Source organism: Pyrus communis, chromosome 15 (assembly GCF_041283825.1).
Source record: "Pyrus communis isolate YQ-2024b chromosome 15, ASM4128382v1, whole genome shotgun sequence".
Classification (NCBI taxonomy): Eukaryota; Viridiplantae; Streptophyta; class Magnoliopsida; order Rosales; family Rosaceae; genus Pyrus; species Pyrus communis.
In genome coordinates this window covers 25,746,316-25,890,192 of record NC_142579.1, presented here as the reverse complement: position 1 = coordinate 25,890,192, position 143,877 = coordinate 25,746,316, and the positions used below count along the sequence as shown (strand labels likewise).

The 143,877-nt window shown below is 36.8% G+C and overlaps 9 protein-coding genes and 5 pseudogenes across 19 annotated transcripts; 6 read left to right on the top strand and 8 right to left on the bottom strand.

Annotated features, from left to right (window-relative positions):
- Positions 1–2,484: 2,484 nt before the first annotated feature.
- On the bottom strand, positions 2,485–4,231 carry LOC137728499 (protein RADIALIS-like 4 pseudogene; annotated as a pseudogene). Of its 2 annotated transcripts, none has more exons than XR_015956972.1 (2): positions 3,791–4,231; positions 2,485–2,691 (listed from the first exon to the last, which is right to left on the bottom strand). The product of XR_015956972.1 is annotated as a protein RADIALIS-like 4 pseudogene, transcript variant X2 (transcript). The 2 variants fall into 2 exon arrangements; XR_015956971.1 differs by having other exon boundaries at positions 2,485–2,695; positions 3,791–4,228.
- Positions 4,232–30,395: 26,164 nt separating this feature from the next.
- On the top strand, positions 30,396–35,570 carry LOC137740242 (U-box domain-containing protein 5). 3 transcript variants are annotated; one of them, XM_088686425.1, is made up of 7 exons: positions 30,490–30,939; positions 31,092–31,236; positions 31,585–31,662; positions 32,267–32,452; positions 32,622–32,729; positions 33,161–34,320; positions 34,480–35,570. In XM_088686425.1, the coding sequence occupies exons 3-7, from the start codon at positions 31,606–31,608 to the stop codon at positions 35,246–35,248; spliced, it is 2,280 nt and encodes a 759-aa protein (XP_088542551.1). In that variant the 5' UTR covers positions 30,490–30,939; positions 31,092–31,236; positions 31,585–31,605; the 3' UTR covers positions 35,249–35,570. The 3 variants fall into 3 exon arrangements, with proteins under 3 accessions (XP_068336193.2, XP_088542551.1, XP_068336197.2); XM_068480096.2 differs by having other exon boundaries at positions 30,718–30,939; positions 31,058–31,236; XM_068480092.2 differs by lacking the exon at positions 31,092–31,236 and having other exon boundaries at positions 30,396–30,939.
- Positions 35,571–39,964: 4,394 nt separating this feature from the next.
- Positions 39,965–42,647, bottom strand: LOC137734957 (tubby-like F-box protein 5). Its single transcript, XM_068474302.2, has 5 exons — positions 42,254–42,647; positions 41,397–41,753; positions 41,217–41,304; positions 40,867–40,996; positions 39,965–40,778 (listed from the first exon to the last, which is right to left on the bottom strand). The coding sequence occupies exons 2-5, from the start codon at positions 41,751–41,753 to the stop codon at positions 40,109–40,111; spliced, it is 1,245 nt and encodes a 414-aa protein (XP_068330403.2). The 5' UTR covers positions 42,254–42,647; the 3' UTR covers positions 39,965–40,108.
- A 20,147-nt stretch (positions 42,648–62,794) lies between these two features.
- LOC137736277 (laccase-11) lies at positions 62,795–65,410 on the top strand. Its single transcript, XM_088685894.1, has 5 exons — positions 62,795–62,998; positions 63,082–63,233; positions 63,374–63,747; positions 63,997–64,920; positions 65,033–65,410. Exons 1-5 carry the CDS (start codon positions 62,882–62,884, stop codon positions 65,161–65,163), a joined length of 1,698 nt encoding a protein of 565 aa, XP_088542020.1. The 5' UTR covers positions 62,795–62,881; the 3' UTR covers positions 65,164–65,410.
- A 155-nt stretch (positions 65,411–65,565) lies between these two features.
- RUG2 (Regulator of chromosome condensation (RCC1) family protein) lies at positions 65,566–67,968 on the bottom strand. Its single transcript, XM_068475585.2, has 4 exons — positions 67,577–67,968; positions 66,814–67,030; positions 66,375–66,687; positions 65,566–66,275 (listed from the first exon to the last, which is right to left on the bottom strand). The coding sequence occupies exons 1-4, from the start codon at positions 67,897–67,899 to the stop codon at positions 65,791–65,793; spliced, it is 1,338 nt and encodes a 445-aa protein (XP_068331686.2). The 5' UTR covers positions 67,900–67,968; the 3' UTR covers positions 65,566–65,790.
- A 432-nt stretch (positions 67,969–68,400) lies between these two features.
- Positions 68,401–71,889, top strand: LOC137715715 (putative glucose-6-phosphate 1-epimerase). 2 transcript variants are annotated; one of them, XR_015956774.1, is made up of 10 exons: positions 68,401–68,715; positions 68,807–68,953; positions 69,061–69,174; positions 69,523–69,574; positions 69,954–70,091; positions 70,288–70,386; positions 70,622–70,809; positions 70,940–71,047; positions 71,135–71,216; positions 71,651–71,889. XR_015956774.1 is itself a non-coding variant. In XM_068455059.2 (10 exons), exons 1-10 carry the CDS (start codon positions 68,444–68,446, stop codon positions 71,714–71,716), a joined length of 1,176 nt encoding a protein of 391 aa, XP_068311160.2. In that variant the 5' UTR covers positions 68,401–68,443; the 3' UTR covers positions 71,717–71,889. The 2 variants fall into 2 exon arrangements, 1 of the variants encoding a protein (XP_068311160.2); XM_068455059.2 differs by having other exon boundaries at positions 70,622–70,719.
- Positions 71,890–74,691: 2,802 nt separating this feature from the next.
- On the bottom strand, positions 74,692–76,694 carry LOC148690778 (uncharacterized; annotated as a pseudogene). Its single transcript, XR_015956492.1, has 2 exons — positions 75,366–76,694; positions 74,692–75,039 (listed from the first exon to the last, which is right to left on the bottom strand). The product of XR_015956492.1 is annotated as an uncharacterized LOC148690778 (transcript).
- A 196-nt stretch (positions 76,695–76,890) lies between these two features.
- LOC137730761 (syntaxin-112 pseudogene) lies at positions 76,891–78,566 on the bottom strand (annotated as a pseudogene). 2 transcript variants are annotated; one of them, XR_015957147.1, is made up of 3 exons: positions 78,281–78,566; positions 78,085–78,162; positions 76,891–77,973 (listed from the first exon to the last, which is right to left on the bottom strand). The product of XR_015957147.1 is annotated as a syntaxin-112 pseudogene, transcript variant X1 (transcript). The 2 variants fall into 2 exon arrangements; XR_015957148.1 differs by having other exon boundaries at positions 78,381–78,566.
- A 5,250-nt stretch (positions 78,567–83,816) lies between these two features.
- Positions 83,817–89,964, top strand: LOC137744788 (uncharacterized). Its single transcript, XM_068484589.2, has 8 exons — positions 83,817–84,294; positions 85,070–85,165; positions 85,617–85,727; positions 86,517–86,826; positions 87,369–87,459; positions 88,167–88,494; positions 88,909–89,057; positions 89,278–89,964. The coding sequence occupies exons 1-8, from the start codon at positions 84,001–84,003 to the stop codon at positions 89,783–89,785; spliced, it is 1,887 nt and encodes a 628-aa protein (XP_068340690.2). The 5' UTR covers positions 83,817–84,000; the 3' UTR covers positions 89,786–89,964.
- A 5,535-nt stretch (positions 89,965–95,499) lies between these two features.
- On the top strand, positions 95,500–97,371 carry LOC137713760 (uncharacterized). The gene has a single exon (XM_088686902.1). It carries the CDS (start codon positions 95,546–95,548, stop codon positions 97,256–97,258), a length of 1,713 nt encoding a protein of 570 aa, XP_088543028.1. The 5' UTR covers positions 95,500–95,545; the 3' UTR covers positions 97,259–97,371.
- A 16,892-nt stretch (positions 97,372–114,263) lies between these two features.
- LOC137713859 (uncharacterized) lies at positions 114,264–118,689 on the top strand. 2 transcript variants are annotated; one of them, XM_068453245.2, is made up of 3 exons: positions 114,264–114,643; positions 117,017–117,132; positions 117,300–118,689. In XM_068453245.2, the coding sequence occupies exons 1-3, from the start codon at positions 114,435–114,437 to the stop codon at positions 118,454–118,456; spliced, it is 1,482 nt and encodes a 493-aa protein (XP_068309346.2). In that variant the 5' UTR covers positions 114,264–114,434; the 3' UTR covers positions 118,457–118,689. The 2 variants fall into 2 exon arrangements, with proteins under 2 accessions (XP_068309346.2, XP_088542693.1); XM_088686567.1 differs by having other exon boundaries at positions 117,291–118,689.
- Positions 118,690–120,126: 1,437 nt separating this feature from the next.
- On the bottom strand, positions 120,127–122,415 carry LOC137709273 (zinc-finger homeodomain protein 6 pseudogene; annotated as a pseudogene). Its single transcript, XR_015957081.1, has one exon. The product of XR_015957081.1 is annotated as a zinc-finger homeodomain protein 6 pseudogene (transcript).
- A 6,415-nt stretch (positions 122,416–128,830) lies between these two features.
- Positions 128,831–131,035, bottom strand: LOC137713959 (DNA-3-methyladenine glycosylase 1-like; annotated as a pseudogene).
- Positions 131,036–131,898: 863 nt separating this feature from the next.
- Positions 131,899–138,410, bottom strand: LOC137711436 (uncharacterized). The gene is made up of 4 exons (XM_068450682.2): positions 137,499–138,410; positions 132,612–132,701; positions 132,446–132,513; positions 131,899–132,275 (listed from the first exon to the last, which is right to left on the bottom strand). Exons 1-4 carry the CDS (start codon positions 138,147–138,149, stop codon positions 132,125–132,127), a joined length of 960 nt encoding a protein of 319 aa, XP_068306783.2. The 5' UTR covers positions 138,150–138,410; the 3' UTR covers positions 131,899–132,124.
- Between the last annotated feature and the right edge of the window lie 5,467 nt (positions 138,411–143,877).

Below are 143,877 nucleotides of genomic sequence, written 5' to 3'. Positions count from 1 at the left end.
CAGACTTAAATGAAAACCAGATGGGTCTATAGGTAGATTAAAGCTTAGCTTGTTGCGAATGGATATCATCAACAATCTGGACTTGATTATGGAGAAACATTTAGTCCCGTGGTTACTCATTCCACCATTCCAATGATCATTGCACTTGCCGTTCAGTTTTCTTAACCCATACGGCAACTGGATGTTCAAAATGCCTTTCTCTATGGCTCCTTGTGTGATGAAATGTATATGAAACAACTAATAGGCTTTGTTAATCCTCAATTTCCAACCTCCTTGTGTGATGAAATGTATATGAAACAACCAACAGGCTTCGTTGATCCTTAATTTCCAACATATGTTTGTAAATTGAAACGTTCTCTCTACAGTCTCAAACAAGCTCCAAGGGCATGGTTTCAATGTTTTTCCAACCACCTTGAACATCTCGGTTTTGTGGCTTCTCAGGAAAATTCATCACTCTTTGTTTACTGCCATGGTTAGTTCGAATTTATTTACTAATCTATGTTGACGAAATCCTTATCACAGACAATAATATCTAGTGCATTAACACTTTGATCAAAGACATGGGCACATCTTTCTCCATGAAGGATCTTGGTCCTTTGAATTATTTTCTGGGCATAGAGGTTCACCGTTCTAGCAATGGGGTTCATTTATCACAGTTCAAGTACATCATGGACTTACTGAAATGGACAAATATGATTGATTGCAAGCCCGTTTCCACACTTGCAATTAGTGGCAAATGGCTGAGTCTTTACGATGGCAAACCATTGTCTGACATCAATGAATTTTGAAGCATGGTATGTGCTCTTCAATATCTCACATTCACAAGTCCAGATATTGCATTCTCTGTTAACCAAGTTTTCCAATTCATGCACAAACCTACCACTACAAACTGGATTATCGTCAAGAAAATTCTACGTTATTTAAAATCCACACCTAATCATGGTCTTGTGTATAAACCTGGCCCTCTCACTCTTACTGCCTTTGCTGATTCTGATTATGTTGGAGACCTTGATGATCTCATGAGGATATTGCATTATTCTTGGTTCTAATCTTGTGCCCTGGAGTTCCAAGAAACAAAAAGGTGTTTCTTGTTCTAGCACCGAGTCCAAGTATCGTCAACTTGCCATTACTGCTGCCACAATTTCATGGTTTTGAAAGTTATTCCATGACCTTTATCTCTAGCTTACTCCTCCAAAGATGTGGTGTGACAATATTTCTGGATCTCCATGGCTTCCAACCCAATTTTCCATGCTTGGACACGCCATGTTGAAGTGGACTACCATCGTATTCGAGAGAAGGTAACTCGACGTGAAACCCAAGTGGGCTACGTAGCTACCCAAGATCAAGTTGCAGATTTTTTAACAAAAGGTCTATCCACTTATTGGTTCAACTATCTTTTGTCCAAGCTTCCTGTTCGCCGGCGATTGCTCAACTTGCGGGGGTGTGATAAACCAAGTTTGAAATCCAAGCTTCCCACACAAAACTCCCTGAAGATCACAATGGAATCAGTCAATAGGAAGGCTTAGCTACAACTTCTCAAAAGTCCAATCCTTTGGCTGTTAAATGATTTTGAATTCAAATAGATTATTTGTTAATTGTGTTATCTGTAAATTATCTTTGGTTTGTTTTGAAGAGTTTGTTCTTCACTCAAACTCTCTATCTGTAATCACTATAAAAACATTAATACAATACACTCAAACTATCGAGCACAATTCTTATACTGAATACTCTCTTCTACAAGTATGTGGTTGATTTTCAACCATAGATCATGAGTAGTAGAGATTAAATTAGAAAAAAAGATGATCGTTAAGGTCAGTCACATGTGGATGTGTAGTAAATTCTCAACTGTAGATGTATATGAGTTTGCACATCGAAGTCCATACACATCAATGGCCATGGATTCAATTGCGCGCCCACTAACCCTAGCATTCTCCTCCTAAGAATTTTTAGATTCTCCTCGTGGCCGTCTTTCTTGATTGAATATTTTAGTCCAGAATCAATTAGGTCAGCCATCATATTCTTCGGAACTTTTAACTTTTTTGATTCCATCAATATTTTAAAAGAGATCACTATCTTTTAATTAACATTATATGTTGATGCTGATGATGTAATTATGCCAATAGTCATATCTTATGTTCCTTTTCAAACTCGCATCGGTTTGCATGGTTTGATTGCCGTATTGCTCAAGTTTTTTGTACCATGCAGTGTAAACATACTGTTTGGAGCACGGATCTCATTTTCATCCTAACGGACAAAAGTATCTGTCTTGTAACTGGTTGTGTAATATTTGCATTTAAAGTATTTATTGCAAACTATAACAGCAAAGGGACATACAACCGTGTAGATTCTCGCCTAAGGATGGGGAATTCAAGCTGGACAACAATGGGGAAGGGATGAGATTGGGAAAGGGATAAGACTATCCCATCTGTCTCCCCATTTATAGATAACCAGATTATAAAACGAATATGCTTTTTGCAAACGTCATATATAATTGTACGTAGTAGTATTGAATTTCATAGACCCAATAGATGATACTTCGTACACTGATCGAAATCCACATCAATGGTTAATTTAGCTGCATAAAACCCAACTGCTTTCTTTGCATACATACATACACATTTGCATCTGCTAATGTTTACAACTTTGCTTCTTGAACTTCATGGAAACGCTAGATAGCATAAACTTCAAGAGCTTGCTTGGTGGAAGAATAGAGAAACAGAAAGTTTTAGTATGCAGAGAAAACTTAAACGGTCTGCAAAAACTGTGAAGAATGCAGTATTGTTTAAATGCAAGACTTTCATATCTAATGTGGAATACTTTCAGCATGCCTTTTCGCGTATATGATCTCTTCATGTTAACACATGAGACTATTAGGCCTAACACGTGAATAATGCTTTGTATCATGTTAGAATGCTAGCGTACACCCCGTATCCAAAAGAAATCATAAAATATTGAGTTGGGTTTGCTAGAGAATCCTCATGAGGCCAATGTATCTCACATTGCATTTGTTTCAGGTGGTGAGTATTAGGTCCATATAGGACGAAATGGCATGAGGGGTGGGATTAGATCACATGTGGGCATTTCTTTGTCCTAGAGAGAGGATAAGAGGTTGAATACAGTGTGGTCACGTATTTCCATTTTGCATTAAATACTACATTATATAATGATAAGTAGTTAATTGAGTATATAATATAAGGGTAATGCTAGGAAGACTAAATTTGTTGACAAAATTTTAGAAGTTAAAGGATATGGAAGTTGATGATTGATTTATTACTTAAGCGTTGATAAACATGCTAATTCCTATTGTTAACACATCATTTAGTTTGCAAATTTTATCTCCCTAACATTATCCTTAAAATAAATATACAAGTTGCAGACACTGATGTCCACACACTGAAGTAGCCCTTCACAAGTACTTCTCAGTTTCACTTTCCCCGACTTTTCTATTGTCCCCACAAAAGAAGTTTTTGGGGGATTATGAAATGATATGGAGGCAGTATTAGATACACACAACTAACCTATCTCAAAAATGGTGATGCCCACCTTGTTCATGCTAACTGGAAACTTCCAGCATTCTCTGATTAGATTCAAAAGTCATGGTACAACATCTCAAAAGTCATGGTATTTGCTCTTCCTTTCTCTCCTAATGTGATTCGCTCTTCATATAGTATAACATCATCTAAATTGAATTCAGTATTGGTACCAAATCACCAATGAAGATGATTTGGTAAAGCAAAATGCTTTAAAGAAAAATATGAACAAAAGTAGAAGGGGAACTATGAATTAGTACCTTTGTCATTCAAACTCCAAAGAGAAGACTTAATATTATTCCCCTCTATAATCAGGAAACGGAACTCTGCCAGACTCAATGTGTTTGACATCTTCAATGAGGATCTCATAGTGCCTCTTCACCTCCTCAGCAGACTTCCCACCGACCTTTCTCGCAACCTTCTGCCAGCGGTCAGGGGTGTCCTTGTCGTACAAAGCCAGGGCCTTTTCAAACTCTTTGTTTTGCTCAGGAGTCCAGGAGGAGCTAGAGCTTCTCGAGGAAGTAAGTGAGTTGGATGCCATCATAAGCACTTCTAAAAAAACAAAACCTAAAAACACTTCTTAAGAAAGGAAAGGAAGGGTTGTGTTTATCTCAGTCAAGGAAGACTAAGGTCGAGGAATGGCTTGAGAAATAGATAAGCAAATAAGCTCCTTATAAGCAGGAGGAGAAGCACCAAAAAAGAGTGGTGGGGTTAAGCCAGTTGGCCGAATATATCATCAAAAAGGGCGTAATTTGAAGTGACTTGTTCCCTCAAGAACCACAAAATGAAGATGCAAATGGTAGAAGAGAATCCAGTACGAAAGGGCTGGCCCTTTATTTATTTGGTTTTTTTCCTTCTACCACAACTATATTCCTTGATCGATTGACCACCAAGTTGGACCTCCTTTTGTTGCAATTACTCTTCTTAATTATGCAGTGCTGGTAACTTTGCAGCAACTGAAAACACATAATGTACCAATACTTGCTTGGCTGGCATAAACAACTAAACAGGAGAACTTCCATGTAATCTGTTGTATCCTCTCTGTCTCTCTCTCATCAAATCTTCGTCATGTGATGAGAGGAAGATATGGGTATACAACATAGAATATGTAAATTTTTCTTCCATGCAAATAGATGTTTCTTTTTCAATTTCTTTTGGGAAATTGAAAGAATGCCATATATATATATATTATGTTTTACTTTGTAGTTTAGGCTTAATTTTCGCTTTTAAGTAACTGTTTTCTCTATATATGTGATAAGGTCTCAGCAACCTAGGGCGAATTGCCTTTCTGTGTTTTTACCTTTATGTTCTCCATCATCATCCCATGTCTGAAAATGGGCAAGGCAGGATATTTGAGATTGTGTTAGTATAAAGGGTCCATATCTTCCCCTTTAGGGTTTTGGATTCCAATGTTGTTCGATAAGCTCATGTACAAAATGGTAGTGAACAGCTGCTATACATGGTACGTTAAAATTAAGCTCAAATGCATGCCGATAGCAACTCAATATTTTAGGTCAATGTGCATTCATTTGGACCACATTCGAATCTTAGACGATCTGTCCTTTCTGATATTTCCTTTCGGAAATGATCACACATTTTTTCTCTTCATCCATTCCCTTGTTTATAGCATTTGAATCAAATAAAATAAAGAAAAAGGGTAGTTTTGATATAGGCTCTTCTTTTTTTAATTTCTTGGATTAAACATCTACTCCTTTTAAGAATTTGATTAAACATTCTTCCTACAATTAAGGTGCCACTTATTTTATAAGTAACATCTGTTTAATGCCATATTACATGATTTTCCATTATGATGTACCTTTAATTAATTAATAATTATCATGTTAATATCCCAAATCTCCTAAAATGTAACGTATTAGTTTTAAAAATCTTAACACATCAAACCTAATCTAATTATGCTTCTAATGTGCATTTTATTCCTAACTCCACACCATACAAGTAATTAACGTGCTATCTTCTTCTAAAACCATTAGCAATTTTTTCATGTCATTGCTTTCCTCGATCGGCTGATCAAACCCTCTTTCGTTCTCCCTTGTTGGTTATATTCATTTCCTTCATATTTCATTTTATGCGCACCTCTTGATTTGAGTATCCATATCAAAGGGTATGCTTTTTGTTTTAGCGCACTTTTTACCCATCTTTCCATCTTTTTCACGTACCATGGTACATTTGGGAAATAGAATTTAGTGGTACATTTTCTTTTAAAGGATAATTTGGTACGTTTCAAACCGATATATTGGTATGTTTTAGGTTAGAATGGGTACGTTTCAATTTAGCATCGGTACGTTTCAAGTTGTTATTGAACATTTCAAGGTGAAATGGGTACATTTCAATTTAGCATCAGTACGTTTCAAGTTGTTATTGGTACGTTTCAAATTGATTTCAATTTAAAATTCACATTTATATATGGGTACGTTTCAATTTAGCATTGGTATTTTTCAAGTTGTTACTGAACGTTTCAAGGTGAAATGGGTATGTTTCAATTTAGCATCGGTACGTTTCAAGTTGTTATTGGTATGTTTCAAATTGACTTGAATGCGTTTCAAATTGATTTCAATTTAAAATTCACATTATATATTTCATGCTGAATAGCACTAATCTCAGTCCAAAGACTCCAAACTCATCCTTTTTATCAACAACTTTTATATTTCAATAATAATTTTATGATGTGAATGAGCTAACAAAAGGGGTATAAACCCTGACGCCAAAAAAAATTTCAAAATTCAAAGTTTATAGATAATATTGGTGATTTAGTTAATAGCCATTAATAATAAGGAAAACTAATGAAAATAGCTTGAAAATTTTGAGTTTTAACAATAAGGACAAAATAAAGGGTAAAGTGAATAGTACCAAGTTTGACTTTTTAGTGTAAAAATGTGATTTTTCGTTAAAGTGAACAGTACCATGGGCTTTTCGTTAAAACTCCCTTAATAATATCCCTAAAAGAAAGGTATAAATCCTGACAAGACAAAAAAATTCCCCTTATCAACTAAAAGGATAAAGTGGGAAATCAACTTATTGCAGTTTTATTTTAAAAAATAAACTAATAACATGTAAATAAAATAAATTTAAAAATGATTAGGTGGACACTAGTTGAAGCGTCTTAATCAAAATTTTAAAAGAAACAAATGTTTAATAAAAATTATGTAAAAAAAAGTGGGGGATTCTAATTTTCTCAAAGAAAAACTAACGAACGGAAAAGCATGGGTGTGCAAAAGGGAAAAAAAAAAAAAGTGTGCAAAAATGATTTTTCTTTGTTTTTCATCATGTATTGTTGTGCTTATTATCTTAATTTTCTCTTCTCTAGTAAAACATATATTTGGTGATGATCTTGATTCTTCCATTCCACTTGCTATATATTATTCCAAACAAGAGATATGGACTCATTTTCTTGGACCAAATAAATCTATGGCTGCTTGGAACGTTTGGGATATTCTTGAGATAGAAACGCAATTGGCAGATTACCAAGAATTCACTTCCCTAGCTAGTTATATACCAAGCAAGTTGGTTCAATCGACCGCCCCCTGTTTGTATGCAAGTGGCATATATTTTAGGTCCGTTGCTAAAATGCTTAGAATCTGTGATTGTTTAAGTTTTGGCTTACAAAACTGAGGCTAGGAATAAGAATCTCAAATTTCAACTCTCTCAACGAATCATTGATATATAGCTATATATCCTAAAGTAATTACTTTTACAAGGAATTATTTTTGTGGTTTGTGGGTTGATGATGCATGCATAATGCACATTTTTGGAATTTGACCATGTAAACAACAATTATGAAATATTCATCGAACACAAGCTTGTTATACTTAAATAGTTTGCACTAGTAAAAAAAATTACTTGGGCGACATAATTTTAGGGGACGAAGAAAATTTCATCCACCAAAAAACATTTGCGCGACCAAAAGTACCTTTCATTGAGCAAAATGTCTATGACAAAAAAAAAAAAAAAACAAAACAAAACCTTTGCGTGACGAAGAGTTTCATCGTGCAAACTATAGTTGCTCAATGACTGTTTGTGTTCGTTGCACAAGACCTAGAAAAATTCACAGTAAATGAGAATTTGGCACCAATTTTGTGCAGTAAACAAATTTATTGCACAACGAAACATTTCATCGTCTAGAAAAAATGGGATGACAAATATCTTTTAGGCTTTGTCGTGGAACACCCAAGAATCTTAGATGGGACAACAATGGCAGAAATTTATTGGGGCACGAAGAAGGCACTTAGGGAGACGAAGAGCTTCGTCACGCAAGGATTCATGAGATTCTAGGTTAAAATTCCAAATCCGCACCCTTCTCCTCATTTTCCTATCTTCCTCTTCTTCTTCACTAAATTCCCAAATTTCTTTCTCCCCCAAATCTCAAAACCTATTTCCTTTAATAATAAGAGCGACACTAGGCTATTACCAACAAAACTTTATTGAGCATAGTAATGTCCACACTTTGATAATAAGATCGATTAATCACAACAATGTGGCCATATAGATTAACGTTTCTTTTCAATTTTGTAAATGTGAGGGAACTATTATATGATGTTAAAATTAAGGTATCACTATTATATTATCAATGAGGTTTTATTATACATATTAAAGCTCATACTTTGACCATGAGATTGCTTAATCATATGGCCATTGAAGATGTACCTTTGACATTTGCAAATGTTACGACACTATTAAATGATTTTGAAACTGCATAAGTGATATAATGTGATTGACATTTTAGAAAAGTCAATTTTAAAATCCGAACCGTTCAATATTTAGAGCTCTCCTTCAAGATTATCCTTGAAAAAATTACTTTATTTAGAAATGAATAAGTTTTGGAAGCTCAAAAGAAGAACATCTTAGAATTAATTAAAAACTTTATACAACAAAATCAGGATATTTATTGCTTTAGGTATGTTTAGGCGACAAAATGTTTTTAGTTCGTCGCCTAAATAATCTTAAAGCGACGATTGGGAATTAGTCAGCTCCTAATCACCTAAACTACGAGCGGGTTTTTAATTTTTTTAATGCTTGTTGTGCTACGAAACTTTTAGTTTGTTGCCTCAGGTCTTCTTAAGCAACGAATAATTTTGTCGTCGCCTGAAAAGTATTTAGGCGATGAACTTTATTTAGGCTTTCATCACGCAAACTGTGAAAATTTTGGCAGTGCACGAAAAATAGGTTGAGTTTTTAATTTTTAATGATTGTTGCGCGGCGAAGCTTTTGTCCTAAATTAAAACCAGGGCCCCATTTTCTTCTTTCTTTTCCTCTCCTCTACTCTCCGCCCCTGTCTCCATCTGACCTTAGCTCACTCTCTTTCCGGTCCTATCTCCCAGTCTCTCATTGTCTCTTCAACCTTCTCTCCCTAAGGTAATTTCTCCTAAACCCTTGATTTTTTTTTTGTTTATTAATTTTCAATTTTGGGTTTATTGGGTTCGAGATTAGGTGAGTTGTTGGGGTTCGGGATTGGGGGGTGGGTTGTGGTAGGTTGGAGATCGTGGGTTGTAGGTGGTGGAGAAGGGTGCTCATGGGTTGAAGGTGGCGAAGGAGGGTGGGTGTTGGTTGAAGGTGCCGGGGAAGGGTGGGTGGGGTTGTAGCTGGCGGGTTGTAGCTGGCAGATTAAGGTTTAGGATGTTTTGCAAATTTTAGGTTTTTTATTTTTTATTTTTATTTATTTATTTATTTATTTTGCATATTAGGATTAGGATTTTATATTTATTTCTTAATTTTTCCTGATTTGGGTTTTATTTTATTTTATTTTTAATTTTAGGTTTAGATTATAGTTTTATATCTTAACTTTTTGCATATTAGGTTTTTAGATTTAGGAACATTTTTTTTAAATTTAGGATTAGAATTTTACTTTTACGATTAACTTTTTTTTTTTTTTTTTTTTTTCAAATTATGGTTTTAGTTTAATTGTTTTTAATTTTAGGATCAAAATTTTAGTTTTATGAATAATTTTTTAATTGTAGAAATTCAATTGATATTTTTGTTGTCGACAAATTTTACAAATGTCATGTTTGATTTCTTCTCATCGTCGTTCAGGTGCTAGTGCATCTCCCACACCTCCTGTTCTGGCCAGTAGTACTCAACTTATTGTGAGGCCTACACCAGTTATACCAGTTATTTTTGAGGTGCTCGCATCGTTCAATGCCTCGGTGACGCATCCATAGTTAAGCATACGTCGAACTCACCGACGACGTCGTGCAGTTGACCATCCATCTCAGATTCCCTCGACATCCATAACTAAGAAAGAAGGATCGTAATGTGTTACAAGATTGGGGTGAATTTCTACGAGGATATGTAAAGAAAACGAAGCGTTTTAAAATTGACAAAACGAAGGGACGTAACATGAAGTAACAAATTTCGCGTCTGCTCTCTGATTTGGGCCTGTATACCTTTCTAAAAAGAAAACGACGTCGTGGTCCAAGCTCAGTCAATTAATGATGATTATTTTTTATTTTTTATTTTTTTAAATATCAAAGTCTTTTGAGCTATTCCAAACGGTTGTAATCTTTTATTTAAATCATTAGATGTAACAATTGTAATCATTCAATTATTAATCAATTTTAACCCTTTGGAATTTCTCTTAAACTTCTGGTGGACTCCAGACCTTATTCTTCAAGGGACTATGTTGGTAACCCTTTTGATTAATTCGTGTTACGTCAATTGGTACTCAAGTAGACCTAGATGCTCGGAATGCATTTTGCAAACTGAATCACTCAATTCGAAGAGCTTCATGAGGTGTTACTCCAAGCATTCGAGCCAAATAATAGAAGGGACGCCAAAAGCAATAAACAAGGAGGTTAGAGGCCTTGTGTTCAAGAAAGTGAATTAGAGGAAGCTGCAAACCCGCCCCTGGATAATAATCCAAATCATCAAAATCACAAAAACTTTGATGATTTTCAAATTAAGGCAAACTTGCTGGAGGCTGATGGGAAAAATGAAGAAGAAGTTAATGATGACGACCATGTAGGAAAAGAAAGTGATGTACCTATTGAAATTCCAAATTTGAAAGATGAAACTGGCAATTAATGGAGCACATATAATCAAAGTGGAGGTGTCTCAAATAAAAGAGAACTTGTGGTCGAGAATCAACAATCAACCAAGAGAAATTAAAGGACAAACTTGACCATTAGAGGGAGTTTGTAATGCAAGAAACATTATGTTGAAATATCTCACATCGACCGTATCTCTGAGAAATAATAGTTTAAATATCCTAACCCCACTCCAACTAATATCGAGGCCTATTGTGATAAAACCTCACACCTGACTATGTAGGTGGTAATTAACAAGTTAAGGGCAATATCGATATTGTTGGATGCAATTCTTCGGCCTGTCTCTCTAATAATTCAACATGGTATCAGACCTAAAAAGCGGGCATGTATTGCCACGTGACGGGTGAGTCCCTTTGGCCCATCGTGATGATGTTCGGTCCTTTGGCCCCTCGTGTAGGGTGAGTCGCCTTGGCTCCACATGGTTGTCGATATGTGGATCTCCCATGTATGACCTACTAATTGGGTCCCACATGAGGGGTCATGCTAAAATATCACACATCAACTGTATCTCTGAGAAAATAAGAGTTTAAATATCCTAACCTCACTCCAACTAATATCGAGGCTTTTGTGATAAAACCCCACATCTGTCGACCTGTGCATATGGTAATTAACAAATTGGGGGCAATATTGGTGTTGTTGGAAGTGGGCCTTTAGCCCGTCTATTTGATAATTTGACAAATTATGCCGACTTGAAGTGTGAATACTAAGTAGCTAGCTGTGAAGTCAAGACTCTTGGGTTTGGTTTTCCTCGTCAAATATTGTAACTGAACCTCACACATGCTCAATTTAGCCTTAGGATATACTCTGATTATGGGTTTTTGCTGCAAGAGTAAATGTTCAAGATATGGCACATTTTACCTCAAAAGGTTTGTTCATGCATGTACATTTCATATTTATATATGTGTTGCATTGTATCTAGTTTGATTGTTTAGTCAGCTTTGCACGCTAACTTCCAGCTGTATAGGCACACAAATTAAGATAGCCTACATGGGCTGACTAACACCTTTTTGCTGGTGGTCAGTTTCTGGCCATTGATATGCCTATATCTCTTTTGCAGCCGACAAGTGTCCTTGACACAAGTTGGCTAATGGAAATCAAATTTCCTTAGGTATATTTGTTCCCTAGGGTTTCAATTTGTTGCTCATGGGTTTAGAATTTATTTTAGAGTGAGAGAGTTGCCTTAAAAGCTTTGAGCTTGCCTTTTCTCCATTTATGAAACCCTAATTGCCAAACCTTCTTCATGCATTAAACACCAATCATTAGGAAGTAGGTTTGCATTTTTTTCATGGTCTTGCATTAAGTTTCAAATCGTTATATCGACTTGTTTTAGGATTCTTATCAGTTTCTTCCTTCAAATGTTTGACTAAAGAAACTGAATGGTCATTGAATCCAGATTTCACATAACCTTCATTGTCATATCATTAGCATTGGTTGTGTTAATTATCAATGCCACAAGGTGATGAGCTTAGAAAGAGCTGTCACTTCGTGAAGGCCGTAAGAGTTCATCTTGTGTAAGCAATGTTGCACAAAGGTAAAACTGCTTCATAGATAGGGTTCTAAGAATTGAGCTTTGTGTGGATTTTTGTATGAACCTTTGTTTACACTAGGGGATTAGACTCAGTGGTGAGTCCTTGGTTTTTTAAGCCAGATGTGGGTTTTTCATGCAAAAAACTCCTTGTGTTGATTATTGTTATTCTTGCTCACATATCTTGTTAATTTGCATGTAGCACATTGACCCTAGGGTTTACAAACAGATATGTGCTTTCAGCTAGGTTTAACAAAGTTTAAATTTCAGCTAGGTTTAACAAAGTTTAAATGTACACTGAACTGGACCTTTGTTAACTAGAGTTAAGTTTGTAAACTAGGTATAATTGTTTATTATCGGTTTTGGTAAACTAACAAATTTGATCTTAGTTAACTTGTGACGTTGACTAGTCAGTCAAGCATATATCGAATTTTAAATTACAAGATATTCTGTCTAGTACCAATTTCACTAGCTAAAATCATCTGTGACATAGGGTTCAGAATCGTTCTGTCAAGGTATGATGAAACCAAGGCCCATATTGACCAAGAGATGCAAGAGTCATCACTTAAGAAAGAATTCAAATATTAAGTTGCATGTTCTAATCTTGTGTATGGTATTAGCTCCATTGTGAGTCCAACCATATATCAAGAACATTGGGCTATTTGGGTTGAAGAATTTATTTACACATCAAGATCCTTACCATTACTGGTTCTATTGAAGATGAACTCGAGGTTGAGTTCTTTCCAAGTGAAGTTGACTGATGTAGAAGAAGATTGTTGTGAATTTGTATGAGGAAAGGTAAAGAGCAAGAAGCGCTTTAAGATTGACAAAGCGAATGGATGCAATATGAATTCACAAATTTGGCATCCGAGCTCTGTTTGGGCTTGTGATACCTTTCTGAAAAGAAAACGACGTCGTGGTTCAAATATAATGCTTTGCAAGGATATCTGACAAACTTTTAGCTATTCGAGGCCGTTTAGGCTTCCAAAATGCAGTTTAAAGTTTCGTAAGAAAATCAGGCCTTTTGGTTTCCATTGGATTAATGACGATTAATGTTGTTTTTAATTCTCAAAGTCTTTTGAGTTGTTCCAAGTCGTTGTAATCTTTTATTAAGTCATTGGATGTAACAATTGTAATTATTCAATCATTAACCAATTTTATACCTTTGAGACGTCTCTCAAACTTCTAGTAGACTCCATACCTTATTCTTCAAATCTAATATGCACTCCTTACAACTATATTTTTATAGAAAGGATGAAGTGCAAAATGAGATTTTTGGAGTACCAACAACAATTCCCTAAAAATATTTGATGATGATTATGTTTTGTTGCATGCTGCAAATATTGGTTGGATATGGATAATAGATGAATATAATTGTTGAAAATGTTGGTTGGATGTGAATATATGTTGTATTATGTTTGCAGGTTATGGAAAATATTTTACTTTTAAGGGAAGCTCTTTGATTTTTCAGTAGAATTCTAGGTTGATATTTTACCATAAATGTCTTCTTCTTATTTTTTTTGTAGAAAAAAAAAAAAACCAAAAGGTCATATGTCTACAAAGTCTGTGAAGGTCACATGTGTGTCGAATGCGCATCACCATTACTTATGATCTCCGACACTGTGATGCTTTTACGTTTGACCAGCACAACATGCTAGTCCATGACATATGATCAATAGTGGAAACTCATTGCCATATGCAATGGTAAACCTGGGCAAAAGTGTTGAAGGACACGAAGAAGGTGATGTGGCATGAGCTATAAGCAAGTGTATTCAAATTTTAATAGTACTTTCTAAATTAAGACTATTATTATTAATGTTTTAATACTATTTGATTTTTGCAGCTGAACTTTAATGCTGAAAACCTTGATCCTGACCATACTACCTACATAGAAGAGCTCTTCACGAAGTGGTACACCGAGTGGAAGAGCAACCTCCACCACCATTTTGAGGCTTTTCCAGACATAGAGTCTGCTTTCGCCAAAGGCTGCCTACGGAATTGGTGAAGTGGCCAACGGATTGAGCGTGGTTGTGCAAACATTTTCAGAACCCTAAGTCTTTGGTAAGTATAATAATATTTTAATAATTATATTCAAGTATTTGCATTAATAAATTTTGTGTTTAGTAGAAGAGATCTCAAGCCAACAAAATCAATATGTTGTAAAAGAAAATTTTCCACCACTCTGGTTCGAAGCCCTTCTCCTATAGGTTGAGAAGCTACAAAAGGTAAAAGTATATTATTTTCAAAATTTAATATATAGTGATTTTTATTAAGATTATTTGATTATTTCTTTAACATTTTTTTCTAAGATGGTTGTACATTTCTAGAGGTCGACATGTAGTTTATATTAAACCAAGGCCCAAGACAGCTAAGTAGCTCCATAGAAGTTCTTTAACTTTGCTTTTCTTTCATTTATAAATATTAAAAATATTAATATATATTTTCTTATATTAGGTTGTTGTGGTGGAGAAAATGTGGCATCTTAGCTTCCCTTAAACACCCATTGTGGATGCAAATTTCCGCCATCCTTTGACAAAAATGCACCTGCAAAATAGTAACACTTAAGATTAAGGCCAAAAGCCTCATGTTCCCATGATGAATAAGGGTTTTGGCCGAAGAATCTCCGATGCCAAAGTTAGAATTTTGAAAAGAATGTATTTATCGAGTTTATGGGTAGTCAATGGCTAACTTTTTAGTGGGATAATAGGGCTATTTATAGGGGAGTGGCTGACCCTATTTGGAGAATAGTGACCAGCCATATATGGTGTAATTGGAGAATAATTGCATGATATTACGTGAAATAATATCTTGCAATTAACATGGTAATTAATTCCAAATTAAATAGGAAGTTTTGGGAGTTAACTTTTGAATAAGGATTTGATGAGGAGTGATAAGAGGGATTTGAATAAATACCATTTTGATCACTTTTGACTCTTCCTTGATTGAGTTGTTATTATCTGTTGCACGAGCGTGGGAATCCTGGTGTGCGTCGAGGGTAATTTTGTCCTTTTAACCCAAAAGTCCTCGTGTCACCTCCATAATTTTCTTGATTATTTTTTGCTCCACAAATGCATCCACACCTACTGGGCTACTCGCAGGAAAGGGCAGCAGGTGTAGTGATCTCCAACTTTGATACAGATTCTTACTTGGACTTGGAATTAGATTCTTTTAGGAAAAGGAAATAAATCACCTCTAAAGCTTATTTAAGCTTACCTTAAGTAGGGGATTAAATCAACTTCGGAGGGCAACTATTTATCCCTACAAGAAAGAGAGAAAGCTAGAGGATATTTGTTCCCCCTCCCCTAGCATTCTTCTTCTCTTGCCCGTGCAAAGAACCGTTTTTCGTTAATTTCTTTGTCTTTTTCGCGCTGCACCAATGTAAGAAAAACTTCATTTTTTTGTCTTCTTCTTAAGTTGTGCTGTCGCGGGGTAACTGTGGGGTGGTGCAGCATGTCAGCTGACAGAGGCCAAGAGTTGTCTCGGTATAGGCCGAGGAGGTGGTGTGGCAACGGCCACCGCTTGGGCTGCTCGGCATAGGCCGAGGAAGTGGCGTGGCAGAGGCCATGGTTTGGGCTACCACGGTTGTGCTGCTTGTTAAGAAGGAAGAAACTGCATGAGTTTGATTTACGAGTTATTGTAGATGGAGTAATCGAAAATGGTGCTGCCAAGTTTGGAGCTGCTGAAATGAAGTGTCGGGTGAGGAAATTATTAAGTGCGAAGTGGCTAATGAAGGCAGGATGACTGCTAGAGAACCCAAGGTTATCCAAGCTGCTAAATGAGTAGTCTGCTATGTTTAGCTTGTGTCAGATTTCGATGACCTTCATATAAGTTTATCAATTTGCTAAAATTTAATAAACTGCTTTACTCCATCTTTGTTTTTCTTCAAACTTTGCTTGCTTGAAGCGTCTGTCAAAACTTTTAGCCATAAAACCGTAGGTTGAGCACGCTGCTTCGAAAAAGGCTAACGATCCCATGTAGTCACTATGGCCGTGAGTTTTGTCTTCTTAGGACGTCAAGCTGTTAAGTTCGTCGTCGACCGCTGCCCCCTGACCATTTGCTGCTTAACTGGTATTCGAGTATTTGATCCTTTGAGCTGTGTGGCCTGGATGGGTGTGGGTAATTGGTTTTCCCTTACACTAGAGAGCTTACCCAGATTAGTGTCAGCGAATTGGTTTATCATCTCGCATTGGAGAGCTTACCCAGATAGGTATCGGGGAATTAGTTTACCCTCTCGCATTGGAGAGCAATTAGTTTTACCCTCTCGTACTAGATAGCTTACCCATATGGGTGTTAGAGAATTGGTTTACCCTCTTGCACTAGAGAGTAATTAGTTTACCCTCTCGCACTGAAGAGCTTACCCAGATAGGTGTCGGGAAATTAATTTACCCTCTCACACTAGAAAACAATTAGTTTACCCTATCGTACTTGAGAGCAGACCTATATGGGTGTCGGGGAATTGGTTTACTCTCTCACATTGGAAAGCTGACCTATATGGGTGTCAGGGAATAGGTTTATGCTCTCGCTCTGCAAAGCTAACCCATATGGGTGTTGAAGAATTGGTTTACCCTCTCACACTAAAGAGCAGACCTAGATGAATGTCGGAAAATTAGTTTACCCTCTCTCACTAGAGAGCAGACCCAGATGGGTATCGAGGAATTAGTTTACCTTCTCGTACTGAAGAGCAATTAATTTATCCTCTCACACTGGAGAGCGGACCCAAATGGGTGTTGGGGAATTAGTTTACCCTTTTGCACTGGAAAGCTTAACCAGATAGATGTCGAGGGATTGATTTACCCTTTCGCACTAGAAAATATGTAAGTTGTTGTTGTGAGTGTAGCTGAGGAAAATTGAACTACTAGACAATTGAAATAATCCTCAGCTTGTGAGGTCTTGTTCGGCGATCTACTTGAGACTTCGAGCTACTTGTGGAACCCGCATAAGGGTGTAAGTGGGAAGCGCAATAAGATGCTCCTGAACCTTCTCCAAGTACTGTTCATCCTTAGATGTTTCATCATATGTTCCTTTGAGGTTTAGTTAGTGGTCAGCTAAGAATCTGAACGAATTGCAAGCTTATTCACCACTAAGTTTTTCGCTAGCAGGGGCTGTTAGTAAAGCCTCATATTCTACTCCATCATTGGATGCTTCGAAGTTTGAAGTACCGTGGGCTTGGTCGGCGCGGTTAAGAGCTACATGGCAAAATTGGCAAGGTTGGGAACAGTGGTGCAAAATCGGCACAGTTGGGAGTCATGGTGATAGATTGAGGGAGGCTGGGAGTCGTGAAACAGGTAAGCATAGCTGTGAGCGTGGAGCCGGAGGTCAGCTTAGGCCAGGTTGTGCGTAGTAGGCGAAATTGGACCATCAGGTTTGTGATGCTTAGCTACCGGAGATGTGCTACTCCAGTATTGAATCGTCTGGAATGATGAAAACAAAACTTGCCCCTGGTTCTTGGTGGTTGTGCTGGTGTGTCCTTCTAGTAACCGTTTGCCCCCAACGTGCCATTAGGCTGAATTGTTTCATTTCGAAACAAAAGTAATATTTGTATCCTCCAGTGCATGTGGGATGCTTCTGTTTGCTCAATCTTGTCAATGAAATGTGACCTACTCATGTTGGTCATGTCTCGTCGGAGCACCTCATCAGTAACTTCATTGTGCTGGAAATTGCGCAATTGTTTGGTCGAGAGTTTCTCAACTTCTTCTTGAATTTGTCTCTGCTGGGGCAGCGGAGTTTCCGACTACCCTCGGTTGTGACATGTTGGTCTAATATGTTCTTCCCTGTGTTATTCCTAGCAGGCGAGCGGGTTACTTGTAGGCTGCCTGTTGAACTTGAGCCAAATTGAGTGACTACTTCTCTCAGTTCGCTGTGCTGCCTACTCCAATGTAAGGTGGAAGATGTTCTTTGCGGGCTTAGCCGCAAATGAACACTTCACCTGGAAGATTGTCCATGTTGATAATCGGAGTGTGCCTCAACCATGAATGTATGCTTGTCTGTGGGCTTAATCGGGAGTGCACACTGATTCGCCCACTAAAATGAATGTACACGCTATCTCGAGGGCTCGGGCGGAACGCTCGGTTCATAACTGGTTGAAGGGTTGCTTGTCGGGATGCTGCTGGAGAGGTTCATCGTCTACCCTTGTCCTACTTCGAGACACCTCGTCTGGGGCACACTTCACCTCGGTACACTGCAAAAGCTGATTCACCAAAGTTGTCTACTGGGCGAAGGCGCTTGTCAACTCTATGACTTGTCGGGACAATTGCTGTTCACCATGTGGGATGTAAGAGCTTGGATGGTAAGTTTCTCTATAGGTGGTAGAAGAGTAGTGGACTCTGTGTGCAAAAATTTTGAGCCATGATAGTTAAACCCATAGAAACTCAAGGTGAAATACCCCCGGTTCAATCGTCAATCCAAAAATCTAAAGCCAAGACAGTTGAACCGGTCGGGATCGCCAAATGGACCACGGGAGCGTGTCAGGTTGCGAAAATAGGTCGAGCCATGTGTGAGGTGTATGAGCACGATGCGGTGCTGAGAGCGTGTTGGATCTGCACTGCTGGGGCTACAGCTTGGGCTAAGAAGATTGTTGGCGTGACTCGGGCATGCGCTACTGAGCAGCGCCTTGGGCTGACTCATGACGAGCCTGGCTCAGCTGCCTTGTGGTATGGGCTACTTGGGCTACCTCCTGAGTTGCTAAAGTAGCTGCTCCTTACTCTCAGTAGGCTTGCTGCCATAAAGTTGGCCCAGTCCCTATTGCCACGGTGGTCCCCATGGCTGCCATGGTGGTTGTTCTCCATGGTGGCAAAGTTGCTCATCTTGCCATCGCGTTGAGCCTCGTGGATCGTCATGGTGGGGCTACATCTCGTCCTTCATCATTCGATCTAGATCTTTAAATGTAGGAAGTTCGGCTTGTCGTGGTTCCCGAATTTCCCTTCATTGTATTTTTCCCTTACCTCTATTCAATGAATTAAAAAATTCTAGGAATAAGAAAGTATGAAAAAATTTACATATGAATGAGAAATGAGAAACTTTGAATGCGAGAGTCTTTTTCGAGCATGTGAATCACACTCTTAATGAAAGCACCAATTTCTGGATGCAATATATGGTGTAATAGGGCTATTTATAAGGAAGTGGCTGACCCTATTTGGAGATTAGTGGCTGGCCATATATGGTGTAATTGGAGATAATTGCAAGATATTATGTGAAATAATTTCTTGCAAGCAACATGGTAATTAATCCCAAATTAAATAGGAAGTTTTGGGAGTTACCTTTTGAATAAGGATTTGATGAGGAGTGATAAGAGGGATTTGAATAAATACCATTTTGATCACCTTTAACTCTTCCTTGATTGAGCCGTTATTATTCGTTGCATGCGCGTGGGAATCTCAGTGTGCCTTGAAGGTAATTTTCCTTTTAACCCAAAAGTCTATGTGTCACCTCCATAATTTTCTTGATTATTTTTGGCTCCACACCCATCAAGGAGGTGACTTCGACATATGATACGGGACTTCAAACCTTGACTGAGACGCTAAACTGGTCGCAGGCCTATTAGGGTTTATTGGGGATGGGAAATGTGCAATTATGTGACACTGGTGCTTTCATCTTCCAGATAAGCTAGATCTTACACGCCCTTCAGTTGTCAAACATTAGATTTCCAATGTCATCATCTGATTCCCAGCCACCTCAGCCACCGGGTTCCCAGCTGCCCCACCTAGCAGATTCCCAATCGCCACCTCTATAGTCATTTTGTATTAGCATAGTACAATATTTTTTTATTATTATTTATATGTATATTTCTATATATAATATTAATAGCTTTTGTACATCGTTTATTATTTTTATTGTGTTTAAATATAAAATAATTAAATAAATTAAAATATCCAATTTAATTAAAAATAAATAGAATTATTTTTTTTAAAGAAAAAGTTTGCATGACAAAAGTATTTCATCACCTAAAACTTAAAGCTAGTACATGTTTCGTCGCTCAAAAGTACGCGCGATGAAATATTAATAAAAAAACTCAAAAAGCAAATATGTGAGGAAAGATTTCGTGCGGATTAGTTTACACGACGACATATTTAGTTATGGAATGTTTTCTGAGACGAAGACCTTTTGTTGCCTAAACTTAGTACAATGAAGATGTGTCATCGCGTTAAACCTTCACAATGGAGAAGCTTCGTTGCCTAAATTTTAGCGCAACGAAATATTTTTTCGCGATAAGTTTGCGTGACAAAATTTTTGTCATGTTTCTGACCTAAATTTCGGCGGATAAACACTATTGCACGACCGAAGCTTGATATTTCGTCGCGAAAATGTTTACGCTTGAATTTTGCCTAAGTACACGGGGGTGACGAAATTTCTGCCGCCTAAAGTTTTACATGAAGGATTTTCACTTTGTGCAACAAATGGTCTTTCGTCGGGAAAACACTTTTTTTATGATAATGGTGCTAGAGAAATGTTTATGCTACTGCGAATGTAGCATAAGTAATTTAATCAATAATTTAAATTCACACATAAGTAATTTGTATATATATGTTGCATCTGAAAAGAACATTTCTTCTCAGGCATAGCTTACATTGAATCTTTATATATAAAGCCAACAACCCCTTTTGGGGTCATAAGCTTCACCAAAATGTTTTGGACAAAAATGCCTCCAAAACAAAAAATGTCAAAAGCAATCCAAAATAATGCATAGGTATTTTCATCATTTTAAAAGTATTTTTTAATAATTAATTCTTTTTGTACATTTTTTTAATTAGTATCTCACAATAGGCTAGCAATAATGTGATTCAATCAATTGTTTATTAAATATTATTTTCTCTATTTTTAAACACATTCAAAATATCTTAATAGGCGTGTAATGCCGGTTATAAAAAATTTCTTTCACACGCGTATAATAATATGATTAAATTAGTTGTCAAATGATTATTATTATTTGTTTTTTAACAATTGATATTATCTACACTAAGAGGGAGGGGGTGGGCTTAGCCTCACAATGGGCTAGCAATAATGTGATTCAATCAATTGTTTATTAAATATTATTTTCTCTATTTTAATGTAAATTCAATATAATGTAAATGAAAATTGAAAGACCGATTTTATTATATGAATTCAGATGCTTTGATTGATTTGTGAGGGGTTTTTTCTAGCATTGTCACATCCCGACCCGGGGCGGATCACTTCCCGGGCCCACTCCACCACCGTAGCACGATATTGTCCGCTTTGGGCTTACCATTCCCTCACGGTTTTGTTTTTGGGAACTCACGAGCAACTTCCCAGTGGGTCACCCATCATGGGATTGCTCTAGCCTCCTTCTCGCTTAACTTCGGAGTTCCTACGGAACCCGAAGCCAGTGAGCTCCCAAAAGGGCTCGTGCTAGGTAGAGATGAGAATATACATATAAGAATCACTCCCCTGGGCGATGTGGGATGTCATAATCCACCCCCTTAGGGGCCTGACGTCCTCGTCGGCACATACGCGACCAGGGTTAGGCTCTGATACCAAATTGTCACATCCCGGCCCGGGGCGGATCACTTCCCGGGCCCGCTCCACCACCGTAGCACGATATTGTCCGCTTTGGGCTTACCATTCCCTCACGGTTTTGTTTTTGGGAACTCACGAGCAACTTCCCAGTGGGTCACCCATCATGGGATTGCTCTAGCCCCCTTCTCGCTTAACTTCGGAGTTCCTACGGAACCCGAAGCCAGTGAGCTCCCAAAAGGCCTCGTGCTAGGTAGAGATGGGAATATACATATAAGAATCACTCCCCTGTGCGATGTGGGATGTCACAAGCATGATATAAGATTATTCATTTACTTTAAATATTTAATTTTTTTATTATTAATTTACGCATATAAATATATTTAAAATGTGTAAGTCGCGCGTAGAATATATAATTAGCTGATCAAGTCCCTCAGATGATAACCTCATAAATGCCACAAAAATCTAGATATTATGTTCGACTTGATTTTGTTGAGATCAGTTGATAAATATATGTATTATATTATATATATGATTGGTTGAGAGAGACTTTTGGAAAAGTGGCGATGGAATCTGTACTCATGTAGAGTACCAGCACTGGTCCTTGCATTCAAAATTCAAATACTGAATTAAATCATAATTTGCAGATATATATATATTTGGAATCTTTATCACCTTATCTCAAGTCTACGTCCATCAAAGCAATATGCAATTATGCACGCCTGGGGATTCCTTTTTCTTTGACCCTTGGATTGTTGCATCTCCATCAGCTTTTTTAGAGCATATTCAAAAAAGATATAAAAATGTCTAAATCAGTAATAACAGTAATAAAAAAATATCATTAATATTTTTCAACCGAGAAGTTCAATCTGATGTAGTATGACATGGAATGACATATCTCTCATTTGCTGCCAAATTTGACAGCACCTTCAGATTTTTTTAATTAATTATTAAATGTTTTTTATTAGTTTTTTTATTGGTTTCAAGCATTATCCTTTTATTTCTTTTCATTCCCAATGCAAAGAAAATACAAATGAATTTTTATTTTATGTTTAAAATTTGGTATATCAGTTGGAGAGTAAAACTTATTTAAAAGATGTCAAAGTACCACGTAAACCTTCAAATTTAAATTTTAGGTTTAAAATTTAACATCTCCTTTATAGATGGTCTTAGTGCTCCATGAATTTTGATGGTGGTTAAATGTTTAATCAGTATATAGAATATAAATGAATATATCTCCATAAACCCTAGATTAGTCAATTTGATTTATTTTTTTGCTTTAAGCTGTGCAAGTTGCTCATTAAGGCATCTTATGCTAAGCAAAGCGTAAACATGAAAATTAACAACTTTTTAAGGGGATAAAATTACATAAAAATAATCCACTAGGAATTTTTCTGTGAATTTAGTTTAGCAATTGGTTTCCTAATCATATCAGCAGATTCGTTGAAAAGTATGTGTGTTAGCATATATTAGTCCCATCATTTCGTCTTTATGACGTGAGGGGCACACTATTTTTCCGTACGCTAATTAATTTTTCGGCTATGAGTTTAACATGTATGGTACCAAAACAAATGTATCATAGGGGTCTCTACAGTACATTTGTCGATACATTTGTTTGAGACATGTACAATGATCATGCCATGGTTCGGCATCCGCAAGTATCGCTTGCTGATCACATGTTCTATATACATACCCTCGGAGACCACTGTGTATATGTGCATGATATTGTACTACATAATGTGTATTATTATGCTGCTGCATACACGATATGTAATATGTATTTCTAGATATATAAGTATGTGTGTGTGTGTATTTATATATAGTGAAAGTTTGACGCGACAAAAGTTTTGTGGTTTGAATAAGTTGGCCAAGATACTACATAATTATTGTGAGGATATATGTTGAGAGGCCTGACTTGATTCATCATGTTGCAGCTCATGCTGAGAACTAAGCCAAAAGCTCTTCTAAGTGACTCCATATATAAATTATCAAAATTTGCTTCTGCAATGGTACTGTTTGTCGAACCATGCATATATTGGCCTTTTGGAGTTGCTAATTTTGGTTCTGAGGTGAACCGAGGTTTGGTTTCCTCCTGTAGCCAGCCTGCGTGCATGTGTTGATTTGTGGAGCCATGAAATTTTTGCTACGACATTGCCGATCGAGTCGGTCGACTAGACAACCATATAGATTCTTTTAATTAGGTATAGAAGCTCTGTTCTGCTAAACATTAAAAAGATAATAAAGAATGTATTTAGTTATCAACAAATAAAAAACGAATTTAGTTAAATCTTAACAGTTCATTTATAAAAATTGATGTGCGGGAAAATCATGCTTAGGTATAGTCCGTTTAGGGTTTCAATTTGCATGCAATGCATGGCGGCCCTTTAGGCCTAAGATGGGGTCCTACATTTTTCTTCAATTTTTATTTTTCTTTGATATTTTCCTCAGAAAACTTTATAAACATGAACTGAAAATCAAAACGTCATTTTCTTGGGCCGCAAAAAGGCCCAAACCCATTTATTTATCACGCACAATCGATGCCTCATTGCTTCAGAGTTCAGAGCATATTTCTGTTTTTGTGGTGTAATATCCACACATTTTGTTTTATTTTTTACGTACTTTTATTCATTTTTGTTATTTAATTTTTTTTAATTCAATCGATTTGATAGTCATAAATTAAGATAGTATGTATGAAATAAAAATAAAAAAGTCTAGATAACACACCCTAACTGTTTTATACCCAAATCATGAAATTGAAAGGTGAGGTTGACCTCTGTCTTAAAGATAATGCTAGAAAGTGTTGCATTTTAATCTTCTGATTTAAGCTGTTAAGACTTGGCTTCTTTTTTTTTTTTTTTTTTAGTACAAGACTTGGTTTGGTCTTTCGAGAAAAACTAAAATATGCAATGGCTTTTGTTACAAGTAAACATTTTGGAAATTTGCCGATTCTTTAAAACTAATTTACGTGGCACGTAACATTTATGTAAATTGTAAATAAATTAAGAATATTGTTAGGCACACCAAATTTTTACACCAAATAATATGTCATCACTTAAATATTTATTTTAATTCAAGTTGAAATTTAAATTTATATTATGTAGAACGTATCACATTATTTAGTACATAAATTTGATACATGAATTTGATGTATGTCACATCACCCATAAATTAATGATGTTGCCTCCAGACATAAACAGATGAAACCAAAAAGCTTGGCTACACTCGACATACCAAATTCATGCATCCAATCTATATACCAAATGGTGTGCCACATTCTACATCATATAAATTTTTATTATAATTATTAATCAAATCCAATTGTAATTAAAGTACAATTTAATTGATGTCACATCATTTAGTGCAAAAATTTAATGTGACAAGCATTATTCTTTATCACGTTAACTGAGATTCAAAATATTATAGTAATAAAAAAATTACAACTCAAATAGTAAAGAGCATTTACTGTTGCATTTGAGATGCTATATTGAATTATATATGCCCTTCCCAACGACCATTGTATGTACATGAAGAAGAAAGCATTCTTTACATGAATTTGTTTCAACTTCAAAAGCATACGTCTGAAAAGAAAGTAAAAATGTAAGTAATGTGAAACCTCGTTAGGATTAGATGAAGAAGATTTATAAGCTTTTCAAGACTTGACTGGTGTAGAACAACGATGGCATGAGGGTTGTCTCTCACGTAGGGCTCTAGCCAGTTAATTAGTCATTTAACGAGTGAGTGATGTAAATGCAAAACATTTAATCCTAATCATACGGTAAATTTTCTCCATCTTTATTTTGCGTTTACTTCACTCACTTGTCAAGTAGTAACGAGAAACACATAAAAAGATTCACGATGTTATATAAAAGTTCTTCTATATTGTTTCTCGTATATTCCATATTGTTTCTTGTATAAAACAAACACTAATGTCAGTCCGTATTTAGTGTTGATCCACCAGATTAAGAACATTGGGAAGATTTACCTAAGATTAAGAAGATTGGGAAGATTTACCTAAGATTTACCTAATATTAGAAAAATATTATTACCTAAGAACATTATTAGAAGACTTTTTTTAACTCGTCAGGCTCAAATGAGACCGAGTGATTCGAAAAATATAGGTTGGCTTCACATGCTTTTTCCAAGAAGCGGCATGTGCATCATCAAATGTCGTATCGCCCGCAAATCTTGACCATAAATAACTTAATGCATACCAAACTTTCCTACATCAAATGATTGAAAATAATTTACCAACGACTAATCGTAGCACTCTTTTATTTACTAATTTATGATGCTTCTTTGTGTTGTGATTGTTATAATTCCTCTATCTCATATCAGCCAGAAGGCTTGAGAATAAACCTTTTAAATAAAATTACCCACTCTAACTAGCATCAAGTCCTTTTATATTAAAACCTCACACCTGATGACTTGAACAGGTAGCCAAGTGGGGATAGTATCGGTGTTATTGGAGTGGGCCCATGGCCTATCTACCTGAAATTTAAGATGGTATCAGAGCTAAGGGACAAGCCCGTACTGCCACGTGAACGGGTGGGTCCCCTTTGACTCCGTGCGAATGGGTGAACCCGACTTGGCTCTACTTAGGCCAAGAGATGTCACGTGAATGGGTGGGTGCCCATTGACCCAGCGCGAACCCGGCTTGGTTCCATGTGGTTGTCGATGTGTGGAACTTCACGTGTGACCCATAAAATGGGATCTCACATGCGGGGGAATGTTAGAATTCCTCTGTCCCACATCGGCCAGAAGACTTGAGAACAAGCCATTTAAATAGAATTACCCCACTCTAACTAACAACGAGGCTTTTTGTATTAAAACCCCACACCTGACGGATTGAGCATGTGGTCAAGTGAGGACAGTATCAGTGTTGTTGGAATGAGTCCATGACCCACCTACCCACCTAAAATTTAAAAGTGATGAGCCATAAATGTTTCTTAATAAAATTTGGAGTTGAAGACTGATCGTAACAATATTCTATATCTTCTATAAACTCTTCTACGCATGCTTCTTTGTGTCGTGATGGGCATAGATGTTCTTAATAAGGACTAGGGTTCAAATTTTCTTCTCCTTAATTAAGCTTTCAAGTAGACCCTACACGTCCATATTAAAAAATAAAAAGACCCTACATGTCATTACAACTTATTCACTTTTAGAGCTTCCTTTTGCTTTTAGTATAGCTACCCAAAAGCCCAAATCCAAAGGCCAAAAGCCAAGGAAATCAAAACTAAAATTTGGAGCCAAATCACTAAGGCATTAAATATATTACATCCTCTCCGGATCTTCTCACTGGAGTTTTGAAGAATCAATTAATACTAACCGTTCATCAAAGATCGTGCAGCTACAATTGAATGTTTTTTATATTTTTAAAAGTAAAGCAGATTTGTTTTGCATTAAAAATATAAAAAATAAAAACAAAAAAAATTATGATCACATGATCTTTGATGAACGGTTGTTATTAATTGATTCTGGAGATCCCCAATAAGAAGATCCGAAGATGATCTAATTCCTAAATATATATATCTTTACTCTGTACGACAACATGGCCATTGGCCGGTCCGGAGATTTGGAGGCAGGAGTGAGAATTCAAGATGGGGCCCTTCATATATATATATATATAAAGCATTTTTTTTTATCATACACTAAGGGCTGGTTTGGTATTGCTATGCTTTGAAAAAAAAATGTTTATGTTGTGTTGTGAGAATAAACAGCTGTGAAATAAAGCAGCAGAGTGTTTGGTAAATTTTTTGTAAAAGTGTTTTTGGAAAAAAAAAAAAAGAAAAAAAAAGAAGAAGCAGTATTATAGACCTCGTTTGGATGTGTTTTTAAAATGACTGAAAGCGTTTCCGATGACAATGTTTTTGGAACCAATCCTTAGTAAAAATGCAAATAAATCCTGGAAAATCACTTAAAGTGTTTCCCAGAAGAAGTACATAACTGGTGCTTGGAACCCAAAAACATTTTCTCTAAAAGTGCTTTCATCCATTTTATAAGCACATCCAAACGAGCCCATAGTGTTTGGTAAACTTTTATGTAAATAAGCTGTGACAGTGTGAAATGACCTCCAGAATCCATTAACAAGTCGTCTTCTTCAAAAGCTATGAAAGCTAACCTCCACCAAACCAGCGTTTGCAGCTCCACCCAAAGACTCAACCTTTAATCCTCGCTTCTCACTCCAACCCCCCACTTTCTCTTTCTAAACGCTTCACCATCAATACACATATCCTAAATTCTTCAGTTCTCTGACACATCGAAGTAAAAGCCATAATTAATCACCTAGTTTCTTCAGATGGGTTCAGATTTGCCGCCCATGAAATCCACTCCGATCCCTGCCCATGACGAAGACTCGCCAGACCAATCAGCGGCGCTGCTCTTTTTCAACACTGACTCATCTGCCTCTTCGATCTCATCGTCTTCCCCTTCTCATAAACCCAATACCACCGTCATCTTCATCTCTCTCATCCTCACCACCTGCATTGCTCTCTTCGCCGTTGCCGCATTCGCCTTCCTCTTCTTCTCCAACTCACCAAAATCTGCTCCCGTTTACGACTCCTCATCAACGAAATCCAAGGCTTGACCTTTGAGAAAACTCAATCATCCGGTTGTTCTGTTGGTTTCCTCAGATGGGTTTCGATTCGGGTACCAATTCAAGGCTCTGATGCCAAATATTCGCCGCCTCATCACTAATGGGACGGAGGCCGAAGAGGGTCTGATTCCAGTGTTTCCAACTCTAATGGCACATCTAGTATTATACCCTTTTTGATTGGGTGAAAAGGGAAGTCGGGGTTCGAAAATAGGTTGGAATAAAATAGTATAGGAGTTTTATGTGGCAGGAGGTGGAGGCTTGAGCTAGGATTGAAGTTTCAAGTCTGGTTCTGCAAGGGTTTTGTGAGAGGGCGTGCAAGAGTGGAAGTGTGAGGAATGTAGGAGAAAGGAGGGCAATGTTGGCAAATTGAAAAATTCATTAATAAATTTACTGTTCACCCGTGTTTTTCAAATAAGCTGGTTTTTGCAACTTCAGGTTTTCAGCCTTTTTTCATCCTAAACTTTGAAATAAAGCTAGTTTGGGGTGTTTACCAAACACCAAAAACTCTCCCAACTTTTTTTGATACCCACTTCTTTTTTATTTTTTTAAATTACTTCAGTACCAAACCAAGGCTAACTCTAAGAAGTAAAATTTCAATAAAAAATCATCACGAATAAAAATTAATAGTTTCTAGTAGCAAAACTATCAGTTTACAACATTGTAATCAACTTAAAACCGAAGGAAGCCACTAAAGAAGCTTTGTTGAACAATATTCCTAAATTAGTCAATTAAAGGGGTGTGGATTTCGCATCTTTACTCAAATTAAATTTGATTTAGGTCTAAGCTATAAAATTTCAAGAGGAATTGAAAAAAAAATTATGAGAAAAATAATCATATTTTAGATCAATTTATATTGATTGACTGTCTCCATTATGTTGTTACTAGAGTAACGATTGTGACTTGATATGGAGCTAGCGCTTCTAATTATAATGAATGCGCTAATTATGGATATACATCTTTCTTGGTATATCCAGATATTAGGTAGGAGCATAAACTAAAACATTATAAAGTTACAAAGATAGTTATTAAACACTATCGGATTTCAAAGTAGCACGATATAATTAAAAAATCTCACCTAATTGAGCACATTTATCATGTTTTTTTTTTTCACAATAACGAGATCGCTATAACTGACTGTGTTGAGTTCGCAGCCGTAGAACTCGATAATTACACCTACTTGTTCGGATCAGCCGACCCGATCTACGAATATATTCTACCTATCAACAAATTCCTAGAATTTTAGGCGAAATGGAGAGGCTGGACCTGAAAAAAGAGTGAACGCGAAACCCGAAAAGTAAAAAATGTTTATCGTGGAAGAGTCCCAGTGTGACAAAAAAAATAAAAAAAGTAAAGATCGCGGGCTCCAAGCGTGTTCTCTCTCTCTCTTTTTTTTTTTTTTTTTTTTGGAGGGCCCGGTACTGTACGAGAAAGGATAAAAACATGGGACCGTCACAAACGTGAACAATTTATTTGAAATAAATTTATTATCATAATGACATTTCGTACCATATTGAATATATGTAAAAAATAAGAGGGTGTTAAAAAGCTACCACAAAGCGACGACCAAATCTTTTTTGCTCAATTGACCGCAATAGAAAAACCAAGGAAAATGGCGGGGGAGTGAACCTCACCAAAGTTGGTGGGAGCGGTAACGTTATTTGTTATACAATTATTATTATTATTATTTTGTCAAAAAACATATTTTCTTAAATTAAATGTTAAATTAGTTATTGATAGAATATGAATCTACATCGTAATGCAAAGATTCAACTCTTTTTCACTGCTGTAATAAAGTCACTTACTTTGTCATACAATTAATAAGGTTTGAGACCTTTTCTTATTTGGACTTTTTCATTTTACTTAAAAAAAAACATTAGACTCTTCCGTTCTTGTATTGATGACGACCCTTTGAAGCCTTCTTAATATGATCTGCGCATTTGAAATTGTCAGCTTCCTTTACTGCTCACAGCCTTACTGGCCACTATACTTCACAAAGTATGAGAGATATTCTCTCGTACGACCAGTATTCTTATGTGTCTTTCTAGTCACGTAACGAGAGAGACTCTTCATTTACTCGCCCATTCAGAGACAAAGACTCTTTCTCTCTCGCTCTGTCTCTGTTAGTGGACGACCGAGAACGCCTGATGCTCGTTGACCGGTATTTTGCTGCCCTCCCGAGTCTCCTCCCCAGGCTCTACATTATACAAAAACTCCACATTATTCCAATTCCAAAACTAGCAGACAAAAGTTGGGGTTTTTTTAATTAAAGTATTTTCGTTTTCTAGGGCAAAGACTTGGTTGCCCTTCTTGTGGGGGCATGCAGCAATGCTTTACTTTCTGCAAATTGTAATATTTTATTATTTCTTTTTATTATTATTATTATTTCTTTTTCTTTTTTTTTTCTGGGTCATTTTTGGATATAAAAGCTACTTAATTTGATTGGTGTTAGTTTGGTTGGTGTGGTTTACCCAAATGGAATCTAATTCTGGGTTTTGTTTATCTGAATAGTTTGTGCAGACCAAGCGTATGTTATTTTGCTTTCAATTTCTGGGAAGGCTTCTTAACACTGAAAGAAGCTGAATTCTGCTGGAAATTGGACAACTTTGTGGGGATTTCAAGGTGTTCCTCAGAGGTGAATGGTTTGAAGGTAATATTTGGTGTGGTATGTGAATTGGGTTGTAGGATTTTCAAAATTTAGCCTTTCTGTCTGGCCGAAGACTGAGGAGGAAGCTTGTCAGCATACTTCTATTTCTGCTTCACTGGGTGAGTCCCTTTTTCTATTTCTTCTTTTTGAAGTTAATATTTTGTGTCATATATATATATATATATTTATGTATGTATGTATGTATGTATACAAGTTAAATGATTTGTGAGAATTTAGCAATTTAGGCGAGAAAAGGAAATTTTTGGTACAGCAGGTGACTGAGAATGATTGGCCCAATCAAGATTGTTAGTATGTGAATCTCTGTCGCAGAAATGAATCCAAACATGAACATTCCAGTTGAATTAATCAAATTTGGTCTTCTGTGATGATTGTTTTGCACCCGAATTCCGTTACTGGTACGCAATTCTTTTATGGTGGACATAATTGAAATGGTTTTGTGTGAAGAGCTCCCCTAGACTTTTCATATGGTTCTTGATATGGAAATGTTATAACCTTTATAACCTAATTTTATGTTGAGTGTTACTTTTTGATGAATTCAACTTTTCTTGTTTAGCATTTACGACGAATACTGTAAAGTGTTGAATTTGGGGTTTGCTCAGAACTTGTGCCCGAAGTCACATAGTTTTGCAGATGGATTGATGTTTGCTGAATATTGAAATGTGACTCTAGCATAATATTAGATTGTTTTCATAATATGTTAGAAACACATGAAAATAACTGTCTTTTTCTTATTGAATGCCCAGATATGAGATAATTTCTCTCGAATGGGTACCGATGCTGCTGAAGTGGCGGAGGCAACGAGGAAACCTCATTCCTTTAAGGTATAATATGCTAAATCAATCTCTTATTTTAGGTCATATGGGATGTTTAACTTTGAAGATGCATTCGTTTTGTAGTTATGAATCAATGTCTGATCAACTTTTGTCACTTACAACAAGAGACAACTCTTCTCATCCAAACTAATGATATTGTGAATTGTTCTAGTTTGTATTTGATGTGTGAAATATGAAGTCCAAAATTATACACAGCGTGTCGTTTTTTCGGTATCTGGTCCCGTTGGTAAAGGCATGACTCTATTTTTACAACCAATAGCTGATTTTTGGAAGGAAGATAATATGGTGCTGTTAGCAGATGTAAAAAGTGGGGCAAGAAAAACCACGAGATTACTGATCTTTCTGCAAGATCACTGAATCCCTTATGCTATCTCTGCAATTGTGTGGAAAAACAAAAAGAGATGTTAGGATGTATTTAACTGAGACATACATTTTGGAAAGTGACAGTGATCATGTTTCCTTGTAATTCTAATGGATACTCTGGGGAACCTCAGACTTGAGATTATGTGTCCTTAAATTTTTCTAGTGTATTTATTTAATTGTTTAGTCATAGTAGTTAGATTTTTCACATAATTGTTATTCATGATAACAGGTTCACCGTTTAATGTGCACGGAACTCCTGAGGTTGGTTGATAGAATATCCAGGATACTTCCAGAAATAGAAGCAGCTCGACCTCGGTGCTCAACAGGAATACAGGCTCTATGCTTGTTAAATCGTGGAATGGAGAAAGCCAAGCTACTTCTTCAGCATTGCAGCGAGTCTAGTAAACTCTACCTGGTTTGTACCTTTGAGAAACTCTCTCTATGAAGCTTTGTCCAACTCCCAACGCCTATGGGTTAGCTGTGTTGAAATGCATAATCAAAAAGTTCTTTTGATGTCAAATACTCGGTGCGGTTTGTCCAATATGAACTGTGTACCTACCTGCCATTCTATGGTTGACTTGCAGGCAGTTACTGGGGATGTGATGGTCTCAAGATGTCAAAGATCAAGGAACTTGTTAGAGCAAAGTTTACGAGAAATTCAGAACTGGGTTCCAGTGATGTTGGTGATGCAGGTTTGTTAACTTACATGCCCTTTTTCCTACTAAAAGTTTTCATCATCTTTTTGTATTTCCTTTTTCCACAACCCCACTTCCCTTCGATGGGGTGCTGGGCATAGACCTGCATGGATCAGTACAACAATCATTTTTTGATTGATCTTTGCTCACATCAAACCTTTATAGATATTATCCATCAATCAAAACAATGTTGAAGGTTGATGTCCTAGGCTTATTCTTCTTTCTTTTCTTTTCTTTTGTTTTTTTTTTTTTTTATTTTTTTCTCTGGCAGCATATTTTGTTAATGATCTGGGTTTTATTGTTTAAAAGTAAAGTTAGCTTGGCTCAAAGTCACTAATTTTTTCATTTAATTTCTAATCTTCTATGTTGGTTCATACTAATTAAGTCACAGTTATTTGGTTGAGATGATGATGAAATGTCATTTGCAGCTGTCTCAAATAGCTGAGGATCTTAAAGGTTCAACATTTATACTGGACCCGTATGAAGAAGAAGCTGGGAGGGTTGTCCGAGAATTGCTCCATGATGTCTCTTCTCAGTCAGACCCAAGGGAGGATTCTGAAATCAAGGCTCTTCAAATTGCGTCCTTGAGGCTCCGTATCACATCATCAAAGGCAATCTTAATTGAGAAAAGATCGATTAGGAAGTTGCTAGAAAAAGTTGGTGACAGTGACCCTCAGAAAAAGCAAATTTTGACTTATTTCATGCACCTATTGAAGAAGTATGGAAGCTTGATAACGGGAAAGCAAACAGATAGTGCCTTAGAGCTGCAACAAGGAACGTTTGCTTCTGAGAATTCTGGAAATGGTTTTGAATCTAATCAACATGCTGAAGTTGAACCTCACATTGGTTATGGCGAGTCCAAGGCACAAAGTAACTTGTTTCGTGGAGCTGTACCTCCTGAGGAATTTATGTGCGGAATATCTTCCAGAATAATGTACAATCCTGTTGTCATTGATTCTGGTCAAACATATGAAAAAATGTGGATACAGAAGTGGTTTGATGAGGGTCACGATACATGCCCAAAAACTAATATGAAACTAACCAACCTGTCATTGACTCCGAACATTAACATGAAGGAGTTAATATCAAGGTGGTGTACACAGTATGGAGTTGTCCTTCCCGACCCAAGTATGCAACCAGAAGTCCTCTCATGGGAAACCTCTTCCACTTCCGTTCGTAGTTTAGGCAGTTCTATGAATGATCTACACCTACAAATGGATTTCAGCAGTATATCGTTTGGGTCCTTAGATACCAGTTACAATTCGGATTCATCACGCAATAAGATTGAAAATGGCTTGAGTTTGGTGCAGAACGACAACGATTCTCTGAAACACCAGTATGCTAAAAAATGCGAGACAGGTGCTCAATTTCTATCTGAACTTGGTGAAGTCCAATGGGAATCCCAATGCAAGGTTGTCGAAGATGTCAAAAACCATTTGAAATGCAATCCTCAAGCTTCCTTTGCTATGTCATCTAAGAATTTTGTTGAACCTCTCATCAAATTTTTGAGGGATGCACATGACCTGGATGATGCAAAAGCGCAGAGGGATGGATTTAAATTATTACTGACCTTTGTGAGAAAAAACAGGTAAATTTTTATTTTGTAGCTGGGAATTTGTTACTCTTGCATGACTAAGTTGTGGCCTAGTGAACTGTTTTATGCATCAAACTGTTATGCAATAACGTCCACATCCATACTGCAGTTGTTTTTAGATTCTTTTAATTTCGTTTTTGCTGCCTACTGTAGAAACGGAATACCTTATCTATGTGAAGAGGCATATAGTCTGCTGGCATGTTATCTTGATTCAAAGGTAACAGAAGAAGTTCTTGCCATAATGGAAGTTGTGTCTGGCCACCAGTATTGCAGGCCTAAGGTCTCAGAATCTGGTGCACTTATATCCATTCTAAAACTTCTCGACTCCCAGAGCAAAGATTTACAAGGACAAGCCATTAAGATTTTACGTAATTTGTCCTTAGATAAGGACATTTGCTCAAAAATTGTATCTTCGGAGTACATACCAAAATTGGTTTCTTTCTTTAAAGATGACGTTCTTTCAGGAGTCTGCATTTCTATATTGAAAAATTTGTGTGATACTGAAGAGGCCAGGATTTCAATTGCTGCAAGTAATGGATGCATTGCTTCTATTGCTGAACTCCTGGAGAGAGGCAGCAGTGAGGACAAAGAACATGCTGTTGATATCCTCCTTTCTTTATGCTCTCAACGTGATGAGTACTGTCAGTTGGTCATGCACGAGGGTGTTATCCCATCACTTGTCTATTTATCTAACAATGGGACAGAGAGAGCAATGACAAGCGCATTGGAAGTGCTACGGCTCTTAAGAGATATCAAATATGTCGATGAGCACGAGTGCTCTGGATCTGCTGACCTTAATGCATCCGGAGACCATGTAAATCGTTCTACTGAAAGGAAATCACCAAAGACTTCAGGATTCTTTGGAAAGAAAATGTCCATGTTCTCAAAACCCAGTTCCCTTATACCGAAAAAGAAGAAATGAAGCCTCTGGTGGTTTGCTTCTTATGCCACAGCGTCTCCAAATCTCTTCGCCCGGTAAGACTCATTGCTTCTAGGCCGGAGCGCTTTGTGGGTTTTAAAAAGTGTGGAAAAGTATCCTCATGTTATAGGTAAACATGGTAGGGAGTGACTGGTTTTCGTAATCATGTACTAATTTTGATATAGTTTTTTTTATCAGATTTCTAGATTTCAGCAAAGTCGTGAGCTTTTTTCATCATTCATAATATATCTTCTTCCATTTTGCAGCTGTATACATACTCAATGAAAATATATAATATGAATGTAATTTGATGTGCTTCAGAAAATTGAATCCCTTTTCTCATTGTACTTTGCCTGGTTCTGTAAAGTTTCATTAAACCAATGAGCAATGTGCATCCGAAAGAATTATTAGGAGCCGGGAAATCAATCCTGCTACGCTCTTGTAGCCGTATCAGGACGGCTTCAGAAACCAGAGCTTCTATGTGCGGGCACGGGTGCTGGATCAGAATTTTATCCTCTTTGTTTGTTATAAGCAGTTGATGGTAAGTTGAAACTTGGAGATGCATAAGTCAGGTGGTTGCCTGGTTTAAGTGCTATTAAATGGCAGTGTTGGTGAAGTTCAATGGGAACAGATAGGTTTTGAGAAGGAAGATGTTGAAAATCCAATGTATTGCCCGTTGCCCAGCTCCCTGATATGAACTATTCCATGCCCAGCATCCCCAGGGTGGGTATTCCAAGCTTTATATGGGTTTATATATTTATTTATGTAGTGATCTAAACTTCTTTTTTTTAATGTTTCAACCTAAAGATAAGAAAAAACATTTCCACCTAAATGTTTCAGATTTTTTAATAAGCTTTATTATTATTATTATTATTATTATTATTTAAAGCACCACAATCTCGAATCAACCCAAAAACTAGCTCAAAAAAGTTTTTTTTTTTTTTTTTTTTTGGTCAAAAGCTCAAAAAGTTATTACAGATAATTCAAGTCCTAGGGACAACCATTATCTCATCAAATAATTGAGTTTCAATTTAATCAGGAGGATTATCAAAATAATGGTACCCAAGATTCATATTATAACTCTAATTGGCAATGTCATCTGCCACCGTGTTTTTCTCCTAATAGACATGCACCAACCTAAAGAAATTTCATATTCTAACAAGGTTATATTTCATCACTTATCAACTGTTTGAAACACAAACAAAAAATTTGACAAGGTAAGATTTCATTTCACAAGTATGTATTGGATTATATTCTCTTGTCTTAATCTTGTGCGTTGGTTTATTTATCTAATTAACACATTTTGCCAAATCAAACAAGATTATTTCATTTTTTAATAACCTTTGGATTAGATTTTCTCATCGCAATCTAACTCAGATCATTATCTCTAATCTCATTCACTTTCTAAATGGCAAGTCCTCAACCATTATAGTTGTTATTGATTTCAGCCTGCTCCGGCACACTTATAGTAAGGAACGAGTTTATGAAAGCTTTCTTTGTAGTGTCAGCGACCTGCAGTGATAAGTAGCTTATTGATTTTGGTTGAAGAAAAATTGTTTCATTATTGTTAGAAAATAAAATAGTCATCTACTTATGCTGAAATATGAAATTATTTATTATTCGAAAATGAACCGTAATAAATTAAAGTGTAACTTACACTTTACCACCTTAGGTTTAGGGTCGATTTCAATTCCTTACAGTATCTTTAAAACATTTCACTTTCATACCTCAAGTACTATTTTATTTCAATATAATACATCCGTTACATTTTCCATCCATTTGTCCGTTAAAAGTTGACGTGGCTGCCACGTGGCAATTTTTTTTTTTTTTTTAAGTATTAAAAAAATAATAATTAACCCTATTAATAAATAATAAAAAATAAAAAAAACCTAAACATCTTCCCCGTCCCTGTCCCCTTCCCCACATCCGTTACATTTTCCATCCATTTGTCCATTAAGAGCTGACGTGGCTGACACGTGGCAAAAAAAGAAAATTTTATGCATTAAAAAATAATAATTTACCCTATTAAAACAAAAAAAATAAAAAAACCCTAAACATCTTCCCTGTCCCCTTCCTCACAACCCAACCCTCCCATCCCACTCCACACCCACCCTCCCCCGCAACCCCTCCCCACCCCACCCCACCAACCCGATAAAGCAAACCAGCCGACAGAGATTTTAATTTGTTAAGTTAAAGAGACAAAGAGGAGGAGCTAGACGAGGAGTTTAGGGGTGGCTCGAGATTGGGAGCTGGGTCCAGGAATTGGGGTCCCTGTGGAGCTCCGCATCTAATCCCAAATCACTTTCTCTTAATCTTTTTTGCCCTTTCATTTTTCTCTCTAAGTCCCTCTTTCCCTCAAAGCTCAACGCTTTTCGCTGCACTGTGTTGATTGAAGAAAAAATCAGAGGTTTTGCAGCATAGGGATTTCAAAAGGTGTTAGATTGTGGGGGATATTTGGTTCCTTTGGAAACCCAATTGGGGCGGTTCAAATCTCTCTGGAATTTTCAATCAGTGGTGGAGAAAGATTGGAACTTTTTGGGGGAGAATTGGGGATTGAATGGGAATGGGGAGACCCAGTTGGGGGATTTGTGGGGTTAGGAGGTTTGGAATTGAAGAAAATGGGAGTGAAAGGGAGGAAGAAGATGAGGATGGTGTTGGTGTTGCAGAAGAGAGGTAAAGATGAGAGCTTGCGAAGAGGTGGGTGATGAGGAAGACGAATGGATCTGGATTTTTTTTTTTTATAACTTTTCTTTAAATAATTATTTTTAATTTTTTATTAAGTGTTTAGCCACGTGGCACAAATGTGTGACAGCCATATCAGCTCTTAATGGACAAATGGATGGAAAATGTAACGGATGTATTATATTGAAATAAAATAGTACTTGATGTATGAAAGTGAAATATTTTAAAGATGTTGTAAGAAATTAAAATCGATCCAAACCTGAAGTGGTTAATTTTAATTTAACCTAAATTAAAAGAACAAAATTTGGAGTAGCTCAGTTGAGCGTGTAGCCCTTAACCACAAGGTCGAAGGTTCAAGCGCTTCCTCTAATGCCATATTTTATTTCATTTTTCTCCCATTTAAAACCGCCAATTCAACCAGCGCCATTAAACCTTCTTTTATTTTTTTCATTCATACCCCTGAAACGCCTCGGAAGCCACAATTCAAATTCCTCAGAGGCAAACACCTTACTTTTGCAGGTTTTAAATTTAGGGTTTTGCTTTGATTGCTTTCTGCTCTCCAGCTAGGGTTTTGTGGGTTTTTGGGAACTCGATCAAATTAGGGTCTTTTTTATTCTTGTACTTGTTCATAAAACCAATCATAGGAGAAGAGGCAACGGCGACGGAGATGGAGATGGAGATGGAGTCGATGAGATTATGGTTTTTTTTTCTTCTTGTTTCTTATTGTCCTTTCACAAATCATTTTTCACTAAAACTCTATCACCATTGTATCTCACCCTCTTTGAGTTGAACTAGGATTCTGAATCTAGTAATTTTATATAATTAATTCATTCTTTATCTAGACATGAATGTTCCTTAAGCAATTTAATTCAAATCTTATCAAAACCTATCATGACCCTCCAACATGTCCTACTTTGTTTGGGACTTGACCGAGCCACAATCCAATCCTAATCTTTTAAGCAATTCCAGCTCACTATCATTCAGTACTACGGAATAATGTTCTTCTTCACTTGTAAGTGTGAAAGGTATTAGATTCGAATTTCATAGATGGTGAATTAAGTTGTTCATTATGTAACTTAGTCAAAACTTGCAACCTAATTTCTAAACTTTCTACCAACTCGTTAATTCATTCAACGGCCTCAATTGCACATTGATCGAGCATGTAATATTGGGTTCAAACAATAGTTCAAAGACATGACGATGAGATAAGGTTGCATCCGATTTGATTGATTTGTTTGATGAATGATGATGATATGCTTAAAGAAACGTTTGGAAGAGTAGATCAATTGTTAAAACCTTTTTGTTAGTTTTTCAATTGATAGATATGGTGGTGATGTACAATTTATTAAACAATTTTTGAGTTTTGAAATTTTATGTGCATTAATGTTTGTTAGGGAAACTTTTGTCAACACTTTGACTTGATCAATAAGTAATTAGCTTTTACATAATACTACTTATGAGATGCCAAAACCTTGTAATAAAGCAAGAATCCATGTCGTTTACAAAATGAAGCATGTGTCACCTAAAGTGCCGCGCATGGCTCGTATTACCCAATCTCTTTTCTCATCCTTTTCAACTGCGAATTTACTTTAGATCTCCTACTTTTTAAGCATATCGTTTTGCTAGATTTCCCTCATCATTAGTTGAAAATCTGTCACTCAATTATTACGTTTAAAATCCATCATATAAGCATGAAAAATCAAAGATACTTATATCATTTTGTATCTACAGGTCTCATCATGTGATGTAATGGGTACACATGTCGTTACTGTTTCACAAGGACCAGAATGTAGAAATTTCAAAAATGGTTCATCAGCATCTTACACAAAATGGCTAGATATACCAAATTCTTTTACCCCGTTTTGATACAACATGATGTGTCAAGTGATGGGCTCCTCCTTATGGAGTATGGATGCTTGGCCCATGGATCGTATTGCAACCCCTATATACGGGTAACATTCATTCAACTTCATGTTAATTTAGATTCAGTTGCACCACAAAAAACAGCTTACAAGACAAATTCTGGACTGGCAGCCATGCGAAAAGTGAATTCATTGAAATAGCTGTGATTTTCAGAATTACATGATCGAGCATGAAGATCTTGTACGTAGAACATGCATATGGTTTGAAATTAAAGAACAAAATTCAGCAAATATTGATCATGTTCTACAACCAAGTGTTTCATTCACAAGCTAGCTTGGTGTCGAAGCTGCTTAAGCAGATCGCAAATGCTTGGAAACAGGACACCGGGTAGCGATAATCCAAGGTGAAGATGTCTTTTCCAATCTTTCCAAACTGTAGGATTACCCTCTCTTGCTCTTCAGCCGAAACGTTGTGGGATGGATCAACAGATGCCACAAGCTGGAAATTTTTAACGGAAGCCACTGTAACACGCCCTCTAAAGTTAAGGCACCAGCATTGTAGCTGCTCATGCCACCGAGGAGACTTGTTTTTCAAAACCAGTGGCTCTGCACCTGGGGCTGAGACATTTGGCTCCGAGAGGGTTGTAGAGCTGAACTCTCTGATCAGATCCTTTTCTTTTGAACTTGGTGAGAGAGCAAATTGCTCGTCATAGGCTTGTGGGAAAGATGTTGGTGTTGGGGCGGTGCCCCCGTCCTGAATGGAAGAGACAGGAATGGAGTGCATAGCACAATGCATTCTCCTTGGACCTCTTGTGCGAAGAATATTGAGCTCGTAAGAGATGGTGCCAACGCTGTAGTTACACGCTGGTACTCTTGGAGACACCTGCTTAGAATGGAACCTTTGAGATGATCGATTATTTGGTGGGGGTACTGCATCACATGGAAGCTGGCTGTCATATACGGTGAACTTGGTACCCAAAAAGTTGGACCTGGCAAAACAATTGTTGAATGAGTTGCGGGAACATAAACAAGAATAACTTGATTGAAATATTTGCAAGCATAGTAGAGCACACTTACCTCAATTTTCCAACATATGTACTGCTGGCTCGAGAAAAATCATCTGAAACCAAAGATATAACGAACTCCGTTCTTGTTGCCCTTCTGATCCTTTTGGCTGCTAACAATAATTTATCTTTCTCACCCTCAGCTGTCAATTCAATAATATAAGTGAACACCAGGTAGCATCTGATACATTTTCTTTTCATCAAATAATCTAAAATGAGAATGTTAAAGAAGCAAAATAAGATATCTCTAGAAATGCTATATTCATCTCCTAAGATTGACGGAAACTTACAATATAACTAACCCAATGTGCAGTGCAATAAAAAAAACAGAGTTACATTTTCCATAATAAGAACATGACTTACATGGCACCAGACCGTAGTAAAGATAATATGTGGAAGTTTCTCTATCCCTTCGAATGAAGCACTGTATTGGAGATTGGCGAGGTCCCGGCTACACAAAGCACACCACAAATAACACTATTTCAGAGGAGGCACTCAGTACAAGTAAACACAAACTTAAGAGGAATTAGGATAAAGCAACACCTGCTTCAATGAGATTGGAAATGTGAGCCTTCCACATTGCTCGGGAGTTTTGACTATATCCCTCGTAATGCCCCTCCATGACTTACAAACTGAACCACAAAAAACAACGACAGCTCGAGCAGGCCAAGATGTTTCACTTTCTTCTACCCTCTGAATTATGTCCAGAAGCAATTCCGGAGGCAAGTTAGCCCACTGACCCTGCTGAATCACATTAGTTGGCGGGGTTGGAGCCATATCAGGAGCAATATGCGACAAAGTCCGATTACGCCAATGCTTCCGTTCACCAACTCGCCTTGACATGCTCCCAATCCCATCTTTCATCTCCCGCAGCTCACGAACAATGCCTTTGAACGACATCTACACGTAGCATATCAATCATAACACCAAACCAACGAGTCAAAGACCTTTAAAAGGATTTTCAGACCACAATCTTAACAAGCACGCAAATTCGATACCGGAAAGTAACCACCGAGTACATGAATATAAACCCATTATCCTTAATTCGATTCAAATTCAAAATGTGAGCAAATCGGCCACAGTTTTGGCACTAAAAGTCGCTACATTCAAGAGAAATCTTATGATAAACAACATAATTCCTCTTCACACCCAAATTTTTAAATCTTTTCGATTCCAAACACATTTCTCTCCTCTATTTCCTAACTTCTTCAAACCCCATAAAAAATGTCTACACATAAAAATCTGCAATTTTTGGAAGAAAGTAAAACCCATCAATTTTGTCAAACAAATAATTGAAAAAATAATCTAATTTTTATATTTTGCCACCGAAAGTGTCAAACTTTCGGCGATCTGTAAATTAAATAATAAAAAAATTGGGGAAAAGCAAAGAGCCAGCCAACCTGTTGAACCAGCTCGAAAGCTCACAGCAGCTATTTCACGAGGCGAAGGCAGGCAGCAGGCGGAAGAGAAGCTTCTAGAACGTCCCGGTATCGCAAATCGGAGAACAACGGCCAAGCTCTCAGCAGCAGCCGACCATGCCGTTCTCCGACTTGGGGTCTCTACTTCGAGGCCCTCCAAGATCGGCTTCTCATCGCCGCCACCGCCTTCTCCTTTCCCACGTCAGCACCTCCAACGCGGAGCTCCGATCGGCGCCGGCCCAGCAGAGCAGAGCAAAAGATTTTCGGTTTTTTGCTCGCTCGAAACGGATCCGATGCGCTTTTTTGGCGCTTTACACGTTTCGGGGGTGGTTTTTAATAGTCCGTAAAAACAAAGAACATTGAAATTGTGAGCTGTAAATTTTAATGGAGGGAATCAAGTGTGTCGTAACTCGTTACTGCTGGAGCAACAGATTTCGTACACGTGGCGATTATGTTCGACCTTTTTTAATTGATTTAATTTTATATAATTTGTTCGGACAAAGATTGTCTAGCCTTCCACTTCAGGTGTCTTTCTGTTTTGTGTAGTTACGGTTAAGTCATGTCAAGATTTTATATTATTTTTTTATAGAGATAATAAGACAAAAATGAATAGTAATATAAAATGTTAACGTGGTTTAACCATGATCACACAAACAGAAAGGCACCAGAAGTGGGATGGTAGACAATCCTTGTCCAATTTGTTCTGTATTGTTAGGATTTAGTGGGGAATTAGGAATGTTTACAGCCAAGAAAGAAAATGTCCAACCAAAAAATAAAAATTTCCATAACCCTTTTATGCTGTGCGTATATCCACTAATCCAACAAGCATTTGTCATAATCTAATTGGAAAAAACCCTAATGCGAAACTTAATTATTCTTAAACTATCCAATGCTTCAACTTTATCATATAAAAAGGGTACAATCTTGTCAAGTTCAAGTTAATCAATGTTTGGTATTATCTAATGAGATGCTGGCAACCTTTTGAAGTTCCCCTTCTACTTTTTCCGCTCTCTTTTTTATCATGTAATGTCGGATGATCCGGACAGTTTATGTTTTAGGTCACTCTTTAAAAATCATTTAGCAACCCACCACCAATAGTGGATAGCAATTCTCCTTGACAAAGATCATTTCTTCAAACAATTAACTAAATCCAAAATGATTTAGTCATCTAATATTGAAAATTTTACAACATTAATCGAGTCGTTAAACATTTTTCTAATTTGATTGGTTTTTTATCTAGTTGATATTAAAAGGATGATTTAAAAATGGGAAAACTAATGGAAACACTCTAGAAAACTTTCATTTAACCTTAAGGACAAATAATTTCAAAAATGGCAATGTTGCCCTTGAAAACCTTCTGACAGAAAAAACCAAAAGTATCCCAATCTCCTACATCTATCAGAAATCATATGCTCTTCATCAAAGCAAATATAAGAGTTCCAAGAGAAAAACCTGTGCAGCAGGTTCACATGCAAAACAAAAGGAGACAAGCAAGTTCACATGCAAAGCAAAAGGAGACAAGTAAATTTACATGCATTTATCAAACAAAGCAAAAGTCAGACACGTTTTTAGAAACAGTCTTGATATTTTCATTAACAGTAGAAGCAAAGTGACAAATACCAAGGAGATGTCCACACCATCCATTTGTAAAATTTTATACCGTTATATTCTCATTCGGTATATATAAGTGGAGTTCTATTCATTGTAAATACATCTCAACATAAAAAGAGCTCAACATCAAAATACCTCATCATCTCAACACCTGAACACCCTACTCTCACCATATACTTACACCATCTTCATACTCTTAAGCATCCGTAGTCTTCATAGAATCATTGTAAACACTTTCTTGTAAACAACTGTCTTTGTAAACATTTTATATATCAATAAAAGTTCAAGTGTACATATTCAAGCAATCTCCAAGTCTTAAGTAAGTTTTCTTTTCTTTCTTTAGTGTGTTTGTTTAATTAGACTTCTAGTCCAAAACAAGGAAATACTATTGTAGTTATATTATTAACATGCTAAACTGACAATCATACTTTGTTCGAGCACTCTGTTATAGTTGAATGATTGCCATACAAATAACTGGACATTAACCAGGGTACCTCTGAGTTCTTCGTACCACTGAGTTCAGCCGTTAAGGCCTTATACTTGTACTATGAGTGGTCGTCATGCTGAAACATGTCGAGTTCCATGTGCAAGGTTTTAAGTCTAGTTGTTATAATGGTCATCCGACTATTTAACTGCGCTTGCTATGCGAATCTGGTATCAAAACCAAGTTTAGCATTTTAATAGTATAATTAGAATAGTAAAGTACCTTGAGGATGGAAGTCATTGATACAACTGATATCATATTTGTTTATTTTGTATGAACAACAGATATTATTGTCCTTGTAGACCTTTTCAACCACAACCACCAGATATTTATTGTCTCAGACACCCAACTATAATTAGCATAAATAGAAGATTAGCATATATATCCAATAGAATTAACAGGACTTTGAAAAAGCAAAAGTTTTATCTTAATTATCTTGAACATCCTTCATTTATTTGTAAATATAATAACACATAAGTGTAGCATAATATCATTAGAAATAGTTGAGCAGTTAAAATTAGAAGTCCAAAAAAAATTCAATTAGTGCAAAAAGAGTTAAGTGAACAAGTAGATAAGTTGCATAATAAAATAGATAAATTATTAGTTTTATTATTAATTTAATGACCGATTCTAGAACCAGCAGAAAATATATCCAAGCTTTGAAAGAAATTAGTAAGTTAGACAAAGAACCAGTAGGTTTAATAGATTTTTCAACATAAGTAGCCAGTAGTAATATTCCCATTAGGCAAAATAATCTAATTAGTCAATTAGTTTTTAAGTTTGGTTGAAAAATTAGATCAAGTTGAAAAACAAATAGTAGAAATAAACCAAGTTTTACATAACGCATTTTCATTACTTTCACCATCTTTGCTAGATAAATTAGAAAATTTAACTTTAAGTGCAAATAATAATATTAGAAGACCTAAGCTAAATCATTTTGATAATAGAAAATGGAACTCTTTAGGAAAAAAAGAAAAGAAATAGTTAGAGTTGAAGATATTTATTCAAATGAAGAAGAAGCACAAGAATTTATTCGAATAGGTTTTGAGAGAACACAGAAAAATAAATATATATTTGTATCAATTAGGTTCATTTGAAAATAGAAGTAGAATTGTAAGTAGCATCAGTTAACATGAAGTTAGTTGTATCGATAAAGAAGTTACACTTAATTTAATTAGTAAGGAAGCAGTTATGCATTTAAGAAAATCACATTTCAGTCAGATTCATAAAGGAACAATATTAATTGGAATAGTATGATTAACCAAGTAAAAGTAGGCACAAAAGCATTAGTATACATACATGACGATAGATGGGATAATCATCAACAAACAGTAATAGCAACAGCTGAAGTAGATTTCAGTTCAAACTTAGCAGTCATAGATTGTATTCCAAATTATGTTATGACAATTAATGAATTTGGTAAATATATTAAAGTAAGTATAAGAACAAAAAATTATAATATGAAAGGAGAATATAAAAATTTATGTATTAGCTTAATATATATTGGTAAAGTGTCTGATAAATACAATCATAAGTTTAATTTAGAATTTCAAAATTTAGTTCAAACATTTGGTAGTAAACATGTAAATATGATAGAAGCAAAATCCGTAGATAATAGCTTTTTAGAAGGAACTCAGTGGACATTATCTAATTTACAAGTAGCAAGAAATAGACAACTAGATAAAGTACAAATATATGAAACTAGTACAGGTCAAGCACTAATTAGGTTTAGTAATTACAAGCAACTAGAAAAAATAGAAAATGATGAAAGTGAAATCGAAAATGAGAGTATACATATGGCTTTTGATAATTTAGATATTAATTTAGTTGAGAAAAAATTTGATCATATTGTAGATAAGCTTATAGAAAATATTGATCATTTAGATGAAGAAGAGTACTTAGAAAAATATAGGACATATGATTTAGAACTACATAGAATTTCAGATGAAGAGATGAAAAAATTAATTTTAGAAATGGGAATAGAGCATATTTTAGGATCAAAAGAATATAATAATTTATTAGAATTGAAAGAAGAATGTAATCTAGCAGAATAAAATAGTACATCAGGAGTAGAAAACCGAGGACACACAAGTAGAATTGATCAACAATTTTTTAGACCAACAAATGAACAATATAATGAAAAAGCAAAAATAGATTACATAGAAGAAAGTATGATAAAACAACCTAGAAAGAATAGGATTCCGTATTTGAGAGGGTTAGAACAAATTAATAGAGTTAGAAATATAGTAAATTTAGATAATGTAGATCCACAAGATTGGGAAAGAACGATTGAGAGATGAGAAAAGAGTTGCGTACATGCATCATCAAGCAGCTAAAACACATTTTAATATAGATGGTTTTGTTACTTTGATTAAACAAGAATTTTTAGATCATAACAGGTTAGATGGCACAAGTGAACAAGAACAAATAAGGGCAATTAGAAATTTAGAACAATTACAAATTTGTGATTTACAGTATATAGCTGAGTATACAATAGATTTCTTTAAATATTTAGGAAGAACATGTAGAATTAGTGATATTAATTTATTAGATACTTATATGACAAAAATAAAAGACCAATAGGAGAAAAGATTTAGAATAAATGACAAAAGCATCCACAGAAAAATGATATTGCAATATGACCTAGAATTCAGCATGTATATGACATACTTAGACAGGAGTGTACCAAATAAAAATTAAGAGGCAGATTAGGAAACAATTTTACATGAGCTGTAAAAATATAGATTTACCACAGCAGTATGGTTGCCATAAGAAGAATAAGCATAAGAAAACATACAACAAGAAATATAAATCATATAAATCATACAAACAACATAAAAATTTCAGTATAAGACCTTCAAGAACATATAAGAAGAGAAAATATATTCCAAAACATTTTAGGAAAAGAAGTGGCAGACCTTGGATTATAAAATATAAAGCATCAAAAGATAAGAGTAGTTATAAATGTTATTCATGTGGAGAGATTGGACATATTAGGCCTAAATGTCCAAAATTAGGTAAACAGTCGAGAGAAAAAATACATTTAATGGAGTTGTTTAAGTTAGAAGATGATGGGGATATATAGTCAATATACAGTTTAGATGATTTAAGTGATAATGAGAGTATTTATAGAGAGTATTAACATGATAGATTCAGATTTCGAAGATTCAAGTAGCACAAATAGTGATTTAGAAGAGTATATGTAACATCCCATATCGCCCAAGGGAGTGGATCCTATAAGCCTTATATGTATATTCTCATCTTTACCTAACACAAGACCTTTTGAGAACTCATTGGTTTCAGGTTCCATCGAAACTTCGAAGTTAAGTGAGTTCGGGCGAGAGCATTCCTAGGATGGATGACCCACTAAGAAGTTCTCGCGTGAATTCCCAAAAACAAAACCGTGAGGGCGTGGCTGGGTCCCAAAGCGGATAATATCATGCTACAGTGGAGTCGAGCCCGGGATGTGGTGGGGGCATGGACCGGGATGTGACAATTTGGTATCAGAGCCAATTCCTAAATGGATGTGTGCCAACAAGGACGTTGGGCCCCTAGAGAGGTGGATTGTAACATCCCACATCGCCTAGAGGAATAGATCTTATAAGCCTTATATGTATATTCTCATCTCTACCTAGCACAATGCCTTTTGGGAACTCATTGGCTTCATGTTCCATCGGAACTCTGAAGTTAAGCGAGTTCGGGCGAGAGCATTCCTAGGATGGCTGACCCATTAGGAAGTTCTCACGTGAGTTCCTAAAAACAAAACCGTAACAATATCATGCTACAGTGGAGTCGAGCCTGGAATATGGTGGGGGCCCGGACTAGGATGTGACATTATATATGTACATTTATAGAGGAACAACATGAAAAAGAATATAAATACATTAATTTAGGTTAGCCAGAAAAGTGTCATAAGTATACTAAATTAGTTGCAAATAAATATTATAATACATATTCAATATTGTGCGAAAAGTATTATAAAAATAAGTTATTAGAAATTAATTCAGCATAATCACAAGAAAATACTGAAATATTAGGAAATATTGTTTATGGTATAGAAAAGCCAAAAAATAGTTCTTTAATTACCATAAATTGTGAAATAGAATTAGCAAAAGAACATAAGATACAAACAACAGCTACGATAGATACAGGGAGTACAAAGAGTGTCATAAGAGAATAATTAATACCAGAAAAATATAGACAAAAATTAGCAAAACCAGTAAGAATAACACAATTTGATGAGAAACCAATTTACTTAACACATTGCATTAACAATGAGTCTATTAAAGTAGAAAAACAATAATTTAATTTACCATTAACATTTGTTTCACCAGTAGGATCATACCCATTCATTTTAGGTTTAAATTTTTTGAAAAGTTTACAAGGTTTTTTTATTTATGAATCCTAACATAACATTTTTCAAAAGAGATATTACAATAACTGATCAAAATAATACTGTAGAAGCATACAAAAGTATAAGTATAGAAGAATCTAGTAATCAAGATAATTATTATTTGGAAAACTCAAAAGAAAATGATGAGCATAATTCAATAGAAGGGTTCGATGAATAAATATTTGAACATGAATATCCGATTTTAGAAGAAGGAACCCGTATAGAAATATTACAGTTAGATAGACCAAAGAGTTTAGAAGAATTGTTACAATTAGCATAACAAACTAGGATTATAAGAGAAGACCCACAATTACATTGGAATAAAAATAAAATATTTACAAAATTAAATATAATTAACCCAGATTTAACCATAAAAACAACTGATATGTCTTTTAGTTTATTAGATAAACAAGAGTTTAAGCACCAGATAAAAGGGTTGTTAAATTTAAAAGTAATTACACCCTCTAAGTCTAGACATAGATCAACAACATTTATAGTGAGAAAACATTCAGAGCTTAAGAAAGGTAAGGCTATAATAGTTTATAATTACAAGAGATTAAATGATAATACATATGAAGATAGCTATAACTTACCAAATAAGGATAAACTTATAAATAAAATTCAAGAGAGTAAATATTTTAGCAAATTTAATTGTAAATTAAGATTTTGGCAAATACAATTAGCAAAAGAATCAATTGAGTGAACAACTTTTACTTGTCCAAAAAGACATTTTGAGTGGCTTGTTATGCCATTTGGACTTAAAAATGCTCCATCAATCTTTCAAAGAAAGATGGACCAAATTTTCAAGAAATATGATAAATTTTGTAGTGTTTATATAGATGATATTTTAGTACATAGTAAAAATAGAAATGAACATACAAAGCATTTAGAGATAGTTTTACAATAATTTATCGAAAATGGAGTTAAAATTAGCAAAAATAAAATAGCATTAGAAAAGTAAGATATAGAATTTCTAGGAATGTATATCAAGTCAGGTACAATACAATTACAAGATCATATAGCTAAAAAGGTCTTAGAATTTCCAGATAAGTTAGAAGACAAAAAACAGTTACAAACATTTTTAGGATTGTTAAATTATGCAATAAATTTTATCTCTGATTTAGGAAGAAAACTAGCAGTATTACACAGTAAAACTAGCAAAACTGGACAAAAATATTTTAATAGTGAAGATATTAAATTAGTTAAAAATATAAATGAAGAAATTACTAAATTTAAGCCATTAACATTACCATTATATGATAGTTACAAAATAGTTGAAACATATGTTTTATCATTAGGATGGGTATGTATATTTTATCAGAAAAAGCATAAGAAGTCTTCAAAGTTTGACGAACAAGTTTGTACATATTCATTAGGAAAATTTAGTAATGTATAGTCAAGATTACCGTTAACGGATTTAGGAATATTAGGAATAATTAATTCACTTGAAGCATTTTCTTTATTTTTACATAATGAAATATTTACGATTAGAACTGATTGTCAAAATATAGTTTCTCATTATAACAAAAACACATGCGAATAAACAAGCAGCCTGAAGATGAGTTAATTTTGTTGATTCAATCACAGTAAATGGTTTTAAACCAATGGTTTAGTAGCCCTCTAGATTAGTACGTACATATGCATAAGGAGAAAACTAGGCATATAGTCATGATTAATGAAGAGTCCTTTAAATTATCCCCTATCTCTTCACATAGGACTCCTTCATACAAAAGTATTCTAAAATTTCGAGGGATCCAATTGTTTGCCTTAGATGAGTTTGAAGATTTCAGGTATGATATGATATTAGTAGCAGAAGAAGAAGAAATGCATATTTATAGCAAGTTAAAAGCCCATCATCAGCCATACTAGAAACCTCAAAATTTCAAAGGAGAAATAGAAAATATATATTACAAGGTGAAAGAAGATAGAGAAAGAGATGCAGAGCTAGTAGAAGGTGATAAACAGTACTGAAATAATTTGACAGAAGAAGAGCTGCATAACATCGACAACATGATGAAAGCATATACAGCTAGCACCAAATTAGCATAAGTTAAATAGCATCATGTAAAATAATGTATTTCCAGACAGAAATGTTAACATCATTGTGGACCCCACTGTAATAATAAAATAATGGCATACGAGTAAATAAAAAAAAGAGTTTTATCCATTATGGACTTTTCATCCACAAAATGTTATTTTGATTAAGAATGAATAGTGTCAAGCCCTTTTCGTTAAAACTCCCTTTAAAAATTGGATGGCTCCTACCACCAAGTAATATTATAGGATTTTGAAAAAAAAATGACTGAGAAGGTAAAGCAAGAAGGTCAACGTGAGAAGGTTGTTAACATCACCCTTATCTAATTCTCAGAATCATAGTCAAAATGTTAAAATTATTAAAGTAAAAAAATAAACAACGTATAATGTTGGATTTTTCTTTTTGTCAAACAAAAAAGTTTTTTATAATTAAATAATAGCATATGGGCACACACAAAGTGTGTGAGAATTTTTTTTTATTTTTTTTTCAATTAGATATATGTTAGGATTACATGTAGGTGAGACTTTGGAAAAAAAAAAGTAAAATTTGGTTGTGTGAAATTACATTTTTGCCCCATTTTCTTATTCATTTTCTGTTTTAATTAGAGAGTTAAACTGGTAATTTCATAGGGTTTTGGTTGACAATGAGTGTTTTATTAATTAGTAGAGAAGAGAAAAACACAAACATTTACATAAGTTGCTAGAGTATTCAAAAGATGAATACAATCACTATTTAGTACTACGATTTAGTGGTATTCATTTTCACTTGTAAGTGAGAGGTCTTAAGTTCGATTATTGTCAAAGGTGAATTTGAACCATATTATTGCTAGCCCATTGTAAGGCTAAACTCACCCACTCCCGTTAGTGTAAATAATATCGTTTTAAAAAAAATGAATACAATAAAACTTCTTTAAAGTAAAATTCTATAAAAGAATAAACTCCATATTATAAAAAGGTATAATTTTTCTTGGTCTCATCTTAAAGAAACACACCACCACATATTAATAATTGCCAATAGTACGAAAAAATACCTCACAAAAAAAAAAAAAAATCAAATGAACTAAAATATTTCTCTAAAGTTGTTTGGGATAATACTTTAGTTTTTACAGTTGATGGTACGTCTTTGAACTTGCGGGTACGTAATTCTTCGTCAATATTGACACCTTCTTGTTGAAACCAAAATGTTTATAACTTCTCAAGCATATTTACAACTTATTGGCATGGAACTTTTGGTACTTTCATAATGTCATCCTCAAGAATCTTATATACGAAATACAACATTCATTAAGGATTAAATAACATCAATAAAAATTTTGTTTAACTATGCCTCTATTAAGTAATAATCTCTTTAAAGTCACAAAATAATTTGGTTCCAACTTTATTACTTTAAAGAGATTTTACTATATGTTTCAGTTGGATTTGAAAATCCCATTAGCGAAAAGCTCATGGTCAATGATACGATTAACCTGCATTAAGACTTAATTAACTTGGAAGTAATTTCTAAGAATTAGTTGCACTTGAATTTGGACTTTTTTTGGGACAAAAAGATTCAATCGCTTGAACTTGAAACACAATTTCATGAGACTTTTTCCAACCTTCACATTGGATGGGACAATAGTGGTAGGTAAGGTCTAACTCAATGGGTCTGGATCCTCTTTGCGATGATCACAAAGATCTATGAATTATATCCTTTCATTGTACATCGTGCGGTTAGAAATTATTTTAAATATTTGTATTTAAATACAAACAGTACCTAACAAAAACTAATCGCACTATGTATGATGAATGGACATGTTTTACGGATCCCTAGTGTCACATCCCGGCCCAGGGTGGATCACTTCCCGGGCCCACTCCACCACCGTAGCACGATATTGTTCGCTTTGGGCTTACCATTACCTCACGGTTTTGTTTTTGGGAACTCACTAGCAACTTCCCAGCGGGTCACCCATCATGGGATTGCTCTAACCCCCTTCTCGCTTAACTTTGGAGTTCCGATGGAATCCGAAGCCAGTGAGTTCCCAAAAGGCCTCGTGCTAGGTAGATATGAGAATATACATATAAAGATCACTCCCCTGGGCGATGTGGGATATCACAATCCACCCCCCTTAGGGGTCTGACGTCCTCGTCGGCACACATGCGACCAGGGTTAGGCTCTGATACCAATTGTCGCATCCCGGCCCGGGGCGGATCACTTCCCAGGCCCGCTCTACTACCGTAGCACAATATTGTCCGCTTTGGGCTTACCATTCCCTCACAGTTTTGTTTTTGGGAACTCACGAGCAACTTCCCAGTGGGTCACCCATCATGGGATTGCTCTAGCCCCCTTCTCGCTTAACTTCGGAGTTCCGATGGAATCCGAAGCCAGTGAGTTCCCAAAATGCCCCGTGCTAGGTAGATATGGGAATATACATATAAGGATCACTCCCCTGGGCGATGTGGGATGTCACACCTAGGATCCTCACTAAAAGGATCTGGAGAGGATCCTGTTGGTAACTCAATATGCTTAGAAATATCTTACAAGTTGAATGAATCGATAATTATTATTTTAATTATTACTCATTTATATTCACCACAATTTGACCAACATGTACTTGAATTAATTATTTGATGAAAAAATTAGGAGGTTTTCATCCTATTTTTCCTACTTTATTGATTAAAACCTTATTATTTTTCAAATTTTTATCAAGATCTTTAGGTTTTAATAAACACCATTAATTATTTCAATAATAAAATATATTTATTTATAAATATATTCATTTAGTGTTAGAAAAGTTACATTTGGTATATTTATATTTATGGTTAAATTTTTTATTATATATTTTTATTTTAGTTTGTACCCATTTTTAATTTGCAACCCTTTTTTTAATTGTACCAATTTTCTTTTCAGTTTTAATTTGTACCCATATATTAATTCCTTTTTGTGCTCATATTTTTTAAAACTTTTATTTGCATTTGTACCCATATTTTTAAAATTTATCTGTACCCTTTTTTAATTTTTGTGACGACCCATCCCTAATTTTTCATGTAATTTCTTCCCGAGGGTGTAAATTGACATTTATGCCCTTGTTGGCAGAGTGACGTCGAAATGGTTATTCGACTTTAAATTATTTTTCTCCTTATCTTAATTAAATAGTACTCGTTGTTACGAACGCATGAGTGCGAGTTGGACCCGAATTGGATCTGTAATGAAAAAGTTACGCACATTTAAAGTATGTTAACATCGGGTAGATTTGTACATGCGTGTGTGCTAATTTATTTAGTGTTGGAAACACTATTTTTGATGAGGGGATAGATTTTCTGAGTACTTTTTACAATGCCAAATCTAAAAACCTTATCACTTTTCCCTTTAAAAATGGGATTCGTGTCCCTTTTCTTCACACATTCACCAATCACAATCCCTAAAACCCTCACATTCACTTGTTTTTTTTCCCTAAATCCCTCCTCACTAATCGAACTCAACCTCACTCTCACTCAACTAATCAGAAACACTGTCTCTTACTTATCTCCCCCAATCAGAACACACTCGTTCTCTCTCTCACCGAACCTCTCTTTTCTCTGCAACAACAAAACTCACCTTAAAAATCCTAGATCGGACCTAAAACTACCACCATCGGGTTCCTCTCGAGTTCACAAACCCAACCGTACTAGCCGATGGTGAAATGACCGAGTTTTGATCCGTCAACTCGATGGGTTTTACTCCGATGAGTTTCAGACTGAGTTACAAAGTTTTAGGACGTGGGGAAGCTTCTACACAACTCCCTAGGGTCCCTAGACTAAGTTTGGAGTCGAGTTGACGTCGAAACAAGCAAGTTCGAGGAGTCAAAGTTTAGGCCAAACCTTTAGAGGATTTTTCAAGCCATTTCCCGTCCATTTTTGGACTTTTGGAAGGTAAAATCTTGTTCTCCTCGTCATGATCTTCAATTCCATATAAATTTCGTTAGAAATGGTTGAGAAATGAGCAAGTTATGCGATTTTGAAAATTTTCCCAAAAAGCAGTGAAAATTTCCATAAACCGGTGAACCAGACGGTGGCGGCGAACGATGAGGCTCACCAGAGAAGATGAAGAATATTCCGTCAAAGTTGACGGAATATTCTAATGGCGTTAGGTAACACCGTTACTATTTAACGAAATATTCCTAACGTCCGTCAGTTTTTGCCAAGCGCGTGCCTACGTGTGGTCGCGCATGTGGCCGTGGGCTAAGCGGCGTGTAAGGGCTCGTTCGGCCACTTGCCGACGAGTGGTTGACACGTACAGGTCCGTGACATCGAGTAAAGTGTTTCCGTATATTTAAACCTTCTGTTTGAGTAAACTGTGGGGGATTTTTCCTAGCTTTTTCTATATGTCTTTATTAGCTAATTATTAATAGTTGTTTCGCATAGAGGGTAAACTTACCCTCAGGACGTACGAGGACAAGAGAGGCTAGAGGGCTACGATCCATCGACGTATTAGTGATGGGCATTTGTTTTTGTATATATTATAAACTTTATAGTTTCCACAAATGCTTTTGAATTGACTTATGCATATCATGCCATGATTACATAATGTTATAAGAAAAGTTGCACTATTGTGAAATGCCAAAATAATCTTACGGGATGTGTAGGTAAGTTTATTATGTTAACTGGAATTATTGAATTGTTATGGCATGCTTATATTTATATAGTCTGCTTATCATTGTTGCACCCCGGTATTAGTGCTCGCCTCGGGCCAAGGCCAGTCTTTCACGTGTATGTTCACCTCCACACTGCATGCTCGCCTTGGGTCCAAGTAGGTGCTAGTCATGTCGTACAAGTTGCATTAGGCAACTCCGACTCGTAGGTGACCGCGATTAACACCAGTCTTCACGTGATTGTAGCACTAGAGCGTATATTGTGATTACACCCAATCCTATCGTACAGGTCGCATTAGGCGACTCCAACTCGTGTGCTAACATAGATTGATAAGCATCAGGGCCAGTCGTACAAGTCGCACTAGGCGACTCTGACTTGTGTGCTAGTATAAATTAATTGAACACTTGATTTTATTTATATTACTGTTGAGATGTTGTGATGTGGTATACTACTTGATTTATAGTTGATTTGCATTGATTTCATGCCTATACGTAGTATGATTTTCTGGAAACTATACAGTTTTTACGGCGAAGGGTTAGTATATTCTGAAAATAAAGGGATTTTATAAACTTCTGTTTTTGCCCACTCACCCTTCTGTTTTTCGCCCCTCCAAGTCTTAGATAGCTGAATTACTCTATGGCGTACGAGGATTAGCCGGTGATTCTGACATATCCCTGTTTAAATGTAGGAACTATTCCCGTTGTGTATTAAGTACTTAACTAGTTTCGACTGCACTATTTATCATCTATGCTCTGAATATTTGTATGCTATGGGTTCTATCCACTATTGTTCACTCACTTTATTAGTTTAAATAAGTTCTGTTTCGGTTTTAATTCATTCACATTTTTACATCACTCACACTTTTGGTCATGTCACCTTCGGGTGACGGCCAACATGCCTCGACTCCGGTCGGGGTGTGTCAATTTTGCTAAATGTATTATTGTTTAAAATATGTTAATAATTATGTGGGTGCATTATTTTTTTTGCTATATTTTTTTGTGAAGAACAATATTACTCTAAAATTGATTTTTAAGTATTTATTATATTTTATTATTTGAATTTTTTTAAATTTCATAATTTTTGGAACATTAAATACATAAATGCATGAGTTAAATCTCTTAAATGATACTAAGGACCTTGATCAAAATATTTAAACAAACAAGTTTTCAGTGTAACAACTAGGTTGATTAGGGACCGGAACCAAAATGACCCTTATTTAATTTATCTTAATATGTTACAGACATTTTTACTGAAGGATCATAGAGGAGGAGGGAGGCCGACGACAAGAGAGAGAGAATTGGTGAATTATGTGGTGTGTTATTTCTCACCCTCATTGTTCCTTTATTTATAGTAATAAGGGAAGAAGAATACTTGCCTTTCAAGTAATACATTATAACTAAGAAACTATCTAAAAGATACTATAGTTTTAAGGATTTACACAATTACATTCTTAATTAATTTAGGATTGCAACACACCCCTTTATTGTGTAAATACTCAAACAAAGTGTCACATTATGTCTTCAGTGATTTATCAAGAATAGCTTATGAAGTCGTCAAGGCACAATGAGTAAATGCGAGTCTCAAAAACAACGGAAGAATGCATAAGTAGTAGAACTCACAAAACCTTGCTATGGTAAAACTCATGGTAGGATAAAAACTCAATCTAAGGAGAAAAATGAGAACTTACATTAAGTCAAAACTAAACATATTTAGGAGTAGAACGCACACAAAGGTATGACTAGAGTAGAATGAGCGCCTTTGCCTCAATAAAACCTCGTCAAGTAGCAAAAACCCAAAAGGATAAATGCTCCTAATTGTAGGGAAAAAGAGACTAATATCAAGTGAGTATACTTATGAATACTCTCCTAAGTTTGACAAAACTCCCACATGAGAACGACAAACAATTCAAATCAGATAATTTACGCATATTGATTCCTTGAACAAGCTTCTGGAAAGTAGACTTTGGCAGTGATTTCGTAAAGAGGTCGGCTAGGTTGTCTCGGGAATGAATTTGCTTGACTTTAATATTCTGATGTTTTTGTTGCTGAATGCAAAAAAAAAGAATTTCGGCGCAATATGCTTGGTGTTGTCTTCATTAATGTATCATTTCATAATATGGTCGATATAGGCGAAGTTGTCTTCATCAATTGTTGTAGAGACGTCAATGACAGGACGAAAGAAAGTCTGTAAGTGCTAAGAGACTAAAAGGTAAGCACCATTACATATGAGAGTAATCTGCGCAGGTTATGTGTCGATCGACTTGGACCATTTGCAATGAATTGGGCACGGGGACTTGTTGCTCATGGCCTTCTAAGGCCTTTGTAGAGAATGTTGCCTGTTAGTCCATTAGGGTTTGACTAACAGTCTGTGTATTCTGTCAAGGGCAAAGTAGTCATATTTGATAAGATGTACATGTGGCGTGTTCCCATTGGTCGATATATCTTATGTTCCCACATGGTGACCATGACAAAGTGGTCTTATGATGTGGTAGCGGTAGTGATAATTGTGGAAGTTTCACGTGGTGATTGTGGTGGCAAGATGGTGTTGGAGTGGTAGAGGAGAAGGGATGGGGGTGGTGGTGATGGGGTGGTGATGATGGCGGTAGAGGTGGTGGTCATGGTTATGGTGGTGCAGGTGGTGGTCATTGTCGGGCTGGTGATGCTCTTGGTAATGACGATGGTGGTGACGATGGTGACAATGGTGGGGGTGGGGGTGGAGGAGATGGTCATGGTAAGGTGGTGGTGGCAACATGGTAGTAATGATTGTCATTACATTATGATAGGTGGTAAAGTGTATCTTTAGAGAATTGAGAAAAATGAAATTCATCAAAATCTTAAAGGGAGAGAGGTTGAACTTGTTATGACAAAAAAATTTCCTTATAAGCACTCTCAAAGTCCATACACTTGAATTTTTGTAAACTCACAAAAAGTCATAAATGAATGCCACAAGATTTTGATTGACTTTTTAGAAATCATAAAAAGTCTTTATCCATACATGATGACTTTTGTTGACTTCTTAAAAGTCTATATTTACACTTGAATTTGAGTTTCGAGCAAAGCTTTCATATGCAATGCACGCCCCTTAATTTTGTTGTAGTGTAAATTTGATTGCAACTCTACAAAGTTTCAATATTTTATTTTTCCGTTATGAAAGCGAACACCCTGTTAAATCTAATCCAATGCCTATTAGATCACATTACAGATTCTAATCTTTGATCGACTTGAATTGAATTGAAAATTCTAGAAACCAATCTAAATTGAATAGGATACAAACTATATTATCGGTTTCGGAGTGATGAACGCCTAAAAATTCATAGTTACATTACACAAACACTTAGTGGATACCCTTGGTAAAAAAAAAAGGGTGTAGTAAATACCGACTGTTAGAGCAGTTCCACCGTGTCTAAGGCCCCATAGGGCTATCCACTTAATGAATAGTAACTGCTCTTAATGAACAGTAACTGTCTTTTGCATCTCCCTTCCTACACTAAATAACCCTGGCAATAAACAATAAAATATTAGTTTTTTGTAAATAATACAAAATAATTTTATTTATAATTTCGGATAGGATTTTTAATCAGTCTCGTTGTACCACTTTCTATTAAAAAATTAATTAATTAAATATTAAAAAAATAAAAAAATAAAAAACCAAAATAAACACCCACACCCAGATTTTTAACCCGTGTCCCCCCCCCTAACGCACCCAAACCCTTCTTGCCTCTCTTCCTCCATCTTCACCATCCCACCCACCTCAACCCCCATCAACGGTCTCGATCTTCCCCGCTCCCTAACGAAACTCCCTCTCTCTCTCTCTCTCTTCCAAAAACAAATCCCAAATCGTGCAATCTGGGCGCACCAGTGGAAGGAGAGGGATCGCAAGTGCGTGGGGACAAAGGCGGTGTAGGGTGCAGCAACAACTGTGGAGGAGGAGGAACTGGATCTTTGCCATTTGTCTATGGGTATTCATCAGCCTCGACGACGAACTCCGACGAGAGCCGTTGAGTTCAAAGCCTGCTAGGTTTTACAATTTTTATTTATTTATTAATATTTTTTATTTTTATTAATTTTATATTGTGGCTGACGTCAGCCTATGTCACGTTGCCTTCGGGCTCTCAGGCTGACAACTCGTGCCGGGCCTCTCCCTTGGGCCCGCTTGGACTCCATCGCTAGCACACGTTGGACCAAGTCCCTCGGACTATCTGATCCTGTTCCAATGCCAATCCACCGGGCAATAGCCCACGGTGAAACTGCTCTTAGAACAAACTGACGAATTAGTGCATTGAACTTTGAATTGGTAATGGTGGGTTGATGGAAGTGGAGCCCCAGAGTGGGACGTCCACTAAAGAAACCCATGTTCTCGACAGGTTGTTTCTCTGAATTATTTGGAGTCTGGTTTTCCAGTTGGATACATGCGTAATATGTATGTATGTATGTATGTATGTATGTGGAGATGACAGGGACTGCATGAGCAGAAGTATCTCGATCGTGTTAGGCATGCATTGCATGCAACGAGTCAGAATTTGATTGACGCGTACACAGTCCATTCGATAAGGCTTTGTGACTTGAGACGTATTCCTGCTTATCTGCCGTTTGCCCACTGATGATCACGATCATAAACTACATTATTAACCAAATAAAAACAGGATTGTTCTATACTTATTAGTTGTGCACGGACGTGCACGGACTGATCTTGACCATTGATACTTTATGTGCCATGAAATATCAATGATAGTCAAAATTAAATGCGTGACTCTTTGTAGATATGAGTTTGTTCAAACTAGTTAAAGCAGTGTGTTTTTCTTTTTATATTTAATTTTAGATTTAAATAAAAAAGGACCGGCGATATATTTCTTCAATTTGTCATAGATTGTTCTTGATGCTTTCAAGTTATAGTAATTTTCACTCATGTTTTCTCGTTAGGCAGGCACTCATTCGCAAGTAAAGGAGAGTTAGATTGGTAGAATATTTCCATTTGATAATCTAGCACTCCATTATTCATTCGCGAGTGGATTTTTGTTCATTCAAATTTCGCCTCTAGGCACCCTTGTTTCTTTGGATAGCCAATTTATTCTAACACATTTTCTTGAACGCCCAAAATAATTTACTAGACTTGTACCCTTCTTTTACTTTTTATAAATTTATTTTTCTCTGGAGACTCATACGATCCTGTTGAATACGCCGTCATCCCTGTTGCCCTCACGAACGTCATCGGCCTTTTCGTCTTCCTATACTCCATCCACAACAGTGTGTCCGTGTCATCCAGAAGTCCTGCTTTGGAAACCTGACCACCACGAAGACCTTATTGAGGTGGTCCAAGTTCAGCTCCGCGATCGTGCGTTGGAGGTTGAAGCCTCGAGAGTCAAGGTCTTGGTCGGAGATTGAGTATTGGTTGGTAGTTAGAGAGCTGTGGTACGGGAGGGTTGGGAACGGGGAGATAGTGGAGGATGATACGGTGATCGAATCGCTGAAGTCGGATTTGGAGTCCGTGCGGGAGATTGCCAACTTGTTGAGGACGACGATGGCGACGAAGTTGGTGGAAATGCTGAGCTCGAGGCAGGCGGTGAGGTTTTCGACCACGGTGACACGGTTTCAGCTGAAGATTAGGTTGGAGAGGGACACCGACAAGCAGAGGGAATTGAGCGTAGGCGGTGGTGGTGGGAGTCCAATTGGTCGGTAGAATTTTCGAGAATTTTGTGGCTTACTGTCAATTAGAGTTTCTTATTTTGGAGGTCTTGGAAATTTTAAATATAGGTAAAAGAGTCTTTTTCTTTTAAATAAAATTGATGGACGTCCAGAAATAAAATTTGAGTGTACAAAAAACCTCTCTTTTTCACTCGGGCTCAAAATACATTGCATCAACAATCATCAATCGATCACCAGTGACTAATCATATCATTTTCGCATAATTTCAAATTGGCTACATGCTCCTCCTTGTTTGCGAAGCTTCATATGATAGCATATTCTATAATGCATGGAACCTAAATGTCTGCAGATGAATATACTCTGTCATTCTTACTATTGTGGGGTCTATGTAGACATGATTCTAGTTAACAAAAATATGTTTAAACTTACAACATCCTCTTACAGGAGAGAAACTTCGGTAGGATTGTCTGACTAAAACAACTCTTATATTGAATGAGACCATTATTAATTTAAACGGAACCAAACTACATGAGATTTGATACTATTATGAGAGATGCCTATAGATAATGTGATCGCCTATACCTAAATTTTTCTCCTGCCTAAGGGTTTTTTTTTTTTTTTGGAAGTAAATCTTCGAACACACACAGAATTGAAGATGCAATATAGTTAAAAAAGAGAAGAGGATGTTCTTTTATGTGTGTGTATGTGTGTATTCCATTTGTTTTTCCCTTATGGAGTAGGCAAAATCAAAAGCAAGAGGAAGCTTCTATCCGAAGTACCTTAACGAAAAGAGCCCCAAAGTACGCACAACCATATCTCTGATACCAAAGAAATGCTAAGGGACGCTTAAAAGTAAGCTCTCAAATATTTATATATATTCCCCCATTCATATTTATATAAATGAATTAGATTCTGATTCACCATGGGCCCTTAGGATTAGTAGGCAGCACCCTACATAGCTGTAAGCAACTCCAGGGTGAATGACATCTGACCCAACAGAAGAATTGCATAGCAGCAGTGAAGCATTTGCATTGCCCAAATGGCACCTTGCAAAGAGCTTTTACATGGATGACGAGGACGAGATGTATCGAGAGATTGTTTAGTACGACATTGCATTGTTACATGGTATTATTAATTTATATATTAAAATATGAGTAGAAAAATAGATCATAATTAATATGTCATGAACTTAAAATATAATGTCATCTCATTAAAATACGTATGGATTGATAATAGTATATGACCATCCAATAGTCGAATTCATAGAGAACTTATAACTTCTCCTCCACTCCGTATGTCATATTGCAAGTAATTAACCCAAGTTAATCATGATTTGCCACGTAAGTGATAAAATAAAACATAATAGTGCATCGAAAACCGTGACTTTCCGAGTACACACGAGTTTTCCCCACCACGAGACTCTTTAGTGATACCATATTCTTCAAGCAATAGGCTATACCTTTCGCTTGACGGAAAAGCTTGGCACTGCATTTAGGGTTTTGGCTGGTGCACATAAAAATACAGATGTCCCTTTAAAATACATCCTTTATCCATTTTACAAAGCTGAGGTTTCTGAAAGCTGAAATTAGCAATCCCAGCCTTAAAGTCAGTCAAAGCCAATCCGAGTCCCTTTCAGAATTTTGCTTACAAGGTTTAATGTCCAGCACAATTCCTACCTAATCATTTGATCAAGCCAGAAGCTCCTTGACAAGCTTGAAAAGAAAAATGCAAATCTTTTGCCTCAACACATTCATATAAATATTTGGCATTTTGTCTTCATGCCTCATTGCCTCTTCACATAAACCATGAAGGAGTTGTGATCAAAAGAGAGAATCGAAATGGCTAGCAGCTGCCTCCGGAATAGATTTTTGTGTGCGTTCGTGTTTGTTTTCTGCGGGTTTCTTGGCTTAATCACTTCTCCAGCTGAAGCTGCTATAAAGAAATACCAGTTTGATGTGAGTTGTTTCCATGCAATAAAAAGTAGTACTTTATGCATGGTTTTCGATTCGATAACATCCTCCTCTGTGTGCTTTTACAGGTTCAAGTAAAGAATGTGAGCAGATTGTGCCATGCAAAATCGATTGTTACTGTAAATGGAAGGTTTCCGGGGCCTACGATCTATGTCCGGGAAGGTGACAGACTTCAAATCAATGTTACAAACCATGCTCAATACAACATATCAATTCACTGGTAAGAATTTAACTAAACCAACCAGCCTTTCTTATGACAACCTTTTTTCGTTGTGAAAGTGCTAATTACCGGTTCCCCAAGAAAAACATGTTAGTTTAGCAGAAACATTTAGAGGGTTGAATTTGATCCTTTCTTTACAGGCATGGATTGAAGCAGTACCGAAATGGTTGGGCAGATGGACCAGCTTATGTGACGCAATGTCCAATCCAGACCGGAAGTAGCTACACTTACGACTTCAATGTGACGGGGCAAAGAGGAACTTTGTGGTGGCATGCACATATTCTTTGGCTAAGGGCTACTGTCTATGGAGCAATTGTGATCGTGCCTAAACAAGGAACTCCATTCCCATTCCCACAGCCGTACTGGGAAACTAAGATTATACTTGGAGAATGGTGGAATGTGGATGTGGAAACCTTTGTCAACAAAGCAAACGGCCTGGGATTGCCACCAAACTCCTCGGATGCTCACACCATCAATGGGAAGCCAGGGCCATTGTTTCCTTGCTCCGAGAAACGTAAGCAAGCCTACTTTCAAATACGTTAGATGGAATCAGAGGTGAAAAGTATAAGTGAAGTTTCCTCAGCGCGTCCTATCTTTAAGAAAGATAGAACGTCGGACTGCTAAAGGAAACCCTAAAGCCAAAATGTTTTAACTCCAAACCCCAAAACGAATTTCTTAAAACACAAGCAACAAATTGAGCTTGAACATAAGCACAACTCCAAAAGTTCTAATTTCAATTTTGTTCTATTTTATTTGGTTTTAGATACTTTTACAATGGTGGTTGAGCAAGGGAAGACCTATCTCCTTCGAATCATCAATGCCGCTCTCAACGACGAACTTTTCTTCGGCATTGCTGGACACAACCTGACAGTGGTGGAGGTTGACGCAGTTTACACCAAACCCTTCACTACTCAAGCCATACTAATTGCACCAGGCCAGACCACAAACGTTTTGGTCAAAGCCAATCAAGCTTCAGGCAGATACTTCATGGCTGCTAGGCCTTTCATGGATGCTCCAGTTCCCGTAGACAACAAGATAGCCACTGGAATTCTCCAATACAGAGGAGTTCCGAACACTGTCCTGCCAAGCCTTCCTCAATTGCCTAACCCTAACGACACGTCCTTCGCTTTAAGCTACAACAATAAGCTCAGGAGCCTAAACGCTCCAAACTTTCCGGCCAATGTGCCTCTCAAAGTCGACCGGAAACTCTTCTACACCATTGGTTTCGGGAAAGAATCATGCCCTAGTTGCCTCAACGGAACAAGATTTGTTGCTTCCTTGAACAACATCTCTTTCGAGATGCCGCAGGTGGGGCTTCTGCAAGCACATTACTTTAATCTCAAAGGCGTGTTCAAAACCGACTTCCCCGATAGGCCATCAACTCCTTTCAACTACACTGGTGCACCACTCACAGCCAGTCTTCGCACATCAACTGGAACTAGGCTGAGCAAGATTGCTTTCAATTCGACAGTTGAGCTGGTTTTACAAGACACGAATCTCCTAACCGTGGAATCGCATCCGTTCCATCTCCACGGATACAACTTCTTTGTTGTGGGAACTGGGATTGGGAATTTTGATCCTGCCAAGGACCCTGCTAAGTATAACTTGGTTGATCCTGTTGAGAGAAATACAGTTGGAGTCCCCACAGGTGGTTGGACTGCCATTCGGTTTAGAGCTGATAATCCAGGTACGATGATCACTTTAATTTACATGTACCACATTTACTGACCACGTATACAATGAGAGACTTATTGGTTATTTACTTACTATAACCCTTTGCTTCTTGTTTGAACGTCTAGGCGTTTGGTTCATGCACTGTCATTTGGAGCTTCATACTGGCTGGGGACTGAAAACAGCATTCGTCGTAGAAGATGGACCAGGATCGGATCATTCTGTTCTGCCTCCGCCTAAGGATCTTCCGCCTTGCTGATGACGCGCGGACCCGGTTCATATCAATCTGGTGACATTGGAGTACCACCTACTTGCGCTTCTTGCAAAAAGTTGCAGAAGGTTTCTCGAGGGTTCACAAACAATAACCAATCTACAAAAATCACTTTGTGTGAGACTGTAAATGTAACAAATTATACCATACTATGTATTAATTGTGTTCTTTCACTGTAATTCTTCTAAATCATACAGGAATCATTTTATACAACCACATCTTTACATTGTCACAACACAGATATTTGCAGAAAACAAAACAAAAATCTCATGGTCCGTCGAATCAAGAAATCTGGAGATGCAGGCGTAAGTAGCAACATTCTAAAGAACCGAAGGATCGAAGTTGAAAGATACGCATTCACCAACCCTTGTGACAAAGGAAAACAAGATAAAATGTTAAGTTCTATGTTATTCGTGATGTGGAAACCCACGATCTCTCTACTATAGAACGTAGTATTCGACAATCTACATTTTTGTTTCTCTTTGATCTGAAACTCAATATCCTAAGAAGCTTCGATAAACTAACAGATACATTGGAGCATAGAATCCATAAAACGGACAATTACTAAGCAAAACCACAGAACAAAACGCAATTACAATCGTTATGTCATGCACATCACTCCGCAATCAGGACAAGATTATGATCAAATCCAGACACAGCTTGTAAAACTTGACAACCCTCTACAGAGTCGAGCAAAATCGGTTCTGCTTCATCACAGGAGCTTCCTAACCCTAATCTTCCATTCTTACCACAACCCCAAACCCACACTTCTCCCTTGGATGTGAGAGCAATGGAATGCACACGCCCTCCTGACACTGAGACAGGAATTTCCCCTTCCAATCCTTCAACCACCAATGGAATATTCTCCGAACCACCTCTTCCAAGCTGAGAACTTTGATTCCACCCCCATGTAACAATGTCTTCGGCTCCTTTTATAACATTCGACGATGGAACCTGGCAAATTGCCAAAGAATGGCCAAGCCCTGATGCTATAGATGTGGGACGGAAGCTTATGTCAACAGGGAACAATCCCAAATCCTGTTTTTCTCTGCCCAACTGACCATATACGTTGCTCCCACAACTTAGTAGTGTTCCATCACCTGAAACAAGCATCCGCACATGAATATTTATATGTATGTTGTTCTGGAATATAATATATATTTCTGTGCAAGCATATCAATGCACACAACACCACCTACCGCAAAGAATTAATGAATGATCAAAACCACATGAAATGTCTACAACTTCAACAGAATGTAGTTCTCTCACTAAACTAGGTTCCCAAACTATCGGCATGTCATTCTCCTTAGCCATCCCTTCTAAAACCAGCTTCTCCGCAGCTTCCACAGTTGAACTTGATAGTTCCTTATCACTCAAACCGGCCCGTGATTCCAGTAGAGACGTCTCCAAGGATTCTGTAATGCTTCCTAACCTACCATCGGCTGAATAACCCCAACCAAACAATTTTCCATCCTCACTCAGTGCAAGAGCATGCCCCCAACCGAATGATACCTGCCAAAGAACATGTGTGCCCCAGAAACTTCCTTCTTATTAAGTAAACAAGCATCCTAGACAAAGCATTTATTTTCTATTTTCTACCGCGTATAACAAATTCATACCTTAAGCTTTAAACCGCACCTTAATTATTTTCTCTCCCGATAGTGCTTCAACTCTGGAAGGTACCACAGCCTCAGTGACTTGATTTCCAAGTCCAAGCTGGCCGCGCTTCGACTTTCCCCAAACCCACAAAGAACCATCATCTCCAATGGCTGCAGAAACAACACCAGACGCAAATGCAGCACAAACGTTTACTTGATCCAACCCAGTTACTCTCTTTGGTTCATTCCATGAATCTCTGCCACCAACAACAAAACCTTATTATGCAGTAACTTACAATTCCATAATTCACAGTAAAATGTGGTAGCAACCAGTCGAATGAAAATTCTCAGAAATCCAATGAAAATTCTCAGAAAATTCTCAGAAATCCAATGAAGATCCAACAACTCAATTCAAAAGAGGGGCCTCAAGAAGAACAACAACAAAAAAGCACTTTCATTTCATGGTTAATCACTTTATCTTGACCAACAACAAAAAAAAGCACTGTCATGGTTAGTCACTTAATCTTGACCATCAACAGAAAAAAAAAAAAGCACTTCCATGATGAATCATAAAATCTTGACCAACAACAAAATAAAAGCACTTTCATGGTTAATCACATAAAATCTTGACCAACAACCAAGAAAAGCACTTTCATAGTTAATCTTCACCAATTGATGCACAACCACAAGAAATAAACTCATCTCCTTTCTTTTATCACTTAGGGCCTTCGAAAAATGGTTAAAAGGGTAAGCTTATGTTGAATCTTAGAGCTCAGTTAAGCTGAAAAGCTGAAGGCTTTTACCTGGGAGAAGGCAGTCCGCGGCCGAGTTGGGCTTCAAGGTCTCTGCCCCAAGCCCAGAGCTGCCCTTGGGAAGTGACGGCGAGGGAGTGGTAGTGCCCGGCGGCGACGCTGGTGACATCAGGAGGCAGAGAAGGGACCCGGATGGGCTCGTAAGCGTCAACGCCGAGTCCCATGAGGGAAGTCGGCAGGCCCAGAGCACCGTGGTTTCCGTCGCCAAAGCTCATGACTGCGGCGGTTCCGCTGCTCATACATCTCTGCAGCTTTTGAATGATCGCGTTAACCGCACAAGGCCCCTTCACCAGGGATCCCAGTCCTCCTTTCATCGGAGAATTCAAAGTTCATTCCTCGAACTCGACTAGCCGCTGATTTTGATCTGCGCTTCTGTTGGGGCCAAAGTTGGGCTGTTGCTGCCGTGATACTTGTTCTCCATGGCCCATGGGCCTTGCAACATTGAACAGCGGGCTCCGGACATTATTTGGGGTTGGTTCGACCTGTCAAAACCGGGTTGCAACAACTCCAATTAGACCGTTTCTCCGATACAACGATATTGAGGATTAGAACTTAAAATCTCGTTCAATAGTAAAAATTACAGCATCATTAAATTAATAGTTAACTTCTGTTGTTTAATTGCAATATAATCTTTTTGTTGATATATACATGAAGATAATTGCTAAAGGAAAATGATTTTAACACTCCAGTTTAAGCACAATTATGTTTATATACGGTTTTTAGATCAAATAAAGCAAGAGAGCATCCATGTAAAAAATAAACACATGTGTAAGAAGAGAAGAAAAAAGTATGCAGAAATTATTTCCTTTGCATCCTGTGTTTGTTTACTATTTTTGTTTAAATTGATGACGTGTGAGAATGAATGAGTCTGTACATAAAACGGAACGTGTAAATAAGAGGATCGAACCGGTCCAACCCACTAAAAGAATATCCGAATTTCTATTGTTTGATCACTGGGCTTGGCGGGTGGTAGCACACCCAACAGTCACAGAAGAAGATTTGAGCATATGGAGTGGAACCACACACTGCCACAAAACAACCCACTCGACGAAGAAGATGGCGATGGTGACGGTTTCTATGCTCGTTTCGCTCCCCACCCTCACTTCTCCGAACCCCCGCCGAGTCAACCGGTGAGTTCATTTCTTTCTCTCTGTCTCTTTCTTTCAACTCGGTCATTCATCAGCTCGCCTCCCTGTAAAATTCACGTCACACAAACACCAGGTTTTGGCAAACAACGCCAAAAACGTCGTCGTCCGTGATGGCTGTTGCAAGCGGCCCCGCCAGCAAAGAGCTCGCCACTGCGGGGGTGAAATTTGCAGAGGGAGAAGAGAAATTGCCAAAGGTTGTTTTGACCAGCGCCGGCGGCAGGTACATTGTGTTGACTTTGTGGATTGTGGTTGAATTTGCATTTGGAAACGGAAATTTGAAAAAAAAATTTGTTAATTTAATGGGTTGATGAGTTTTGATGCTTGCAGTGAGGCAGATGTATATTTATATGGTGGTGTTATTACTTCATGGAAAGTCCCAAATGGGAGAGACCTCCTTTTTATTAGACCTGATGCGGTGTTCAACAAGAAGAAACCAATCAGGTTGTTTTCGAATTCGTGGGTTCATTTCAAACATAAATTGTTATTCGTGTCTGTTTAAATTTGAGTCATTGAAGGCAATAAGCTTAAGTTCTTGATGTATCTTTTGGGTTTGAGCCACCTATTGACTTTGTTATGTTTGCTAAAATGAGAAAAATGGAAATGATCATTCACAAGTTACTTGGTTTACTTTAGAAATATCAAATGTGGTTTCATCTCGTTGTGTTTTGTATGTTCCAAAGGGGTCTGAAATTCCTTTGATTTGTTTGTTAAGCATGTGCCTTTGAATAATCATTTTGCCTGAAAGCTTGGAATTTTCGTTGAGATACTGACTATTCTCTCTTGGGATAGTGGAGGCGTTCCACATTGTTTTCCACAGTTTGGACCAGGCCCTATGCAGCAGGTACACTCCTTTAATTCTGTTTCTATACTATTGTCTTCTTTCGGTCTTTAATGTTACAAGTTAAATTGATATTAGGGAGCTAGCAGATACTTCGTTCTGATAAGTGCCAGAGTTAGAAACCTAAACACTTAAAACCCAGGAAATGGCAGTTGATGGATGTTTTTGTATATAGGCTACTAGGATTTGAAGTTTAATGGTGGTTGATTGATTTCTTGATAAATTTTACAAACCATATTGCCTGATGTGATATTTTAGTTTAAGTCTAGTGACATTGTTGCTTCCATCAAAGATTCTCGTATGGAGATCCAGATCTTTGTTCTGGCTATACGTGACTGCATTATTTGGTTTTTGCTATTGTTCTGAGGCTTTCAATTAACAGCACGGATTTGCAAGAAATCTGGACTGGTCCGTCATTGATTCTGAAAATGTGCAAGGAGATCCTACCATAATTTTAGAACTAAAGGATGGTGAATACAGTCGCTCCATGTGGAATTTCAGCTTTCAAGCCTTGTACAAGGTCAGTTGCACGTATCCCTCTATGAAAATGATAATTGTCTAGCTCCCTTGGCATGCACATTTACTACACAACAATACTATGTTACACCACATGCATAAAATGGTACTTGTGGTCATAATTTTATTGACTCCATATGATATTGCATTTTCCATAACCTGGATTGGACAAAACTTCTAATGTGTTTCAATGGTTGCAGGTCACTTTGCAAACAAAGAGCCTTTCCACTGAGCTTGCAATTAAAAATACAGACAGCAAGCCATTTTCATTCAGCACCGCATTGCATACATACTTCCGCGTAAGTACAATTATTTTATCCTCAGGGGTTCAGTTATCATTCTGGCATAACTAAATTAGCAGTGTGGTGTAGAGGAATAATTTGAGGTGGAAATGATTCATCTATTCATATATTTCTTCTAATGACTTCAAAAGTCTGAAAATACTAGGATCCTCAGCAAAGATTATGAAATTGATAACGTAAAATGGGATTGTATAAATGATTGTATCAGTAACATTTAACCTTTATCATGCAGGCCGCTGTACAAGGGGTATCAGTTAACGGTTTGAAAGGATGCAAAACGCTAAATAAAGATCCTGATCCCAAGAATCCACTGGAGGGCAAGGAAGAAAGGCGTGTATCATTTTCGTTACATGCTTTTATCACATGAAAAAAGTGAAATGAGTTCAATGCTTTCCTCAGTTTGTTGGCTGGGTGAATAAGGTTTGATTAAGGCAGTAGGTTTTAATAAATAAAATGCTTTTGTCATAGCTTAGTCACTTTTCAGCACTATTTTTTGAAATCTTGCGGCACAGACTGCTAGGCATTTCTGATTGGTATCTTAATGACACAGGGATGTGATCACTTTTCCTGGATTCGTGGATTGCGTATACCTGGATGCCCCTAATGAGTTACATCTTGATAATGGCTTAGGTGATGTAATATCTATCAAGAACACAAAGTAAGCCTAAATCTTAATTTGATTTGTTTGGTAAAAAATTTTCTCTGTTCCACTTGTTTGACGCCCCTATACTTTTTCTCTATGTAGTTGGACAGATGCTGTATTGTGGAACCCATATCTGACAATGGAAGCATGCTACAAAGATTTTGTTTGTGTCGAAAATGCAAAGGTAATAACTTCCCTGTTTCTTCGATACTGACTCTGTGAACTTGATCAAAATTGGAATTGTCTATGTGATACTGCCTGCTAAAAATGCTGATGTATCCAAACAGGGAACTCGACTAACTACTGAGTGGTTCTATTTCTCTTTAAGATTAAGATGTCCATAAATTATATACGTTGCCATCATCAGTCAGCAATGAGATGCTATTTGTATTGAACAATCTTTAGATATTCTTCCTCATGTACTATGAACTGTATACCAATTATATATATATAGATATATATATATATATATATATATATAGATATATATATATATATATATATATATATATAGATATATATATATATATATATATATATATATATATATTTTATCTAATGAATGTACCGATTCTAACTCAAACATAATCTCTGTCTCCCTCTTCATGTCCATATCAGATTGGAAACGTACAACTAGAGCCTGGTAATACGTGGACTGCTACGCAACATCTTAGCATTAATTGAAGAGTGCCTGGTCCCCGTTATTCAATTTTGTAAAAATAATATATCATCTTTGTTTTCAAGTCTTTTATTGTTGTTACACAAAGCTTTTAAGCTACAAAACAAGCAAAGCTCATCAATAATGGATGATCGATCCTGGATATTCCTTCAATTCTGAATATAAGGTTTCCTTTTCAGTTGGTGATCCTGTTGTATCCCCCCCCCCCCCCCCCCCCCCCCCCCCCTCTCTCTCTCTCTCTAGAAAAATCTGGCATTGCACTACAAAAAAGTGTGAGATTAAGCCTGATTTTCTTAAACAATGGTTCGGGTATATATGAGGAAGGAGACTAAGAAAAAACAAAAAAACATTCCCCTTAAAACAAGGAATAAAACAAGGAGTAAAACAAGGAGTAAAACATGGAATAAAACAAGGAATAAAACATTCCTTAAATCAAGGAATAAAACATTCCTTAAATCAAGGAACTCATTATTTTCAACACTCCCCCTCAAGCTGGATCGAGGAGGTTCACTGAGCCAAGCTTGCCCAATAACCGATGAAACTGAGATGATGCTAGTGCCTTTGTAAAAAGATCTGCTAGTTGATCATGGCTTCGTGTGAACATGGTCCGGATGATTTGCGTTTGAACTTGAGCTCTGATGAAATGACAATCCACTTCAATATGTTTGGTTCTTTCATGGAACACAGGATTGGCAGCAATGTGCATGGCTGCCTGATTATCACACATAAGCGTCATAGGGGTAGAACTAGGAAACCCTAAGTCTGAAAGAAGCCCTTTAAGCCAAATGAGTTCACAAGCAGTGGCTGCCATGGCTCGATACTCAGCCTCTGCGCTGGAACGAGCAATTACCTGTTGCTTCTTACTCTTCCATGTGACAAGGTTTCCACCAACAAATGTACAATAGCCTGTGATTGATTTCCTATCAATTGCATTACCTGCCCAGTCTGCATCTGTGTAGCCACTAATGACAGCGGACTGATTGTTATGCATTGTAATTCCTTGCCCAATTGAACCCTTAAGATAACGAAGGATTCTCTTAACAAGGTTAAGGTGATCAACAGTGGGAGAGTGCATGAACTGACTAGCCAAGCTCACTGCATATGTGATATCTGGACGAGTGATAGTAAGGTATATGAGCTTGCCTACTAATCGTTGATAGTAGCTTACATCATGCATGGCTTCTCCATCTATGCTGAGCTTCAGTTTACAATCAACGGGAGTGATAGCAGGCTTGCAGTCAAGCATTTTTGCTTCTTGAAGGAGGTCCAATACATATTTCCGTTGATGTAGAAACAGTCCTTTTGAAGATGTTGCCATTTCGATCCCCAAAAAATACTTTAACCTTCCCAAATCTTTGATAGCGAAAACTTGATGTAGTGAGAGTTTTAGTGCCTCAATCTCCACGGTATTATCTCCAGTGATGATAAGATCATCAACATAGATGAGGACCACCAACTTCCCCCTGGTGCCAATTCTTACAAATAGCGAAGAATCAGCATTACTTCGCATGAATCCAGCCTTTTCCAGAACAGAACTGAGCTTGGCATACCAAGCTCTTGGTGATTGTTTCAATCCGTATATTGCCTTGTGCAATTTACAAACCATGTTGCCTTTAATACCATCATAGCCTGGAGGAGGTTGCATATACACTTCTTCCTACAGCTCGCCGTGAAGGAAAGCATTCTTCACGTCCATTTGGTAGAGTGACCACCCACAATTGATTGCAACTGACAGTAAAACCCTGACTGAGTTCATCTTGGCCACCGGTGCAAATGTTTCCTTATAATCTACACCAAAGGTTTGGGTGAAACCTCGAGCAACAAGTCTAGCCTTGTGTCTCTCGATATATCCATCAGCTTTGAATTTAGTCTTGTAAATCCAACGACTTCCAACAGCCTTCTTTCCTGGTGGTAGGTGAACTAGGCTCCAGGTGCAATTCTCTTCCAGTGCACGAAGCTCTTCTTTCATGGCTTGGTTCCATTGTGGGAGAAGAAATGCTTCTTGAAAGCTTCTTGGTTCATAGTGCTTATCAATTTCACTGAGAAATGTAGCATGAGATGTTGAGAACTTACTAAAGCTGATACATTCATTGATTGGATGTCGTGAGGCATATGTAACATAGTCCTGCAACCTGACTGGAGGTTTTCTGATTCGAGGAGGATTTCTTTTAATCACCTGAGACTCTGTAGAGGGCGGAGAATGATCAGAGTAGAACTCGTCTTCACTCTCACTGGCAGTAATTTGGTCAGTTTGAACTTCTTCACAATCTGGACTTACAATGACTGATCTATTTTCCAACATCGGATAATTAAAGTTTTGAGGGAGTGGGAACATGTCAACTAAATCCTCCCCCTGACTTGTAAAATAGGGATAGTCTTCTTCGAACTTCACATCTCTTGAAACTGTGCACTTCTTAGTGACTGGATTGAAGCACTTGTATCCCTTTTGAGTGGTCGAGTATCCCATAAACACACACTTGGTTGCCCTGGCATCTAGTTTGTCACGGTTCAAGGTTTGGATGTGAACAAAACATACACAACCAAACACCTTGAGATGTGTCAAATCTATTTTCCTCCCCTTGAGAACTTCATATGGAGATTTAAACCCTAGCACACGACTTGGAAGTCGATTGATGAGATAAGTGGCAGTAAGGATGGCAAACGACCAAAATTTCTTTGGAACGTGCATGTGAATCATGAGAGCACGAGTTTTTTCCAAGAGATCTCTATTTTTCCTCTCGGCTACTCCATTTTGTTGGGGAGTCCCCACACAGCTGGTTTGATGTATGATACCCTGAGAACTTATGTATTGAAGCATGTTGTTGGATAGAAATTCAGTGCCATTATCTGACCTTAAAACCTTAATGTTTGATTGAAATTGCGTTTTAACATGCATGTGAAAGTCTTTGAAAATGGTAGGGACTTCACTTTTTGATTTCATAAGATATAGAAAACTTGTTCGAGAGAAATCATCAACAAATAGAACAAAATATTTAAAACCTTCCATTGATTCAGTTGCAGGTCCCCATACATCGGTGTGTACCATTTCAAAAGGTTTACTTGTCCTAGACATTGAATTACCAAAAGGTAGCCTAGTAAACTTAGAAAATTGACAAGTATCACAAGTAGGATAAGGGTTACAAAAAATTGGAAACAGTTTCGACAAGACAAGTTCAGAGGGGTGAGCTAATCTCCTATGCCAAAGTTGATTTTCATCTATGGACTTTGATTGAGCTTGAAGAGCCTGAGTGAAACATGCATTCTTGCACAGGTAGTAAAGTCCATTTATGAAGACCCCTTCACCAATCATCTTCATGGTGAGAACATCCTGAAACATCACTTTATTTGGTGAGAAAATAGCACGGCAGTTTAGGGTGTTGGTGATCTTTCCAATTGACAAAAGTTGGAAGGGAAAGGTTGGTACATAGAGGGCAGTGGAAGGTGTTTTTTGAGAGAGTAAGTTTATTTCTCCTTTTCCCAAAACTAAGACATTTTTTCCATTTGCAACAGACACATGTGAGGGGCTTGAAATTTTTTTAAAATGATGTAAATTTGTAACTTTGTTTGTCATATGATCTGTGGCGCCTGAATCAATTATCCAACAATCAGTTTCAGTACTAGTTAATAGGGCAGTAGTAAAGGCTTTGAGTATACCTGATGCTTCTCCCTTTGGAACTTTCTCATTTCCAGCAAGAAATCCGGCAAATTGTCCCAACATAGCTGTGTGACTACCCTCTTCATTGCCTTGACCATGTGTGCCTCCTCCGTGTCCCTTACTTTGTAGGTAAGCTGCAAATTCATTGATCAATGACAATGGATTGGCAGTGAACTCCATGGATCCTTGTGAGATAGTAGGAGCGTGAGCATTAGCAAGTTTTGCCTTGAAATGAGGTTGAAATTGTTGTGAGGACCTTGGTATCATCCTTCCATCTTTGCTGAACTTAGGCTTGAGTTCAGGATGAAGTTCCCAACACTTGTCTTCCTCATGACCAACACCATTGCAATATTTGCATTTTAGATGTGTGTTTCTTCCCTTGTATACCTTGGCTTCTGAGTTCTTGTAATTTGATGCATATGCCCGAGTCTCCGTTAATCTAGGATTGGGATCAACATTCATAACCTTCTTCCTTGCTTCTTCTCGTTGGATAGTTGCACAAACATTGTTGAAGGTGGGCAGGTCTTGACTCATCAAGATGTGACTCCTTAGGTCCTCGTACTCAGAACTCATACTCCCTAACAGCTGATAAATTTTGTCTTCCTCAGCTCGTTTTAGGAGAATGGTAGGATCTGTGGTATGAGGGAGATATACATCCAACTCATTCCACATGGCTTTGAGACTCCCAAGGTGTTGAACAAATGCTTTCCCTTCTTGTTGAGCACTGGCAATGTCCTTCTTTAATTGGAAGACCCGTGCATAGTTGTTTTGATTTCAATACATATCCTGCAAAGCTTTCCAAAGATCATGGGCGGAATTGGAGTAGCTAAAAATTTCAGCAACATGTTTCTCCATGGTGTTGAGCAGCAAGGACATGACAAGTTGATCTTTGCAGAGCCATGCATTGTATGTAGAGGAAGAACGATCTGGAGCTTCCACGCTTCCATTTACAAACCCTAGCTTCCCTTTGCCTCCGAGAGCTAGGGAAACAGCTCGAGACCAAGGAAGATAATTGAACTCGTTCAAGAGAACTGAACATAAACGTTGATTGGTGTTAACCTCAACGTCCGAGGAGTTTGGAGAGAGATTGTGCCGGGTTTCCTTATCATGGTTGACAGAACTTTCTTCAGTCATGACTTAGACCTTGAAAGAAAGAAAAAATTCGCAGCAGCAAGAATGGCAGAGACAGGTTACAAATGAACCTGCTCTGATACCATATAGAAATTATAGCTTTAATTTGTGATGTATATTTCATATGTGCAATGTACAATGGTTCGGGTATATATGAGGAAGGAGACTAAGAAAAAACAAAAAAACATTCCCCTTAAAACAAGGAATAAAACAAGGAGTAAAACAAGGAGTAAAACATGGAATAAAACAAGGAATAAAACATTCCTTAAATCAAGGAATAAAACATTCCTTAAATCAAGGAACTCATTATTTTCAACACAAATTCTCTAGAATAAAGCAAAAACTGAAGTAACCAAAGTGAAAAAAAAAATTTCACCAGAACAGAGTTTCAAATGCTAAAATCAATAAATCAAATCTAGTTCTCATTAAAATTTCTGTCGATTAACAGAACCACGAATCGCGTCAAGAAAAGTACTCTATGAGCTCAGAAAGCTCACTAAAGACATGCTTTCACAGGACTAAACCCTACATTGTACCGACTCCGTTCTAATCATGAGGCGAACATCGAAATAATGCAAACCATAAGTATAATCAGTCCCACAGCCCACACCCAGTAAACCCACTTCTTGTTCTTCTTCATCTGGCTGGCATAATGAAGACTATTTGTGCCTCCACTGATGAAATAACCAGCATTCGCCACATTCTCTTCGATATTTTCAATGTCTTTCCCTTGTGCCTCAACCAAAACAGCCATGTCGAGAAACACCTGATGAAGCTTAGTCAGACTTCTTTGGATATCCATCACCGCCTCGTGTCGGACCTTGTTCCCCATATCCAGTTCTGTCTTCCCTTCGAATAACTCAACTTTCAAGCTTCCAGAAATAATCTTTTCAGTCATCTCATCGGATGGCAAATCACCCGTTGCGCTGTAGTATCTCCTCTTGAGATCTTCCTTATGATCCGAAACTATCTTCTCTCTCAGATATTGAAAATTGTCCATCAGGTCCCTTAACTTGACTCTCAAGCCACCGGTGATGGACATTCTAGTTCGATCCGCAGTGCTTCCTTCCTTGTACGCATTGGACTTTTTTCTGTTGATCGCATTAGACTGATCAAGCGCTTCGAGCCTCGCCTTGATAATCTTCGCTTTCCGAAGCACTGTAACCATGTCAGACTCCATCCGGTCTCTAAGCCCGCGCAGAATCTTGGCGCTGTGTGTGGACTTTGCCTCTTCGTTCAGGCACTGGAGATCGTGCAAGAGATTGGTGATCTCTTCCATGTCGGCCTTGATTGCTCCGACTTCTTGGAAGAACTGAGAGAGGTTTTCTTGGCCGGACGGGTTGAGTTTGCCTGCGCCTGTTTCGACATCAAGATCCGCTTCGAGGTCCTTCTGCGCCTGTTTCTTCAGTTCCACATAACTTAAGAACGATTTGGTCATCAAATCATTCATCTTTGCAAAGAATCTGCAAAAGCCACCTGAAAATGTCCAGAAAATTTAACATTCGCTTAGAAATCAAAGAAATGAAAACGAAAAATGAAAACCCAGTTGAAGGAATTGAAGAAAAGTTAACTGAAGTTTAATTTTACCCTCTCAAATTCAAGAATCGAAATCTTCTTCTCAAGATTACAGTGCTTCTTCTTCTGTGTTACTCTGCTCCAAGAGATCTGAATTTCACAGAAAATTAACAAACTTCATCAGTGAGAACCGAACCCCATGAAGAAATCAGGAAAACAAACAAAACCCATTTGATTAAACTTTCAAATTTCCAAGATTAAGGCCTACCCAGAAAAAAGAATTGAGAAAGAGGAACGAAAAATTTACAGAAAGTGGGATTTCGGGAAAAAACATAGAAGAAATAGGAGTGCTCTGTTTCGGTTTCTACCGCCGCAGAGTCGCCGACTATCTTTCTTGTCACTGTCACTGCGATTTTGACAGTGGGGTTTTCTGTTTTCCTTTTGTTTAGGGTTAGGGGCAGGGGATGAGTGAGAGGAGAACAGACAACTGAGACGAGAAGGAAGTCTTCCGATGCACGAGAGAGAGAGAGAGAGAGGAGGGATCGCTCTTTTGGGTTGGGTTTCATTGTGTAACCGCTTAAATTTCAAATTGCCGTGGATGATGTAGCCGTTAATTTCTCTTTTACCAGTCGATGGTAACGCCGTTATTGATGTGTTAGTTAAACGGTAGAAACCATATTATTTGATTTTTTTTTTTTTAACAAACCATATTATTTTGCTAAAGAGGTGGGAGTGGCTAAGGGTTATTATCATTGATAGCCAAAAATTAATCCTTAATTTCAAAAATGTTAATTTTTATGAAAGCTTTCAAATATATCAAAAAATTTACTTAAATAGATACAAACACCCTTATAATTTAATCTAATTACACCCAAAACCAAAACCCAGGGAGGACGAGAAAACAGTGGAGCCGCACACCAATTGCCAAGCAAACTTCCAAATTCAAAGGTTGTCTTCTCAAAATTACCATGGATACAATTTTATCAAGCGATATTTTGCCCACATTTATTGAATTGTCTTCAACTTCTTTGTCTCAAAATTCCTATTTATTTGTGTTATCGCCCGAGAGGGTAATACGTGAGCGCGTTCGAGGCACTAATCAAACAATTTATATGTATTTCCCAATGAGGGGCAAAATGGTAATATTGCATTCTCAGGAATTTGTTGCTTGCTTATCGAGACAATATTGAGTTATCGATATCGCAGGCTGTAGACTGTAATATCAATAACTTATTCGTTGGGTTCGTTAAGTAAGTGGACAAGTAAATCCTTTTATGTTAGCATTTTTAGATACTACGCGCTTATTCTCGGAGTACGTGATGTTACGAATGTGTAGGTGAAATTTTTTCTATTTTTAGTTTTAATTTCAATACAATTATTCTAACTTTACGTTATATATATATATATATATGTATATATATATCTATGTATTTTGACGTAATGTTATTAAACATATATAAATATTTTCGACTTTATGTTTTCATCAAAAGTAGTATATTTTAGTATTGTATTGAAGGAGAACGAAAGTTTGAGTTTGGAGGTATGGAAGAGGAATCATTGCAATCCGATCGTGACAGAATGACATTCTCTTTTATGCAACCGCTCTAGCTTGAATTCTTCTTTATATATATTTCTTTCTATCTTAGAGTATTTTATGTATAGCAACATATTTCAAATTTCGGGGATGAAATTTTTTTAAGGTAGGTAGATCGTGACAACCCGTCCCTACTTCTACGATTTTATTAATTTTAGAAGAGTAAATTGATGAAAATACCCTAGAGGCGAGATTATTGACTTTCATTGACCGTTAGTTCATGACGCGTTTGAGCTATTACTTTACTGTATTCTCGAATTACTTGACAATACAAATGCATAGGCGCAAGCGGAATCAAAATTGGAGCTACGATGAAGATTTTGAGGAACTACGAGTCCGAGAAATACTTTTGTGAAAAATTACCATTTTATATTTTATATATTTTTTGAAATTATTATATTATTCTATTATCATTTTAATATTTTCTTATTGGATATTTTGAATATTTATTCATTTATATTTGGCTCGTGAGACCCACACATCCCAAAAACTCCCCACTCTCTCCTTACTACGTTTGCTCTCTTCCACCACAAATCGGGGCTCTCTCTCTCCTTTCTATTCTCTCCCGTCTCTCTCACTCTAGCACTCTCATCTCTTTATACAATCACCGACGCCAAGACCGAAGCACTGTAACCCCCAGACTCCCTCAGTCGCGATCTCTTACTGGTAGAAACCTCTTACTCCTTCTTTCTTGCTCTGCCCAGTGACACCAACACTATTTATATTTTCTCCGGTGAGATCTTGAGTTCTGATGATGGTAAGTTCCAAAAACCATCCAAAACGTCTTGGATCATGTTTTAGTATATGTTCCTAGCTTTCTTAAAGGTCTTAATGTGGGTTTTGGTACATAATCGCTACGGGGAAGACATCCCAGATTTTCCCAGGGGCTTCGAGCCATTTGCCGATCAAATCCGGCCACGGTCGAGGAAATTAATGGTACATTTCAAATCCTTCAACCCAGTTCAACCTAGTTCAAGATCAAAGCTGTTGAAAGTCAACAAGCGCAACAAAATACGTGTCGATTCATCTACTACCAAAACCAAAGATCATCTACCACATGAAATTCCTTGTGGTCCAATTTCATTCAAGATCAAGCCTTGACGGCCCTTGAAGAAATTTCAAACAAAAGTCAAGATCAAGCCTCGACGGCCCTTAAAGACATTTCCAGCCCAATTCAAGATCAAGCCTTGACGGCCCCTGGATCAACATCTACATCAAGAAACTTCAAAACGCATCTCCTACAAGTGACAAACGCATGTATAAGACACGCCTTGAAGTGGGGGCATTTGTAGACATCGAAATTTCGGTAAAATAAATGTTAACCAATACATTAAAATTATAACCTCCACTCATTTCACCTATATCATTCACTTACTTCACCTATATCATTCACTTACTTCACCTACAACATCCACTTATTTCACCTACATCATCCACTTACTTCACCTACAACCTTCACTCACTTCACCAAGAAAATTTGTGGTGCTGATTCATTCTCAAAGCCTATAAATAGGCTTCTCCATCAAGGTATCAAGGTATCAAGGATCCTACCAATTCACAAATACATTTCTCTACTCCCAAAATGGAAGAGAATACTCCCCACACATCCAAATCCTTGAAGCTTTGAAACTCTAAACCTTTAAAGCTGGGGGGTTTCTTCTGCTAGAGTTACACCAAATGTCTGAATTTACTCCTTTTATCTGGAGTTGAACTTGATTCAAGGGTGGTGGAGACACTTTGGGTCTATTGTAGGTGCCTGTAGAAACTAAATGCTTCAAAATAAATGATGATGAATGACCAAGTTTGGAATGCCAAACGCAATCATCGACTCTAACTCCCATGCACGCAAAAAATCCATGGCTTTTATTTGAATTGAAACTCGCATATGGATATAGCCCAATGTTGCTCCGGCCTGATAAAATGATCCTCCCCCGAGCGGATATCCTAAACACGAAAGAAATTTGGGTAAAGTGCAAAGAAGTAGTCATTATCGTAAGAAAATTGATTGATAGAGAGGATATTTTGAGAAGCACTTCGACAGTATAAGGTATTAAAAAGGGTATAAGATTTAGTGGGAGAGTGTATGTAGGATGTTCCTATGTGAGATATTTGCAAACCTTGGCAACCATTGACGCCATTGACATTATTTGTGCTTATGTACTCTTGTGCATTGGTGAGTTGACCAGGATCGTTGGTGATGTGAGCATTGACTTTGGAATCCATAAACTAACTTGTTGGAGCAGTGGGTGCTTAACCTGCATGATGGGACTGAGCAGTAAGAGTCGTGAGGTGAGCACTGGGAACATGACTTTTGTAGGAAGTGTTGATGCGATTGTAGCAATTGATCGCAGAATACCCATTTCGGCAGCATATTTGACACTTGAGTGGTGGACGGTCAACAAAGGAGGGACTTGCACCGAGAACACCTACAACATTTCCATTAGGGCGAGGAGGACCTACATTGTTACCATTAGGGCGAAGAGCAAAACCACCACGATGAGGGACACTAGCACATCCTCTACTGCATGCAAAACCAGCAGGTACATGAACCCTGTGGCCTCGGTTGGCAGCCATGGAAGTCATGGCAGGAATAGGAGTATCTCCAGGCAAAATGAAAGTGAGATGTTGAGTTTCAGCACTAAGGAGCAGTGCTTCCAAAGCTGCATAAGAAATAGGGGTTTTTTAGGCTTGTATGGATGCCATGGTATTTTCATACAACGGTCCGACATTGTTCATGATCGTAGCAATTAAATTAGCATCAGACATAAGAGAACTAGATAACGCTAATTGATTAGCCAAAGTATTAATTTTATAAAAAAAAATCAGCAATGCTAAGATCACCACAACGAAGATTGAGAAGTTCGCCAAAAAGTTGAATAACTCAATTGTGAGAAGAAGGTGCGTATTGTTCTAGCAAAGCTATCCAAGCCTTAGCAGCACTAACACACTTGACAACAACATGCATGATGGGAAGAGAAAGGGAACTGGTGAGCCACGAGAGCACCATCTGGTCTTGTTGAATCTAGGGCTTAAGAAAAGGATTGATGTCATCAGTAAGATGACCTTCATCATCCAACAGAAAAGTAGGTGGATACTTGTACATTCCATTAACAAAAGGCATCAAACTTCGACTTCGAAGCAACGGAACAAACTGTGCTCGCCACAAGGGGTAGTTGTGACGATCCAGTTTCAAAGGAAGGAAGGTAGAAACATTGGTGAGATGAGAGGTAGCGGAAGAGGCCATTGTGTTTGAGGAAGAAATGGTGTCGTTAGACTAGGAAGAGGGTTGATACCATATAAGAATTGTGCTCGATAGTTTGAGCGTATTGTATTAATGTTTACATAGTGATTACAAATAGAGAGTTTGAATGAAGAACAAACTCTTCAAAACAAACCAAAGATAATTTACAGATAATACAATTAACAAATAATCTATTTGAATTCAAAATCATTTAACAGCTAAAGGATTGGATTGTTGCGAAGTTTTAGCTAAGCCTTCCTATTAACTGATTCTGTTAAGATCTTCAAGGAGTTTTGTGGTGGGAAGCTTGGATTTCAAACTTGGTTTATCATTCAGTACAATTGTTGATAGCAAAGACATAGGTTGGGAGCTTCAGGGCAGTGGAGTGAGACATGATGCAAAAGGTGGAAGTGTGTTTTGTGTGTGCCACTAAACCAAATGCGTGGTTTGGATGCCTACACAAAAGTTTTTTCGTGTCCAAAATCATAACATCTATCTTTTTTGGAACATAACCACCAACACGACTAAATTTTTCATAACAAGGTAAGAGAGGGATATGATCACGAACATGAGATAAATGATAGATGTTCTCAACCAACTCAATCACATGTCACAACTTATGGATTTTTTTCTTTACATTCATGTCATGTTAATGAATCGTATTTGGCATACCTCAATTTAACTAAATTAACTAAAGCAATGTGCACTATCAATTTTATTAAAGTTCACAATTCCCTTTCTATAATTTAGATGAATTTATTGTAATTTTTATTTTTTATTATTATTTAAATTTACCCTCATATGCCTTAATTGAGAAAAATTGGGCCTAGAAGTCTCAACTTTGTTTTCCACATCATATTTCCCCAAATTGGGCCCTCTTTGGAAATCATTTTGGACCAAATCTAGCCCACAATGTATAATGGAGCAAACCAGGGACCCACATATACGCTCCAGTTGGTTAATTGGTTTACTCTCTACGCCAAACGTCCAGGAAGCGAGGAGCGAGCCTCCCTCCCAATGTTCCCGTTTAAAGTTAAACCCTAGAATTTTCAGGGTTTAAGCTCCCACAGAAAATCTGAGAATTTTCAGTTTTTACACGCCCATGATTTCTCTACCTTGAAAGAAAATCCGACCAAATCTCCAAACTTTTACCATGGTTGCTGCCTCGAAGCTGTCTTCGTGCATAGCAATGGCGGTCGCGGCGGTCTCCATGCCCGCGCTCTCCAACCGCGCCTACGCCGATTCTCCCTTCCGATTCAATCCGTTCTCGTATTCTTCTCCTTCTCCTCCTCCTCCTCCGCCTTCCGCCGTGCCGGCGGACCAGATCCCCAATGCGAAATCGGAACCGCAAGCTGAAGAGCCCAGAGGGTCGGGGTTCGATCCCGAGGCTCTCGAACGAGGTGCCAAAGCTCTCCGCGAAATCAATTCCTCTAAGTTATCCAAGCAGGTCGCTTTTCTGCTCCTGAATTTGATATATTTTTTTTTGTTGGTGGTTTTTTTTCCGTAGAAAAAGGTTGGAAAATTGTAGAAAAAAATCAATTCTGTTTTCTTTTTAGTCTTAAGGATCTTTTGCATCTTTAAGGTTGGAAATGAGGACTAAATCGGAATGCTGTAGTCTCAATATTTCCTTTCCTTTTGTTCCGATACTTTCGTTTTGAATGTTTTTATTATTCGTTTGAATATAAATTGAATAGGACACTGAGTTTTATTTCTACGTGCTTCAATGATTACTATGCCCGTGATTTTATTCCCTGCCCCTGTTTAAGCTTAAGTACCGACCTTTGTTATTGTGGGAACCGAATTGGCTTGAAGTTATGTACCGCTTGCTACGTGGGACGGAACGGAACAGAGTGGGACAAGGCGTTCTGTCCCATGTTTGGTGCGCTTAAAACGGGTGGAACGAGCTGTTCCACAGGACGAGTTTTGGGTGAATTTTTGTTCCACCTCACCCCCTGGAACGACTTGTTCCACATCCGTGGAACACAAAATTATAACCTTTCCGTCTCCTTCTTCTTCCTCCTTGTTTCCATCCGAGGGCATCTCCCGCTCCGTTCCGTTCCGTCCTGTCCCATCCCGTCCCATTCCGTTTCGTCCCGTCTCGTCTGCATACCAAACGATACCTTAAAGCAACTAATTGAAATGTGTTTTGTCTTTTATTATGCTGAGGTTTCAATCCAACTGAATTAAAGGTGTTAATTTGGTCAACTGGTCTTGTTTTCCAGGTTTTTAGTCTGATGAGGAGCCAAGAAAAAAGTCGTCTCACTGAGTTGGATGCGGAGAAGGCTCATTTTGAAGCAATACAAGGTCAAAATGATCTTGTAAGTTACAGACATACAATCCATATTAAAACTGCAGTTGGTTGTAAAATGTGGTTTTCGGCAGTCTATTCGTCAAACATTTCAAACAGCTCATCTCAATCGTTTGGCTACAATTTATCTTTTCGATGTACCGCATATTTTTTTTTTTATAACTGCCTTGTCGCAATATTTTCTTCTAATAAGGTTTAGGTGGTATTCTCACTGTATAGATTTTCACTGAAAAGGCTTTGCGTATATGAGGAATTTTATTTGAATGTGCAATAACTTCGTTTGATTTTGGTTCATGGTCCTTTTCTTTTTTGTGACATGGGTTAGGTCTTTTTTGTCAATAGTGAAACAGATAATGTTCTAGGTTTGTGCCATTTAGGTTTAGCAAATTGCAAATTTGTTTTGTTCTCTTTTATCTGCCTCAGTGCATTTGAAGTTATACTGTGAAATCTTTTGATGGCAGGAAAGGAGTAAGAACATGGCTGAGGAACAACTAAATATACTGCAACAAGAAGCACAGGCAAAGGCTCAAATGCTTCGTATGGAAGATGAACATGCTAGGAATAGAATGAAGGTGCAAGCAGTCGAATAAATTATGTCTTCTTTTTTTTCTAAAAATTATGCGCGTATTTGATATTCTTCTTGGATCCAATTTCTTGTTTTTAAAAGCAAAAATTTGGATCCGAGAAGGAGACCAAACAACCTCTACACTATATAGGAAAAAGAGCTTGTATGTGCCTCAAATTTTACTTGCACTCTAAATACTGGATTAGTGAAACCATGGTCAAGTCTAGTGTTTTAAAAAATGCGCCTTGAGGTGCGCTCAGGCAGCTTTGGATGCGGGGTGGTGATAACACCTCTGCCCCGCGGGACTAGGCGTAAACTCACATTGACGACATGTTCAAGGCATGCCTAGGCGGCTAAGGCACGCCTGAGGTGTTTGAATGGGCGTTCCCAGGATCCATCAGTGATCTGAAATCCTTGCTTGAAATTTTCTGGGGACCCCTCGAAGTTGGAAGGCTGGGCCTCTGAGGCTCTGCCCACTGGTTTAAAATTGTCACAGTGGAGGCGACGTCTTCGCAAAGAAGAATTTTTTTTAGACTTGTCCCAGAACGATGTCGTTTTGGCCAAGTCTTTAATTTTTTTTAAATGAATTGGCCAGAAAACGACGTTGTTTTGGCCAAAGCTATTTTTTTTAATAACCCACAGCATACCCCAATTATTTTGGTCCTGTAAGGCATCGCCTCACGCCTCAAGGCTTTCGCCTAGGTGGGTCTATCCATGAATTGCCTCGCCTTCGCCTTCGCCTTCTCCTTTTAAAACATTGGTCAAGTCTAACATTTTATTGTCTTCTTGAGTGCAGATGGATCATGAAAAGCAGAGGCAGAATAATGCTGAAATGCTTAGGATGCAAGAGGAGTCAAATATCCGAAAAGAGAAAGCAAGACTAGCTACTGAGGCACAGAACCAAGAGCAGCAGCGCCAAACTGAAAGAGAGAAACATGAATTAGAACTAAAAAACATAGAAGCGGAGGCCATTGCAAAGGCTAAAGGTCGGGCCCATGAAGAAAAACTGAATGCGGAACTTAACAGGAATATGCTTATAGATCAGATGAATGGTGAAAAAGAAAAATGGCTTGCTGCAATCAATACAACTTTTGGTCACATTGAAGGTATGCAAAACTGAGTAGATGCGTTTAAGTTATAAGAAGAATTATTGATAATCATAGTACATACATGAATAAGCAACTTTTGCATAAGACAGATTCTCCTGGTTTCTTTTCTGTCCAATCAGATTCCTGTTATTAATTTTTGTTTTTTTGTTTTTTGCGTACTGTTCCAGAATGGTGCAATTGTCACTTGCCAAAGTGGTTCCCAATATCCCAATTATTATCCTCTAATAAAAGTGCTGTAAGGAGAAGTTTTGAATTAAAAAAATAAGTAAACCAAGTAGAGTCGACATCCAGTTAATGACCACCTTTGCTGGGTTACTACCCCTGTTCATGTAGGGTTAGGGTTACTGGATTAAGGGTATTTTAAAATGTGGGTGGTTAAGGGGTGAGTAAAATGTTGTCGCTTTTAATTTCTCTGGTGCATGGCAATAGTGCCAATTTTAGCTTGAGGTCAATGGAGCAGAATATTAGTTTGATCTCTTTATTCTGATTTTTGTGAAATGCTGATGATGATATAATTGTTTCTCATCTGCAAACTGCAGGGGGCATTAGAACTTTGCTGACTGATAGGAATAAGTTGGTTATGACCGTTGGAGGTGCTACAGCAGTGGCTGCAGGTGTTTATACAACTAGGTTTGTATGCTCTTCGTTTCGTTTCATTTCACCTATTTCAAGTTTTTTAAACAAGGATTCAGGTTGCAATTCCCTATGCATGCGATATTAATTTATTGCCCTATATATTCTTCTTGGCATATTTCAACTTTATTAGGATGAAAATGAGTTTAATATTGTAGGAACAGAGTGTATAAGTCAATACGCTACATTTATAACCTCCCCACTTAAACTGAAAAGGGAAAAAAGTGGATAGCCTGGAAAGTGCTACCCTTTTACTTGGTGTACTGAAGACCTAGTCTACACAGAGAAGGAGCCCTTTTCCATGCAATGAAAGTCATTTAACCTTGTTAAAGACTAGATTTGATCCCACACCTCTTGTGGTACGCTTCTAACTGAACAGGTGATACCTTCCGGACTTGTTACTGTATTTCTACTTCTGTAGTCTGCGGCTGAAGCTTTGCATGGGGAAATCGACAATATCGTTTTTCCTTTAGTCCCTTTTGAATGATTTGACTATAAGCAGAGTATTCATTACATAGGTTGATAGATAATAAGTTTTAATCTCTCTTAATTATGATGTCAATTTTGTCATAATGCCTTTTGCTTTATTGATCTGATGGGCTTTTAATGGAATTATGGTATTGAGTTCCTCATCCATTTTTAGTGATGATTGTATTGTTTAGTAGTGATGTGCCAACCAATTGCCTTTAACTTTCTTTTTACAGAGAAGGTTCTAGAGTTATATGGGGATATGTCAACCGGCTGCTAGGGCAGCCATCTCTGATTCGAGAATCATCCATTGCAAGATTTCCAGGTTCAGAGATGATTTCACTAGCAAAGAATAAAGTTTTAAATTACAGTACTGGATCTTCGCAAGGCAAGAATGGTCTTTCAAATATCATTCTCCATCCTTCGTTGCGGAGCAGAATAGAGCACCTTGCTCGAGCTACAGAAAACACTAAGGCTCACCAAGCCCCCTTTCGCAACATGATGTTTTATGGCCCCCCTGGCACCGGTAAAACCATGGTTGCAAGAGAAATAGCTCGAAAATCGGTATTACACTGATTCATGCCCGTAATAATTTATTTACCATCGGTGCTCATTTATCTGTCTTACTCAACCTTTTATATGGTCTACCACCTAGCTGGTATTGCACGTGGGTCTTCGTGACTAGTTGTCATGACCTTTGGATTTTTGATGGGGAGATCTTTATAGGTCAAATGAATGGAACTTGTTTGAACAATTTGGAGATTCAGTTTGTTATCTGTTAAAATGGGATGTTTATTCACATCAATTTTTGTTTTTGTTTTAGAAGTTGAATTACCTTGATACTAGGATCCAAGGTCTGATTACAAATTACCATATGTTTGTACCCATAAATGTGTTTGTGTGTGTGTGTGTGTATGAGTTATTCTGGGAAAAAAAAACTGTAAATTCTCAATGAGTTTTTTATCCTTTTGAATACAGGGTTTGGATTATGCTATGATGACTGGAGGAGATGTTGCACCCTTGGGTGCACAGGCTGTTACTAAGATTCATCAGATATTTGATTGGGCTAAAAAATCAAACAAAGGTCTACTGCTTTTTATTGACGAGGCAGATGCTTTCCTATGCGAGTAAGTTCAGTTTTTTCTTCAGTGGTTTATGGTTATATTTGTGTTGTACTTATTATTGTTATCAGAGTATCTGTTCATCTAGAACTTTTCTTTGACAAAATTTGGGAGTTAACGTCCATTAGTTTATAATTTTGGAGTCTGCAACCGAGATGTTCATCGTCTCCACTCATATATATGTATATAAGCTCAGCCTCTTGTGAATTGTTTGATCCCTTGGCAGGCGAAACAGTACACACATGAGTGAAGCTCAACGTAGTGCTCTAAATGCATTGCTCTTCCGAACTGGAGATCAGTCAAGAGACGTAGTTCTAGTACTTGCCACAAACAGGCCAGGAGATCTTGACAGCGCTATCACTGACCGGATGGATGAAGTGATTGAGTTCCCAATTCCTGGGGAGGAGGAACGATTCAAACTTTTGAAGCTTTATTTGAACAAATATCTTGGTGATGAAGGCGAAAGCTCCAGATCAGGCATTTTCCTGAAGAAGAAACCGCAAAAGATTGTGATAGAGGATGTGTCTGATGATCTGATTCGAGAGGCTGCACATAAGACAGAAGGGTTCTCTGGCCGTGAGATAGCAAAACTCATGGCCAGCGTCCAAGCAGCCGTGTATGGACGTGAAGACTGTGTACTGGATTCGCAATTGTTGGAGGAAATTGTAGATTACAAAGTGACAGAACACCACCAAAGAATGAAACTAGCCGCTGAAGGTGGTCATCCGGCTTAAGCTATGGCTATGGAATTTACCCCGGCTCAGTTGATAGAGAAGTAGGAATCCTGCATCTATCAAAATCCCATGCGGTAGAGATTTTTGACGTGTGTAACTTATTTTTTGCATTCGCTGTATTGAAATGTGTCATTTTAGTCACTAGTCTTTTAATTAGTAGAAGCATGTTTCCCAACAGAGTTAAACAGTACTCACTCTCTCATTTTCCTTCAACTCGATATAATTCATCCCCCAATAAGAAAAAGATAAATAACATTATGTTTGTACGAGGAAATTTAAAAATTTTAAGAAATTTTTAAATGATGGAATTTAAAATTATGAAAACTATTATAAGCCTAATTTACCGAATAATATACAAGAGAGAGAGGGGGCCAGAGGCATAGAGAGTGAGGTGCTACAACAAAAAATTATTTGTTTAAATTTTCTATTTTTTGTTTGTTTGGCTAATCCTAAAAGAATAACAAAATTTAAATTCGAAATTTAATGTGTATCTAGAGTTATAAATATATATGTGAGAGGTGACAATTAGGAAATGTACTAGTGGAGGTGGTGGCAGCGGTGACAGCGATGGTGATAATATGTGGTGGTGGCAACGATGATGTTGGTGGAGGTGGTGACAACGACATCGATGATGGTGGTTGGAGGTGGCTGCAGCAGCGGTGCTGATGATGATGATAGGTGGTAATGGCGACGATGATGATGATGGTGGTAGTGACAGTGTCGGCGACATCGATGATGATAATATTTGGTGGTGGTGGCGGTGGCGGCGACGACATCGATGATGATAATATTTGGTGGTGGTGGCGGTGGTGGCGTTAGTACAGCAGCAACGTTTATGATGGTAAGTGGTGGTGGTGGTGGCAACGGTGATGTTGGTGGAGGTAACGGCAATTACGGTGATGATGGTGGTTGGAGGTGGCAGTGGTAGCAGTGTTGATGTTGATGATAGGTGGTAATGGCGGCGATGGTGGGTCGTGGTTGCATTGATAGTGTCGGGGCCTGTAATGATGGTATGTGGTGGTGACGGCAGCGGCAATGATCATGGTGGGTGGAGGTGGCGGTGGCGAGGTGGTGGCTGGTAGCAGCTACATTATAGTGATGGCTGGGGGCCGCATTGGTGGCGAAGGTGATGATTGTATGTGGTGACGGTTGCGGCGATGATGATTGTGAGTGGCGGTGACGGCGTCAATGATGATTGTCGGTGGTGGAGATGGCGGTAGTGATGATAGGAAGTAACAGTTATGGCTGGTGGTGGTGGGAGTGACAATGATGGCTACTCATGGTTGAGTTTTTTGTTTTTTAAACTTACTCATAGAAATTCAGAAATTATAACTATTTACATGGAAGTTAAACTTAGAAATTGGAGTTCTCGAATTCTAAGTTTTTTGTCCACGTGGAAATTATAAAATTTTATGAATTTAAACAAGGGCATTGATGCATGTTAATTTATAAATTCTAACTTTTGTCCAAATTTCAAGTTTATTCTTCTCGTCCAAAGATAAAAGAATGGGTTTACTATCATACTAAAAGGTTGGAGGCCTGCGTTTGATATGGAATTTTCCATGTCTTTACGTGGGGGAAGTGAAATGCAAAATTTATTTTCCATGTTTGGTAACATTAGGAAAGTAAGTAGGAAACATAACCTTTTTGTAGGATAAATGGGCATTTTCAATTTTCATTGGGAACATGTTTTTCATAAAAGATACCAATTAATGTTTTCATTGTAACTTAACATTCATACTTTATTGCCACTCAGTACTATGGTCTGATGATATTCTTTTTCACTTGAAAATAAGAGGTCTTGGGTTCAAATCTCGTAGATGGCGAATTCGATACCAAATTAGGCTTCCCATTATGTGGCTTAACCGAACTCCCTCTTATCTTAGTGTAAAAATATCAATGTACTAAAAAAAAAACATTCATACTTTATTTATCTAGTTTTTTTTTTTTTGTCAAATATCATTCATACTTTATTGGCAATGCTATTTGTATAAGAAAAAGTGACGGAAAAATTAGTGTTCGGTCTCTAGTTACTAATGTTCATTGACTGTGACTTTAATTTTTTATTTTTTTTTTAACAAATGTTATCTACACAAAAAGGGAGGGGGTAGACTTAGTCTCACAATGGACTAGCAATAATGTGGTTCAAATTCGCCTGTAGTGAGAATCGAACCTTAAGTCCTCTCACTTAATTACAAGTGACTACTGAGAATTTATTAGTTTTTAGATTTTGATTGAAATCCTTAGCATTAATATTGTCAGTTACATAATTTTTTAAAATAAAAATTACTAATTGATTTATGGTTTTAATACTCACACATTTATTAAACTCCTAACTAATTTTCAATTCAAAACATTTTCAAAATAAAATATTAAAATTAAAATAAGCTTGTACTCATTAATTTTTTTTTATAAAAAGATTTCAAAATTTTAATCTTAAATGTACCAATTCATATAATTTTTCATTTTTTTATTCTTAAATGTATCATTCTTAAATATACCACTTTAATATATGTAAAATGCACCCTTTTTTTAAAAAAAATACAAAATGCACGTATTTTTTTATATTTTATATATATATATATATATATATATATATATATATATATATATATATATATAAAATCCATTCAATTTTTTTCTAATCCGTATCTAGTCTTATATGGGTACATTCTTTTTCATTGATTCGAGAATGTATCCATATCAAATTTAATGGAAGAAATTTGCTAATATTATTAAGCTTAATATCTATTATATTTTCTTGTGTGTGGTTTTGAAGAATGTACCCATGTTATATATATATATATATATATATATATATATATATATATATATATATATATGACAATATATTGAAGAGTATAATTTATCTTTTAATATTAGTCAATCAATCATGAGTTTTATTTCAAATATCATTAATATAAACAGCTACAATATCAATTTTTAATTTAAAAAAATATATAATAACCTACATAGAAATATATTATTTAAATTACCTATTAATAGAACCATATTTGTCAACCAGAATAGGGCGAAAATATTATTTAGTCTTCTATAACAAAAAGAAAATAATGGGCAATAATGTAATTTCACAAAACCAAATTTTGTTGTTTTTTTATTGAAGCCTCATATGTATGTGATTTTAGCATATATCTAATATCAAAAAGAAAATAAATAAATAAATAACGTTTTCACACACAAAGTGTGTAGGCATATGCTAATTACATTAATGTTAGTACTTCGATAAAAAATTGAAAATCAACAAGGTTATGATCAAAGAACATTGATAGTTAGGAATCGTACCAAAGTCTCCCAAAAGTGAAACAGTAGTTGACACTCTAATATATAAGTGGGTCACATATATCATGGTAGGGTCTATTTGTGCCATTTAAATAGTATGTGTTCACTACCGCTATGACATCATGGATTCGTGTTCACTGCCGCTATGACATCATGTGTTCAATGCTACAACATCATGGATATTTTATCATTAACCACGGAACATCATGGTAACTTACCTTGTATTCATACCATGCAAATTACTCTCCTCAAAAACGCCTATATGTTCTGACAATGTGATAGTTTCTTATCGAGTGATTACACAAACTTTACCACATGGCGCCCCTAAGAACAGTGGCTAAGCCAGGAATTTACAGCAACAGGGTCAAAAAATAGCTTTCAAAAATTGATCATACTTTCATTTAAAAATAGATTTCAAACTCAAATCCCAAATCCCACATAAACCTATAGTCTCACTCAAACAAAGAACAAGTAGATACGAAAATACATAACAAATTTCTCTAGCACTAATATGAGTGATTGCTCAAAGGAGAGCAAAAAATGAAGCAATCCACTGCTGCCTTCTCTAAATAGTGCCCCATGTTTTTTTCTCACTCTCTGTGTCTGTTTCTCTCTCAAAATGGTAGACCCGACCGCACTCTTTTTCAAATGAAAGAGTCGAATGCTCTCCCTGGTGTGCCTCTCATCTCTCTCTTCTGCTCACAAATTGGAGTTGTCGACAGACAACTTTTCTCTCTTTTGCTGCTGCTCAAAACCAAAAGGCATTACATTACAAATGCCTTAATATATATTGGATGCTGCCAAAACAAAAGGCTCTGCCTTCTCTCCCATTATAAAACCAAAGTCATCAACCTTTTTTTTTTTTTTTTATTCTTCAAAAAACCAACGCAATGCCTCTTCCCATTTTTTCTCTTCTTTGCACCAAAAGAAAAATAGTGGCCCAACAAACTTATTGGGGTCAATGAATCCCATTGCACCCACCTTGGCTCCGCTAGCACTCAAGAAGAAATTTTTTCAAGTATATACAAGTCGATACTTCGCGTGTATACAAATCAATACAAGTGGAGACGGGATATACCTTTCCACGTCCACCATTTGTGTTCCATTTTCCAAACCAATTGAAGTAAGACTCGCGGACAACGAAGTCGTCAATTCTCTTATCTATAAAAAAAAGGGTCATTCACAAATGTGACACTCTCATATTTTCTTGTCACAAATACTGAAAATCCTGTCACTTTTGACCCTTTAAGCCCTTGGTCTTTTGTATTCACAGCTGCTTTTGCGGCCATCCTCTTCTCAGACTGCAAATTAAGACAATGCGAGAAGGATGCGGCGACGCGCGGCGTATGGTAAAACCAACAGGTGAGGGAAGGCAGCAAATTCCATACGTTGGCGCCCTTTTCTATCGGTATGAATATCTGCCAGTATGACCCGATTATACTATATTCAGACAGACATTTCATCTAACATTTCTTGGCGCCAAAAATAAAACTGTGTTTTCGAGACAGAAAGAGGGCAACAGAAACTGAAAGATGAGGAAGAGAGCGGCGTTGCTGCTGGTGCTATGGCTGGCTTTGTCGATGGGGTCTTGGGGCCAAAATAAACTGAAAGGGTAAATTTCGTATATTTTTTAGAAAACTTCTTCCTTTTTTGAATCACCTGCTCCTTTAATTTCTTGAAACATTAATCCATCATGCATTTGCGTTTATGGAAATATTGTTCGGTAACGAAGAATACCAATCTACAGAGTTTGGTACATTGTCAAATTTTTGGTCTATGCTGTGTTGATGTGGTATGAATCGGTTGCTTTTGTACTATAATTTTTACCTATTGGAAGTGAAGCTTAGATTTTTAGATATATTGAATCAAAAGTAGCCCGCATTTTTTATGTGAAATGTACTAAGTATTGTAGATTGGTACGTAAGGAACCACTTTTGTTTGTTCATAGGAAATCTTATATGAAAACAACGAATACCAATATATAGAATCCGGTGCAATGTTGATGTTAATTATGTCAATTCTGTGTTTGTGTGGTAGCATCAACCAAATATGGACAATGTACTAGTATTGTTATTGTAGTTTGGTACACGTTGCATATTTATTTGTGTATTTTTGCGCCCTCTATGCGTTTGATTTCTTTCGTTGTTTATACTTACTTCGTAGTGTTACACATCCTACGACACTAATAGTCTAATAGTTGAAGATCTGCTATTTTTAACCACTTATCTTTGCCTTCCAATTCACTATATCTTAAAATTTATAGCTTATGAAAATATTGGTTGTTTTATTTTGTTCTTTTATATGTTGTGTTCGAGTATATATGTGTGTTTGCAAATGTGAATAATTGTATGATTATTTCCGTCGTGCGAGGTTCTCTTTAGGGGACTTGGACTCAAAGGCGGGGGTGCAGCCTCTAAGCCTACGGAAAGAGCAAAAAAAGTAGCCTTAGTTCAAAAGTTTATGGACGGGGCTTTATACTCTCTCGCAAAACATCAAACAGCCAAAGCTGAAGAGTTGATGAAAGGAGCTATGGAGTACCTTTATAATGATAACACAATTAAAGATAAAGCACCCAAACTTGAAGAGTTCATGAAAGAAGCTATCAAGTTCCTTGAACAAGATATGATTGAAAAATCTGAAGAGATGATCAAAGGAGCTACGGTGTATCTTGAAAGCGATGACGAAGCCAAAGATGAAAAGAGCGGGAAAAGAGTGAAGTATCTTGAAAATGATAAAGTAGCAGCAGGAGTAAATAAAGTACGCCTGGTTGATGACTTTCTAAAAGAAGCTTTGCTATATCTTGATGCAGAACAAGAAGTCAAAGCTAAAGAGATCATTCAAGGAATTCGACTGTATGTTTCTCAATGTGACGAAATAGAAGATAAAGCAGCCTCAGTTGAGGAGATGATCCAAGCAGCTTTGACATTTATTGAACAAGACAATTTAGACGAAGCTGAAGATGTGATCTATGGAGCAATGACGTATCTTGACAACGACGATGATGTGAAACAATTATCGAAAGCGGGTCATGCCCAAGGAGTGAAGTATCTTGAACAAGTTAAAGCAGAAAGAGGAATAGAAAAAGCAATTTTTGTTGATGAGGTTTTGAAGGGAGCTCTGAGTTATATTGACAAGAAACAAGTATTGCAAGCCAAAGAGATTGTTCAAGCAACCGTAATGTACGTTGCTCAAGATGACACAATGAAAGACAAAGCGGCCACATCTATGGAGATGATGGATGGAGCTTTGACATTTCTTCAACAAGACCAAATGAACAAAGCTAAAGAGATGATTCAAGGTGCTATGGCATATCTTGAAGGCGATGAAGATGTCAAAGAAGCAGATAAGCTACTCAGAGGCATGGATGTCAAAGAGCAAGATAAGTTAGTCAAGGACGTGAAAGATAAGGCTAAAGCGAAAACGAAAAGAGTGAAGTATCTTGAAAATAATAAAGTAGCAGCAGGAGTAAATAAAGGGCGCTTGGTTGATGACTTTCTGGAAGAAGCTTTGACGTATCTTGATTCAGATCAAGCAGCCAAAGCTAAAGAGATTATTCAAGGAATTCGACTGTATGTTTCTCAGTGTGACGAAATAAAAGATAAGGCAGCCGCAGTTGAGGAGATGATCCAAGGAGCTTTGACATTTATTGAACAAGACAGTTTAGACGAAGCTGAAGAGGTGATCCATGGAGCAATGACATATCTTGACAACGATGATGATGTGAAACAATTATCGAAAGCGGATCAAGCCAAAGGAGTAAAGTATCTTGAACAAGATAAAGCAGAAAGAGGTATAGAAAAAGCACTTTTTGTTGATGAGGTTTTGAAAGGAGCTCTGAGTTATATTGACAAGAAACAAGTAGAGCAAGCTAAAGAGATTGTTCAAGCAATCGTAATGTACGTTGCTCAAGATGACACAATGAAAGACAAAGCGGCCACATCTATGGACATGATGGATGGAGCTTTGACGTTTCTTCAACAAGACCAAATGGATAAAGCTAAAGAGATGATCCAAGGTGCTATGACATATCTTAAAGGCGATGAAGATGTCAAAGAAGCAGATAAGCTACTCAGAGGCATGGATGTCAAAGAACAAGATAAGCTAGTCAAGGACGTGAAAGAAAAGGCAGAAGCGAAAGCGAAAAGAGTCAAATTTCTTGAAACTGAGCTATAACAGCAGTAGTTAGATTTACTTACTTTAGCATTTTCCCTGTTTTTGTCTTTCTTGGATATTAAGTTTTGTGCGATGTGAATGAAGTGTTCTAGTTAATTTGTTTTGGGCTAATAGCATTTTATTCCATCCATAATTAGTATACATTTCAAAATAGGTCATGTTTAAGAGTTTTTGAAGTCATTTTATTTAGGGAAATACCTAAAAATAGGACAATTTTTCAATCTTGGGACAGAAATAGGACATTTCGAATATGCACACGCCATGCACAACAATCCGACAGAAATGTGATTCATGGTGCTCGACTTGTACGACGATGCTTGCAATGATTCACGTTTGCAGCTTTTTGTCTCGTGGCCTCCTCCTTTACGCGATGCATAAGATTCAAAAGGGTGTTGGCTTGTAGTTGTAATTAGATATTATTTTCTAGGGCAATTGGGTCTATTTAAGTGTCTTTTTGGTCGCCACTCAGTACTATGGTCTGGTAAGATTCTTCTTCACCTAAAAGTAATAGGTTTTAGGTTCGAATCTCGTGAATGGCGAATTCGATACCAAATTAGGCTGTCTATTGTGTAGCTTAACTGAACTCTCAAATATCAATATACTAAAAAAAAAGTGTCTTTTTAGCCACATTTGAATTTTTTTTATAAAAGTTGACATTTATAAATACATGCGTTACATTTTGCCTATAAATGGTAGAGCACATCACTTGCTAACCTGAAATCGTAATATCAGTGTCATCTCTAACTACTCAAAACTTTTGAGACCTATCCAACTCAAACTAATGATTTTTAGGTCTCAGTTTGAGACCCCACAAATTTATATTGTTTAGAAGTTAGTTGGTAGACTGGATTGAAGAGTTGTGTAATTTTATTGTTTAGAAGGTACCAAACTAGGAAGGGCTCTTTGCATTTTTATCTGAGTCCTTAATTAATTTTACTGTTTAGAAGGTAGGAAATTAGGAAGGGCTCTTTGCATTTTTATCTCAATCCTTAATTTGTATTTGGATGACTCTGAATAAAGATAAAGGCGGCTAGTACTATGCCAAGACCCGCAAAGACTAATGATCAATGAAAATGATAATACGGACAAAACGAAATGTCATGAGCATGAGTAGAGTCTACAAAATTTGGAATCGTAGACCACCAGTAATAAGCATAACTATTTGTCCAAATGAAGCTAAAACATCTGCAACCTGAATTGCTTCTCTATAAATATGTGTACACAATCGCATTTGATGAAGTAGCCAAAGACAATTCTTCCAATCCACCATAAAAAACCACAAGACCGCATTAAGAGTCTTAAAAGGATAGTGAATAAAAAAATGGAGTCTGCTTCAACTGATAAATGTTTCAAATCTCTGACCCAAGCTATAAGCACAACCTCAATGGAAGCAAGAATTTATGAAACAACTGAGCTTGCAAATTTTGCATTTGATTCAAAAGTACCAAGTGCCCCACCTACGATAAGCGAAAAATTACCCCAAAACATAGCACGTTCGTTTGGCACAATACACAATCAATGTTAACCTTGAGCCACCAACCATTAACAACTTCCAAATGACTGGAATAAAGGATGGAGCTACAATAGAAAACGGCGAGCTATCCAATAAAAAGAGTTGAGACTGAGCCATTGGCATAAAGGATGACCTCCAATAGAAAGGGTTGAAACCCAGCCACATCGATGAGTTTTTATAAGGGGAAAAACGAACCAATCCTTTATGCGAGAAGCGAGCACACATGAAGATAGCCACTAGAGTGGAAGAAACGACTAATTTTTCATAAATGATAACCTCCAATAGAAAGAGTGACTACTTATATAGTTATACTTAGTGTATATATATACACACACACATACATACACGCACACACTTGTATTGGGAACCATAAATGCAAAATAGAAGGATTTATACATTAGAAAGTAGTACAATTGATTAAATACATTAAATAAAATATGTATTCAGAGCTATTTTACAAGAAAATTATCTTTGAATTCTTAATATTAAAATAAAATAAAAAATTAAAAAGGAACTGTATAGCCACCTAACGACTTCACTGATTTTCTAAACATGTAAACCTTAATTGTGGCAACTGGCCTGCGCCTAGCGCCTAGGCCCTGCTTAGGCAGCCGCCTAGACCACTTTTTCGAATAGTGCTCCAACCTGACTTAGGGTTGAACATCATACATCGTGTTTTAGGCCTTCAACCGATCGATAAGCCGGGTCTCAACCTAACCATAACCACCAATACAAGCCATCCTCAGATTCCATCTCTATTGAAATTGTAGCAATCAATTAGGTGCTACACTTTAGTGACATTTCTATTTACTTGTAAATGAGAGAATTCAAATTTATAATTATGCTGAGTTTGATACTTAGTAACTATGTGACATCCCACATCGCCCAGGGGAGTGATCCTTATATGTATATTCTCATCTCTACCTAGCACGAGGCCTTTTAGGAGTTCACTGGTTTCGGGTTCCATTAGAACTCTGAAGTTAAGCGAGTAGCGTGCGAGAGCATTCCTAGGATGGGTGACCCACTGGGAAGTTCTCGTGTGAGTTCCCAGAAACAAAACCGTGAGGGTGTGCTGGGGGGCCAAAGTAGACAATATCGTGTTACAGTGGAGTCGGGCTGGGAAGTGGTCCCACCCGGGCCTGGATGTGGCAATCTGGTATCAGAGCCTAACCTTGGCCACGTGTGTGCCGATGAGGACGCCGAGCACCTAAGGGGGGTGGATTGTGAGTGGTCAGAGCCTAAACAGAAAGTGTGAGTGGGCAAAAACAAAGGTTTTCAAAATCATTTCATTATCAAAGTTCTAACCCCTCGCCGTAAAACCCGTATAGTTTCCCAGAAAAATAGAATATATACACATATAGGAAACATGCTCAAAAATATGCCATGCCGAATATATTCCCATCTTTACCTATCACGAGGCCTTTTGGGAGCTCACTGGCTTCGGGTTTCATCGGAACTCCGAAGTTAAGCGAGTAACGCATGAGAGCATTCCTAGGATGGGTGACCCACTGGGAAGTTCTCGTGTGAGTTCCCATAAACAAAACCGTGAGGGTGTGCTGGGGACCCAAAGCGGACAATATCGTGCTACGGTGGAGTCGGGCCGAGAAATGGTCCCGCCCGGGCAGGGATGTGACAAACTAGCTGGTTGTTTTGCTTAACCAAATTCCTGTCTCTATAATAAAATAGGGGTTTTTGAATTTTAATCCTTGAAAAAAATTAAAATTCAATAAAAACCTTGTGTTAGATTGGATATTGATTTTAGTCCTCTAATGTGTACTTAATTCAAATTCAAATTCATATTATATTTTTGTTTACTATTTAATAGATATTACCTTAAAATTAAAATTTATTATTATACACATTTTAATTCATTAATTTTATTTTACTTCCTCTAATTATTGTACCTAAACGTCGGTATTATAATATATTTTAATAAATTAGTGTACCGAAATGTCCATACCTAAATATATTGTAGGGAATTAGTGGCACATAAGAAAATATGCAAAAAACGTAAGTGTACCAAAAAATTTTGTATCTAAATATATGATACTAAACTAGTGTACCGAAATGTTGGTACCTAAATATATTATAATAAATAGTGTACTAAAATGATCATACCTAAACATATTATACTAACCTAGTGTACCGAAATGTTCGTACTTAAATATATTGTAATGAATTCGTGGCACATAAGAAAATATGCAAAAATATAAGTGTACCAAAAAATCTATACGAAAATATTTTCTTACAAAAGATATTTACCATAATGAGAATTAAAATTTATAATATTTTCATACAATTTGTTATAGCCTATTTTATCTGGCAAGGGGATGGGGGCCGGCGGCAAGGAGAAGAGAGATTTGAGAGAGATGTACTTGTAGAATTGTAGGGGAATGTGTGTGTTATCCCTCATACATAGTGCCTTTATTTATAGTAGAAAAGGAGAGAAGAAATTCCTTCATCCCCAAGGAATACAAGTTGTAATAAGAAAGGATAACTAGAATCAAATCTAATCTAGGATTTACACAATCACACTTAAACTAGGAAAGTTTACAACACTCCCCTTTGAGTGTGTAAATACTCAAGGTAGATTTAGCATCATGCAGAAGTTGAGGAAGTCGACTTGTTGGCACTGATTCTTAAGGAACAATACTTATTCTCAATAAGGTAGGAACTTGCATAAGTAAGTGAGTCCCACTAAAAAAACCCTACGGTTATAGCAAAAACCCAAGGAGGGACAAAATCCATTGTCTAAGGAAAAATGTGTAGAAATGCAAAGCCAAAAGAAACGTCTACGAGACGTCATTAAGGATATGAACAGCCCAAGGTGGGTGCCTCATTAAAGCCTAGTTAGGTAGCAAAAACCCAGTGGGAAAAATAATCTTAATCGTAGGGAAAAAGAGTATATTAAGATCAAGCAAGTATCTTCAAGATACTCCCCTTGAGTCTGACACAATTCCAAAGAGAAATAACATTGTTACAACTTAGAAAGTTTACGTATACCAATTCCATGAACAAGCTTCTGAAACGTTATCTTTGGCAGTGATTTGGTGAAAAGGTCGGCCAGATTGTCTTGTGAACGGATTTGCGTGACTTCAATCTTCTGATGCTCTTGTTGTTGATGTGAAAAGAAGAACTTTGACGCAATATGCTTGGTGTTGTCTCATTTGATCTAACCCTTCTTGAGTTGTTCGATGCATGTTGCGTTGTCTTCAAAGATCGTCGTCAGGACATCAACGGTGAGGTAAAGATCGCAAGAGCTTCGAATATGGCCCACAACTGCTCTCAACCAAAAGCATTCCCGAGTTGTTTCATGTAAGGCGAGAATTTCAGCAAAGTTAGATGAAGTGGCAACTAAGGTCAGTTTAGTTAACCTCCAGGAGATTGAGGTGCCTTCAACGGTAAAGACATAACCTGTTCGAGGACGTGCCTTGTGCGGATCAGATAAGTATCCTACATCGGCATAACCAACAAGGCAAGAATTGACTCGAGAAGAAGGGGGTGCAGCATCACTTGAGGATCCATAGGGATAGAACAAACCCAAATCCATAGTACCCTTAAGGTAACGAAAGATGTCTTTCATGCCAGTCTAATGTCTGCCTGTAGGTGCATTATTGTATCTTGTCAAAAGATTAACAGCAAAGGAGATGTCAGGTCTAGTGCATTGAGCTAAGTACAATAAAGTGCCAATCGCACTTAGATAAAGAACTTCATGCTCCAAAATATTTTCATCATCCTCCTTAAGACGGAAGGGATCTCGTTTTGTATCTAGTGATCGAGCGACCATAATAGTACTTGAAGGTTTCGCTTTATCCTCATTAAAGATGCGCAACACCTTCTAGGTGTAGTTCGATTGATGTGCTAGGATTTCATCCGAACAGTGCTCTATCTCGAGACCAAGACAGTATCGAGTCTTACCTAGATCTTTCATCTCAAATTTCGACTTCAGGTGCATGGCAGTTCTCGTGAGCTCTTTAGGAGTTTTGATGAGATTCATGTCATCTACATATATTGCAACAATCACAAATCTGAAATGTGACTTCTTAATGAACACATAAGGCCATAGTTCATTGTTAACATATCTTTGACTAGTCAAATACTCACTCAGACAGTTATACCACATTTTTCCGGATTGTTTCAAACCGTAAAGTAAACGCCTCAACCGAATTGAGAGCGTGTTCCGGGATTTGGAAATATTTGAATTAGTCAATGTAAGTCCTTCGGGAACTTTCATATAAATTTCCGTATTAAGATCTCCATATAGATATGTAGTTACTACGTCCATCAGCTACATACTCAATTTTTTGGAGACTACCAAACTGATAGGTAGCGAAAAGTAATCACATCAATAACGAGTGAATAAGTTTTGTCATGGTCAATCCCGAGGTGTTGTGAGAAGCCTTGTGCAACAAGACAAGCTTTGTAATGCACAATTTCGTTCTTCTCATTATGCTTTTGAACGAAAACCCACTTGTAGCCAACGAGCTTCACATGTGGAGGAGTAGGAATTACAAGTCCAAACACCTTATGTTTCGCAAGCGAATCGAGTTCGACTTGCATTTCTTGTTTCCAGTTTGACCATTCAGTTCTACGTCGACATTCATCAATGGAACGTGATTCAATGTCATCGCTCAACATGATCTCAATAACTATTGCATATGCTAATGCATAGTTAACAATCATTTCATTTATACGCCACACATCATCTAAGCTATCATAATATACCGAAATCTCACGATTTTCGGGAGGAGGATTTGTCTTTTCAAGGACGCTTCCATAATCTAGAATTTCCTCATGAGTTAGATAAAATGAGTAAACAATAGTCGGATTCACGGTAGGCTCTTTGGGACCTTGTGTTCTGGGTTTCCTCTTCCATGGGTATGAATCCTTTGAACCAAGAGGTCTGCTACACTTTTGTGTAGGGGCAGATGATTGGCTAGCCGTTAATGTACGTGGATCACCAAGATTGGTGCCCCGGGCCTCTAGGAGGGAAGTCTGTCGTACATTTGGTACATCCATCTTTGTAGGCGTATTCGCAGCTGGAATATATGATCTTGTCACTCGCGTTAGATTGGTGAAAGTATCTGGCATGCTCTAAACTATACTCTAGAGATCTAATATGCGCTGCACTTTAGTTTCAAACTGAACAATGCAGGGATCTAAATGAGACAAGGTGAGGGTCGTCCACGATAATTCACGTCGTTCTTCAGGAACGTTAACGTTCTTATCAACCCTTAACGACGGGAAGACTGTCTCCTAGAAGTGACAATCCACGAAATGAGCGGTAAACAATCACCTTTCAAAGGTTCTAAGTAACAAATAATAGAAGGAGAATCATATCTAACATAGATTCCTATCCTTTGCTAAGGCCCCATTTTTGTATGTAAGGGCGGTAAAATTAGCACATAAACCACACAACCAAAAACGCACAGAAGCAATATGTCGGGTTCATATCCGGTAACCAACTGAAGGGCACTAAATGGTTGTGTCGCAACAAGCCTCAGGTGGACCAACTTTGATGTGTGCAATATTGCATGGCCCCAAGTAGCAATCGGGAGCTTGGTACGTATGACCAACGATCGAGCAATCATTTGTAAGCGTTTAATGAAAGCCTCTGCCAGGCCGTTATGGGTGTGAACATGGGGTACGAGATGTTCAACTTCAACCTCAACCAACATGCAATAGTCATAAAAAATTTTAGATGTGAATTATCCAGCATTATCCAATCGAATAGATTCGATTGAATAATCAGGGTGGTGAGCCCTGAGATTGATAATCTGAGCCAACAATTTGGAGAATGCAGTGTTCCTTATAGGGGTGCAACTCGGGCAGATTGGGCGGGTTAGAAAGTCAACCTAACCCTAACCTAACTTTTACAATTCGGGTTCAGGTTTAGGTTGGGTTTTAATCGGATTCATTCGGGTTCGGGTTGCCTAACTTTTTCAAGGTTTAATCGAGTTCATGCAAAGTATGAATAAAATACGAGAAATACCAAAGCTAGTACCAAAAAAAAAAAAAGGAACACTTCATTGTCCAAAGCTAGTACCCAACTCAAGTCTTGTCTTTCAAAGCTCCTGTAGAAAAATCAAAGTGTGGTTGCCAGAAAAACAATTGCTTTCTGCAACTCTATGCACTTTTCTATCATAATCCATCAAAAGTCACTAGTGAATCCTCCACGAAGGTGTAAAGGTCATTGAGAAACATGCTGCACAGCTCAACCCAATCGGGTTTGGTTAATCCGGTTGGGTCGGGTTGGACAAATAATCAACCCAACCCAACCCAACCCAAATAATAAATGGGTTGAAATTGGGGTTGGGCTCGGGCAGGTTATAACTTAAAAAAAAACCTGCCTGTTCGAGTTTAAAGTAGGTTAAACTTGGACGGGTTTGGGTTGGCCCAAACCAAGTTGCACCCCTAGTTCTTTGTGGACAACAAGCAAACGTGTGACCAAAGTGTGGAAGCGTCAGCCAAAATCATAAAGTATCTAAATGGTTCGCAAGGAGGGTGAATTGGTCCACAAATGTCTCATGAATTTGTTGCAAAAAAATGGGAGGATTCGAACGAATCTTTTCATAAGAAGGCTTAGTGATAAGCTTTCCCATAGAACATGTTTGACATGTGATTCCTTGGATCGAACCTAAACTTCGGGTTAGTGGATGCCCATGTGATGATCTGAAGATACGGTGCATCGTTATCGTCCAGGATGTCCTAAATGATCATGCCAAAGTGTAATTTCGTGCACGGTCCCAGTAGTAGGGCCGGCCACATAGTGGCATTTTATGGAGCATATGGCCATAGTATACAGACCACTTGGGATACATTCCATCTTCTCTAGAATACGATTCTGGCCATATTCGTAGGAAAGTATGCACAAAAATTCAACTTCATTTTCTACATGGGTTTCAGCATGGTAATTGTTATCTCTAATGTCCTTGAAACTTAACAACGTTCTGCCGGAACATGGAGAATAGAGTGCCTCAACAATGGTCAAGATTATACCATTGGCCAACATTATACGTGCATTACCATATCCTTCTATCAGGTTGGATGTGGCTGAAAGGGTTGTCAGATGTGCATTCGTAGGTATGAAGTTAGTGAAATAGATGCGTTCACGCAAAACGATGTGCGTGGTTGCACTATCTGCCAGACAACTAACTTCCCCACTAGTTATACCTAGAATGAAAAATTAATTTGAATCGGTCACATGCATAAAAGTTCTAAAAACAAATATCAATTCAAAATAATTTCATTTATTCAAGGATGGTAATTAATTAAAACTTAATATCCAAAAACAAATCACCAATAAATAATCCAAACATAAAGGAAAATTATTCAAAAATCAATAAAAAACAAAGGGGGTTCGGCCACTAGGTGGAGTTCGGCCCCATTGTGCAATTTTAACTAGCTAAAATTGTTTATGTCTAAGATTCTAATCTTCCATAGAGGTGGTATGCTCTTGAAAGTCAGAAAACTCCATCTTTGTAGTCTCTGGTTCGCCCACTTGCACGAAGTTTGATTCAAACTTCTTACGACGAGAATGATATTCAGCTACAACTTTCTGGGGAGCTCGGCAAACATGGAACCAATGGTCCTTTGAACCATAGCGATAACACATATCCACATCCATGGTTTCAGGTGCTTTTCCCTTATTCTTAAAGTTTGGGGCCTTGGAAACGAGGTTTGGGCGCTTATGGGCTTTGTTTCCTCTATTAGATAGGCCTTTACTCTGTTGACCTTTGTGGGGTGGCTTATGGCCACCCCTACCATGCCTCTTTTGGCATTTTGGGCATTGCTTTGGTCTATAATGTGCTTCAGGCGCAGTAATCACCCTAGTAGGTCGAGCTTGATGATTCTTCATCAACATCTGGTTCTGCTTTTAGCGAGAAGTAAAATAAAGATTAAATCCGAGAACTTAGTGAAATTCTGAGCTCTATATTGTTTTTGCAGGACAATATTAGAAGCATAGAATGTCAAATAGGTTTTCTCTAGAAGATCCTTTTCGGTTAAAGTTTCGTTACAAAACTTGAGAAGTGATCGGATTCGACAAACTTCAGAATTATATTCATTCACAAACTTAAAGTCTTGGAAGTGTAAATGTTGCCAGTCATGTCTTGCTTTAGGCAAGAATATGTCATTTTGGTGATTGAAACGATTAGCCAAAGCAACCCATAGTGTGTACGGATCCTCATTAGAAAGATATTCAGTTTGCAAGGCGTCATGGATATGTCTTCGAATGAAGATCATAGCAATGGCTTTCTCAACTTCCCCAACAAGGTTGTCCGTCTCTTCTTCAATGGCAGGACGCAAGTTCTTTGCAGTGAGGTAGAGCTTCACATCTTAGACCCACTTGAGGTAATTCCTTCTAGAGACCTCCAAAACGGTGAAATCGAGTTTGTTCAAATTCGACATGTTCCTATCACAAAATAGATGGACAAGATGTGGTTAGTGTAATGGAGAAAAATCAATCCATTCACATAGGAGTAGAACATACAGGTTCTAATAAACATGTATTGGTTTAATTTTGCATGAAAAAACTTCGAGTTTTCATGGGTGATGTTTTAAATGAAAACTTTAGGTTTTCAAACAAGGCATGGTTCTAAGAAACTTTAGGTTTCAAAATAATTATGAACTTCAGGTTCATATGTTCCTGCAGGCAAACACAAATATATACATAGAAATATGCAACAATAAAATATGCAAATAGAATTTCAGGTCTATGTGCAGGTTGCAGGCCCACGGAGAGAGGGAAAAAAATAGCGGGCCACAGAAGGCAAGCCTAAAACATTCATATGGGCCACTTCAAGCAAGCCCAAAAACTTTTTTTTTTTTTTTCACAGGCCGAAGGAAACGGCTTTGCGACCAATACAGGGAGCCCAAAAAGGAAATAGGAAACAGGCCGAAAGAGTGAGCCCAATAGGGCTTGGGTTGGGTCTAAAGACACCCCAGTAATATTTGTGTGCGTTCACCGGTGCCATCGCTTCAGAAGGTTGTGCTTTGGGACAATAGTGCTCGGTGTGAGTCCATTGGTCGACGAAGACCTCGAAGATGAATGGGGATTGAAAAAAATTCAATCATTCTAACAAAACCTTAGCAATTCGAATCGGGTTTTTAGAAAATTTTCGATGAATCTCAATCGAGTTCCGGTGTGGGACAACTTTTAACCGTCGGCGACGTGAACGAGACGTTCAAGGTGATGGCTGCAGGCTATGCTTGTGGTCGCATGGACAAGGACACCGTCAATGGTGTTGAGTTTTCTGGGTTTCCACCTAGAGCTCTCGACTCCGGCACGGCTCAGCCATAAGCTGCAGGCTTGGGTAAACACTCGAGGTCATGGGTTCGAAGAACCCAGGCCGTGGTTTCCGATTTCTTTTATTTCCCTTTTTTTCGATTCAATTCATATATAATTCAATTTGAAGCATATGTAATTCAATAATTTTAATGCATGTATATATATTTCATGGCAAATATCAAATTCACATAATTCAACAATTATGAATATAATGTATACACAATTTATGTAGAATCTAAAATTCGAAAAACGTAAAGTTGGGTCATGCATTATGGTGAATGTTTATGCTATCAGGGCTACAAAAATATCGAAATCCGTTGTTTTGAAAAAACCTGATTGCGTGATGATATGGATGAACTGGTTTGATATAGAAAATCTCCTTGTCAAATTCTTAAGCGCCTTGGTAGGAGCGTGTTAATAACATGATGTAGCCTATTTTATCTGACAAGGGGAAGGGGGTTGGCGGCAAGGAGAAGAGAGATTTGAGATAGATATATTTGTAGAATTGTAAGGGAATGTATGTTATCCCTTCTACATAATGCCTTTATTTATAGTAGTAAAGGAGAGAAGAAATTCCTTCACCCCCAAGTAGGCCTGGCAATTCCTAACACGACCCGATAACCCGACACGACACGACACGAAATTAACAGGTGTTCGGATCGACACGATAATGAATCGGATCGTTATCGGGTAACCCGATAAACACCTGTTAAGATAACAGGTTGATTCGGGTATACACGTGGGTAACACGAAACACAATAAGCAGAATATTATTTTTATAATTTTATAACCCTAAAAAAATACTGTAATAATTATATATATATATATATTAATTTAACAATTTTATACCCCTAAAAACTATAATATATATATATATATATATATATATATATATTACATTTACTATAATAATTATACCCCCAAAATATTAACTATCTATAATAATTATATATATATATATTAAATTTTGAATTAAATTTTATAAAAATTATAATAATTATTAATTAATATGCATTCATTGATTTGATTCCATAATTGAAAAGGAGGGAAAATGAAAATGATAAGAAAAGTTGAAAAGGAAACAAAAAAGAGAGGGAATTAGGGAAAGATGGGTAGGCACCGTAGGCTGTCACAGGGAAAAGTGAAAATTATAAGAAAAGTTGAAAAGGAAACAAAAAAGAGAGGGAAAAATGAAAATTAATAGAAGTGGTGAGATTTTTTTTTTTTTTTTTTTTTTTAAGTTATTAACTTTTTATCACATATATGACATATCTCACTATTTTTATAATAACTCACATGATGTACTACTCTGTATACCAATCAATTATATGTACAAAATAAATAGATTTAAATCTACTTAATAAATAAATAAATATATATATATATATATATATATAGACACACACCATTGAACTTGATGGGATACGAATTCTCCGAAACTAATTTCAACGATCCCAACCGTCAAACTTGTTTGTATATGCTTCGAGAGCACATCAGCAAAAAATTGCAAAAAACAAACATTCAGATATCAAGTAACGAGACAAAACTTTTCGATAGTTATAAACGAAAAATCACGATTTAACGGTTATTTTAACTTCGATTTTGATGATTTTTTACAGCTACACTCATTGACTCTATATGAATACAATGAATGAATTTGATCTTCAATTTAAAATATTTACACAAGTGGATACCACAAAATCTTATGTTATACTTGATGAAAGTATAAATAAACTTTAAGTGTTGGTCAATCTATTGTTTTTATGGGATACGAATTCTCCGAAACTAATTTCAACAATCCGTCAAACTTGTTTGCATATGCTTTGAGATCACATCAGCAAAAAATCACAAAAAACAAACATTCAGAGATCAAGTAACGGGACAAAGTTTTTTCGAGAGTTATAAACGAAAAATCACGATTTAACGGTTATTTTAACTCCGATTTTGATGATTTTTTACGGCTACACTCCTTGACCCTATATGAATACAATGAATAAATTCGATCTTCAATTTAAAATATTTACACAAGTGAATACCACAAAATCTTATATTATACTTAATGAAAGTATAAATAAACTCTTAGTGTTAGTCAATCTATCGTTTTAATGGGATACGAATTATCCGAAACTAATTTCAATGATCCCAACCGTCAAACTTGTTTGTATATGCTTCGAGATCACAGCAGCAAAAAATCACAAAAAACAAACATTCAGAGATCAAGTAACAGGACAAAGCTTTTCGACGGTTATAAACGAAAAATCACGATTCAACAGTTATTTTAACTCCGATTTTGATGATTTTTTACAACTACACTCCTTGACCCTATATGAATACAACGAATGAATTTGATCTTCAATTTAAAATATTTACACTAGTGGATACCACAAAATCTTATATTATACTCAATGAAAGTATAAATAAACTCTAAGTGTTAGTCAATCTATCGTTTTGATGGGATACAAATTCTCCGAAACTAATTTCAACGATCATAACCGTTAAACTTGTTTGTATATGCTTCGAGATCACATCAGCAAAAAATCACAAAAAATAAACATTCAGAGATCAAGTAACGGGACAAAAATTTTCCACGGTTATAAACGAAAAATCACGATTTAACGGTTATTTTAACTCTGATTTTGATGATTTTTTTACAGCTACACTTCCTTGACCCTATATGAATATAATGAATGAACTCGATCTTCAATTTAAAATATTTACACTAGTGGATACCACAAAATCTTATGTTATACTTAATGAAAGTATAAATAAAATCTAAGTGTTAGTGAATCTATTGTTTTGATAGGATATGCATTCTATGAAACTAGTTTCAACAATCCAACCATCAAACATGTTTGTATATGCTTCGAGATCGCATACATCAAAAATTTCAAAAAACAAACATTCAGAGATCAAGTAACGGGCCAAAACTTTTCGACGGTTATCAACGAAAAATCACGATTTAACGGTTATTTTAACTCCGATTTTGATGATTTTTTACAACTACACTCCTTGACCCTATATGAATACAATGTATGAATTCGATCTTCAATTTGAAATATTTACACAAGTGGATACCACAAAATCTTATTTTATGTTTAATAAAGTATAAATAAACTCTAAGTGTTAGTGAATCTATTGTTTTGATAGGATACGCATTCTACGAAACTAGTTTCAACGATCCAACCGTCAAACATGTTTGTATATGCTTCGAGATCGCATACGCCAAAAATTTCAAAAAACAAACATTCAGAGATCAAGTAACGGGACAAAACTTTTCGACGATTATCAACGAAAAATCACGATTTAACGGTTATTTTAACTCCGATTTTAATGAGTTTTTACAGCTACACTCCTTGGCCATATATGAATATCATGAATGAACTCGATCTTCAATTTAAAATATTTAAACTAGTGGATACCACAAAATCTTATGTTATACTTAATGAAAGTATGAATAAACTTTTAAGTGTTAGTGAATTTATCATTTTAATGGGATACACATTCTACGAAACTAATTTCAACGATCCAACCGTCAAACATGTTTGTATATACTTCGAGATCACATAAACCAAAAATTGAAAAAAAAAAAATATTCAAATATCAAGTAACGGAACAAAAGTTTTCGACGGTTATCATTGAAAAATCATGATTTAACGGATATTTTAACTCCGATTTTGATGATTTTTTACAGCCACACTCCTTGACCCTATGTGAATACAATGAATGAATTCGATCTTCAATTTAAAATATTTACACTAGTGGATACTATAAAATCTTATGTTATACTTAATGAAAGTATAAATAAACTCTTAAGTGTTAGTGAATCTATCATTTTGATGGGATACGCATTCTACAAAATTAATTTCAACGATCCAACCATCAAAGTTGTTTGTATATGCTTCAAGATCGTATACGCTAAAAATCGCAAAAAAGAAACATTCATAGATCAAGTAAAGGGACAAAACCTTTCGACGGTTATCAATGAAAAATCACGATTTAACGGTTATTTTAACTCCGATTTTGATGATTTTTTTACAGCTACACTCCTTGACCCTATACAAATACAATGACTAAACTCAATCTTCAATTTAAAATATTTACACAAGTGGATATCACAAAATCTTATGTTATGCTTAATAAAAGTATGAATAAATTCTGAAGTGTTAGTGAATCTATTGTTTTGATGGGATACGCATTCTATGAAACTAGTTTCAACGATCCAACCGTCAAACATGTTTGTATATACTTTGAGATCGCATATGCCAAAAATTTCAAAAAACAAACATTCAAAGATCAAGTAATGGGACAAAACTTTTCGACGGTGATCAACGAAAAATCACGGTTTAACGGTTATTTTAACTCCGATTTTGATGATTTTTTACAGCTACAGTCCTTGACCCTATATGAATACAATGAATGAATTCGATCTTCAATTTAAAATATTTACCCTAGTAGATACCACAAAATCTTATGTTATACTTAATTAAAGTATAAATAAACTCCAAGTGTTAGTGAATCTATCGTTTTGATGGGATACGCATTCTACGAAAATAATTTCAATGATCCAATTGTCAAACTTGTTTGCATATGCTTCAAGATCGCATACGCCAAAAATCGCAAAAACCAAACATTTAGAGATGAATTCGATCTTCAATTTAAAATATTTACACTATTGATACCACAAAATCTTATGTCATGATGATCGATGAAAATTGAGGATTTTGTAAAAGGAATAACATGCAAGCTCTGAGTTCCATTGGCAAGGTTTAAACTTTTGAGAAAGGCTTCACATGTAGTATCCCACATCGCCCGTGAGGGCGTGGTCTTTGGGCCTTATATATCCATGCCCAGAGCTTTAACTTCAGAGAGGCCTTTTGTGGACTACGGTCCACAAGAACAAAACCGTGCGGTAGCTGGGTGGCTGCGACATAGTCCAGGCCCAGAATGCCAAAGCGGACAATATTCGAGAGGTTGGAGTCTGGGATGTGACAATTTGGTATCAGAGCCAGACTCACGGCTGTGGTGTGCCGACGAGGACGTCGGGCTCCCTAAGGGGGGTGGATTGTAGTATCCCACATCGCCCGTGAGGGCGTGGTCTTTGGGCCTTATATATCCATGCCCAGAGCTTTAACTTCAGAGAGGCCTTTTGTGGACTACGGTCCACAAGAACAAAACCGTACGGTAGCTGGGTGGCTGCGACATAGTCCAGGCCCAGAATGCCAAAGCGGACAATATCCGAGAGGTTGGAGTCTGGGATGTGACATCACAAGCTTGAAAACAAAAACTTTTTCATTTTGCATATCCTTGCACATTTAATATTTTGTAATAGATTAGTAGTGTATGGATGTTTGTTTATTAGACTCTTATTTTCAAGTGTAGATGTTGTACTTAAACGAAAAATGTGTTTTAATGTTTTGAAGTAATATTTATGTGGCAATGTGTGGTATGTGCAAATTTAAGAAAAAAAAAAATATTTTTCTTAACGGGTCATAGCGGGTCATAACGTGTCGGATCACTTTACCTGTTGGGTAAAGTGACCCGACCTATTAAGAACCTGTTAAGATAACGGGTGTGACACGACACGATCCGTTAAGATAACAGGTGTTACACGAAAACGATACGAACACGACAGACACGACCCGTTTGCCAGGCTTACCCCCAAGGAATACAAGTTGTAATAGGAAATGATAACTAGAATCAAATCTAATATAGAATTTACACAATCAAACTTAAACTAAGAAAGTTTACAAAACAATTTAATTTATGAACATCATAAAATTGTTATAAAAAAGAAAAAAAAGAGACATTTAATACGTATGCTAGCATTAAATAGAGTCTAAGAACTAAAATCAATTTTTAATTTTGTATAAGACATTTTTTTTAAACTTCATCTTATTTAAAAATTAAAATCAAATTTCCTAAATAAAATATCTCCTTCCCTTTAAAAGTAGAATTTTTGCGGCTAAACTATTAAAATGTGGTAACCGGTCATAGTATTTTCCTAAATGGAAAGTTGAACGCGAAATGCGGCCACACAGACTAGACAAAGAAACACGTGGAGGGAAGGAAGCGGCGTTACCTCCTTCCGTAACGGTCATAACTGCCACGTTGATCCGAAACGCGCCACGTTGAGAAACTGTCTGATCGATGGACGCCCAAACTTCTCTCTCCGACTTAATTTCCCCATCAGAAGAAGCAGCAGCAGCGGCGATCATCGTCAGACGCATATTTACATACACCTCGTCTGAATGCAATAACCTCTTCAATAATCTCACGCTTCCAGTAACATTTCAAAATATTCTTACTTACCCACAAATATTCAGTGCTCAAGAGTGAAAATTCGACCAAAAAAGAAAGAAAAAAGATTGGTGATCATGGGGAAGAAGACAGTGTTGTTAATGGCGGCGGTGCTGTGGATGAGTATGGCGGCTGGAAGTTGGAGTGCGGATTCTGCTGTGGACAAAGCCGGGGACAATTTGAACTTGGCAGGTGGGAATGCCAAACACCGAGCTCACGAGACCGCCCGAGATGCCAAGGAAACCACCGAATCGTGGGTTGGTCGGGCCTTTGGCAAAATCGCAGAGTAATCTTTTTCTTATTTTGTTTTCAACTTTTAATTTCCTTCCTAATGCATTTTATTTAGCCAGATATACACAAATGAAAATCGTCACAAAATTTTAAAAAGAGCTCGCGAAAATTTCGAAAGAAAATACAAAGTCATTAACTAAAACGGAAATAGAGGGATTCGAACCCTCAGTACGAAAAACTCGTGCAACAGATTAGCAATCGGACGCTTTTCCACTCAGCCATCTCTCCTCCCAATTGGAGAGGGAAATGAACACTGTGAGAAGACACTGTTTCACTCTTTATATAGAAGTCATTGCTTCTTTCGTGACGATTGAGTATCATTTTATTCATTTCTTTTATAATCATCTAAATATTATCTCTAGAAAAAATCATTTTATTTAGAGACCGTTTAATCATTCTCATTCTTATGAATGCAACAAGTTGATAGTTTATCATGAAGATATTAATTAGTACCGTAATGTTGATTTGACTCACACTTACTACAAATGAATAAACAATCGAATCCATTTTTTCATGAGATGATTCTTAGATGATGATAAATGAACAGTTCCCCTAATAACGTTTATACAATAATAATGTCGTTATTATTGAAGGATGAATGGCTCACTCACAAGTATTATCCATGAAGGAAATACTAATTAAAGTCATGTATGTTTAGTAGTGTTCTAGCTCTGCTCAGTTTTCTATGCTAATATAGTCTTGCCAACTGTTACTCACTTATTTTTTGGTTGGTATAGATGCTCATATTATTACTTTTGGCAAAACATGTAAACAATGTTTGATATATTTTATACTACTTGAGCTACTTTTGCGCGCCACTGCATACATTGTTGTGTGGTTATTTTCCCAAATTTATAGAAGTTTAGTGCAACCAGTGTTTAAAATATCGGTATTGGTGGAAATATAGATAGAAAATTTTGTGGAAATATCGATGGATATATCGTATATCCATTGCCTTCGATGGAAATGAAAGAAATTTGTTCAAAAACATGGAAATTTAAAATTATTTTTTAGGGAATGTCATATGAAGCCACAACACATGTATGAATCAAGAATTAATGATTGGATACTGTGTAAGCAATAAGTATGTGATATGTGAGAAGAAAAACTTCCTTCTAATGACAAGTAATAAGATAAAGCATTTCACTAGAAAGAATAAAATATACATAACTTAACTGAAATTTTCGTCATGAAAGCAATACAAGTTTTATTGAAGTAAACTAATACCATAAAGAAAGAATTTAAAAAATAAAGAATACATAGGTGTTAACTACATTGTAAAAGATGAAGAATTGGTACAGAGGAAGAGGAAGGTGATAGAGAGAAACAAAAGAAATTCTAGAGAGAGAGTTTAAAGAGAGAAATATGATTTGTATTAACTCATTAAATAAAGATCACACACACTGTTTTTATAAGAGAAATCCTAACAACCTTACTAACTGTATTACACTTGTACCCTTAATAATAGGCTCATGGATATTTCGTGCAAACTTTTTGCAAATTGTCTGCAAACACTGAATATTTTCTGAAAATATCAAAAATATCTAGGAAATTGACTGATTTCCGAAAATATTGCAGATGTGAGGTGAAGTTTAGACTTCACCCCCCCCCCCCCTCTTTCCATATCGTTCCCTGAATTTTTGGATATTTCCTTGGAAATATCGAGCATATGCAGGATATTTCAAACATTGGGTGCAACAATATTTCATTTGTTCATATAGTTTTTATATATGCTGACTCATTTGGGACCTCGTCTATTTACAACAAGAAAATTCAAATTCAATGTTATGCATCAAATTATTTGGTCACCAAAAGTCAGGATAATAAGTATCTTATGGTTTATTTTTCACAGTAGATTAGGAAAACACTCGCGGAATTTTAAGTTTTATACAAAACTACCGTAAGAGCTCAATTGATATGTGAAATTCTTTTGGTGCCGTTCCTCTATAAAAATTCAGTTTTTATCTTTCTTTTTTTTTTTTTTTTCCATAGGACTGATCAGTTTGAAGGGTTCTTAAAGTGTAATGTTATCAAAAGCCCTTGTTTTGATAGCGCTGTTCACGTATGGTGACTTAAGTAGATCCGAGAATTTACTTAACCTCAATTGCATGAGGTTGGTCAATCAGTCCGTTTTAATGGTTATTAGGTAGTGTTTTTTTGGGTTAACTATTAGGCTGAGTTTTAAGTATTTATATAAGGTGAGATTTAGGCCAAGTGTATAATATACCAGGTATATTGATCTATTGGGCCTCTTTGCTAACAGCTCAAGCTCTGAGCGTTTAGATTCAATGCTCTATATATAGCATGCTGCGTACATGTGTGAATAGTTGTTGATTATTGATAAGCTGTGTGATATGGTGCTGTTCAGGGGGCTTGGATTTAGCCAAGGTAATGCAAAAGATGCAGCTAACAATGTGATGGAGAAAGCTGGGGATGCAGCATCTACGGCCACAGATAGATTAAGAACAAGCACATTTGGAACACGTAATTATCAATTTATCATGTTGTTTTCTGAGATGAAGTACTTAATTAGTCAATAAATAGTTCTTCAAACAAGTATAATTGATTTCATGCTTCTGGGTTTTACTTTCTGTTCTCCCTAAATGGATCATCATTCTGATCCCTGATTTTGCAAATGGCAGCGGATGCAGGAAAGTTTGTTCATAACAGCTTTGACTCATCTATAAGAATGCCTACCGATAAGGTTGACAATGCCAAAGAGACGGTGAGAGGAGCAATGGATTCAGGAATGGAGGGAGTAGCAAATGCCTATGGTGAAGCAAAAGATACAATAAATAAAGCCGTCGGTGCCGCTTCTGATAAGGCTCGTGAAGCAGTGGAGTATGGAAAAGAAACAGCTGTCAATGCATATAATACTGATAAAGTTGACAATGCCAAAGGGACGGTAAGAGGGGCAGTAGGATGTGGAGTGGACAGAGCAGCGAATGCCTATGGTGATGCAAAAAATACAATGAATAGCGCTATGGGTGTGGTTTCTGATAAAACTAATGATGCAATGGAGTATGGAAAAGAAAGAGCCGCCGATATATATAATACCAATAGAGTTGAGAATGCTAAAGAGACAGTGAAAGGGGCATTAGGTTCGGGAATGGACAAAGCCACAAATGCCTATGGAGAAGCAAAGAATACAATGAATAGGGCTATGGACACGGCTTCTGATAAGGCTAATGGTGCAGTGGAGTATGGAAAAGAAACAGCTTTCAATGCATATAGTAGCGATAGACTCGATAATGCCAAAGAGACGGTGAAAAGGGCAATGGGTTCCAGGACGGACAGAGCAGCGAATGCCTACGGTGCAGCAAAGAATACAGTAAATCGGGCAATGGATACGGTGTCTGACAAGACTACTGATGCAATGGAATATGGTAAAGAAAGAACTGCCAATACATATGATGGAGCCAAAGAAACGATGAACATGGCCTCAGATAAGGCCTATGATGCCAAAGAAAAGGTGGCGGGAGGAGTTGATTATGGAAGGGAAAGAGCAGTGAATTCTTATGATGAAGCAAAACAAAAGGTTGGGGAGTCATACTCGTCTGCTAAGGATAGTATGACTTCACATGCCAAGGATAACTATGAGGCTGCCAAGGGAGGAATCGATTATGGAAGGGAAAGAGCAGCGGATGCATATGATGAAGCCCAACAAAAGGTTGGGGAGTCATACACGTCTGCTAAGGATAGCATGACTTCAAGTGCAAGGCAGAACTATGAGGCTGCAAAGGAGACCGCCTCGCAAGCTGCTGGTGATCTTGGGGCTACGATGAGGAATGCAGGTTCGGGGCAGTAAGGAATTAATTAATTTTCCGCTGGCTGATTCCATGAAGCCATCTGTGATCAATATATATGTTTTTTCTTAGTAGCTAGGAAAATGTTGGGAGTTTTGTGGTGAGTTATATATGTTTCTTGTTTTCTCATACTCTGCCTTTTAGAGTACGTGTATTATTCTAAAATCAATTTTGATCCTGTATGCATCCGAAGAACTTGAGTTTTGTGTCTTTATATATCATGTAGATTCTCTTATTAACATGCAAGATCATTTGTCTCCTCAATTTTGTCCTCGATGTACGATTTATAACAAGATAGGTTCTTCAAAGTCCCGAGTCCAAGTGGCTAGATCAGTGTCTTCCCATCTGTCTCTGGTTTAAGTTTGAATTTCTTTACGCGTAGTTAGTGACTTGGAATGTATATAAAATAGGAATTAATATATTTTATATACGTAGTTAGTGACTTGGAATGAATGTATTTTATGGTAGACAAGCATATGTATATTTGCGTACAGCAACATTAAATAACATGGGGCATAGTATGTATATTTTTCCCCAATATATATAGCCTCCCTATACTCCCTAGTAAGTCTTCATCTCTCTGATTCATGCATGTGCTAGCTTTTCTTGTTTGTCTTCCATATTATTATAGTCAGCATGGATAAGGTAGAGAGGGGAGTTTCGAGCGCATGACTTCAGATGTTAAAATAAATACTCTTAATGATGAGCCACAAATCTTTTACACTCAGAACACTCAAAGAAGTTTTGACCAGGTCTTTCTAGGAAGGTTTTGAAGTGTATAAATTCCTAGTGTAACTAAGTGATGTATTATAATACGAAATGGACAACCGGTTAATTAGTATATCTTTAGTTGCAAACTTGCGGTCGATAAATAGGAAAGATATTAGGGAGATGTGTGGCCTTGTGATAAGAAAGATACTAGCTGTGGAGATGTGTGACTATATGATACGAAAAATACCAAGGGGATCAGAATTTTTGTACCGCAATTCCAATTAAGCTTCTGAAAAAATAATATGAATTTATCCAAAATTAAGTTTGTAATATAAATACAATTTATGCTGGATGTTAATCTTTGCCCATCACTAGATGTAATCGTTCCAAGAAACCCTTTCCTTCTCTCCATGTCATTTGATCCTTCACCATGTTTGATAATAATTTAAGAGATTTAAGGGCTTGTGTTTGATAATCAATTCGTTTATAATTTTTAGTCTTTATTTTTGTGCTATAGATGAAGAAGTACATTAAAAATGAGTGATACACATAGAAGTACATGAAAAAAAAAATGAGTGATACACGTAAGTAGATGAAAGATGGCTGAATAGAGATGTAGAACAAATTTACGGGAAGACAAACAAAATGAAAGCTAAAAGCAAAAAAACCATTTGAAATTGTTTTCACTTTCAAGATTTTGTTATCATTCATTTTTTATTTATTCTCCTCTCTACTATCACCCTTCTTTTCTTGTATCTCAAACGCAAAAGTGAAAACTAAAATAAAGAAACGCAGTAGTTATCCAACAAGACTTGATTTAGCACGAGGATATTAGCATCACGACAAAAAACTGGTTTCTCGTTCCTCTTTTCCTTCCCTTTTTTCTTCCTTTTACAGCTTACCCTAGTGAAAAGCTTAAGCTATTGATGAGAATAAAAAAGAAAAGTTGCATGCGAGAGCATTTCCAAGCACAAGTAAATTCGTTGGTATTATTTACGATGTTTCTGAAAGCAACCAAACAGAAAATCCAACAAGATAAATTAAGAAAAAATAAAATAGCTAGATCAAGTGAGAATTAATTAATATCTACCCCCCTCAATATCTCTAGTATATATGCACATAAATAATAATCTTTCTGATCTAATTAGTCGCTAAATTTATCTATTAATTTCCCAGTTACAAATCAATCAATTGTATCTCAAGGACTTCTTTCTAATTAAACATCAATTAATTGTGAAGTTTTAATTGGCTTACATTTGCTTCTTCTTCATGGCTTGTCTGTTATTGTGCATCCATACCTTGAACACCTGCCTCTTTATACCCACTTCAGAACACAACTTCTCCACCTCTTGCTCATCCTGTTTCTGGATCCTCCACCCCAACTTCTCCCCCACCTCCGTCATCTTCTCCTTCTGCTCTTGACTGAACTTCGTCCTAAATCGCTTCTTCGAACCTTGTGCATCCGCCGCATAATTTGCACCGCGAAACAGATTATTATTCATGTTGAGATCCTCGCTCGAGGACTCAGCAGCCACCCCACCACTGCTGCCAAAAGTCATCATCATCGCCGGACTAGGCCCCCTAGCCGCTGAATGATGAACAGGAAGCGACGGTGGTGTGGAGATTAGCACCGGCAATCTTGTAATCGCCGAGTCTCTACGGCTGTTGTGTTGTTGATTTATGACATAGTAATTATTTGATACATGTTCGCCATCGATCTCTTTTCTGTGAAAATTTCTATGACACTCGCAAGCTGCGCATTTTAGGGATCCCGGAGTGTCCTCATCTCCGCCCGGCATGAACTCTCCGCATCCATCGAGCACGTGACCGCCGCTGCTGGCGGCGTGATTTTTCAAACACTCCCTATACCTAACTCTTGATGCTGCTGTATTTGGCGGCGGGTGCGGTGGAGCTGGTGGTGCTTTGAAATTTGATCCGCTAGCAATTGTTGGTGCAGCACTTGGGGTGACAATAACTGGAGTTGGGTCAGGATCTCTTCTTGATCTGTCTAGGGTTTGATGAGGTGGGTGGGTGAGGAGTGAGGCGTTGTTACCATGATACCCTGCTGAAGGAAAATCAGGAGAAGAAGAAAGCTTGGAGGAAGAAGAATCCCTATGGGGAGGAGGAGTATAGGTAAGAGTGCTTGGCATCCTCCCTATTACCTTATCTTGCCCTCTCAGTTCCATTAAAATCTGATATCTTATGTAACTATTATTATACTTGCCGTGATCTCAGCATCCGTAGAATTTTCCTAAAAATAAATGAGTAGTGCGTTTACATTACCTATCTTCGTGATCTCATTTATGATTTTCTCATAATTTATGGATTTTTTTGTAATTTTCTCAACTCTCATACTATAGTACCCAGCTAATGTAAGAGCAAAACTTAATCAAAGATATAATCACTAACTTAATCTTATTATTCTTCTTTATTTTTTATTTGTATTTCTGATTTTGACATTTTTGGGTGCTAAATCCACCAACCCATCTCACTAAATTTCAACCCTATTTCCAAAGAGGTAAGAAGGTGGGTGAGAGAGATATATTGATGGATTAGATGAATTAAAAGACTGAAAAAACTCACATAATTAACAGAAGAGCTCAAAAAAACAAAATAAAAGATAAATCTTGGAACTTAAACAGGAAAAGAAACTAGAGGGGGGCCTACTGGATTAGAGCTAAAATTAACCTGACCTCTTATAAATTACACTGTAAAAATTGGAGAAAGATTGTTGAAGTTGCACCACCATCATTGAAAGCAGGTATTATTTGCTGGTTCTGGACTTTGATTAAGGAGAGTATAAATCTCGCTAAGCTAAAGCTCATTAATGTAAGATTAATATCTCAGAGAGAGGGAGAAAGAGAGAGAGAGAGAGAGAGAGAGAGAGGACTGTTTCTCTTTGGAAGTGAGAAAGTGGTTTGTGTTTCCTACCACCCATCCAACCCCATAAAATCTATTTGAGAAACAAGAACAGGTGGTTTGGTTTGTACTCAAAATGAGTGATGAATACACTCAGAGAGAGAGAGAGAGAGAGAGAGAGAGAGAGAGAGAGAGAGAGAGAGAGTACTTCTTTTGCAGAAGAGCCGACAGGCTCACGTTAGTCCTCTCCCACAGCCTGAACCCTGGTCCAGTTCCTAATTATTGCTCTCTGAAACCCTAAACCACAACCAAATTAATGTGTTTTATGTGTAAGAGAGAGATAAAAGGAGGGAGAAAAGAAATGTCAGACTTGACGTTACACTGTTTGCCTGGAATCTTCCTGCAACCTGAAGTTCTCAGCTTAAATCCTCAAAAACTGTTTGAGATTTGATTAGCAGACGTAAAACCCCATTAGACAGGCTCTAAACAAGGGTTGTAGCTAAAATGGTAATGAAACTTTAAAAGGGTTTTGCTAGAGACTATTGAAAAAATCAAAGATAAAAAGAGTTTGTATGTTAAGTGATTAAGACTCTCTGTTTGTTGTATTATGTCAAAAGTATTTCTTTTTACGGTCAAAGTTTTGTAATAATCACTTATATGTGTGTTTTAGTTTTAACTGAAGTCATTTCTATATTTACATTAACAGGTGAGAATCGCCTGTATTACAATGACACTACATTAACAAATTTTCCAAAGAGAAAATTAGAGGGGAGATTTTCTTTTGGTCTTCTTTTTTTTGTAAATTTTCTTTTGTGGGTGGTGTGAAGGGAACTAAAGTGATAGCAATGGTATGCTGGTCCACATAACAGCATTTATTTTGTTTTGTTAGTGAGTGTGTGTCAGAGGTTGTCTCAATCGACCATGTCATTCTAACAAAAGATTGATACCCTCTTGTATTTTGATAGTCGAGTCATTCCACTTTACATGATTTCACCTAGCCTTACATGATTTTCAAGTGAGAGAGTTGTCCTAATTAGCCTATCGAATCTCTTCGCTTACTCGTCTACGCGATCATTTACAAGTTATCGACACTAAAACAAGGTAAAAAGATCGTAACAGTTTCTAAACACATTCGCTATTACTTGGCATTGTGATCTGTGCGTATATTATCCTATAAATGCTTGATATATATTGATTGGTCCATATGTCGACGACGACGTAAATTTTAAGCTAATAATTGTCTAACATGGTATTACCATGCTTTCGTTTTCAGTCACATGGAAGAAAAAGCCAAAGAACTAATTAAGCAACAATTATCCCGTAAAACTGAAAGAATATTAGGAGGAAGCTCAGTCCAAAGTTGTTAAAACAGCTTCCTAATTGTTGTCTAACTATTAACTATTAAATCAAACATTATATTCCACCATAACAATCCACAACCCTGCTCACCGTTTATACATCATCTAGCTACTACATAATGTTGTTAGAAGATATGACAAAATATTTAACGCCTGAAGAGTATGCCTTAATTCGGAAATTATCACTACAACTAATCCAATAGTTTCTTAAATTGTACAACTACCATGTTAGTTAATTTATCATTTGATTATTTCCGTAGTTATCTATATCTGTCTTACAAACTTGTTAGGTTTCCACACTTAAGAAGGCTTGAGATGTATTAAAACTTAAAATCAACTAATAAAATAAATAAATAAAAAATCCTGTCGAACTTCAATTTGGGATTCTTTTTTTGTTAAAATTATGTGGCACTTAGCACATACACTTCATTAAAAATGATCATATATTACTAAAGCTACTCATCCAATTTTAAATATCCCTTTGAGAACAGTATTCAAAGTCTCTGGCTAACAGCTGTCCCAGTTGTTTGCTATACTACATCTGTGACTTAAAAATAAATAAAAAAAATTTCTGGATAAGTATATCATATGAATGAATTATCAAGCATCTAATCTAACCAAGTGTTTGTTTTTTATTTGATAAGTATACAATTTAGGAAACAAGAGACCCTCTCTGCCATCTGCATTGCTATCTTTGGACAACTAAAAGGGTTTAGGGTTTAGTTTTATATTGGAAGAATATCTCTTTGATCTGTCTAAATCATTATTTTAAGCAACTATCTTTGGTCTGCTTGAGGGATCAATTTCCAAGTAGTTAAGCCTCGTAAATTAACAAAAGGGAATAAGATCTATGATTAAACTAATCAAACCAGCTTTTCTTTCCTAATCAGTGCATGCACGAGTAAACTGATAGGGCTTAGGAGACGGGGCAGAAGCTAGGCCGGGTGTCAATATTTTATTTGTTCCTTTCCTGTCTATCTCTCTCACTTTCTTTTTGTTCATTCAATCTGGTATCTCACAGGTGAGGAGCCAAGGTTGAGTGAGGTTTTGAAATTCATAAACTCAACTCAATTACTTATGCGCGCCTGAGTATAAATTTGATATGAACTTTGCATGCATCAACTATAAAAAGCTATTAATGTTTGCGTACAAAATGATCGTTAGCATTCCTCTGTTCTAATTAGCCAAAGAGATTTCAATGGTTTCGTTTTGAGGTGGTTGTTTGTGAAGTCAAACATTTTTCTAAGGTACAGTCTGTTAAGTTGCTGTCTGTTCTTTTTTTATTAATTTTCATCCCTAATCAACCAGTTTCTCAGTTGGGTTTGTTTAAAATATGTGATACTTCCAATGCTATTAGCCAAAATTAGATTGTGAAGTGACATTCCAGATGGGAAATAATAGACCAGGAAAAAGAAGGATGCTTCTTCTGCTTCCATATATATGATCAGATACCCACATATTGAAGCCTGGGCAGTTTGCATTTTCCTCTCACTGAGGTGAAGAAAATAGTAGTAAAAGTCAATATTCTGAGCCCAATAACATGTATATATTTTACATAACTTTTGGAACTCAAAGAGAAACAATGCTCTGAGAGTGAGAGTCAAAATTTGTAGAAAAGATTTACCGTTACCACGGGAGTTCATGGTTTCTTACTAATTTGAATGCTCGGAGTGTAATTCTACATAGCAATATTGGTTATGTACGCGTGCCTATGTTGATTCCAATCGTTGATGCTTGTGAAGTCCATAATACATATGCATTAACAATCCATAACAACTTTCGCATGAGCGACCGACTGTATATCCTCCTATTACCCTATGAAATTCAAATGATTACAATGCTTTATGGTTATTGGTCTATTTTGTTTTTGTAATTTTTGCTTTATGGTTTTGGAAGGTGAGGTCAAGGAGGGTCCTATGCAATTTGGACGGACATGGGACACCAAAGGTGCCGAGAATAAAGATAGCAAATTTTACGGATGGGGCTTTTTTGCAAGCTTAAGAAATTTGTAGGATCTAGGTAAAGTGGTCTACACAAGCAAATGTAATAATACATGGTGTTATTCACACACTCATTCTTCAATTTATTCGATCCGACAATCAAAAATTGAAAGAGGTGTGTGAGAAGTAAAAATATATATGTGGAAAGCACAACCCTAACAATATTGAATATACGTATTTTAATTAGTCATGTCAACTTCGCACATGCACGTTTTATCGTGTGAGTGTAGTTCTGAACAAGAACTTAGGTAGAACACGACTTCAGCGTCACTGTAAAATTCAAAGTTACTAGTATCAATGATCTTGTATTGTGTCTGTAATTGTGGCTCAGAATGGTGATGATAAATCTTAATGCCTATTTTATAGTTTTAAAGACTTTTTATTTTTTTATAAATATGATGATCGCACTATCACGTGATATTACTTTATAATTGTTTTGTTGTTGGTGTTTACGCGGCTGGGAATCTACTTATCTAACGAAAGGCGATGACTGGTGTGTACGAAGCCCACCAATCACCTTCACCCACCTACTTGTTTTTTTCTTATTTCATTCATTTTAACAAGGCACTATATTGGTCAACTATATGCTCATTAGCCTTCCCTAATTTGCAGTGGTGCTATTCCAGTACTTCTGCACTTTCTCAATAGTCAATACCCTAATTCACACCTAAACCAACAACCCTACATTTCTTTAATTTAATTTTGTTTTTAACAGGATTGTCGTTGTAATATTTCCATGTAAGAACAGCTAACTCATATACATAATAACTGACCTGTGACGGATTTCATATCTATTATATTTTTGCTCTCTCATCACTTAACTCAGATAATAAAATAAGCAAACAAAAGATGGCATCTTCTTGTAAAAATTAGGATATGTGGAAGGCTATATTAATTTCAATGGAAACAAGAAAAGAAAAAGAGGTAAAGAAATTCATCAAATATACTCTTAGTTAACAGTTTATTTGAATGGAACTTACCAAAGTGATGATTATTTACCACTATTGTGATTTTGTCTCGTCAAGGCGAAACAGGTTTGGGTTTTCAAATGGTGTTGGGAAATGACAAAAGAAATGTGAACATGTTATTTCCCATAAGAATTAGGAAGTAGGTCTCTCTTTGTAATACCAATCAATTCAGGATTAGGAAATAAGTGAGTTTTCCCTACTCTAAAAAGATTTAAAAATCCTATACTTGTATGACATGTAACCTTCGTCTATTTACTATAAATAGTCTTGTTTGGTGCTGATTATTAACTTGAACAACAAAGAAAATACAAGGGTAGAGAGCCAAGAGTGATAGAGAGATCTAAAGCAAGGTTTTGGGTCATCGCATAAGGGTTTTAAATAAGTTCTTGTATCCAAGTTGTTATTCTCTATAGTGCAACCTCACTAAATTCTTTGTGTTTGTGTGTGGCGTGTTTACTTTATTGTTCATATATTCGCAGAGCATCATCATATGAGTTTGCATAACACCAGAGATTATCGATAAACAAGATCAATTAAGGGGAATTAAATTCAACAACTACTGCAATAGCTATTCGCTTGTCATGTCAATTGTCATGTGTCCCTATGTGGGGTTAGAATAGTAACCTATAGTTGAATATTGACTCGTGTGCTTAAACATGTTTTGAAATCGAACAAGGATTGTCTGCCCTCCCGTGCCCTTCTGTTTGTGTACTTACGGTTAAGTCACGTCAACATTTTATATTACTATTCATTTTTATCTTATTATCTTTATAAAAAAAAAAAATATAAAATGTTAACGTAGCTTAACCGTGATCACATAAAACAGAAGGGCACCGAAAGTGGAAGGACAGACAATCCTTGTCCTTTGAAACCACCATACACAACTTATATGGAGCAATCACAATTATAATTATAACTATATATATATATATATATATATATATATGCTCTGAACAATTTTATCAAGAGTAACGCTACACTTATTCCATTTATTATTTGTTTGTATCATCTCTCTAATACATGTAGGACCCATCAACACATGTAAGTTATATCTTTATTAGAGAAAGGTGGTACAAATATATAGTAAGAATAATATTTTTGTTTTTTGGATGGATGATTTGGGCATATAAATTGTGTCACCATATGATGTTTCTTCTCTCTCTATTATTAGGAAAGTATAAATATGCTTATCTTTGGCTTCGTACACTTTCAATTTTCCTATTTCCTTTACTGAAAAAAAAAAAAAAAGAATTACAATTCTTGCACAATTTTATTCATATGCATGCATGGTTTCTGAATACAAGTTTGTGAAGAAAAACAAGCAACATAACTGTGTACGTGCTCAAGGGGTACTTAAACACAAACATATTATACATATACGTTCAATGACAATATCTTAGTAGTTAGTTTGGCCTGTGGTAGAGGACCTACAGGCACTCAATGCTAACACACATTTGACCGTTTAGATTTGATCCAACGGCTAAAATTGAGCAACTGCAGACTGTTGGATCAAATCCACTAGTCCAAATATGTAATGACACTAAGTACCTGTAGGTACTCAAGAAACAGGGCAAACCAAACTAGTTGGAGCGATTTGATTCGGCTTTGACACTACAAATCTTGGGCTGAAACAACCAGACAGTAATTCGTTTGATTTGGTTAGCTGTCTATGTAGTGGCACTCAAATACAGTTGATCCTAGTCAATTCAATACTCAATACAAAAAGATTAAGAGCACTATCAACCATCAAAGGCAAGCTACGGAGTCCTTTATGGGAAATGGACAGTGCAAGAAACAACTTCAAACAAAGCTTAATGTACCAATTGAATACAAAAGATCGACAGAGTCCTTTATTCACCTTAACCAAGCATGCTACTGCAGCAAAAGGATGAAGTTAACATACAGTGACTACGTATCTTAACTGAATAAGTTTATACTGTATGGACTAGGTCACCAACGCTTCAAGTACTAGCAAATTTTCATAAGTAATCTAAACTGAATATCTAGTTTATTCGGTATCATTCAAAATTGCATGTACATGAGAACACATAAAACATATACGTGGTACGGAATACCTTTTTATCGGAGAACACCATCTCTGAGCATAACTAAGGGTTATTTCACCTCCCACATCCATTTACTCTTGAGACCAAAACGTGCTAGCTAACTAGTAACTCTTATACTAAAATCTTGGTTAGAAGCTAAGATACCAGCAGGTATATAGCTCAAACCCAAAGAAAGTTTAGTTACACGATGAATAATGTAAACAACTCAAAACTATTAAGCGCGCTACACACAACACGGAATCTAAATAATTGGGGTCTATCTCCAGACTCAAGAGCTCAAGTCCAGAAAGAAAGAAAGAAATAAACATTTATATCAACATAACAAATCAAGGAACTGAAGATCCCCTTGTTGGCCATATGATTGAGATGGTAGCATGAGAACTTGAGATCGGCACGGCAGCATAAACATAGACATAATCTACAAGTGGTGTTTCATTTATGATGCTAATAAATCCCAATCAAGTCATCAGTCGTCACTCGTCATTCAATTATCAAACATGACATCACACCTCCAAGTGATGCTACATTTGGACAACTTCCAAAGAGAACTAAATCTTCCATCTCAATCTTTCACAAGCAAATACTGAAACATCACCTTTCATTACACAACCAATAGATTACGGAGCAACATGATTTCAAGTTTCAGACTTTCAGTCCAAGAAACCAGTGAACTAGAACAGAAATTCAATCCTACAACAAATATACACAAACTACAAAGTGATTCAATAACAATGCAATAGATTACCAACTTCAGAGGAAAAGCGCGATTACCCGGAATTTGAAAACCATATGAGCAAAGCCTCCTCGATTGCTGCTACAGGACCCCCTTGGCCTCCATGTACCTCCACATGTACCAAGACCCAACAGACCTATAAGGTTTCCATTTCTCACACAGCTCCTCCATCTCCAACGGTTTCGGCAACTCCTTCAACCCATACAACAACTTCACTCCTTTCCTCACGCCGAGATCGCCGACCGGCAGCACGTCCGCCCGGCGAAGCGAAAACATCAAGAACATGTGGACCGACCAAACCCCAATTCCCTTCACCAGAGTCAGCATTGTGAGCAGAGCCTCGTCGTCCATTTCGTGAATCGACGAATCGGACAAAGTCCCATCGCTGTACTTCTATGCGAAGCTTTTCGGCCCGAGACGCCGATTGTCCGGAGCTTCTGGGCCGAGAGCGACAAAACGACGTCGGTGACCACCGAGGCCTCGCCGCCGCAGAGCGAAACGAACCGCGTGTAGATCGATTGAGCGGATTTGGTGGCGAGCTGCTGGCAAATAATGCTTCTTGCGAGGGATATGAATGGTGGACGGTTGGGATCGAAGGACGGCGGGGTATAGAGCCGATCAGGGCCGTTAAAAGAGGGTCGGAGCTCGGTAAGTGTTGAAGGGCGAGGTTGATTTCGGATTGGGAGGTTAGTGAGATTAGGATTTGGGGAGCGCGGGGGATGAGGAGGAGGAGGGAGAGGGCTTGGCGGTGGGGGTCTTGGAGATTTTTATGATTTTGCGGGGCCGGAATGGGATTTTGGAGGAGATGGAGGGGTTTTGAGAAACTTGCGTTTGTATTTGAGGTTTCGATCGCTTAGCGATTGCGGCGGCGATGATGGCGGTGCCGGTGAATCGGTGACGCTCTGCGCAGCTGTTCTAAGAAACGAGTTTAGCAAAAACCTGTGTTTCGTAACCGCATGTTGGCGGGTAAGTGTAGGGCCCCTGGTCCATTTGATATATTGGGCTTTTCTGTCCAATAAGCTTTGACCCGGTCTAGGCCTGCTATTATGGAGTGGGTTAGGAATTTTGAAAGTTGTACAGTGTAGGGCTGGGCACGGGCCAGACCGGGCTCAATTTTAAAGGGACTGGACCGGATCCGGGTTTAAAAGAGACGGGTTGAACCGGGCTGGGCTAGGGGCAATATTTTTTAATATAGGAATTGGACCTAACCTGGCCCAGTTGAAACTGGTCGGTTCGGGCCGGGTCTACGGGTCCTTTGGTTTTTTTTTTTTTTTTTTTATGGAAAAAAAAACCTAAAATTTGCACATATTCACTACCAGTGCAATGTGCAGATTTTACAGTTTTCCCAATCTAATTGTGAAAAAAATGAAGCATCACATCGAACTCCCATTTCCGCATGCATCGAAAAAGAATATGAGAATCCTAATTTCAAAAGAATAATACAGAAATCTGAGGCACCTATGCATTTCCACTTTCATTCAACACTTCCAAATACCAAGATTAAAGTAAAATAACAAAATCCCAAACAATAGAAATTGCAAAGCCAAAATATTTACTCAATGAAATTAACCAAAGAAAGAAATTCAAAATTTCAAATCCAAAAAACCAAACCAACACAGCAACAAACTAACTTAGAGCTCGTTTGGATGTGCTTTTAAAATGACTGAAAACGCTTTTGGTGAAAATGTTTTTTGAACCAATCCTTAGTAAAAATGCAAGTTAATTATGGAGAAGTACTTAAAGTGCTTTTGGAACCAAAAACATTTTCTCTAAAAGCGCTTTCAGTCATTTTAAAAGCACATCCAAACGAGCTCTAAGCTTGCAGAAAAGCACAAAAACCCTAATTAGAGCATATTCCTCACTGAGTAGCCGTCTTCACTCGACATATAACCTAAATAAACGGATAGTAGTTCAATTTTCGGAGAAGAAGACTTACGGTAGTCGGCCAAGTAAAAGAATCTAGGCTGGTAGCAGTGTCCTCAACGGTGGTGATAGGGTGATGGTGGTCGCGACAGAGGTGGTGTTGTTGAAAAGGAGAGAATCGAGGTTCTGGGACCTGGGTTATTTGGGTTTGCCCACCCCTAATACAATGAGTGGGGTTTGCACGGAGGAAAGGTGTATGACCGTTGGATTAATCCAACAGATGAGACTACAATATGTGTCAAATTCTATATCAAGTGGTTGTTGTTGATATGTTACTGATATTTCATAGATATTGTTGATATAATATTGAGTTTGGATATCATTTTGTACTACAGTCTAGTGGTATTTCTCTTCAATTGTAAGTGAGAGGTTTGATATTCGAATCTCGTGAATGGCGAATTTGCCCATTGTGTGGCTTAGCTGAATTTCTCATTCTCTTAATGTGAAATATATCGTTGTACTAAAAACAAATATTGAGCTTGGATCTAGCTTGGGAACTGGATGTTCACCTATAAAATAGTAATGGATTACTAAGGCCTAATTGATAATTAACTTAATCATCAGTGCGAGTCAAACATTATACTTTTCATTTATAAATGGAGGGCAATATCCCAATACTTTAGTGACAGAAAATGCCCTATCGGTAAATCCTCTTGAAAGGTTTTTTTTTTTCCATGTATTTTTCTTACATGTTAATATTGAACTAATAACGAAATGATTACCAAACAAAAAAATGGCAGACAAACTTCTCAAGTGAAAGTTCCCTTAAATGGATATATATATATATATTTCACCTAATCAACTAATTCTAGTGGCAAGTATGAAGTGGCACATAAGAAAATATATTCAAATTGTATCATTAAGTTTAACCAGATGGCAGAACTCAACACTAAGATAGTCTTCCACATTACTTGTAACAATAAGCAGTGAATTGATTCATGCAGAAAATAGTACATAAACTAATAAAAATATATAGTAGGAGTGAGAAATCACTCTCTCTTTTCTGGGCTCCATCTTCTTCATGCTGCAGGGAAGCAAGTAGGAGTGAGATATCACTGTCCCTTTTTTGGGGCTCCATCTTCTTCGTGCTGCAGGGAAGCAAGAAATCGCTTGAGACACCTGTTGTAAACACAGGGCCGTTCCAAATGAACCAAGTGGCCTGCCTTCTTTATGCCTTCAAATGTTGCATTTTCTCCTAATTGCCTGCATATAAATAAACACTTTACCAAATCAATAGGAAATACGGTTTACGTCAATAAATAATTCATTTTTTGGCATAAGTTTAACATGCGTCAATAAAAATAATTTTTCTCCAATAAGTTAATTTTAATTAATTAGCAGATAAATATTATTGTCAATGTCATTAAACCTACACTTTCATGTTGTGGGCAAGCTCCTGGTTGAATATCTGATCATTTTCACCCCATAACAGATGTATTCTCTGCAAACATAGGAAAGAGACATAAAAATTAATAGAATAATTGGAATAAAATTAATCAAAGAGAAAGACATAAACAAACTAAAATTGGCCAAAATAACCTGTGGGAATTTGGGGATGGTTGGGTCCTTGGTATCAATGACTAAAGCTTCAAGGAGTTCTGCCCTTTCCTTCCTGTGGGTGAACATCACCTATAAATTTGGATGTACCAAAATATTTCAGCAAATGGTTCAAAGAATTTGCTTCCTAAACCGCACAGTGTTATTGATGATATTTTCTTCCTAATGTGTTACAAACCACTTGGATAATCAACATTCACATACACACACACACACACACACAAACCACCTGGATAATCAACATTCACACACACACACACACACACACACACACACACACACACACACACACATATATATATATATATATATATATATATATATATTATAATGTATTATATATCATATATGTAGCACCTCTGATGAACTTCTGACGAAAAAGTGAGGCATGCTAATTTTAATTCGGCACCGTAGCATATCTGAACATAGAAACTGATTCAACTGTTAAGAAAATGTTATATATGCTCAACAAATACCATCTCCACGAGGTATCATCCTTCTAGTACAACACGTACGCAGCCACACCACTTTTCAAATTCTCCACCCACTTTAATTGCCGATGCTTCTAAACAAATATGAACAATCCTTTGCGTTGACTATGCTTGCCATTATTTTTGTTTTTTTGTGCAAAAATTAAAAGAAATGCATAACCATAAGGGAAGGAGGTTAGCGATGTTTGATTCCGAGACGGATCTTTTCCTTGCGTAAAGAAATTTTCCCGAACATTTTTGTTTTTCGGCGAGCAAATAATCGAGTTATTATGCCCTGAGCAGAATCACTTTGCCATTCGGTCTTGTGTGTCAATGAAACATTGTTCTGACAAATCATCTTCTTAATTAATTTTTATGTTTGGATCATAAACTTGAACCTTTTCTTCTAGGCTGACCAACTCCTTAGACTCAACCAAACATTTAGGTGCCCTAACTTCTTCTTCGGCTAAATAGACAATCCTCATAGGGCGATGCTTGATTGGGGCCAGAGTGAGTATTCCCGCACCCTCGGCCTTTCGAACTAACCGTACTTTAAATGAAATTGACTTGTATCCAAGATTCTAAAAGACGTTAGGTGCTAGTTCGGTAGCAGGCTGGGGCTTAGCGCCTGGACAACTAGGTGGGGGCCTAGGCAGATTTAAGTAAATTTTTTGTATATCGTATAAATAAGTATTTACTTATACTTAAAAAATACATAATTTCATTGGATACATAAACTCAAACTAGAATGACATATAGATTATAAAGTATTAGAACTAATAAAAACATGAGGAACAAGCATATAATGTGTGTTCATCTAAGTATTCAATAAGTCTCTTACAATTTATTGATAAAAAAATGCAAAATGAAAGTTTCTATTTTTTGTCTAAGTAAGAGTCACGACCTAGGCGGGTCTGGACAGGCTGGGAGGCCACTTAAGTAGGTTTAAGTGCCATTTCCTAATTTTCAAACACTTAGGGAATAATCGGGGTATTGACCAACCACCTACCGCCTACCACCTAGTGCTTAAGCGGGAATTTTTAGAACAACGCTTGTAATTGTATCCAAGAACAAAAGGAAAGTGGTCCTCATCTAGCCATTATAAAATAGGCTCTATCTTTTTTTACCCATTACTCTTGGAAGGTGATATGGGCTTTTACTTTTAACATGTGGGAGAAGGATTTTGTCATCCCTTCATGTGCATCAATAATCTTTTTCACCTCTTTTGCCTTCTAATGTTCCTCATTTTTTTGAATGTGTTTCTCTAGTTGAATCTTGTCCAGTCGGTTGAAGTTGAATTGGGATACTAAAACATCATCTGAACTTCGCAATTTTTAGCACTTGATCTAATCGGGCGTACCAAAATGTTGACCTTGAAAATTACACAACCTACGTGGCATGCATGTCGAAATAACTAAGGAGCTAACTACATCCTTTGGTGGTTGATTGCTGATGTGGACGTGCTAACTCACCACCGAGCTCGGTTGGGTGAATGTCTTGAATGCAATAGAGGAGGTGAAATGCTTATGACTTCTAAATCGAGAGACTATTTCGAAGAAGAAACACTCTCGACCTTGAGTTCTATAATCTGGAGACAAGGTTATGCAAATCACTATGAAGTTTTGGACTTTTGCACTAGGTTCAACAGCCTTGACAATATTGGCAAGAATATAGGTCCAGGAAATTGGTACCAAACTATAGAGACAAAGATACTCAAAGGAATAAGTGTCTCTGCACGTGACTTAAGAATATCCAATCATAAAACACTTCATTTCGCCGAGAAAGCTAATGAAGTGACCTTTGCTCGGTGAGACAATGAAATACTCTTCGTCGGTGGAGACTTAAGACTGTTAACCGGTCGAACTTGAGAAACTTGTCGTTTAACCAAGCAGTTGAGACTCCTCTGCTGAATTGATTATACAACTCCGGCGCTGTCTAACCAAATTGTCGCCCTTGATAGTTGCTTATGGAAAATTTCATCTAACTAGGCAATACTCGTATGTTGTCCTTCAACCCAAATTTGCCTAGCCAGACTATATTCGTGCTGATAGTTAGTAAACAATTAGTGGTTTTCTAAAAAAAGAATGAGAGAGTTCGCGCAGAGCGTTGATTTATGTGTTGAGTTAAAGGTCCTTCTACATTACAAATGAGCTTGTATTTAAAAAGTACCACGTTACTTGATGGCTTGATCATTGTATAGAGTCCAGTTGCAATCCTAACTCGTGAAATATTATCTTGATATGTTGACTCAATCCCTGATTCTCTGCTAAGGTGACTTGAATGTTAACCAATCATTTTGTAACCCTACTTAGAGATCATGATCATGATCTCGTAAGTTCAACCAATCGACATTATCTGCAGTAAGGAGAAAGAGCATGGGCTTAGCCTCACAATAAGCTAGCAATAATGTGATTCAAATTCATCTTTGGCGAGAACCGAACCTAAGACTTCTCACTTACAAGTGAAGAGGAATACCACTAAATCATAGTACTAAGACCATTTCCAACCCATGGGATAAAGCTTAAAATATAAATGTTAAAACCTTCCCCAAACCATCTCCAACCATGTGCTAAAATAAGCTATGGGGAGAAAATATATCTCTGGGCTAGATTTCCCTTAGGATTTAAGTTTGGCTTAAATTATTCTGGACTCACCAAACTATCATAGTTCAAACATTCTTTTTTGTTTTTTACTTATAATCTAACGGCTATGATCAAATGAGATTAAATCTAATAGTTAATATATATATATATATATATATATATATTTGACGGCCCAAAATTAAATCTAATGTCTAAAATAATTTAGGAAAATTATTTAAATCAAATTTAAGTTAAAACTTTATAAATACCTATATATTTGTATGATTTTTAATTATTTATCGGAATTTAAATATTTTTAAATTAAAATGTTCATAAAAATAAATTAAGATAATCTACATAAATTTTATTTTTTAAAAAAAGATACCGAAAACAAAAAATTAGACTAAAATCATTATTTAATCATTAAATACTAAATTTTAAGACACAAAGATTGAAGATGATCTAAGTGGCATAACCACTACCTTATCTTTTGGTCTGACAACCAGGGATTCTTCCATCATAGGATAAAGCCTAACTTTCAACATAGAATACAACCTATCAGATTAGTCATCGTTCAAGCCAATGAGTTGAGTGTTTTTTGTACCGCTCCTTGACTTATGATGTCATAACTTCCCATCTATTCCATGCCTTTAAATTGTTTTTATCCCATATATTTTCCCCAGAAAAATGTCAAAATAATTCCTATAAACTTTAAATAGATAATTATCATTAAAAATCACAACTTATCTATTAAATAATAACTAAAAATTATTTTAACAGCTACTCTATCCAATGACCTACAACACATAAGCAGATGACGAAAAAGTGGGTCCAAACACATATTAAATTTGAAGAAAAAACAAATCTTTAATGGTGCATGGTTGCATGGAAGAAAAAGTTTGCATTCTACGGATTTGGATCCTCTCCTAAGTAAGGGAGACGGATCCTTCTGACCAAAATATACGGATCGTTAGATTTCGATCCAACGGCTACAAATATAAGATTTTTTTAATAATTATAATAATTATAACCGTTAGATTAAATTCTAACGATCCGTGTATTTGAATCAGGAGGCTCCGTCTCTTTTGCTCAGGAGAGGATGCAAATCCGCATTCTTCTAGTTGCATGGTTATCCATTCCACTGTCAGTTATAACCTTTAATTTGTCTCACCTCCTATTTATTTATGAAGTTTTAAATATTTCAACTACTCTTGATAAAACGTTAGTTGCATGGTTATCCATTCCACTGTCAGTTATAACCTTTAATTTGTCTCACCTCCTATTTATTTATGAAGTTTTAAATATTTCAACTACTCTTGATAAAACGTTAAATCTGAAGATCGCATCCAGACGATAACTATTTTTTTAAAGAATAATACTTGGTTACTGAAAAATAAGTAAGAATTCTTATTTAAAATTCTTAATATTTTAATTACAAAGATTTGTGCTTATGATCAGAACAGTTCATATTATGAATCACACTTTAAAGATCATCTTTGCAAAAAATAAATTAAAACTAAACTAGTTTAGTCAATCTATTATAGCAAATACATAGACGGTTCGTAATGCTTTTACTAATACCGTTCATTTGTTTTTAAATAATTTGATGACTAAACGACCTTAGTTTTAATTAATTTTTTGTAGATGCGATCTTTATAGGGTGATTTATATAATATGAACAGTTCTAATTATAAACACGAAATTTTATAAATTGACAACGAATAATTTAAAAAAAATTTAAGTATGAGTTTTTATTCATTTTTTAGTAGTTTTTTTTTTTTTTTTTTTTATTTAAACGAGAAGTAAAAATTCAATACCTCAAGGAAGTCCTTGTGAAGCCGATTAGGAAAATACAGCTTCTTGTGAGCAGCAACAGACAGCAGAGCCTTGAGCCCCTTCACGGAGCTTGGCAGTAGAAGCTCCGACGACGACGAAAACCCGAGCCTCTCCATCGTTGCGTCGCTGACTGAGCAAGTCATGGCCAAGATCGACCCGGACACTACCATGGACTCCACCAGGTCCGGGTACATCTCGGCCAACTTAAACGCCACCATCCCGCCGTAACTAAACCCAACCACCGCACACCTCTCCACCCCGAGCTTCCTCAACCCCGCGGCCACACACTCCGCCTGGAAAGTCGGCGACCGGTCGGGGTTGTCGGTGGAGGAGCCGCCGAAGAAGAGGAGGTCGGGGACATAGACGGAGTATCTTTTGGTCAAAGCACCAACCTGGAACTGCCACGTCACTATCCCCTCGGCTGCGAACCCATGGATGAGAACCACCACGGGCTTCGTTGGGCCCGACACCATAGCGGGTTTTTCCCCCTTCTTGGGTTTGTTGAGGGTCTCGTTCGGGACCCAGAAATTCATAACCGTGCACGGTTCGATCTCGACCGCGTAGGGTCGGACCCCGGCCATTTTCATAAGGCCATGCAGCAAGGGTTGCTGAAGTGCCACTAGGTTCACCATCTGTTTGTTTTAGTCCTGAATGAAAAAAATGACTTGTCTGAGTGATCTTAAACTCCCAAAAGCGTATGAGTTTGAAATTTGGGTCGCATGGAGGGGGAGGGGTTTAAAAACTAGCTAGGAAACGAGGGTTGGTGTTGGGTTGTTATAACTTGTCACTTATGGAACGTAAAACTTCTCCAAGTTTTGGAAACTTGGAAATTTCTCTCTTTAGAAACAGTTAAAAATTCATAGATTTTGTAGGTGAATGAATGAGGACAGCTCAAAGGTTAAGCTGCCCCATTGACATTGGATGAATCTAAAAACCGGTCCCAATGTTTCTTACACGAAATCTCTCATTTTCCTTCTCGAGTACAAATTAGACTTGTTTAATCAAAACCTTTTCTTTTTCTTTGGTCGAATGTTTAATCAAAACTTGGGTTATGTGTTATACAATTTAATCTCACAAGTAAATATTTTAGGCACAATATACTTGCATCGACTTAATTCATGAGTGTACTTTTTTCTCCATTAAGATGTAATTAACTTATTTCAAATGCAATCATTTATGTATTAACAAATAAATTGTTCGTCATTAAAAAGTTGATTGATACTAAAATAATTGAATTGTTCTATACTTATAAGTTTACATAGGTTCTAAGAAAACAAAGATTTCGATTATAATACTTGTAAAATTATTATTTAAAGAGTGTGATAATTAACACTTCATGTATGAGTTTATTAATATTACACTGTCTTTACTTTGGCTTTGTTCATTTGTGTGGGATTCTTTTTGGTCAATGGTTTGTGTGGGATATGGATTTATATTTTCCCTACGTCGGTGTTCAGGTACAAGGTTGTTTGGCTTTTGGATCAACTGCTCCGCCTACTACTGTGGTCAGCATGTTATATGGGAGACCTTAACCTTTTTAATGGTTGGTATTGGCATTAAGAATGTTCAACATGACTTTCCCTTGTCACTTCGAAATGACGATCGCATTTTATCTAGGACTTAAGCTTTTACCACATCGCATAAATTTACATAATGTCTGGTATTATTAGATAGAGTGTAGTAATTGATGTATAGGATTGAGCCAAGTGTACGAAGATTAGAGGTTCAGTTAGTTCACTCATGTATGTGTGTATAAATAGCCTAAGCTTGTATTACTTGGTCATTAAGAAATTTATCAAAGAAGTTAGTTTCTCTCTCCTTCTTCTACAAGATTCTCTCTCTATATTCTTGAATCTCAGTACTAGTTAACATTATTATTGCACACTATATATGTGCTTGTTTGTGTTAGCTCGTCAATCTTTGTCATTGCTATATTTCGAGAGCAAATAAATATGTAGATTAAAAGATCTTAGCTAACATTTCAACTTTAGTGAGTTCAGTATATATTTCTCTTTGTGAATATCTCATCATGTAATATACTATCAACATAATGTAATTTTGTAATACGTGAGACATGGATGTACACAACAAAAGATATTATAACGGTTGTACGTAAATTATGTTCTTCTCATATGGAATGACGTATCAACCCTAGTTTAATCCCTTGATGTCTTCCAAAAAAACATGGTTTTCCAAGTTCTCTTCTTCTCAAAGATGATTCCTTTAAAAATAAACTCGTTTATTTAGACAATACTTTCATCAAGAACCCTAATTTTTGGCATATATATGAGTGAAGTATCTTATGCTTTAACATCTCTAAGTTTGCCAAAAAGATATTAAAAATAGAAAGAAATGTTATTGACATTAATTGCATCTATGGCCATTTTGAAAAACAAAACAAATTATCCGCACAAGTGATTAGAAATACATACAAAGATAAATATTATATAGTTGCAAATAAGTTATTTTCCTCGATGATATTACTTTCAAGTCCATAACTACTAGTTTTTTAAGGTTTTTTTTTAAGACGACTAGTCTTATCAAGAAACGCTAAAACCTATAGCATATAATTGGAGTGAAGTATTTTAGGACTAGTTTGGTATTTTTGTGTTAAAAAAAAAAAAAAATTGTTGTGTTGTGAGAATAAACATCTGTAAAATAAAGTTGTTTAGTGTTTGGAACTTTTTTTTTTTTTTTTTTTTTTTTGTAAAAGTACTTTTAATTAAAAAAAAAAGGTAACGTTTGAGTGTTTGGTAAAATTTTATATAAATTGCTTTGAATAAATTAAATAACTAAAAATTATATGTCATTTAAATCTTGTTTGGTACGCCGTATTAGACAGATAAGAATAATAGTGAGAGACATGTATTTGGTGTAGTTTTGAATTAAATAGTCGGCCAATTAAATATCATGGGCCCACTTTTTAGTCCGGTTCACACCTACTAAATAATAGGGAGTTTTAACGAAAAACTTACGGTACTGTTCAATTTAACGAAAAACCACATTTTTACACTAAAAAGTCAATTATGGTACTATTTACTTTACACTTTATTTTGTCCTTATCATTAAAACTCAAAGTTTTCAAATCATTTTCATTAATTTTTCTTAAATAATACCCTCCAAAAGCGAAGGTTAATTTAACGGGAATTAACTTGGTTGGTGAACAATTCAGCAGCCGCATCTAGTTACACACAATTCTGGATGAACACGTGTCCAAAACTCAAAAGCCAAGTCTTCAATTTAGCGGGTTCAAAACTCAAAAGCCAAGGAAAATTTAATCGCGTTGTCTCTTCGCTCTCAAATGGATCTGTGCCTTCTCCGTTCTCTCCTCTATGTATAACGAACTCCATCTGCTGTTCTTTGTTCTTCTTCGTCCTCTCGAATAAAATCTGCTATAATTCGCTCTTCTTCGTCCTTTTTCTCCGCTCCCTTTCTCTGATCTCCCTGTTTGCTCTCTGTTCCGTCTCTTATGAAATTGGTTGGTCAATCTATTTCTTAGAAATTGATTTCATTTCTTCATCAATTTGTATCTTCAATTTAATTATTTTGGTTGGTGAATCCATGTGGGCTTTGGGAGATTAATTGAAGAAATGAGGAAGTGGGTGAGATTTGATGCGCGGGAAAGATGATGAAGAAAGGATAACACGACAGTGAGAGGAACCCGGGTTTCTTTCCTTCCATTTTTATGTTTTGTTTTTTAATTTTGTCGGTGCGATGAGGAGTAATTCTTTGTTTTTCTATGGTTTTCTTCATTTTTTCCATTTTAACATCAATTATTCGGTGAATTTTTTTTTAGAAATTTATTGTAGTCCTGTGTTATCCATTATCCGATGCATATATTTATCCGATAAAGCACCAAATTTTCGATCAATTTAATCAGTACTATCCGATGATTATTTATCATATTTGACTGAAATAGTCAATACAATCCAAGCTGTCATATGATGCCTTAATGTAATCTAATAATTGTCAAAGGCAATAATGTAGGGGCAAAGATTGTAATTTTGTGAAATACATGGGGTATATTTGTCATTTGAAAGTTTCATTAAGTGAACACTGATTACTATGTTTTGGAAAAAGAAAAAAAACACTTTTTGTAGAAACATGGTAGATCGGGAGCACTTTTGCTCACCACCCTATTTGTCACCGTTAGATAAGTTTGAATTTCAAGATTCGTGTAATGGATAAGCACAAATCTCAAAATTCAAACTTATCTAACAATGATAAATAGGGTGGTGAGCGTACACCACACTAAATGGTGGTAAGCAAAATTGCACTCTGGTAGATCCTGTTTTTGCTTGTCTACCGTCATTGACAGTGTTTTTTTTTTTTTTTTTTACCAAACACATTTAATGTTCTAAATTTTTTAATAAGTTGTTTTTTTTTTAAGCACCACAATCTCATACCTATAAACCATTGTGTATATTCATTAAAATGTTATGACAATACAAGCATGCTTTTATACAGCTGCAATATATTCATTTCTTACATAGCAAGTCATAATGACTAACTCTAACAACGTTCCCTAACTAACTCAGCTGATATTTGACAAGTGGCACACTCTATAGTCATTGGATTACTATCCTCAACATCCCCTCTCAAGCTCAGTGATGGGAAATCCAAGATTGAGATTGTGACAGTGAGTTTGGTAGAGAGGTGCAGATAATCCTTTTGTCAATATATTCGCATATTGTTCTGTAGAAGGAACAAATTGAACATGTAACAGCTTTTTAGCCACTCTTTCTTTAACAAAATGAATGTCCACCTCGATATGCTTTGTTTTCTGGTATAATAAAGGATTACAAGTCAAGGCAATGGATGACATGTTATCACAATAAAGAACAGGTTGATAGGGAATCGAAACTTGCAAAAATGGCATCAATGGTTTTATCCAATCCAATTCAGCAGTGGTGGATGACAAGGCTCGATACTCAGCTTATGTACCATGATATTGGATTGGAAACTAAGAACACCACAAATCATGCTGTTGATCTTCTAACATTGGGATCACCAGCCCAATCTACATCAGAAAAGGCTCTCACATCTAAGTCACATTTGATATGCTTGACTCCCAAGTTAATATGCCGTTCAAATATCGAAGAATGCTTTTTATTGCAGTGAAATGTGAGTCCCTTGGATTTTGCATGAACTGACATACCTGATGCACTACAAATGCAATATCAGGTCTAGAAAATGTGTCACGCCCTGAACTCGAGATCGATAATAAAAACTCGAACCCAAATTCGAAACGTGAGTTAAAAACTAAAAAAAATAAAAGGAAATTGAAACGGGATGGAAAATAAATTCCTCTGATAAAAATAACTCATGATACTTAAACAAATCAAGAATTCTTTACAACCTACAGTAAATAGATGAATAAACTTTCTCTACTCCAATCTAATTCGATCTCATCCTGCCTATCCTCTTAAATGTCTAGTTCGTAAACCTGCATAACAATAGAGGGATAAGCTTCAACAACTCAGTGGGGACATAACCTTACCATGGTAAAATTGACAATACAAAATTAAGTGCCATGAAATCATATAGCCAAATATCAAATCATTATTGATAACAATGCATGAATGCGATTCAACCTCTTCGACTACCCTCGTTAATTTATATAATTAAACATGCAAACCTGCACATCCCATACCATGCATTTTACCACTACAGAGATGGTTCGAATGTTCTATTATAGAAACTAACCCTCGTACGATATCCCAAGTTCATAAGCCCCTTTTGCTAGTCATCTAATCTAATTCATTGATCTCTAGCCCAAATCACTCACATTGACAATTTATCCCACAGATATCCTATTCTAATGAATAGATTTTTATTACACAAAATAGTGTGCATATACAAAGCTTTATCCACTTCCGACATGCTACGTAGTCGATAAGCTTCACCTCTGCCAAGCACGAAACGATCTACACAAAGTCCTAAAGTATTGTGATACTTGCTACACAACCTATGGAATTGGAGAAAGCCAAGGTTAACAACCTAGTGGTCACGCAGACTTGTCTGCTTCTGTAAGTAAGGCGTCCGGTTGCTAACCCTATAGCTAACAACTTTAAAAAGTTCTACACTAACACCTACGGCTGTATAGGCTACGCAGCCTGTCTGCTTATAGAAAAGTAGCACGCCTACAACTGGTCTATAAAGTCTAAAGGTAAGGCATGAACAAAAGAAGCGAATATGAAGAAAAACGAAGGAAACAAGTTTATAAATTTTCTAGTAAAATTGATAAATGACTAATAAAGACTGAAGGAGTTCAAGCAAAGCAAAAACAACAAGGAACACAAAGAAAATGCTAAAGACTACCTAGAAGACTATTCTTCAGCAACTTGGACACTCCACGAC

Bases quoted from the DNA above. Each gene is read 5' to 3' on its own strand.
- LOC137740242 (XM_068480092.2), top strand. From the start codon at position 31,606: ATGGGTACCGATGCTGCTGAAGTGGCGGAGGCAACGAGGAAACCTCAT. The intron at 32,453-32,621 runs GTTTGTACCTTT...GTTGACTTGCAG, and splicing joins AGTCTAGTAAACTCTACCTG to GCAGTTACTGGGGATGTGAT. The intron at 34,321-34,479 runs GTAAATTTTTAT...TGCCTACTGTAG, and splicing joins ACCTTTGTGAGAAAAAACAG to AAACGGAATACCTTATCTAT.
- LOC137734957 (XM_068474302.2), bottom strand. From the start codon at position 41,753: ATGTCGTTCAAAGGCATTGTTCGTGAGCTGCGGGAGATGAAAGATGGG. The intron at 40,997-41,216 runs GTAAGTCATGTT...TTGAATTGACAG, and splicing joins TTACTACGGTCTGGTGCCAT to CTGAGGGTGAGAAAGATAAA. The intron at 40,779-40,866 runs GTAAGTGTGCTC...TTGTTTTGCCAG, and splicing joins ACATATGTTGGAAAATTGAG to GTCCAACTTTTTGGGTACCA.
- LOC137736277 (XM_088685894.1), top strand. From the start codon at position 62,882: ATGGCTAGCAGCTGCCTCCGGAATAGATTTTTGTGTGCGTTCGTGTTT. The intron at 63,234-63,373 runs GTAAGAATTTAA...CTTTCTTTACAG, and splicing joins TACAACATATCAATTCACTG to GCATGGATTGAAGCAGTACC. The intron at 64,921-65,032 runs GTACGATGATCA...TTGAACGTCTAG, and splicing joins GTTTAGAGCTGATAATCCAG to GCGTTTGGTTCATGCACTGT.
- RUG2 (XM_068475585.2), bottom strand. From the start codon at position 67,899: ATGAAAGGAGGACTGGGATCCCTGGTGAAGGGGCCTTGTGCGGTTAAC. The intron at 66,688-66,813 runs GTGCGGTTTAAA...GTTCTTTGGCAG, and splicing joins CGGGAGAGAAAATAATTAAG to GTATCATTCGGTTGGGGGCA. The intron at 66,276-66,374 runs GTAGGTGGTGTT...TGCTTGTTTCAG, and splicing joins TCATTCATTAATTCTTTGCG to GTGATGGAACACTACTAAGT.
- LOC137715715 (XM_068455059.2), top strand. From the start codon at position 68,444: ATGAATGAGTCTGTACATAAAACGGAACGTGTAAATAAGAGGATCGAA. The intron at 70,092-70,287 runs GTCAGTTGCACG...CAATGGTTGCAG, and splicing joins GCTTTCAAGCCTTGTACAAG to GTCACTTTGCAAACAAAGAG. The intron at 70,387-70,621 runs GTAAGTACAATT...TTTATCATGCAG, and splicing joins CATTGCATACATACTTCCGC to GCCGCTGTACAAGGGGTATC.
- LOC137744788 (XM_068484589.2), top strand. From the start codon at position 84,001: ATGGTTGCTGCCTCGAAGCTGTCTTCGTGCATAGCAATGGCGGTCGCG. The intron at 87,460-88,166 runs GTTTGTATGCTC...TTCTTTTTACAG, and splicing joins GCAGGTGTTTATACAACTAG to AGAAGGTTCTAGAGTTATAT. The intron at 89,058-89,277 runs GTAAGTTCAGTT...ATCCCTTGGCAG, and splicing joins GCAGATGCTTTCCTATGCGA to GCGAAACAGTACACACATGA.
- LOC137713760 (XM_088686902.1), top strand. From the start codon at position 95,546: ATGGACGGGGCTTTATACTCTCTCGCAAAACATCAAACAGCCAAAGCT.
- LOC137713859 (XM_088686567.1), top strand. From the start codon at position 114,435: ATGGGGAAGAAGACAGTGTTGTTAATGGCGGCGGTGCTGTGGATGAGT. The intron at 114,644-117,016 runs GTAATCTTTTTC...GGTGCTGTTCAG, and splicing joins GCCTTTGGCAAAATCGCAGA to GGGGCTTGGATTTAGCCAAG. The intron at 117,133-117,290 runs GTAATTATCAAT...TGCAAATGGCAG, and splicing joins AACAAGCACATTTGGAACAC to CGGATGCAGGAAAGTTTGTT.
- LOC137711436 (XM_068450682.2), bottom strand. From the start codon at position 138,149: ATGGTGAACCTAGTGGCACTTCAGCAACCCTTGCTGCATGGCCTTATG. The intron at 132,702-137,498 runs GTATTGAATTTT...CCAAATTTATAG, and splicing joins TTCACAAGGACTTCCTTGAG to GTGATGTTCACCCACAGGAA. The intron at 132,514-132,611 runs GTTATTTTGGCC...CTATGTTTGCAG, and splicing joins CCATCCCCAAATTCCCACAG to AGAATACATCTGTTATGGGG.